Source organism: Nyctereutes procyonoides, unplaced genomic scaffold (assembly GCF_905146905.1).
Source record: "Nyctereutes procyonoides isolate TBG_1078 unplaced genomic scaffold, NYPRO_anot_genome, whole genome shotgun sequence".
In the NCBI taxonomy this organism is placed as follows: domain Eukaryota; kingdom Metazoa; phylum Chordata; class Mammalia; order Carnivora; family Canidae; genus Nyctereutes; species Nyctereutes procyonoides.
In genome coordinates this window covers 58,447,690-58,590,485 of record NW_026575051.1, presented here as the reverse complement: position 1 = coordinate 58,590,485, position 142,796 = coordinate 58,447,690, and the positions used below count along the sequence as shown (strand labels likewise).

The window sequence follows — 142,796 nt, the reverse complement described above, 5'->3', positions numbered from 1 at the left end:
GGTCAGCTGTCACAAGCCCATCTAAAGTTGGCATCAGGCTATAACAGGGTGTGTGTTCCCTTGGGCCATCTCGGAGGAGAGCGCTTGGAGGAGGAGCCTCAGGCATCTTAGAAAACTCTAGGAGGCACAGGGACCTGCCTACAAATAGCCTCTCAGATGGCAGCTCCTAAAGGTGGGTGTTCTACTTATTGACCCAACCTGATATTTTGGGACTGGGGGGGTCCAGGTTTTCCCTCCCCTGGACAAGAAGGAGGATGAAGGACTTCACGCTGGCCTACTATTAATGTGAGTGCTAACGTTTGTCACTGATGTTTACCTGGGGATTTTTATTTGATTCATATAACTTAGTTATTAATGTCATATGTGTCAGCTGAGCTCTGAGGTAGGTATTCTTTTCTTTATATAATCAAAATTTTGCACCTCTAGATTAGAACAAGGTATCACATTTATCCCTTTTAAGTAGTCGTTTGGAATTACTAAACACCCAGGATAGCTTACCAATATGGAAAGTGAAGACAGGTTATTCTTCTAACTAGCATCAAGTGAATTATTTGCTCAGGAAGATGAAGAATGTAAAGTCAGATTCTCAACTGAAATGCTCAGTTCGAAATGATGGTTCTATATGGTGCATTCTACTGACAAATTTGCTGCCACTCTGAAACCCGCAGGATCTGCTTTGGAAATGGGTTTTGTTTAAAGTCAGTATTTTCCTGCAGGATCATGTGACCTCTCTCTGGTGGTTGGCTGCCTAAGAGGTAAAGAAAGAGAAAGTACCAAAGAAAATTAAGGATAAACTAGAAGGTTACACCCTGTGGTCCTTCCCTCCTCTGCCCCCCTTTTACTTTATTTCTTTATTGCTTTATTTCTCAATCCACACTTGGGAAGCTGGCACTAACTGAGATAGACATTGTCTGTACGGATAACTCTGATAATTTGTCACAGTATTGTCAGCACGGAGCAAATTTTATTGAGAGAAATCTACTTGTAAGACACCTCCCCTCCCACTCCACCCACACATCAAAATACCCAAATGTGACTTTGATCTGGTAATAAAATATAGACCCAGCAAGCATTGCTGCATCCTCCCTTTTCCTTACTTTCCTCAGCCTCTCTGACTCTATCTCTCTGTCTCTGTCTCCATCTATCCCCCTCACTTTTTATTTTTGGGTCTGCTGGTTTGTTGGAGAAGAGTAAGGGTGAGTAGGTCTTAGGTGGAGACAGTAGTGATGAAAATCTCTAACTCCTGAGTGACACAGGTCAAATTTCTCTGTATGCTGGCAAAGAAACACATGGTCACTGCCAAAACCACAGAGTAAAGTCTTTTAAAAATCCCCTCAGACAGCGACGTTTTAGAGTTAAGCCTTTTCATTTATATTTGGACAACCACCTGTTGACTTCTACTGGAGCTAGTCAAGGGCGGATAGATGGCGGGAACCTGGAGCAGAATTAGCCCATTCAAAGGGCTTGATATTCCCCTTTGAAGAGGTTGCCATTGTTTTCAGTGGAGCCTAGTCAAAGCTCATAAGATCAAAACATGAAAAACAAAAAGGAAAGAGTCTACTTGGGGCAGGGGCTTTCTCTCCTCTTGTGATTATCACAGCATTTGCAGGCCATCCTTTTTAATCCAGGAATCGATTAGGGCAGTCTTTACAATGCATTTCCTAGTCCTGAAATCCAGGGTGGAGAGCCAGAGAAAACACAAGAGAGAAGGGAGAAAATCCACACTGGCCATGCGGGGCACGACGGCAGGGCTGGCTCCACGGCTCCTGCTAGGTCTACACATGTTCCAGAGCGAGTTCCACTTCTGCCACAGACAAACAGGGGAGGGTAGAGGCCCAGTAAAGCCGAAGGAAAGGAAACAAAGCACAAAGTACGCTTCATTTAGGAAAATCTCATTTAAATCAACATTTGGGCCCTCAGGTGCCTTGATAGGTTGGACAGTGAGCTCTTGGTTTCAGCTCAGGTCATGATCTCGGGGTCCTGGGATGGAGCCCTGCATCAGGCTTCATGCTCAACGAGGAGTCTGCCTGAAGATTCTCTCTCCCTCTCTCTCTCTCTCTGTCCTTCCCCCCACTCTCTCTCACTCAAATAAAAAAAAATCTTTTAAAAAACTTTTTGAGAAAAAATTTAAATCAGATCTCAGATTTGTGATGGGAAAGTTGACCATTCTGTGATAGAATCTCCGGTGAGATGTGGATAGTTCTAGGCACTGACAGACTTGTCCAATTTTCCAGCCTGCCTAGATGAAGCCACTTCACAAGTAACGTGTGTCTACTATGCTCTCAGCCCTGTGGAAATCCAGTGATAAACCCATCATAGATCCTGCCCACGTGAAAATGTACACTGTTAAGTATCCTTAACAATCTCTGAAAGAGACAGGAAGACAAAACTCAATATTATATGTCGGTTTTGGTAAATGAAATATTCCAATGTCTCTCTTTGGAAATAATGTCTTGGCCAACTCAACAGCATGAGCATGTCCTTTATTGACCAACATGACATTTATTGTATACCTCTACAGAGCCAGAATTATGTGAAAGACTAAGAGACATGAAGGCAGTTTGGGCATGAAATCCAGTCCTGCCCTTCTCCCAGGTGCACTGTGAAATCTCGCCAAGCTCCACCACTTCTATAGCTCCTCTTCCCCCTCCCACGAGCCACTGACTTCAAAGAGATTTCTGCCCTCTCCCCCTGGCCATGGACCATGAACTCAGTCACAGCTTAGAATTCAATGCCCTTTACTTTCATCCACACCCATCCCAGTCAGTTCCCCCACCCAGGCACCCAAATGGGCTTCCTCAGAGCCAGGGCAGGGTAAGCAGACTCTGGACTGGGGAGTAGGGAATGAAAGCCAAACCCAGTTGGTTTGTCCTTGCCCTCAAAGTCAACACAGTCAGTGCTGAATTTAGGTGTCTGTGAACTGCTGTGGGAAATGGAGGGTATGTATTTGATTCTGTTGGGAAAGAAACAAAGACTGATATAGTCCCAATTAAATACGGCATCAACTGCAACTAGACGTGACGCAGAGCCAAGCAGATAATACAGGATTAGGGCTTCAATGGCTCTATGGTTGCCCATTAGATGCTCAGTTCCTCAGATTTATCTTTAATTCCCCAATTCTAAAAGCAGCATTTGGCTTCCAAAGCAGACAATGAACATACAGGTCATCTCAGTGACACAGCCAGTAGCAAGGTAGGCCCTCCGCACAGCAGAGGAGAGTGTATTTCCAACCACCATCCTCACTTTACTGCCTCTTCTATCCTAGTTTCTCATCTACACTTTCTCTCCAGATGGATACCAGCTCTCTATCTACCCTGAGGGCCAATGCCAGATTGTTCTTTCCAAAAGGCCATGTGCACCTTGACACAAGCAGACTCATAGAAACAGATGGGCACACTCAACAGAGTTTGCTGAGGAGAATTTAATGAAGGGAATGTGCAGAAGTAGAACAGGGTTACAGGCACCACCAAAGGATGACAAAACATCTCGGGACTAGCAAGAGTGAAAAGTGCTTACCACATCCTGACTTGCAAGGGCAAGGGGAGAGAAAGAGAGATGGTCTCTAAGCTGGTAAGAGCTATAGCTATAGCTCCCCACACCCACCCAGAGCTGGGGCCTAGAGGAATCTCACCAAATTGAAGCCATGCCAGGACAAGGACAAGGCAATAAACAGTCCAAACTCTCTCTCTCCGTTCCCTAGTGACTGTCTACTGGCTGAACTCAACCAGAAGCTAAAGGGAGCCCAGCTTCCTTCTAGGGCACTCTGCAGAGATTCAGCACCTGGGCACAGAGCAGGCTTGAAAGGGCAGAGAATGGATCTGTAGGAGGGAAAGTACAAATAGAAAATAACCAGCATGCAGCTACCATGAGATTGTTCAGAAACCTTCAATCCAATGGATATTTATTGACTATCGACGATGCACGTTGCTATAATAACTCTTGTGAGTTGCACCAGACCCCGAGCAAGGTTCTGCTGCATACACTATCTCATTTACCCATCTTACACATGGTAAGAATGAGGTTCAGTTGGATTATGTGCCTTGGTCAAGGCCTTACAGCTAATAATGATGGAGTCAGGATTTGAACTCAAGTCTTTCTGACCCTCAGAGTCTGTGTACTCTACTTTGGAAGATGCACCTGTGACAGGTGACTGGTGGGATCAGCAAAAGGGGCAGAGGGGAGATCTGATTAGGTCCTTTAGAGGTCGACCCTATCAGCTTCAAGCATTTTGAGGCCATAAACTGAAATGGGAAACCCAGGAGGGACAGATAAGTTTTATGGGCACATGCCATGTCTGAGGCCCCTAAAGTAAACAACCACTAGGTACATGTGGCAGTATGTAATGTGGATACACAGATCTGGGGTATCCGAAGGCCATAAGGCCAAAAAAAAAAAAAGGTTGGTGGCCATGGGAATGGTGTAGTGGCTGATGCTTTGGGTGCAAAAGATATCACCTAGGGAAGCTGCTGTCAGAGATGAGACAAGGACCCAGGCGGGGCCTCCCAAGATCCCTGCACTGAGCAGTTCCTCCTTACTGGAAGGGAATTTTATATTGCCTAGTGAGGCACAAAATGCTCTCCTCCACTAGACCCCACACACTTCAACATTCCTTCCCACAATAGCTAAAAGCACGGTGGGCTTGGGTGTCAGATTGTCCATGTTCAGATTTTGGCCCTGGCACTTATTTCATTATAATTTGGGGGGCAAGACATTTAATTTTTCTAAGTCTCACTTTTCTTGCTTGTAATAGTGGTACCTATTTCACAGGCCTGTCACACAGATCAAATGAGATAGTGCTTTAGCCCAGGACCTGACAGGTAGTACAGGCCTTGATAAATGTTAGATATCGCTGTTATAATTACTTTTAGCCCATAAAGTCTAGCTTATTAGAACTAGAAGAAACTGCACAGAAAATCTGGTCCAATCACTTTGTTCATAGATGTAGAAATTGATGCTCAGAGATCAGGCCATGACCACAAAACAAGGCTGTGTTCTTTCTTCCACTGGCCAGTGTACGTATGATGGTTTATAACTGTACAGACTCAGGCTTTTACTTGTATTACAAGCAGTGGGGCGGAGTGATCTAAATTTTTTTTAATTTCCTAAAGAAATACAACATTTATACTATCAAATTCAAACTACCATGATCAGATGGGAAAAAATGAAATATATTTTTTAAAGATTTTATTTATTTATTCATGAGAGACACAGAGAGAGAGAGAGAGAGAGAAGCAGAGGCACAGGCTGAGGGAAAAGCAGGCTCCATGCAGGGAGCCCGATGCGGAACTGGAACCCGGGAATCTGGGATCACGCCCTGGGCCAAAGGCAGGCGCTCAACCGCTGAGCCACTCAAGCGTCCCCAGTGAAATATTTAAGATAAATTTTCATAAAGCAGAAGTTAGACTGGTCTGTAGTCACAAAAATCATTGCTGGTGATCATAATTAATGCCAGTGCTTACGAGAATAATGAAAGCAAATATGTGGCGAGTACACTTGGAGTAGAAGTCATGGAGGTGTTTTGTGCCTGACTGTTTTGGTTTTGTTTTTGTTTTGAGACCATTATCTAGGTCACAGGAAAATGATTGTAATGAAAATGTCCACCTATAGGTGGCAAACTTACACTGCTAGCATTTTGTCCTTGAGCGTCCTTGCACACAAATGTCACTGGGGATGGAGATGAAAGTGAAATTTAAAGAAAGAAAACAAGAAACCTAAATGGATTCAGCAAAAACATTCTCACACAAACTTACACTTAAAAAAAAAACCCACATGATTTCACAAAACAGTGTGATTCGTCTGTGAAAAACAGAATTGCACAAAATACATTTATTCAAAATATATTTCCGGAGGTCCTAACAGCATAGCACACCCTGGCCTGGAGTGGAGGAGATGCAGATCCCTGCCTTGAGAGTCCTGAGTGCCTGGTGGCTTTCCTGGAGAGCTTCCAGTGACAGCTCTCATTTACCCAGAGCTGTCGTCCCTGATTTCACGGATGAGGAGACAAGCTCAGAGACACTGAGCAAGCAGCAGTTGAGACTGGAGCCCAGCTCCTTGGATTCCAAGTCTTGTCTCTTTCTGCTACTTTATCATAGGGCAGAAAGTGACAAAATGATCTAGGATTTGGGGATCCAGGTTAATCTCTCAAAATGAGTGATAGTTGGTCCCTTCCAGAGTCTTTTATACTAGAGTGGTCTCAGCTGCCCCAGACCCTGCCCCTTGCTCTGGCTAACCCAGACTCACCCCTAACCATGGAGGGTAGGGCTATTTCCCAGACCGTGGGTCTGGATTTCCTGAGACCTCTAAGGAAGATAGTAAAAAAATCTAATTTATTAACAATAATAAAAAAAAATCCTTCTACCTTACTTAAAAAAAAAAAACTTTGGCTAAAACCCAATCTTTTTAAATGTGTTTAATTAGAAGAATATCAAGCATTTATTTAAACATAAACAGAATAAGCTCATTCCTTGCTCCTTTCAAAAGTTGCCTACATACCATTCCAGACCTATTTCCATGTATTTACACATACGTGGATAGGTAAGTGTGCATAGAGAGTGTCTTTACCCGTGTCATGTATCATTCTGCCTCTTGCTTTTTTCACTTACCAGTGGACCTTGGGGAGCTTTATGTAGATATATCACTTGGCCTAATGTGGCTCGGGGATTTAGAGTTTGGAGGAACCGTAGTCTATAGCCCGTTCCCCTACAGGCAGGCATTTGAGTTGTTTCAACCTTTCACTATTACGGTTCTGGGGCAAAATCCTTTTACGCACAACCATGCACATGAACAAATATCTTTGAAGGATAAATTGCTAAAAATGAAAAAGTGTTGGAGCAAAAGCGTTTATACATTTAAAATTTTTATGAAGTTTAAATTGTTCCCCTCCCTACCCCACCCCCACCAAGGCTGAACTGACTTTTTTGTTCCTCTTTCCATCTTCTTCTCTCTTTCTCTCTCATTAACATTCAGTTCTCATCCTACACTCTGGGTCACCTTTATCGGTTGTTCTAACCTCAACCCTGAAATCTTCCTTCTCTCTCTTTCTCTCATATGTAATCCATCAGAAAGCCCCCATTGGATTTACCTTCAAATATGTCCACAATTCAACCACTTCCCACCGTCTGCACTGCTGTCCCCTGGTGGAAGCCACCATCAGCTCCGTCCTGGATCCTGGATCCCTGCAGTAGCCCCCCACACATCTCCCTGCTTCTGCTCTTGCCTCCTTCAAACCGTTCTCAGCCCAGCAAGCAGCACAATCCTTTACAACCAAGTCAGATCTTTGCACCCCTGCTGCTCGTCTGCACACCACAGCTTCTCACTTCACTCAGAGTGAAGTCCTTATGATAGCCTCGGAGCCCTACATGATCTGCTCCTCTTGCCTCTTCTCCTCTATTCTCTCCTCACTCCATCTGCTCCAAACACTCACCCTCTTGCTACTCCACGAACACTCCAGGCACCCCAACCTTGAGGTCTTTGCTGGGGCAGTCTCCTCCACTCACACAATCGCTTGAATAACTTCTTCTTCAAGTGGGCTTAAGTTGTACCTTTGCAGCAAAGCCACCTGCAGTCTTATTTAACACTGCACACACACAGCCCTCCAGTGCTCTATACCCTTTGCTCCTTTTTATCTTCCCACAGCACTTAGAACCCTCTTACCTACTACATAACTTTTTTATTATGTTCATTGTCTATCTCTCCTCATCTGTACGTGCCACATGGATGGGGATCTTTGCTGTTTTGTTCACTGAAAAATCCAGAGTACACAGAACAGTACCTAGTGCACACTAGATGCTCACCAAGTATCAGTGGAATGAAAATTGCCATTCCTCCTCCTGTTATAACTATGAAACAGCTGCACAGAGCCGTGGTTTTGACAAGGTGACATTCCCTTGAGGATGATGCCCTTACGGCTTTTTGAAAATAAGTTTCAAAAAGGAAAGATGGAAAAATTGGACGTCGTCAAATTTTAAAGCTTTTGCTATGTGAAAGACCCTGGAAGGGGAATGAAAAGACAATTTTGGAATAAAGGATATTTGTAAATTATATATCCAAAAAGTACTTGCTCCTATAGAGTACATAAAAAAACTCTCAAAGCACCACAGTAAAAACAAAACAAAACAAAACAAACCAAGAATCCAATTGGAAAATGCACAAAGGACATGAACAGACATTTCATCAAAGTGGATATAGGGATGGCACATAAGCATGTGATAAGATCTTCACCACCATTAGCCATTGGGGAGATGCAAATTAATAAAAGATGACAGATCTATCATAATGGCTAAAGTAGAACACAATGATAGCACACAATGCTGACAAGGATATGGAGAAACTGTATCACTCACACACTGTGGGAATGTAAAGTTGTGCATTGCACTCACTCTAGAAAACAGTGTGGCAGTTTCTTTTAAAACTTAAAAGTAGACTTCCCACACAACTCAGCAGTTGTACCCTTGAGCATCTGTCCTTGAGAAATAAAAACATAGGAAACAAGCTGAGGGTGGCTGGAGGGGATGTGGGGGGGCATGGGTGATGGTCTTTAAAGAGAACACATGATGTAATGAGCACTGAGTGTTGTATGCAACTGATGAATCACTAAATTCTACCCCTGAAACTAATAATATGCTATATGTTAACTAAATTCAATTTAAATAAATTAATTAATAAATAATACTTTTAAAAGCACAGTTACACAAAAATTTATATGCAAATGTTCATAATGGCTTCATATATATATATATATATCAAAAAATTGGAAGCCACCAAAATGTGCTTCAGCAGATGAATGGTTGAATAAACTATGGTACTTCCATACATGGACTATTATTCAACGATAAAAAGGAACGAAGTAGTGATGTATGTAACCCCTTGGATGAACCTCAAGGCCTCAAGGGTGTTCTGGTGGGTAAAATTGCCAGTCTCAAAAGTTACATATTATGATTCTCTGTATACTACATTCTTGAAATAAAATAGTAGAGTCAGAAAGGCTAGTAGCTGCCAGGGTTTAGGGATAGGGCAGGGAATAAGGGACAGGTGTGGCCACAAAGGGCAGCATGAGGAAGCCTTGCTGTGATGTTCAAGCTCTGTATCTTAATTATGGTGGCGGTTACACTGAGCTACACATGTGACAAAACTGCATATAACTGCACACACGCATGTGCGAGGGTAGGTATAACCGGAGAAGCCTGCGTAAGTTCTACGGATTGTACCAATGTTAATTTCTTGGCATTGGTACGTGCTCTAGTTTACAAGATGTTAACACTGCAGCAGGCTGCATGACAAGTGCACCAGACTTCCCTGTACATCTCTTTGCAACTTCCTATGAGTCTTTAATTATTTCAAAATGAACAGTTAAGAAAAGTTTCAAGAAGAAATCCAGGCCCACCAGTAAGCACCTCTTCTTTCAGCCCAGAGATGTTTCTGCTTCTTTGATTTCATGGTGATGTTTGCCCCCTGGGTTACTCTTTTTATTTTCAGTACACATTTTTATTTGGTCTTTGAATAGTTTGAAAGTCTGGAAACACTTAATTGGGTGAACATTATTCCTATGTGATTCTAAGGCAGCTACTCAGCTCTCTGTTCTTTAGCCTTCCTTCTGGAAACTTTGGAGAAATGTCATCTGTTTCCTTCCTCACAAGAATGCTAAGGCTGACAAACTCATGGAAGTTCCAATGAACTCCTTCCCCGCTGAAATCATAGAGTAAGCGAGAATTGGGTGAGCCTCCCTTCCACTGAGTGCCTTCTACATTCTACTCATTCCAACACCCCATATTCTTGGTCAGATTTCAGCTTATTTTAGAAAGATGTGAAGGTCCTCTATAAGCTACAGCATTACTGATCACTGGATCACTGGCAGCTAATAATACTATTAGATATTATGGATCTAGTGGGTTTATACTCTCCCGCAAAATTCAAATTAGTCAGGGACACCTGGGTGGCTCAGTCCATGACGCATCTGCCTTTGGCTCAGGTCATGATCCCAGGATCCTGGGACTAAGCCCCATGTTGGGCTCCCTGCTCAGCTGGGAGCCAGCTTCTCCCCCTCTCTCTACCCCTTTCCTCACCCCCAGTCATGTTCTCTCTCTCTCTCTCTCTCTCTCAAATATTTGGTTTTATTGATTTATTTGAGAGAGTGAGAGAGGCTCTGAGCTGAGCAGGAAGCCTTCCATGGGGCTCTATCCCAGGACCCAGAGATCACGACCTGAGTTCAAAGCCCTTCACCAACTGAGCCACCTAGGCACCCCAATAAATAAAATCTTTAAAAAAAATTTTTTTCCTGTTAGTCAAAGCAAGTGTGATTTTTCAAAAATCACTTTAAAAAATTCATTACCTAATTGGTTAGTAAATACAGTTTTAAAATAAATATATTCAGCTATTTTAAAGCATTTCCCCAGAATTTGGTCAAAAGATTTTCAAACCATTTTGTGCAGGTCGATGTCAGCTTTTTTGTGAAGTTTTCCCTTCAATGCATCCCACCTGCACACGTTGCCCTCTTCCTTCATCACAGCTACGTTCTTTTTTCACTCTCCCACTTTCTCTGGAACATGCCCTCACTAAACAAATTTGCTGTGTCACTTCCAGTCTTTCGGTCCCCTGGGATAAAGCATTACCTGCCAGTCACTCATTAACCACGGAAGCCCCTGCGTGATGATTTCCAATGCATCATGAAAAACCTTCCCTGACATGTGTCATGAGCCTGGAACCCACAGGGAGGGGGAGCGTCGGTAGGCTGAGCACTACATCACAGAGCTTTTGTGCAAATTGTAAAAAGGTACCCTCTCTGAGTAGGACAGGACTGAGTGCTGGCTAAATCTCAGCTCAGCCTGCCCAGGCATGACACAACCTCCCCAGCTGGACCCAGAAGCTCTGGAGGGAGTTCAGGAGCACAGGCTCAGCTGCTCTGCACTGGAGCATTGACTCCATCGCTGACTTTCTGTGTTTCCGAGAGCAATCTCTTGATACTTTGGTGACACATTTTCCCTGGGTCACAGTAAAAATTACAAAACACTTCAACGTGAGGTTTTACAAACCCATCCTGTTCCAAGTTTCCTTTTCTGTACCCAGGACAGTGGTGCCAATACTCTTTGGGAGGTCAGCAGATCACTCAGCTCTAGGTCAAGCTCCAACTACTTTAGTTTGCTTTAATGAGGAAGAGGGCCTCCTGGCTACCTGTGTCTCCGATTAGCCTCCCCCTCCAGTGCAGTGGTCTGTGACTCACAGCCCAACGCTCCTGACCCGCCGCCGGGGGCCTGATGCATGCCTTCCCTTGAGTTGAATGAGAACATTTGACTCCCTGTGTCAATTTGCAGTGGGACACACTTCCCAGATTTTCTACACTATGTGACATCAGCTCTGGACATTTCTCACTCAGTGTTCATCTCTATCAGCTAGTCTGAAAATTGGAACCAGGAACATTTGACAAATCACTGGCCACATCGTGGTTACAGGTGGTGACATATTGCTGCTGCTTATTCATGAAACCGGAGGTTAAGACTCTGTCTCTGAGATGTAAACTAGGGAAAACCCCACATAAAGCACCAGTGTTGAACAGAATATCACATAGACAATTTCCGACCGAAATGCCAGTTATTAGAAGTCATGTGGTGTCAGGAGTTGCCATGGAATCCATTTGTTTCTAAACCAGCTCCTCCTGCTGGAATAGTTTCTGATTATCGTGTCTTATGGTGGGGAGAGGGGCACAGGGAGAGAGAGAAAGCAAGAGGGAGCCATCTGATATAAAACTATGTGTTATAAAAAAAAATAAAACTATGTGTTATAATTCTAATACACTCAAGCCCTAAAATGAGTAAGAAATTAAAATTTGTAAGGAGACTCACTATCAGGTTTAACATGCACACTTACATTGCTGTCTGGCTTGGAGTGAAAAAAATCACATTGCCATGGTTTGGTTTCTGTGACTTTTGATTATTCAAGGAGAATACACAATGGCTTGTCATATGACATTTATCTTCACAAACAAGTTATCAGATCTCCAGGAGTGAAAATAAATATCAAAGCAGATCTAAACCGCCACAGGCTGCACATTTGCAGTACACTTGTTTTCCTCTGTTTTCTCCTATGTATCATTTTATTTAGATTCTTAACCAGACCATTACAGCTTTTCCTCCTGTGAAACTGCTGCCAGGATGAATCTATCCCTTGTTTCCTCCAAGTTATTTGTTTAAATCATGAGAAATGATTGGCTGGCATATGTTAATGCTTGAGTTGCTTTTGCGGTAAAGTCCCCATGTGTTTGTAGGTAAAACACAAAAACAGGTTGATCAAATATCAGCTTGGGACAACTAAATTTCAAAACACAGAATCCATAAATTAACCACTATTTTAACATATGTACAATATAATTGATTATAATTAGGAGATCTGTGAGATGAAGACACATTAAAATTGTATTTGCATACTTATCTTCTGTGTTTTGCATTAAAGATATTAAATGTTTCATACGAGGAAAAAAATGTTGGTAGATGATGCTAGAATCTTGACCCTATATTTTCCCGCCAGGGGTTCAAAAAGCGCTTATCTCCATCAAGAGCCAAGTCCCAGCTTTTCCTCCTGCCCAAGGACCTTAACTCACTTCAGAACCAATAGTGTCCCACCTTCAAATGTTTCTAAAGGGACAATTCACAGGAGAGAAATTCAAAAGACCCTTAGGGTATGAAATGGTGTTCAACCTCCATAATTAGAGAAAAACAAAACTAGAGTGATTTTTTTTACCTATCAGGTGCCCCACCCCCTCAAAAAAAAAAGTTAAAATGTGCTTCACTGCAAAGATGGGAAACAATCACCCTCACACATTGCTGGTGGGAGTGTCAATTGGCACAATTCTTGTGGAGGGCAATTTGTCCATATCTATGAGGAATACCAATCCATGTGCCCATGACCTAGCAAATCCACTTTGGGAAATCTGTCCTGTGGCTGCATTTGAACACAGATAAATGACCCCTGTGCAGTATTATTCACTGCTGCATTGTTTGCAAGAGCAATGGTGAGAAACAACCTAAATGCCCTCAATGAGTGACAGGTTAAATAAATTATACTTATATATTCCTTTTTTAAAAAGATTTTATTTATTTATTCATGAGAGCCACAGAGAGAGGCAGAGACATAGGCAGAGGAGCAGGCTCCCTGGGGAGCCCAGTGTGGGACTCAATCCGGGACCCCAGGCTCATGCCCTGAGCCCAAGGCAGACGCTCAACCACTGACCCACCTGGGTGTCCCATACTGATATATTCTTAAAATGGAATAAGATACAGATGTTTAAGAAAGACAGGATGAGGAAGCTGTCATGGAAAATGAAAACATCAAGGTGCAGAACAATATATAAAATATCATTTTTAAAGTTTGCTTGAATATGCATAAACAACTCTAGAAGAGAATAAAAAACTAAAGAGTTGTATAGCTGTGGACATGGACTTGTAGCCCAAAGGTGCACTTGCTTGATTTGCACAGCATTTTAAAGTTGGATTTCACTTAATAAGATGATATCCAAGTAAAGATAAAAGTGAAGCCGGCCAGTTGTTAAGAAATGGTGCTGATAACCTGTTTGTTTTCCCACCCAGTTTTAGGGTACCACCTCGGACATAACTAAGGCAGGGTGGAAGGGCTCTGCAATGGAAGCATTGACGAGCAAACCAGTTCTATACCAGAAATAGAGCTGAGGCTCACAGAGAGAAATCCTTGTACCAAACCTCTCTCTGGGTTTCCTAAAGAGACTTAGGAGCCACAGCTGGGAAAAGGTATGGGCAGCATCCTCATCCTCCCAGATGTGCCCAAGAGCAGAACTGCCTTATCCATTTGTCACAGGTGGCACAGTGCATAGGGCCCGCGATCATTTGAGAAGCTCATGGAATGTCTTCATTTTAATTTCTTTTACAATCAGAAGAAGAAGATGAATATGAGAATAATGAACACATGATCATGAATTCAGCCTGAATGACACAGTTGTAAAATATAATCTTTAATTTTTTTTATGGAGGAAAGGACCCACAAAAACATAACAAAAGTGCCCAAGGACTGACAAAGTCATAATCTCCTAATGGGGCTCTGCACAAGAGAGCACTGTTGCCACTTGGGGGGAGGCCCAAGCCTTACAGACTACCGGGTCCAGGCAGGGCCTCTTCCTCCAAGGACAACTCCTTTGTACCAACACAACACACATCTTGGGCCCTTTGTGTTTAAGTACTCTGGCACAGTTAGGGACCAGTTTCTGCACCAAAAGAGAACCCAAGGTATTTTTCCAATATGCCCTACTCCTGGTTGATTGACCCAAACTCTTTGAACTTCTCATGTGTAGCCCAACTAGAACCCTGGAACCCTGGAACCTTCTGGGGATGCCCTGAACACTTCCCTGCCCTTTTGAGGCTAAACTCCCCACTGAAGCGTGGCCTGCCTGGGTTCCTGGGCCTCCTTTCCTTCATCCTCTTTCCTAAGGAGGCAACCTAATGACCTATCTTCAGGGACCACATCCTATCACAGGTATAAGCCGAGCCCTGAACCTCAGCTAGACAGTCATATCATTTTATATCGTATGCCCATCGTGTTCCTACTTGGCACAAAAGTAGCACTTCAAATCTTTCCCTTCCAGACAATCTTCTCCTCCAGGGACAAGCTGAGAAAAAGCAGACTGAGGCAATGATTCTCACCTGGGAACTTGCTAGAAAAGCAAATTATTGGGTCCAAGCCCAGCTCTGCTGAATCAGAAACTCTGAGAGTGGGGCCCAGCAATCTGTTTTAACAGGCCCTGCAGGCAATTCCCATGCAAGCTGAAGTTCCAAAATCAACCAGGAGCAAGGGTGCCCAGATTTTCCAGGGCAGATTCCCATGTCCTGAGGGCCCAGAGATGATGAGCCCTGGACTGCAGGACTCAGGAAGGTGCCCCAAATGCCTGAGGCACTTGGTCCCCGGCCCAGGCCCAGGAAACCAGAGAGGTACTTCCCCCGGGACCACAGGGTGAGGCCAGGAGGAGGCAGCACTTAATTGAGGCTCTGGGCCTGGAGACGCTGAGACTTCTGTCGGGTGGCACCCCATCAGCCAAGTTAAGCCCAGGAGTCTCTGAGCCCAGCTGCCACCCTCACTGCACAGTGGGACGCAGCACCCATGCCCCTCCATCTCAGGTCCCTGCTCCTGCAGCTCTTAGAGCTGCTTTGTCTTTGGGTCACCCTTTCCCCTTCCACAATCTTCGGAATGCCAACTCCAGAGTCCAGTTCCCAAATCAGAGTGGGGCTCCAAAGTCCTTATTTTTAAAAACCACCTTCTGCCACCACCTCCCACCCCAGGTGACCCTGGGGCTCAGCCAGGTTGGAAGCCGGTCATTTGTTATGGATTATGGGGATCAGCCTCAGGAGAATGCCTTACCCCATGCCCCCTGAACAGTGCAACGCCAAGGCTTCCTCTTGAGGCGCTCGCAGCATAGTCCTGGGGTTCATAGGTGCCAGGGAACAGACGCAAATTTGGGGCTCAGAGAAGAGGAAACTCTACAGAAGCCTAATCCAAAGGCTCTCAAAGCCAGAGGAGAGTGAATCACATGCCCTCTGGATCTACCCAATTCTGATTCCCCACTGATCCCATTCCAGGTCCCCATTTGGCCACCTGCCTCTCCTCCACACAGCTCCCCCGCCCCATCTTGGCCACCTGCTCTCCAGCCCCTGGCATGTGCTCCTCAAGTGCAAGAGAGCATGTTCTGGCCTGAAAATCCGAAACCAATTTAGGAATCAAAGTGTCTTTCAACCCAAAGCCACAAACCAACGTTCATCTTCAGCTTTTGAAGGTTTTGGTCATACTCCTGGGCTCAGCTAGGCTGAATATACACTCATGATCCTCAGCTCAAAAAACAAACAAACAAACAAAAAAGAAGGTAAAAAGTGCTGGCACCCTCAGAGGCAGGCAGTCCCCTGCTCCTGTCCATAGAATGTGCAGCATCAGAGTTTTCCAGCTACTGTTAATGTTGAATAATTCTTCTTCGGAAGTGTGCAGTTTAAGAAATACTCTTGTTTCTCAGCAAGCAACTCAAGATTCTATTAGACTATGGTTTCAAAATCTGGATGGAAAATATTATCCAGAATACTTAGAGAAACTACATAAAATTCACCACTCTCATTTTTCAGGTTGGTGCCTCTCTCTCTCTCTCTCCTTCCTCCTTCCTTCTTTCCTTCCTTCTTTTTCTCTCTTTTCCCCTTACCTTCCCTCCCTTCTCTCTTTTCTCCTCTTCTCTTTCTTTTCTTTCTTTCTCCTTTCTTTCCTTCTTTCTTTTAAAATGTGTATCCATTGAAGCTAATTTTCTTGGACATTTCAGTGGTCAGTTCAGCTAGGCGACCACAGAAGCAGTATCTCAGAAAAGGGCTCTTTGGTTTTGCATAAAATCTCACACTTTCCAAAACGTCCTGATCAAACAAGTGATACATACCATAAATTTTAAAATAGGTTAAATATGGCTATCTATTTTTTTTGTTTGTTTCCTTCTATTCTTTGTTTTCTAGTCTACTTGTCCCGTCAGTTCCAAGTTGTAAGGGGCCCTTGTTTGAGCTTCAACATCAGAATGTCTAAATGTGACAATAAAATGAGGCTAGAGCAGGATTCACTCACAAACACACCTGAAAGAAGAAAAATGTTAGTATTTGTGTAGACATTAATATTTCCCTAAATTCTCAATGGTAGAGATGGAACATCTGGATAGAACACACTGGGACATCCAGGTGACCATCTTCAGATTTTGCATCTTGATTATAAATAAGCACATCACTCATCCTGACCTTGGCCACTGAGCAGAATCCGTGCCTGTGTGCTTTGCATAAACGTGTATGTGCGCGATGTGGAAGCGAGGAAAAGTGCATGCATGCGTTCCTTGCAATTCGTAAAAAGAAAACAAACAAAAAAGTGTTAGGGGAGCGGGGAAGGAGCGACAGAAGCCCCTCGGGTTTTGCGGCGATGCTCGGGCCGCTGGGCGCAGAGCGGGGTCGCCCGAAGGCAGCCCCGGAGTCGGTGCCGAGCGCGGTCGGGGTCTCAGGGCGCCCAGGTCGGGGCCGGCGCTCACCCCGCCCCGCAGCGCGCACCCCAATTCCGCTGGGCCTTCTGGCTGTCCCCCGGCGCAGAGGGCTAGCTCCTCTAGACCCACTCCGCCTGACCGTCGGGGGGTCCCGCGGCCCCCGGACGCCCCCTCCTCCTGGAGCCGGGGCGCGCAGCGCGCACAGGCGCGTCGGTTCGCAGACCTCGCCCCCGGGTCTCGACCGAGGGCGCCCATCGGAGCCGCTGAAGGGGGGCTCCCTGCAGGCAGCACCGGGGGGGGGGCCCTCCGCGGTGCAAGAGGCTCCCAGGGGTACGGGCCTGCCGTGTGCCCGCCTCGGTCGAGGAAAGGACGACCTCCCCCTCCCCCCTCCCCTGCCCCGCATTAGGGTCGCGCTCTGGGGCTGCGCAGACCGTGCCCCGGGGCCATGGGTGCTCGCTCCAGGAGCCGCGGCCTAGGCGCCCTTAGGACTCTTGTTCGGGGTTGCAGGGCCGCCTGCGCGCATTCCTTGCTTTCCCCCTGACTTTTTTTTTGGCAAAGCGGTGGGCAGGACCCGCTTCCTCCACTCAAGCAATTAATTTAAAATCTCTCACGCCAGAGGCGAAGGCGAGGTCTCGGAACACGTGGAGGCACCTGAAGGGCCGGATCACGCCCCTCGCTGGCCCGAGGCTCGGGCGGGGGCGCGGGGGGCGGGGGGGGGCGAGGCCGGGGCCCTGCACGCGGGCGGGGGGAGGGGCCGGCAGGAGCCGCGTTCCCGCTTCGGCCTCGGTTCAAAGATTAGAAAAACAGGTGTCGGTCCGTCGCGGTGCTAACTCAGTCACTTGGTAAACGCGGCTCTGACCGCTGTGTGCCGAGGACTTGCGAGGGGGCCGTGACCACAGGGCCGAGCCTTCACTGTGTTTATGAAACATCTACTGGGTTCAGAGACTGCGGAGCTTCCCTGGGACGCGGGAACAGCCCCCCACCCACCCCCACCCCCAGGACCTCAGCTTTGGTGTGAAGACGACTTACGTGCTCATTTTGCCCGTTTGCTTCTGAAAGCAAAATGCCGCCTTTCTTCCGACGAAACGCGCTCTTGGGGGCGGGGGGTGGGGGGGCCCGGGCACCTCCTGACGCCCCAGGGTGTCTCTACCGCGGGCAAGGGTTGCAGACCCCAAGGAAGCACTAACACACCTGCACGTTGTTTGAAGGAGACGTAGGGTTTACAGCGACCATGACTTAACCGAGATTCTTTCCAGAACACAGTCGGAATAGAAAACTGCTTCTTATCCCCAAAGTGCCATTGCTGCGCTTGGTTGCTCCATTTACGCGTAAGATCCGTCCCGATTGGGGGCGGGGGAGGGGGGCCTGGAGGGGAGCACAGAAGATTTTTTTTCTTTTTCTTTTTTTTTTATTTTCACCTTCCCCAAACACGCCCTCTCTCTTTACATGCAGTAGTTAACGTGATCTTATCTGGTCTTTCTGGAAAGCCGCGTATAAGAGAGTCACGCTGCATCTCCCCCAGTATTCTTAGTCCTGTATCACTTGGTGGTGGGATCCCTCGCAGAGCCAGGTCTCTAAGTGGCGACAGCCTCTGGGGAAAGGACTCCTCCTAGATTAGAGCCCATTAAGCTAGATCGCAGTTTTGCAACACCTATGAAATCTATATGTTTAGGTTTTTTCTTATTCTTTCCCATCCAGACTGTTCACCTCTTCTTGCCAGGTGTTTCCCAGATGTGCAAATACCCCCCCCCCCCCCAGAAAGCTCCCGTTGTCGTTCTGCGAGCTTACTGCCATCGGGCGGCAAGGAGGTGCCTGATGTCTGTATTTTTGAACAAACACTCTTAAAGTCGTCCCGAATATCAGGGAAATGGCACAACCCCTCTTCATAGTCTACGTTTTCTCGGCGGCAGTTATCACCACGAACGAGAGGAGGGGGGCAACTTCGCTGGTGCGCTTACTGTCTAGGAAACAACTGCCCCCAGGTGCACCTCCCGGAGAAGGATCGTGGTCACCAGCAGCACCAAAACACAAGCGGGGAATCACACTTGTAGGGGGTGATTCCAAGTAGTAGTGATTATTTCGGGGGGGTGGGAGCCGGCTTTTTCCCGTGGCTATCTGTTGTCTTTCCTCAGATGACAGAAAGAAAAAAAAAAAAGCGATCCAGATTAGAGGGTCTCTTAAATCTAATTTGTCAGCAATTGTACTTACAAGCGTTTGTTTAAGTGGATCCTGTTGGGGGGAACCGTGAATGTTGTGAATGTATCCTTTTGTAAGGAATATCACGTTGGGGTTTTGTTTCCTGAAACAAAAGCCAACAACAACAACAACAACAACAGACTTCACTCACGGTTAAGATAACGGATTGTTGGGAGATAGCTATCGATGCATCAACCAACCCCTCTGACTCTGTTTTGGGCAGAAATGTAACCTCTTTGCGCCTAGAGTCCCCTATCTGCTCCCCATAGGACAGCTCCACGGCTGCGCTTTCCACGGTGGACAAATCAGCCCCCAAACTCGAGCCTTTTCGAAAAAGATTCTCCTCTTTGGGATTAATTTAAAGATAGATGTACACGTATATATATATTATATGCACATATACATGCATATACATATTATATACACATGGACATAGACATATATAATATACACACACGCATGTCTTCTCAGGCCATCAATCGAGGGTCGCTGCGGTTTCAGAGAAACGTGAAAGAGAAAGCGCAACAGCGGCCCCGCGCAAGCAGTGGGCCCCGCGACCTGCCCAGGGGAAGGGCGCGGCCGCCAGGTCGGCCTCGGGGCCCCCCGCGCCCGCAGCCCGGGCGACTGCAGCCCGGGCACCAGCAGCCCCGGCCCCCGGTCCGACCTCTGAGGCCTCTGGCCGCCGGCAGAGGCTTTGGGACGCGAGGGGCGCGGCGGGGCCAGCGCCCGGGGCGGAGTGCACGGCCCCCCGACCGCAGGGAGAGCGGGGAGCGAGGCCCCGCACATCGCCCGTGAGGCCCCGCGAGGCCCGCAGCGGCGGCGACCCGGGGGCCCGGGGCCAGTCCGGAGCGCGGCAGCCACGCGGGTAGCCCAGCGGCGAGCCGGGAGCGCAGGGGGCGGGGCGGGGCGTGCTCGCGTCACTCAGCCCGGCCGGCCAATGAGCGCCTCTCCCCGGGGCGCGCCGAGCCAATCGGAGGCGAGGAAGCGTGTGAGTGGCATTAAGGGAGGGCGGGAGAGAGGGAGCCCGGGAGTGAAGTTGAAGCTAAACCCCGTGAGCTATAAAGAAGTTACAGGGGGGCGTTTTCGGCTTCCAATTAGGAATAATACTGGCTTCGTAGCAACTACCGAGGAGGAGGATTCTAAAACCACCTCACCCGTCCCAGAGCCTGCACCCCCCCTCCTTCTTGCACGCACCCCTCCCCCAATTCATGACCGAGGAGAGAAAAGGGAGCCGGGGCGCGCTCTGCTCCTCTCTGCCGGGGGGCAGCCGAGAGGCCGGCGGAGTTGGAGGGTAGGCATGCGGGCAATTAGGAGGCGGGCGCCTCCGCAGCCGGTGCCGCCAGCGCAGACGGAAGGTAGGTGCAGCGGGAGACACCTTGCGCCCGCCCAGAGGCGCCCGCAGCTCTGCGGCGGAGGGGGGAGGCCGGGACGCCTCCCACCGCCCCCCTGCCCGGGCCTGCGAGGGGCTGTCGCGGAGGTGCCACCTGTTAACCTGGCGCAGCCGTGCCCCGCGCGCTGCCGCCCCCCACCCCCCCGCGCTGGGCAGGGAGGGCCCTGGGTCGCCTCGGCAGTCCCGAGGGACTTGATGTGTAAGTGCCACTTTCCGAGGAATCCCTGAGACCCAAGTCAGAGAGGTAGCCCAATTCCAGATCGGCCCAAGTTGGGGAGCGGGGGGGGGGGGACCGAAAGGAGGCCTCGGCGGTGCGGAGGAATTCTGATTTGCGAAACCTGCTTTGCTGGGACGTGCGCCTGGGCCAGGGCGCGGGCACGGGGACCGGCGACTGAGGGTCTTCTAAGGGTCTCCGAAAATATGCATTTTGTGATTTGGGGCAACTTCCCAGGGGGCTGGAGAATGCAGCTGGCACGGATGAGGGAACGCTTGCATTATTTGCAGGGCGCTCAGTCTCTCGCCGCTGATTCCTCCAAATCTTAAAAAGCAAGCAAGCAAGCAAGCAAGCAAACCAAAACACGGAGCCCGGAGAGGCGCGCTGGGGCGAGCGGAGGCCCTGGATTCCGGCCGTTTCTCGGAATTCGGGCGAGTGCGTGAGTGCTCGAGGACCTGCAGATCTCTGACGCTCTGATGCTGTTGTCTTCACAGTGGCCTGAGAGTGGTCCGTGGTCCGGCGTTCCCGTTCTTCCCAAAGGGGCTCCGAGTCGCCTCCTGCGCCGCGGGACCGAAGAGCAAACGTCGGGGATTATTATTATGTCGATTTTCTGGGGACCGGGGTTTGCGGCGCCGAACAGAAGAAAAGGCTGGTTCCTGAGGGGTCCCGCCGGCATTTGATACCCAGAGACTCCTAGGATTGTCCAGATTGCCGTGGATCAGCAACTTTCGTACACTCCCGTCCCGTGTTTTTAAAGAAAATCATTTTCTGTTCGCTGCCTTGGTCTTTCACTGACATCAATACAGTGAAGCAAAAGGACTTCCATCTCTTCATTCAAAGTAATGCTTTCTGTTTTTGCCAAATATGATCTCTAATTGAAAGTTTATTTTTGCTTTTGGATGAATCTGTGGAGCTTATGTTGTAAGAAGAAAGGGAGAAAGAGACACCATGAAAGAGAAGTCCAAAAATGCTGCCCGGACTAGGAGGGAGAAGGAAAACAGTGAATTTTATGAACTGGCTAAATTACTGCCTTTGCCCTCCGCTATCACCTCGCAGCTGGACAAAGCATCCATAATCAGACTCACCACCAGCTATCTCAAAATGAGAGTAGTGTTTCCAGAAGGTAAGTGACTTTGCCCAGATGGAATTTCAAAGGCAGAAGGGGTAGAGGTTTGCTGCACAGAGAAGTACATTCACACTTACATGCATACATACTCTCTGCAAAGGGATGTTTAGCAGGGCTGCTTGACCAGGGCCCTCTCTGAACTTAGGATTCCTCTTGCCTTTTTGTGGCCCTTTCTACTTCCCCGCTAATACTTTCTCTCCAGCCCATGGGATATGTTTGGTTGGGAAGCAGCCCAACAGTGCTTTTGTCAACACTTCAGATACTGAGCCCGATTGAAAGTACAAGTAATCCAAACATGACTTTCTTCTTCTTCTTTTTTTTTTTTTATTCCTCTTGTTAGAATTGCATCTAGCAGCGAGCAGGAACATTGCCAAATCCTTGTAATTTTTGCTACATATAGATAGACCTATGTACATGGAGCTAGCTAAGCCAGATAATGATTTCTCTCTAAGTTTATAATTCCGCAGAAGAGAAGCAGGCATATTCATGAACAGATTTGTTCTGGATTTACCCAGTCTCTTGATTACTTATAGCAAATGTATTCTGAGTTTTTGAGACATTCACAGATTCACAGATTCTGAAACTAACTCTGGGGCTTGGTAATTTGCAACTCTGAGCTTGATATTATCTCTGAGATAACAGGCTAGGACCCAAGTACATGAGGTTGAATCAAGAAGACTAGCCCGCATAGGTGGCAGGTTGGCAAATGTATCCTGGGAAAATCATTTTATAAGGCCTAGAAGGGAGAAGAGCTGAGCTGGTCATGATTTAAAACATGTATTTAGTTCATCAAGATTCACAGTGTGAGGACAGAGCAGCCTTCAAAGAACAGTCCTGTATAAAATCATTTATACTCTGTAGGAAAAGGATACTTCTCTCTTCCGTCTCCCCATCGTTTCCTTTACCCACATTCAAATAATATGAACAGATTTCAAAAAATATTTTAGATATGTGTTTGCTAGAGGAGATTGGGAAATATAAAGGAGAGGATACTAAACAAACACAAAATTCCAAGAGAAAGAACTCTGTTTATTTACAAACCAGAATGTCTTATTTGACCTGCAGGGGTTTATGTTATTGTTGATTTTGGGTGTTTGGGGTCTGTTGTTTTCTTTGAAGGTAATAGGGGGAAGGAAATAGCCATTATTGGGCTTGGAGTTTCACTTTGTTTGATCTTGACTAGAAGTCATTATCTAAATCAAAATCTTGCAAAACTTGCCGCCAAATTAGTCAGGGGTACTAAAGGAAAACTTGCAAATTATAGTTCAATTTTACCCCAGAACTACAGGTAGTGCTATAGTTGTTTTGTCTTAAAGCAGTTCCTTGAACAATCTCAACTGCCCCTGGAAGCCGCAGGAGGAGAGGAATCAAAACCTAAAGTTCCTGAAAAGTTAAAGAAAAAGAAAAGTGTGGGGGGGGGGGGAGAGTGGGGATTATATATTAAAAACCATATTTCCCATTCAAACTGTGCTGAGAATTGCTAGTGGGAAAAGTACTATTATGCTACTCTGCCTTCTGTTTTAAAAAAAAGAGAGAGAGAGAGAGATCTCGTTGTCTTTTATACTGTCAGCGCCTACTTTATAAAAATAAAGCTATTGCGAGCTCGGCTGGCCGCGCTGTTCCTAACAGGATTATTAGCAGTGATTTGTCAGCCCCTGCGGTCTCAGTGGGCTCCCTTTCTGCGTGATTTCTAGCGGGTCTCGTCAATTATCGGTGCCGATGTCGCTCGCTGTTTGATCAGAAGAAGCATATGGTGCTGCTTGTGGGGCTGCGAGTAATCGCGGGAGGAAAAGAATAGGGGATCGGCGTCCCCGGGCGGGCCCGAAAAGCGGGGTGGGGGCGCCCGGGGAGTCGCCGGCCCTTGGGGGCGGCGGGCTGGGTTTGGCTGCTTGGGGTTGGGGTTCCAAGAGAGCAAGCTTGCTTGTTTGAGTAAGTGCTAACTCCACAAATCAGAAATCGCGTGATAAATAGGAGGGACAGAAAGTAAACTCCTAGCCAACTTCCCATCTTCAAAGAGAGCGCTGGCGAAGACTGGCCCTGGGGTCCCCCGGTGGCTACTGTACCCGCGACTGTGCTTTCCGCGGCCCCCTTCACCTTCCTCCAGAGCCCCGGGCCCCTCCCTCTTCCCCCGTCTCCTGCGGACTGGTGTGAGTTTATGGGGAGGAGGGGATGGGCGATGTGTGAACTCTGGGCACATCATTTATTTCTCCAGCTACTGTTGAGCTCATAACTCACCCGCAGTCTCCACCCGGTCAGTTAGACGGGGTCATCCCAACAGCTGGCTCCTAGGGATGAGGTTCTAATTTTGAGGATACATTAGCTTCCAAAAATTCCAAAAGCCAGACACCGCCCTTTAAAATATTAAACAATAACAACAACAACAGCAACAACAAGACACACGCAACCCAACGTCTTTCAAAGGGGTGAATCACAAACGGCAAAACCAGGCGTAGCCTGCAGAGGGTGCCAAATTTGGGTTCAGCTGTGGACTGAAGGCCTGCGGGAGACAAGACCGGGTCCGTGGCTGAGGGGGAAACTGGGCACTTTACGTGGAGGTATAATGTTTTTCAGTGATGAGAAGTGGAAAGAATATGAAAGCGTGGTTCATCTTTACACATATCTTGATGCCATTCCGGCACATAGTAGGCCTTAGATTTTGTTCTAAGGATGGAGTAAAGTTAGCTATTTCATCATGGTAAGCATTCTGTCCCACATAACATACGGATTTTTCAAGGTATATAATCTAAAACAATTATAAAGCTGGTGACATTTTAGTTATAGGCACAACAATGACTATAATACTCCACTGTTTGCCTCAGATTACATTTCATCTACAATACCCAGGTAATAGCAAAAGGCTTAAATCAACAAACAGAAATCTTCCCATACTTACATTTGAAAAAATTTAAAAAAATTCTTAAAATATAGCTAATACCCCATCACTAAATATAGGTTCCCCCCCACCACCACCACCACCATCCCAGGTTCTTGATAGACTCCTTGTCTGGGGCCAAACTTCAGTTTTTACTTATTTGAGTGCGTAAAATTGAACTGTTGAAAGAAAAATGAGAGAGAGAGAACACAGGAATGGGATATGAGTGCTTAGAATAATCAAGAATAAAGCATTAGATCGGAGACTTCATATTTTTTAAAAAATGCAGGGAAGATTACTGTGAAATCACTGAAACTGCATATTTCCCATTGGCAGCATATTCCATTCTAAAAGAGCCTTGCAAAGGAAAAACTTGAGAAATGTGTAAATCTTTGGTGTTATCAAAGCAAGAAAGGCAGGACAAAAAAAGAGACATGGTGTGACTTTGTGTGCAAAATAGGACAAATTCAACTAAAAAGAAATATATATATATATTTGTTATCCAGATATAATACAGTTTTGGCTGGGGGCGTAGTGGCTTGCTGCCTTTGAAAAGACCAGGCATGTTTTCAAATCTATAGCCATTCAGAATCTTGGTAACATCACACCACCATTTCATTGTCAAGATGTCTTGGGAAAATAAAAATAATCACAGAATTGAAATTAGTAACCATGCAGGAAAGGGAGTCCCTACAAAAGGCTGGAAGGACAAGGATGATTAAACAAACCTCCACAGACCCTTTCTATAATATTCACCTCAAGATTGAAATCCTTAATCGCCTTATATTTTTTAGAGGCTGAGAACTGAAAGAGAAAAAGAGGCCCCATTTCCCACGTGGATGGGTGATTTAAAGCTGTTTTTCTTGCTGCTGGGGGAAATGATGGAGCGTTAAGTTTCCGTGTTTATTTTCTTACAGAAGTTTTTCTCATTTAAAAGCCTTTAAGCCCAGTTTATACTCCACGCTGGTTTTCTCTGTTTAATTCCAGTTTTGATGTTGACTTAAAACGTAGAGTGCAGAACTAAACTCCGAAGAGAACGTTTGCAAGGCAGATTTATGTGCTAGAAATTGTAGATCATACCAGTGAAGAAAATACTTTTTTTTTTCTTTAAAGGGAGCGGTCACTAATCAAAACAATAACAGCAAAGCAGAGTGTTATAAGCTACAGCGAGATGCTTTTAAGCAGGGTGCAATCATACACCTGAAGCTAAAATCAGGCTCCATTTCCAGAGGACAAATGTGATTTCTAGGGGAGTTATTTTTCAATCCTGGGGAAATCCTTGCAGTTGGGAGCTTTTGCAGCCACAGATGTGAACACAATTCGAACCGGTACATTCTGGCTGCATTTCTCTACGTCGGCCCAGGTATTTCTCAAGAGAATGAGGTTTAGACCCATCACCTAATGATGTTAACTGTCCAACCACTGCCAGTCTCTGATTCATGGAATTTTACATTTTGAGCGGGGGAGGAAGGAGAACCCTTACGCATTTAGCAAGGGGCCTGCTGCTTGGACAGTAGTAGAACAGCGTCGGAGAAGCGCCGAGCAAACTTTCTGCAGGTTGTCCCATCCGCGGGGCGGGTCCCGCGCAGAGTCGCGCCACCTCGGTGGCTCGGACCAGACCCGAGACAGGGACCCTGCAGAAGCTTCTGCGCGCCCCTGGTAGCAGCGAAGCACGCCGCTGGGACGAGCACGTACGCCGCTGCCTAGGCCAGCCGAGGGTGCCCAGCTCCAGTCTCCTCGCCGGCCAGACCAGGTCTCCGACCTCCAGGGTTCGAGGACGTCCCAGAGCGCCTGCCCCACGCAGGGGTCCGCCGTTTGCGCTGCCCGGGCCGCTGTCCCAAGGACTGGCGGTTGCGTAACCTGCAGCCGGGATCCCGCGCGCGAGCGGGCCGCGGTGCCCCGGTCGGGTCCCCGCAGCCAAACGGAACCCAGGCGGGATACGGGGGACCCGCCCGGCAGCCCCGTCCGACAACCCGCGCCCGCCTGCGGGGCGAGGGCCTTGCCCCTCCCCGCCCCCTTTTGAAGACCCGGAGCCCTGGGGCGACACCACTTGACCTCTTCCAGCGTCACGCAGGCACTGGTGTCAACCCCGCGTGCATTTCCGTCCCAGAATTTAGTTGGGACCGGGCCGAAACCCGCCTGTCCTTCGTCTCTGCAGCTCGCGACGGACTGACGCCGACAGCCGGCTGGGCTGGCCTGCTCCATCCAGACCTGGGGGCTCCGGCCTCGGGGCCAGAGCAGCGCGAGGGTTCAGAGACGATCAATGCTGTGACCCTCAGTCTCCACCCCAGATTCACAACTAACGGTAGTGGCTAGGGGTCTCAGGGGGCGCGCCGGGGACAGCAGGCACGCACGGCCACTGCGGAGTGCCAACACTCGGGGGGACTGCAGGACACACACTGGGGACAAAGCCCGGCTCCGCGGGGCCCTCGTCGCCCTCAGGAGGTCGGCCACACCAGCCAGGTGGTCGGAGAGGACCTGGAGCTGGGGCCTCCACGGTCCTGAAGGCTGGGGTGGGTACACCTGGGCTCGGGAAGCGGCCTTCCACCCAGTGACCATCCGGCGCCCTGTCTTGTCCAGGGGTGCCCAATCTCCTTCCCTCCCTTCCCCCAGGAAGGACGGCTTCTAAGGCCCCGGGAGTCCTAGGTTGCTGGTCTCAGGTGGTGGAGGGAGGTTTGGACAGCATGTCCTCTGCGAGGACCCGCAGGCCTTGGATGAAAACCCAGGCGGCTGAGACAAGTCCCTCCGGGGGGACCCGGGCCCGAAGTTAGGAGCACGGTGGTGGAGGGCTCTTCCCATCTCAGTCACCAAGTCATGATCAAATCCGGGGACAGCTCTTCCAGTCCCCTTCCCACTCCCAAACTGCCTTAAAAAGTATATGTCGCGATCTGTCAGCCAGATGGAGCTTTCTGAGACCTGCTGCAAGGAGGACACATTTCTATTGAGATACAGTTTATTTATTAAAGAGAAGGGAGAAGGAACAGTAGAACAAGCTCTTCTCGTCCTCCTCTTCCTGTCTGAGTGAAGGAGGCGCATGATGCCAGGGCTGTAATCTATATTTTGTCAAGGGTATGAAATTCATTCCGAAGAAAAAGCTCGATCAATTTATTTTTGCTGCTTGTAATAACACAGCTGGATGATGCTTTGAGCTCACGCTAGACTGGGGCTCATCATTCATTCGCCAAGAACGGGCCTAAATTGTGCCTGTGGGATTAGGTCAATTTTAGTGGATCTACTTCGCCTCATTTGGTTACTAATTGGTTTCTTGTTTTATAAATCGAAATCTCATTTTCAGGAAATTACAAAACCCGTGCAGTCAGTCCATTGAGGTAATCCTTGGGTCAGGGGGTATTTAAATGGAAATGGCTCAACGGCGCTCTGAGGGTAAGAGTGAAACTTCGCCCGGGGTTTTCACATGAAATGTGAGCTAGCCCTTTAGATCCATAATAGATACATCCCTTCTAATACTACTTATGTAAATATGATAAACCAGACTTTAAGGGAAGAGGGGGCGGGGAGAAGCAAAATTTATCTGCTAAGGTTAATGTGGCATATCTTGGAAATCTTCCAAAATAGATTATGTTTTCCTTTGTCTTCGGCCACTTTAGCTGGGGAAAATCCTTTTGTCTAAAACCCGATTTAGTTATCGCCTCCCTCGCAGAGCTCCTTTTCTCCTTTGCAAAACCCCGTTCCCTCGGCCTCACCGAATTACAAGAGAATCTTTAGATCTTGTTCCCACTGTAATCCTGCCGCAAAGGGAGCTGGTTTCCTCCTCATTTTAAACAGACAATCAAAGGATTTGTGAATTTTCTGCGGTAGGTCAAGTGCAGAAACGAAATCTCAGCTTACCCCCCTCGCCCACTGAAATTGGGTGCCGGAGCGCCTCGCAGCCGGCAGGAGGTGAGGGGGTCCGGGGAGACGGGGTCCCTGGCCCGCTCCAGGAGTTTTCGGGAGGCAGGACCCTTGACCCGGGGCTTCAGAAGGTGTCCTGGGAAGGCTGCAGGGCGAGCTCAGCCCTAGGATTAGGTCAGGAAAGCCTGGCAGGTGGATAGACCAGGGCAGCCAGTCCCCTATAAAACATTAACCCAGCCAAAACCGTGTGACGGAGATTTCAACCTGGACCAGAGAGGAGGCAATGCTCCGTGAAAGCAAAAGGGTCCTTAAAAGGTGTGGGGGTAGGGGCAGGAGAGGGCCAGGGAGGCCCTTGTTAACCTGCGCCAGGCTGGCTGCTTATTAACCTGCGGGGAAGTCTTGTTTTGCCCTCGTAGGCGCATAACTAATGAGGCCGCAACCCGAGACCACAGACAGCCGAGGCTGGCGCTGGGGTTCGGAACCGGTACTTAACCCCGAGCCCAGCTCGGGGATTTTCAAATGATTCGGGTCGGGAGGCCGTCCCCGGGCTGTTTCCAGCCGATTGGGGAGAACTTCGTAAGTTTAGAATAAAGACGTTCGTTGGCCCCAGGCGCGGGCTTCGCACCCTTCGGGACAAGGTTCCGGACGCAGGGAGGTCGCGGCCAGCTCCCCGCGCGCCCCGGGGCCCCGACCCTTCGCCCCAGCGCAGCTCCGCGCTTTCGGGCCCCGGCTGGGCCCCGGCGTCCGCCGGCGCGCGCCACCCCGCGGCCCCGCCCGGGCTCTCCCAGCAGGAGCCCTTTCCCTTTCCCCAGTTTGGCACCCCCCCCCCGCCCCACCGATCCCCCCTCCCCCGGCACCTCCGGGTGGGTGCGTGTGAGCAGCGATGAGAAAATGGCAGGGAGGATATTTGGCGGAGCCCCGTGGAGCGAGGCGAAGGTGACACGGCGGAGGGGGGTGCGCAGGTGGCTGGGGCGAGGCCCCCCTCCGCAGTGCAGGAGGACCCAGGCGGCCGGGCCGCCGAGTCACTCCGGGGAGGGAAACCGGGGCGGGCTCAAGAGGCAGGAGGGATTGACTAGAAGCGAGGGAGGGAGAGGAGTCCGGCCGCGGGCGGGGAGCATCAGTGTTTGCAGAGCGGTGGGGAAATCGTTAGATTTATTTAGATGTGCAAACACCCAGAAAGACCCGATTTGAGCTTAAGGGGCGCTCATGGTTACTCGTTACCAGGGTTTTGATCGCTTGCTTAGGAAGCAGCTCCTGGACAACACATTTTTAGGAGTCCAACTCCGTGTTTTCTTCGGAAAGACCCGCCCTCACCCCCATATTACAATGCGAGTGTGTTTGTCATTGTGTACTTCACAGTGATTTGTACTTTAATGCAGTAAATCAGTAAGTCACCCCCCCTTTTTGTCATGTTAAACCTTGTTTATTGGTGTAAGAATAAAAGAGTTTAACTCCCCAGTCACATTAATTTCAGCAGCAACATTGTTCAAAATTATCACCTGTAAAGAGTGGTAGTAGGTAGTTTAACCTCTGTGTCCTCAAGTTTCCTCTGCCTTATTGTTTTCGTGTTTTCTCTCTGCAAACAGGTACTATAGCAGACTCCATGTTAATTTATTTTTTTTCCAAATCAGCCACGGGCATCCAGAGAATTATATTTTTGTTTAGGCATCACCAGGGAAATGATTTCTGGTAAAGCCTGGAAAGATCCTAACGTGGTAGCATCTAGGAGAGGAAGGGGGGGGGCTGTCTTTGTTAATAGATGATACCTAGAAAGTGGAAAAATTGAATGATTGTCTATATCCAATAGGGAACGGAAGTATTGTTACGATGGTATTAGCACTGGAAAGAAACTTCAAAACAAGCGTATACTTTTCTTCTCCTTTTTTTTGAGAGGCAAGGTTAGGATGTGTAAGTCCAGATCTGGCGCGGGGTGGGGGTGGGGGGGCGGGGAAACAGAGGAAGAAGGATTGCTCAGGGACGGTGGTGCTGGAAGCAGCTGCAAAGCAAACGGATTGAAGTCTGAGGCCTAAGGGTGGGGGAACCCTGGAGAGCCCGGCAGCCAATGAGAAAGCCCATCCAGGGCCAGCCGGACCGGCTCGCAGCCTCCGGGATTCTCCGGGGCAGTCGCTGGAGGGTGGACGTCCTCGGCCTCCGGATAAGGCCGGTGATGAAACTTTGGGAGAGAAACAGCGTCCCTCACCCCGCTGAGCACGCTGGTGAACTTACGCACAGTTACCGCTGGGGTTCGGCGGCGTGGGTCCCTCCGGGGCAAAGGCGGTCCTCGAATTGGGCCCCTCGGGGCAGCGCCAGGAGGGCGCGCAGCCGGGTCGGGGAGCGCAGTCCGACCGCTCCCCGCACGCGGTCCCCGGCCAGTGGAGAGGGCGGGGGAAGGGGCCCGGTGCCTGCGAACCCCGACGGCACCCCCGCGTGCGCGGGCCTGGGCGGTGATGGGGCCGAACCCCGAGCCAGGTGGGAGCGCCACCCGGCGCTGACGGGTGTCTCTGTGTCTCCCCAGGGCTCGGCGAGGCGTGGGGCCACTCGAGTCGCACCAGCCCCTTGGACAACGTGGGCAGAGAACTGGGCTCGCACCTGCTCCAGGTACCGCGCGGCAGCACGTGTGCTTCGAGGGCTCGGGCCCGAAGCCTTGTAGGGCAATGGGCTCGGGCCCTGACGTGGCCCTTCCCGCAGCCCCTGCGGCTCCTCGAAGATTAAAACGCTGAGCTCTTGACCTCGTTGGGTGCGGACGGCGCCCCTCGAGGCGGAGAGGGAGGCAAGGTGACCCTGGGCACGTCGGGTTTAGAAGGGGGTCCCGCAAGGCCCCACATCAGGCCGGCTGAACCCAGGGCGGGGGCCGTGGGCACCTTTCAGCGGAGGCCGGGCCTCAAAACAGCCAGGAAGGAAGGATTTACGCAGGGATACCGGGAATCTGGAGATGGCAATGTGGTCTCGGAGACAGACCCCGCTAGAAATGCCCATCAGGGCTCTAAGCCCGCACGTTCCAGATCCAGCTGCGTCCGCAGCTCCCTTGGTCTCCTCCCTGCAAGTTCGCGGGGTTCCCCCCTCTTTCTCCGGGAGCCCTCACCCCAGGCCAGCCCACCCCGCGTGCAGACCCTCCTACACACATGCAGCTCCCCAGGTAATGAGTTTACCCAATGTGGAGGCGCCCATTACCGCCTTGTTTGCAGTGTACACCGTTTTAAATTGCCCGTTGCCCGCTTAAGTCGCATAGCAAATATTTAAAATAGCAAAACTCCCGGTGGCATTTTTAGGCTTGACACTTGTCTCCCACCCTCCACCCCTTATTATTATTATTACCCATGTCCACCGCCAGTCCCTCTTGTGGAAGCCTCAAACCTCCCTAGCTGGTGGGAATCTGAGCTGGTTCATCCGGCCTGGGCCAGGCAGGACCAGCATCTCATGGCAGGAGCACTGTGGCTTTACCTGTCCCATTGCTCCCCTGTCCTTCCCTCCCTCCAGGAGGCCAAAGAGATTCTAGTGTCTCAGAGCAAAGAAAGGCCTGTGCAAGCATTCCCTCGCAGGCCTGGCCTCCCCACCTCTGAATTTAAATAGAAAGGCCTGGTCCCTCTCCTTTCTCAGGGACCCTTTCATCAGTTGTCTCTCAACAATGCCCTCCCCACCCCACCCCCAGTCTTTCCATGCTCCCCACTAATTTTCCTCATCAATATAGAAAAGAGATCAAAAGCCAAACAATCCTTCACTCCTAGTTCCTGCCCAATCTTTTCCCTCTTCTTCATCCCAAACTTCTGGAAGAACTTAATTACCCTCGCAATTTCCATCACTCACCCTGCTGCCCTAACTTCCACAGCCCTCCCTGCCGTCTGGCATCTCTCCTAACTGTTGTGCTCTGTACAGGCTCCACCACATTTTGATATACAGCATCAAGATGCTCATCTCTTGTCCTGACTTTGTCCATTCCACAAATATAGGAGGACCAGCTGTGTGCCAGACAGAAAGTCCTGCCCACATGGAGTTTACATTCTAAGGAGAGCAGCCTTGCAAACCCACACAGGTGCATTACATAGTATAATAGGAGGTGTAGGTGCTATGGAGAAAAATAAGAAGGGGAGGGTGGAGGGGGGCTGTGTTTGAGTAGTGCCACTTAAAATGAGGACATTGCAGAGGACCTCCCTGAGAAGGTGACAGTTGGGCAATTACCTGACAGACGTGGCATTCACCCTCTCCCCCCAGTTTCTAAAGTAGCACAATTTCCTGGATTCTTCTCCCTCTCTACTTGCTCCTCTGGTCCCCCCACTGCTGTCTGGCTATAAATGCTGGCATTTCTCCACAGTTCCACCTCTCTCTCTCTCTCCTCTCAGAGCTTCAGGGCCTCATGGGTGATCTCAGCCAACACCATCACCTCCCACATTTGCATGACTCCAGCTGGTTTCTTTAGTCTAGACACCCTTCTGGAGCTCCAGACTTTTTTTTTTTTTTTTTTACTACCAACTGGAAATCTGCATAAACCTAAAGTTTAGCATCTCCAAGACAAGAATTTATTACTTCCCTCCTCCGGACTTCCACTCATACCAGAACTCACCACGCTTCCCTAAATTTTCAGTCTTGGCTCATGGTGTTTCCCTCGATTCAATGAACTTGAAGTCACTCTCAGCTTCTCTTTCTGCCGCTGTAAACTCCACAGTTAGGATCGTCTTTGACTTAAACTCTCCCTCTTCCTCACTACCCAAGTTTAGGCTCAACCATCTCTGATCTCTTCATCCCCACTTTTTCTTCCTGTAAGTCATTGTCCACATTCTGCTGTTAAAAAACAAAATGAAACACACACGCAGGCACACATACACCTAAGTCTGTGATTTCCCTGCTTAGAAACTGTTGCAAACCTGATGCCTACAGGAGCATCTCTGAATTCCTCAGACTGACACCTCAAACTCTCCAAAAACCCAGCACTGCTGTACTTTCTTGGCTCATCTCTGGCACACCAAGTCCACTATGACTGAATGCACCAGAACTACCTTCCCCCAGTCCCTGCCTTTGTCATCGTCATTCCTTCTGCCTAGGATACCCGTCCTCCCATCTCTAGTTCAAGCTTCCTCTCCAAGGCTCTGCTCAAACAGTTCCCATGAGGCCTCTCTGAGTACCCCCCCACACCTCTGGCCGTTCAGCCTCTGGGCCCCCACAGCACTGTCTATTTATCTGTGCACATTATATCTGTCTTTAGCCAGTCACTGCTGCTGGACTTGCAGCAACTTGAGAGCAGGATCTGACTCATCCTTATGTCTCCACTGCCTGGACTGAAGCCTCATTCACAGAGATAAAGGGATAGTGAAAGTCTAAGACTTTCTTTCATGGAGAGCCTGTCAATTTGATGCATCGATGTAAACATACTTATGTACACACTATACAACTGCTCTATGGACTTGCTGCCTCGAAAACCTCTCATTTCCTAAACCCCCTCTCCTAGATTCTTTCTGGAGCTATACTGGCCAGCTGCCTTCTGTCTACAAACATTTCAGACTACCAGGCCTTCCTAATGGCTCTGTGTCCATTTCCCAAGCCCTGCTGGTACTCGTTCCATTATAGGATGCTGCCACCATGGAGTCCTCCTAAGACTGATACAGGAAAGCTTTCCTTCTTTAGGTGACCATCACCTACCACCTTATCACAGGCTGTGATCCCCTGTCCCCCATATATATGTGTGTGTATGCTATAGATGTGTCTGTATTGTCCATTTTAGTGGATCTGAGTCTTGGAGGGCAAAGCTACTTCCTCTGGGCCTCTCCCAGTGTGCTGTATGTCTCAGATGTTAACATAGTGGAATGAACAAAAGAAGGACTCTGGTGGCAGGTTTCCTTTGGCCTATTTCCTGTCAGCCTCTCTCTACCCCATCTGTCTGCTCTTCTGGCTAAACACCTCTAACTTCTGCCCCCCAACCACAGTTTCTCCCCATAGCCCAGAGGGCTCTCCATTCAACCCTGTTTCTATCTCCCTAGACCCTGGACGGCTTCATCTTTGTGGTGGCCCCAGATGGGAAGATCATGTACATCTCGGAGACAGCCTCAGTCCACCTGGGTCTTTCTCAGGTAGGTGAGTGGTCCACACCTCCAGCCTTTCAGTGTTTACACCCAGAGCTGGAGGCCCGCGATAAGGGTGGGGGTGCTTTCCCAGTGCTCTTTTATGTGCACTTCTGGGACTGGAAACATCTCAGCTGCATCTTCCTTTTCCTCTGCTTCCCTTATCCTCACCCCTTATCCTGCTACCTTTTAGAGTCCCTACCACTAGTCAAACACCATGCACAGGGGGTCCTTACTAATGTCTGATATTTTTACCCAAACATTGCCAGGGAACTTCTACTGCGACTACTACTGTAATTACTATAATAATAATAATAATAATAATAATAATAAATTCATAATATAAAAATAAACAATTTATTATTATTATTTATTATTATTATATCCTTTCATAGCTGAGGAAGCTGAGGCTTAGATAGATTGCAATAGGTAGCCAGCAGCAGAACTGGAATTAAAAACGCAGGACTGACCCTACAGTTCTGGCTCCTGTCCTCGCAGTCCCCTAGACACCCTGGTCCAGTCTTGCAGCCCTGCGGGGGCACCCCACCACCTCGGAGAAGGTGATACCCCCCTCTTTACAGGTAGAGCTGACTGGGAACAGCATTTATGAATACATCCACCCGGCGGACCACGACGAGATGACGGCGGTGCTCACGGCCCACCAGCCCTACCACTCTCACTTCGTCCAGGGTAAGCAGATGCGGGCCTGCGACACTTGGGCCCACCTCCGCTCGCTTGTGGCTCTTCCCCATTAGCCAAGGCAGGGACCGGGTCGCCGCACCGTCCGTCTCACGCCCTGCGCCTCCCTCCGCTCCTCTCTCCCAGAGTATGAGATCGAGCGCTCCTTCTTCCTGAGGATGAAGTGCGTCTTGGCCAAGAGGAACGCGGGCCTCACCTGCGGTGGCTACAAGGTGCGTGGCTGAGAGGGACCACCCGAGCCAGCCGCGTAGGGGTAAAGGCAGCACAGGCGGAGCGTGCGGCGCGGGAGGGGCCAGGCCGCGTCCCCGAGCGCCCCCAGGGCAGCTCCCCGCGCCCCCCTCCGCACGCGTCCAAGCGCGTCTGCCCGGAGCACCTCCAGAGTTGCTGAGCCTTGTGAACACTTGGGGACCACCGAGTTGTAAGACTCAGTTTCCCTGGGGCCGGTTACTGCCGGGCCGCTGGGGCTCATAATGCACCTTAGGGGCGTGTAAAGCGTCTGAAAAGTTCGGTCATTTTGGTAGATGCTAGAGTTGACCCACAGCGTCAGATTCCGACCCCCCCCCCCCCACCACCACCACCAAGGGGTGAACCAACCAGAGCTTTAGTTGGAATCCATGGTTCTCTTGTTTCAGGAGATGAAACATGATTAGAATGCAGGTTCCAGGGCCCCACTGCCCGATTTTGAGGAGTTAGGGTTGGCCAGGTGTTGCCGGGCCTCTGTCTTTTTATGAGTTCCCAGGTGAGTTCGGTACAGCCAATCCCTTGAGACGCGCGAACGCCGACACTTTGGACAGCTCAGTGCGGGGTGCGGCGCACCCAGCCTTTGGTGGCTCGGGAGAGTCTCAAAAATGTTTCAGTCCCTTACCCACCTCCCCGGGGATGTTTCCTGGCTGTGGCTGAGTCTCCCCCCCTTCACTCTCCACTGCAGGTTATTCACTGCAGCGGCTACCTGAAGATCCGCCAGTATAGCCTGGACATGTCCCCCTTCGATGGCTGCTACCAGAACGTGGGCCTGGTGGCGGTGGGCCACTCGCTGCCTCCCAGCGCCGTCACGGAGATCAAGCTGCACAGCAACATGTTCATGTTCCGCGCCAGCCTGGACATGAAGCTCATCTTCCTGGACTCCAGGTGGGTGGCCCCGGGCGGAAAAGGGATCACCCTAGCGGGAGGACAGCCCTGCTCAGTGACCCGGGGCTCTTCCTCTACCGCCTGAGCCCATTTTGCAGATGAGGCGACTCACGGGGCCCTGCGAAGCGCGGGGAGGGCGCCCAGGGGTGCGATGGGTGTCTGGGGTGGGGGGCAGGCATCCCCCTACCCTGAGCTCACGGCGTGAGGATTGCCCCCCGCAGAGTGGCGGAGCTGACGGGGTACGAACCTCAGGACCTAATTGAGAAGACCCTGTACCACCACGTGCACGGCTGCGACACCTTCCACCTGCGCTGCGCCCATCACCTGCGTAAGGCGCCGCTCTTCCCGGCACCGGACTACCCCGCGCGTCCCGGGGAGGGGGGAGGGCGTGATTTAAGTCCACAGGAAGCGGATGGGTGGAGCTCTGGTCCCCGGGTGGTGGTGCGAGGCCCTTGAGAGCCGCTGCTCCCACCTGAGCCCCACCTTGTTCCTCTAACACCCGCCGCGGAGAGTTTCTGGGTTTCTGAATTCCCCCAGGTGGGGTTTTATGCTTCCCTCCCGCCCCCTGCAAACCTCACTGAAGAAAAGATTAAAAACTGAGGCTAGGTCACTTGGTTCACGTGCACTAACCTGCTTGGCTTTCGATAGAACCTTGCTTTGAACTGAATCTGCAGGAAAAGAGACTATGAGCCTGGGAATTCAGCTGCCCAGACCCTCCCCTCCCCAATTAGAAAACTGAATGGGGAGAGGCCCCCAATTTTAAGTGTCCCTCACCCCTTTGCCAGTCTCGAGGGACTGGAGGACTCGATGCAAAATAACAGGACAATCCATTCGTTTGGGAATGTACTGGAGGTGTGTCCCTCCCTCCTGCCTCGGTGCAATCATTAGGGCCCATAGGGACCCGCACTCCCACCGCCAGGGGCTGCATTGGGGCCAGATCTGGAGTGGGCTCCTCCACCCCCAGCTACCTTCTGTCTGTCCATCAGTGCTCGTGAAGGGGCAGGTGACCACCAAGTACTACAGGTTCCTGGCGAAGCACGGAGGCTGGGTCTGGGTGCAGAGCTATGCGACCATCGTCCACAACAGCCGCTCCTCCAGGCCACACTGTATCGTCAGCGTCAACTATGTCCTCACGTGAGTGCAAGTCTGGAACCTTTGGCCCACTTCAGACAACCCCCATCTCCAAGAGGGTGCGGGTGCTGGGCGCTGCCGGTTAGGCGAGGCTGGGGTCCCCCTGGGACGCAGGTTCTGACCCCAAATGCAGGCTGTGCTGCGAGGCGGCAGCTTGAGCACTTTCATCTTTAGGAAGAAGCTTCCTTCGTTGTATTCCCGGGAAAGATTTAGGAGTTTTTCCGCCCACAATCTATATTCTGTTTCTGCTCGCGCTCTCTCTTTTAACCTTTTAAGCGAACTCTGCATTAAATAAAATTTAATGCGGCAGAAAGAAAAAAAGAGAATGAGAGAGGAAAAGGGTCCAACGTACGGAGCCATTTATGGTTTAACAAACAGGACATCTGTTTCACTTTTTCAAATCTGGGTTTGAAGTTCTTAATTTTAACCAGAGTCTCCAATCAAAGTTAAGAGTTCTAAGAGAGTGATTCTTAGGCTGAACCACAAAGGCGGTTGAAGTGACCAGGAGGGTCTGACTTTAACCTCCAGAAAGCAAAGGGACCCAAGCTAATGCTGCAAATCTTGGCGGGTGCCCAGGCCCTGCCCCTTATGCGATCCTATCACAAGGTGAGGAGCCAGCCTCTTCGTGCCACCTACAGGCACAGCTGGATGGCTGCTGTGGCCACATCTGAGCCTTATTCTTTCTAGAAATGATCATTGTTTCTGGTCCTCCGGTGTGGCCCTGCAGGCTGATCACGTGGCGTGGTGTGTGGCTGGTGAAGAAAGCACCTTCTGTATAATGTTTGTGAAGTTGAATTGCTCAGGTTTGAAGCCTTTATGAAGAACCCTTTTGTGTGCACAGTTGCCCCCCCCCCTTTTTTTTGGTTTTCTTTTTCTTTTTTTTCTTTCTTTTTTTTCCCTTTTTTGGTAGTCACTGAAATTCTTGTGATTTTAGGGGACCTCGAGAGTTATTTACTTTGGAAGCATTGACACACCCGGCACTTACTTTAGTAGAAATGCTATTTTCACATTAGGAAGTTGGTTAAGGTGTAGTATTTGGAATCAGACTATACTCCAGGCCATGAGGACCAGATTCACTCCACCTTGTTTTAAATTGCCAAATTAAAAATGTAGTACTTGAAAACATTGTGCTTGGCAATAAGACTATTTACTCTGTGCCCTGTTTAATAAGAAAATTTAATTCAATAGACTTGGGAAGTGAATTTGGTTTAAATGAGGATTCAGTATTCAAGAATAATAGCTGGTTATTAAGAAGAATCTTTTTATTCCATTCATTTAATAAGTGGCGTTAAAATAAATGCTATTAGGTTTTTGTAATAGCAAGAAAGCTGTGGATTTTAATACAGAGCAGAAAACATACCAATATTTTGGGTATCATAAAACAAAACCATCTATTTTATTAATGCAATTTTTATATTATTAAAATAAACATAAGAGAAAATGGCAAAACATAATTCATAAAAGAAGCCACTCTCTGAAGCAGAAGTATTAAGGAGTGAAAAATTATGTCTGCTTACTGTGGAAAGGAAACGGACATTCTTTAAGAAGGTGCTTTGTATGTCTGAGACATCACAAGCATTATACATACACTCTGTTCTCTGGTGGGTGCCTGTGGTTAGTAATCATTTTTTATCAAACAGCAGGGTATATAGTCACACAGACCCATATAAATGATCAGAATGCAAGTTAGACCTCCCAATGGGTAAGCTTAATTTATGTTTGGAGTCATTTTGAAATATTCTGTTTTGTTTTCCAGTGGATAAGTGTACTTTCTTTCTTCCCTTGACTCTGTCGTTCTTCACTTTACACACTTCAGAGCTATAGGATTAGGCTACCAACTTTACATCAGATTAAAAAGATATAATGAGGATAAATGCTTTACAGAAGGAAAAATACCATGGCTCATATTTCTCTAAATGTTTTATACCTCTGGATGAAAATAGAAATAAACACACAGAAGCACACAAGATGAAAAGCTGAAATTGATTACTCTTTTATGAGTCTCAACTCCAATTCTTTGTATAAATATCCTCAGGACGAATTTTATAGCTGCAAATGTGGAAACTGCCTTAGATGAAATGTCATCAAGTGGCTCTGTGTGTGTTGACAGGATTTTCATAATGAACAGGTTGCAGTTTGTTTGATGTGTATATCACACATCTGGCTGGAAGTTACTAATTTACATTGTCTTAGCAAATTAAATAGATGGCTATTGATTCTCTATGGTAGCAGTGAACCACCACATACATTTGTTTTCAAGGCTAGTTGCCTATGAAGCCTGAGAATGATAAGTGAATTCTTTCCAAATATGCTACCTCAAACAATATACTTAAAACCGCAAGCCCCCCCCCACATAATTTGACAGGCCAGATGTTTTCCCAATTTAGACATTTTAATAGCATACATTTTGAAGGGATTTTCATATCATGAAAGTAGAGAGAGAATTTTAAATAGGCATTGGCTAAATGAAGGTGTGACATATTGATGGAGGCTACATTCATAAGAAATTCATTTTTCAGATTTCCTGATGGTCAGTTTATTGTTGAAGTTAAAATATGCCTAGAAATACCCATCACTATTATCTGACAAAAGCGATGATGAATAGAAATATTCAGTAACCTTGTTCTAATAAGCAGCTACAACAGGGAATATAGAAATTTAGAGGCAAGTGGTATTTTACCTGCCTCTGTATGACCATCATACAAAATATTGGTGTTCTGAGAATCTAGACTGGAGAGGGAGAAGGCACTATGATTACATTTTTTAAATCTTTAAATTTTTCTCTGTGTGCTTGAGGTTCTCCAAAGCTTATGTAGGTCTTCATTAAAACTGAAAAGCAAAAACAAAACACAAAACTCCTTTCAAACCAAAAGACTGACCAGTTCATGATTTTCTCTAAGACACACTTACCATGTTAGCTTTATGTTCCACATTTAAAAAAAAAAAGGAAAATCAAAAGAAAAAAATAAAATAAAATAAATTTTTAAAAAAGAAAATAATTCTTACAGCTCTTGAGTGCCCACAGGCTTTGAAGTATGGCATGCCACGCTCCCTGACTATTTTCAGGAGGATAGATGAATGGGGATAGTGTCTATGTCTAGTAATAGTGAATATTGGGGAAGGCCCAGACAAATAGGGAGAGTACAAGGAATTCTGTGTAAAAGCAGTAATTTTCTTGAGTTCATATTTCCTTGAGTTGCTTAATTAGTAGCATTAATTATTCATAGCCAGTTCAGATGGAAAATATTAGTACTCAATGTTAAGAAAATTGAAAATGTGGAACACCCAATAAACTACGAAAAGTAATTTCTAGAAAAATTAAGAGTCTTGATTCTTTTTATGTTTTTAAACTTCATATGTTATAAGAATAAAACTTTAAAAATATACTTTTAAGGATAAACTAATGAAGTATAAAAATCCCATTTATAATATCTAAAAACATAGATTTTTTAAACATATAGAAAAGTTGAAAGACTAGTACAATGAATACCCCTCCACACACACATCTTCTATATAATACAAGCTGTATTTGTCTTGTGTTGTTTTCTACCTATATGTTTGTTTATTTGTATGTGCAGTTTTTTCTCTACTGAATTATTTCAGAGCAAGCTACAGACATCATGATTCTTCATCCCAAGTAACATTCTCCTGCATAGCCACTGTACCATTCCTGATGGCACGTTTAAAGGGTTCAAAATCACTGTGTGTAGAGGGTTGCAAAAATATACACGAGATCTAGTTTACTGCTGCCATTAAAAACAATCTGTCACTGACATTCATCAAGTACTCACTGTTCTATGACCTCAGTAGGTTGGCTGATAGATGATATTTTGGGAGGGGACTTCTGTGGGATATAGTTGTAAAAGCTAGTGTATTTTAAAATATAGACTTCTAATGAGAATTGTAAGCTAATAAAATTCTGATTTTTTTTTTCTGGAAAGTAAAAGAGAGAAATTTTGAGATTGATTTTGGTAAATTTGGAATCAAATAAATTTAGTATCTTCAACCATTTTTTGTTGGTAAAGACAACAAAAAGGCTTCTTTACTTATACCCTAAGTTTAGGATAGAACATTGTTTCAGTGGAAAATCACATAGACTGTTTTAGAGTGATACACTGAACACATAAAAGGAATTTTCTATGTTAAAATTTCTATTTCAGTGTTACAAAAAAGCAAAACAAATGGGCAATTTACATTAGTGGTAACACTATCTACTAAATAACCCTTTGAATTTGTAGAAAAGTTTGGACAAAATGCCAAAGGAGACATATTTCCTTCATGTTAAAGGGAAAAAGGAGGTCTCTTGTGATTATTACAGGTCCAATAATATTTGCTCTTCTTTTATATCAAACCATTGTAGTTCCCATAATTAAAAAGGGTCCCCACAGAATATGTCAATATAAAGCCCTAAAAGTTCCTGCAGAATATGTGAATATAAAGCCTTATGTATCCTATCACAAAGCAGCAAATGTTAAAATATACTAATTTTAGTTTCCTCTTCCAAATATATTAATATTGCTGAGCTAATTTGGGCATTTAAATTAAAAATTATTTTTTATTAATTTAAAGCCCTAGTGATATTATTGTTATTACTACTAGGAAATTTTAGAAAATGCTTTTTAAAAACTTCATCAATAATATATATAGTTATAGAAATAGATTTTATTTTTCTGGCTAACAAAACCATTCTTATATATTATAAATAATGTAAAATGAAGTACCTTTTGACTTAGCAAGCCATAGCAAAATATAAAATCATTTACTCTCATGCCTTGGATCTGTGGAGCACTTGTTACATAGATTTAATTTTTTTGATAATTAAAAATAATAATCATGCACTAATGTATACCCATAAATTAGATTCGATCCTTAATTGTGTTTAATGTTTATTATAATAATATTGAACATCAAAGCCCTGGTTGTCCTTTTCAAATGATCTTTTAAGTAACTGAATGATTATAGAAACGAATGAAGACACAATTGTATGAATGGTAATTTATAACAACTAAAACTATTAATAGTAATTAATAGTGATTTTATAACTACTAAAACACTTTATTAAAAGAAATTGCTGGGGGTTTAGTCTGTTTTATAGTACATACGACTGGTACTCACTTAAATAATGTTATCCTTCATATTCTTTTTACTTATTGTAATTTTTTATCAAAATGATTTGTATTTAGTTTTGAATTCATCATTTCTGTTCAAATTTTGTATTATTATTACAAATCCTGAATACAGCATCATTGCAAATGCTGAATATTTCTTTCAAAGTGCTGTCACATTCATTACATGGTTTGTTCCTTTGACAGCTCTGTACAAGGGTTAGGGCAGGGATTTTCTAGGTGAGAAAAGGAGATCAGATATGCAGAGTAAGTGGGGAAGCCAGGATTAAAGCCTCTAGGGTTGAGTTCTACAGTATCCCAAGTTTCTCTGTACAGAGGTGGTAGTCAGGGATGGTTGCAGGGGAGAAAATGTCTGGGAGAGTGGGATGGACTTAGTTGGGTAAGGCCTGTAGTGTTCAGCTCACTCAACTTCTGAGTAGGCTTTCATCTGATTTCATGATGGAAGCTGTTTCTGTTGTTGTTTCACAAGTATGTCCAGATATTGATAATTTAGTGGTTTAAATTTAACAATGCTATCTTGTCAGTAACATTCAATTAAGAACATATCTTTTTTTCCTCGTAAGTCTCACTAAGGAACTTTTCATTTTGTTAGAAACAACATGGCCTGCAAATATTTTAGTTTTTCACTGAGTTGCTTGCTTTTAGTTTACATAGATACATTATTGCTATTACTAATTATTTCATTTCTGCAACCAGATTTCATATCTTATGTTTTTGTTAAACAAATATGTTACAACTAGTGTCAGTGGATTGGCAAACTAAATCATCCTCTTTATCAGACGAGGCACAAATTCCCTCCCATGACAGTGGGATTATTTCCAATATGGTGTTCTGCTTTTGAGGGAGAATGGCAGGAAAGCTTGTCCCCTGGGGGTACTGTTGGTGGGGGGAGGCCAGGGATGGAGAGCTTCCCAGCATTTGGACAGGTGAGTCATCCTTAGCCCTTTGATAGTGCTGGTACCTGGCTGCTTCCCTCTCTACAGGCCACTTTGGCCTCCACTCCTCTCTGTTGTTGCCCTGACCTAGAGAGCACTGAGTCACAGGACCTCTTCTTTAAAAGATTTCTATATGGAGCCCACTGGTTTTGTGCTAATGACCAGCCTGACCACTCTTCTCTGGCTGTTGGGACAGAAAGACTTCTGATCTTTAAATCTTATCATAGAAAAACATGATCATTACCTTCTTGAGGGCAGGGATATACATTTTATCGTGAATGGACAAATTCAAATGAAGCTTTACTTGACAAACCCCAGGAAAGTATGTTTTCATCTGACTTCATCCATTTATGTTGTGAACACTGTTATGTTTGGCTCAAGGTGTGTGTATGTGTGTGTGTGTGTGGGGTAGATTATGCGTATCTTGATAATTTCGTAAAAAGCTGCTTCTTATTTTCACTTATCCAGTGCTTATCCTCTCCATTGTCTGTTCTCATTGGCTTGTGACATCCTTTCAGGTGAGCAGGTGTGATAGAAAATTCATCTGGGTTGAAGTGGCTGGTGTCTATGCCTAAATTGTCATGCAAAAAAGATTGATTGAAGCTTTAGATAAAACCTGGAAATGCCTTATTGTGTATCAGTAGAGGAATTTCATCCTGTCTTGTCTGTAGGAGTAACTTCCCTACTTCTTTCCCCTATCCCAGGCATTCTGAGGTCTAGGTTGCTAGAATGGGTGAGAAGGGTGGTCTATGGTGATGGCAGGGCTAAGGGGGATGAGAAGAGAACTTACTTTTATAGGGCATTGACAACATTTAGGGTCTGGCTGAGTCTGGGTCATCTGTTTACCATCTGTGACTTTTACTGTGGGAGGTTATATTGCAGTAAGATTGTGATTTTGTTTTTATAAAAACTCACAGTATCATTTGAAGCAACCTTCAGGGGAAAGGCATGGGCTTTGGTGTTAGATAGATCTGGGTATGAAGACACTTTACTGCATTGTAGCTATGAAACTTTGAACACAGCTCTAATTTTTTGAACCTCTGTTTCCCCATCCATGCAACTGGGACATTTTTACTCACCTTTTAAGTTTGGAGGAGGATTAAATGAAGTAATGTATGTATATCACAGAACCTGGCAGAAAGCAGACGCTCAAAATAACTGTTATTATCAGGTCTTGCCAGTTATGTGATGTCAGCTAAAATACTTTGAAATGAGATGAGTAGTTCCCTCTTTAACTTGAACTACTAACTCTTCAAATCCACAAATTTAAGCGTTTATCTTCCCCTCCCAAGTTCCTCAACACACACATCTCCAAGTATTGCTCCCTTTGTGGGTGGTGGTTTCTACAGTTGGGTTAAGCTCACCCTGGTTCTCATTGCTGTCACTGTGTACTCTATAGGGAGCTGAGCTTTGTGCTTTGATGGGAGGAAGCCAATATTTATTGAGTCCCTTATTTGTCCTGCCAAGGTGGAAGGTGCTTTACAGGTAAAAAGAAGGTTCTAGAAAACTAAGTTTTTTTTTTTTATCAAATTTCTAAAGTTAATTTAGTTGGAACAGTGTTTTGTCAACTTTACCAACATCGATGATTATTATTTAAAATGAATAGAACATGAACTACTGGCATTTTTTGTGGTGTCCAGTGGAACATTTTGTATATTTCTCTTTGCTCTGTATGGACTAGGTATGTCTAAATCAAGTGTTTCAGAGAGTATGGGCAGAGTGCAGTGATTTATTGCATGATACATGAAGCAGAGGTCTTGTATCTCTTGAACAGTTTACAATTTAGTTGGAAAAATAAAAGAGTTCCATTTAAATATTTAAGAACTCAGATTAGCACAGTTTGAAATGATAGGGTACACTTGGGCTATTTGTTGAGAGCACAGAATTCAAGGAAGCTTGAATGGTAGAGCTAATAGGGAAGGACTAGAATGTAGGGGTGGAAGCAAAGGTAGGGTCTTTTGAGATGAAATGGTGACATATACACACATTTGTCTCATTGTTCTTTTTCCATGAATATTATAGCACAATTAGTATTACTCTTTAAATTAGATTCAACAGTGTTTGTCTCACTGTTCTGATCTGAGCTAGATTTTCTTTCCTTCTCTTACCTTTTTACCCTGAACTTTTTTCTTGGAACTGAACATATTTCATCAGGATTACAAACTGTTTTCTCTAACTAAGCCTCTTATCTTACCTTTCTCAGATTAGTACTGGTATATGCCTTGAACATGTTCACCCAGCCTTAGTAATATATATGTGTATGTATACATATATATTAGCATCCAGGCATAGAACTGTTTTTAAAGTTTTAAGAGATGTCAGTCTGGATGGAATGTAAAATCTTATTGAAACGAATACACAATATTGCCATATGTATAATGGCTGTATTTAAAAAAATTATTTGTAGAACGTTAATGTGAGATATACATTAGGACAATGAACATCAGCAGATTGGAGAAGAGGAAGAAAAAAAGAATCTGGTTCTTCGGTTCCAGATTTGTAAGGCCAGAAGGCCTTCCCAGTGCTGTCCTTGCCATCATAATCCCACTACTATTAGAATATGATTCAGTCTGACCCTTATGCTTTTTATTTTTTTAATTTTTATTTTTTTAAAGATTTTATTTATTTATTCATGAAAGATAGAGAGAGAGAGAGAGAGAGAGAGAGAGAGAGGCAGAGACACAGCTAGAGGGAGAAGCAGGCTCCATGCAGGGAGCCTGATGTGGGACTTGATCCAAGGATTCCAGGATCATACCCTGAGCCGAAGGCAGGCGCCAAACCACTGACCCACCCAGGGATCCCACCCTTATGCTTTTTAGTTTGACGTTTCAAACCCTGATAACCATAGGGATGCATTATAGTACTTGCAAAAATGCATAATGAAATGAGATATCACTACTTTATTATGCAACATAGTATATTAATTAAGATCTTGGGTTCTGGCCTATTGCCTATTCAGATTCCAGTGCTGCTACTGGCTGTCTCTGTGACTGTGAGCACATTGCTTAACTTTGTTGTCTTGCTATTTTTTTCATCTATAAAATGTGGGTAATAATAATATCTATTTCATAGAGTCATTGTGAACATTAAGTGAGGTCATGTGTGAGGTTCTTGGCCTTGTGCCTGACACAAAGTAACATTGAGTAAATGTGAATTATTAGGGTTGTTATTTCAATGAAATTAAATATTTTTTGACTTGCCAATAAAGACAAAACAAATGTCCGTGAGTCTTTGCGCTGAAGGGGGGAAAGCACAAACCTTAAGAAGGTCTAGTGTTGCCCAAGAATGAGAAACCACCAATCCTGCTGATACATCTGGAATGGATTGTTAGATCCTACCTCAGATGATTAGGACTAGTAGGCCTTTAAGTACTCATAAATGTTTTCTTAAGCACCTATTATATGTCAGGCACTGTGCCAAGTTCTGGGGATATTGAAATGAGTGAGGCAGTATCTGCCAGACAAAGAAACAAACATGAGCTCTATCCCAGCTTGATTTCCCTATAGGCTTGTGGATGACAGATTCCTTCCTGGAAGAAAGGCTTCCATCCACAATTAGAAGACAGCCCAGGGCAGCCGGGGTGGTTCAGCGGTTTAGTGCCGCCTTCAGCCCAGGGCGTGATCCTGGAGACCCGGGATCGAGTCCCATGTCGGGCTCCCTGCATGGAGCCTGCTTCTCCCTCTGCCTGTGCCTCTCAATCTCTCTCTCTGTCTCTCATGAATAAATAAATAAATAACATTAAAAAAAAAAAAAGACAGCCCAAAGTGCCTTGGCTCTATTAAGGTCACTGCTGGGGAATAAGCTTGCACATATGGTCAGACTCCTCTTGGTTAGATGGTGGGGAGGAAGTGGAGGCAGTGAGAAGGGATGAGCCCCTGAGGAGGCTGTACATGCATGTGTGTGTGTGTGTGTGTGTGTGTGTGTGTGTGTGTTGAGGGAGATCATGATTGGCACCAGAGTAACTGGTTGCAGGCTAAGGAATCCATCTGACAAAAATGCTGTTGCCCATGGTGGGTCCTCCATGTATCTCATTATGTCAGCCAGAGAGAGCAGTTGTGTGTGGCAAGTTGATTTTTGTCTTGTCAGAACAATATTGAGCTGCTTTCTTGTTCTGTTTTGAAAGAGGCTTTTCAATATTTTGTGGAGTTGACTTCTAATAGGATTAGGAATCTTCGTGAGTTTTAAATTGAATCACAGAGGCAAAAAGAGTCTTTGGCAGATTTATTACATTAAAAAAGTTTCTATTATTTTAGGGTTTTGTAATATTTTTAACTTTTATTTCATAAAGGGTAATCCCCAGGCGTTGCTGCCCTGACCTGGAAAGTCTGTGTGATTGTCAGCTGCAAGTGAAGGAGGGGTGAGAAAATGCTCTGTTTGTTGCTGTACTTAGAAAGGTCAGGGAGTAAGAGGACTCATATTTGAGAGGCTCCTACTTTGTGCCAAATGCTCAGAGAAGCCTAGCAACTTAGCCGACACATCACAGCTAATGAGTGGGTGTGCCAACCCAGGGACAGGACTCCAGGGCGCAGCTGATTTCCTCTTCAGCATGCTGTCTTTAAGTTGGTAACATTGCACTAGGGTGAACCATATGTATTTACCATTTCTGTTCATTCCAACAGTCTGATATTGGCAATTTCGAGTGATTCCACCTAAGATTTGGGAAGTAATATGACATTTTGAGGAGATTTTGCAAAAGTCTCTGGATAGTTTACTAAGAGTTCATTATGGGATCTTCATAAAGTGACCTAATAGCTTCATAGTTTTAGTATACTCAGAACCTGGTCAGCTGCCATGCAACATACTTAACCCCTGGGCCCAACCCCATCTCCCCTTTGCCAATTTAGGCATCAACAGTTATGACATTTTTACAAAACAGCAATCCATATCCATAGAACACTATTTTATTTGGAACATCTAGTATTTTACCAGGATTCAAATAGGCATTGCTGTCTTTACTGGAAGGCTATATTTCCCTTTGATTGCTAAATGGATAGAGCTTGTGGAAGGATCTCTCTCTCTTCCTCTCTCTTTTTCCTGGGGATTTCTTGTTCAAACAGAATTTGTTGTATCCACATCAGTAAAGCCGTGCTAATATGGGCTGCTGGCCAGATCGTGGAAATAGTCTCATTATATTGAACTGGATGTCATAATGGTACCCATTAAGGTAGGATTCTCTCTCTGTTTGTACTTTTAAACCCAAGTCCCTTGCCACTTTTTACATCTCTCTGAGAATAGCAACATTCCCTGGTAATGCAATCTGAGAATGTGCTGTCTCTTGCCTCCTCCTACTGAACAGCATTACAAAAATAGAATCCTTGGTTCTGAACATTTTTAGGGGTTTGTAGCTTGCTGCTCCTCCTCAGTCATTCATGTTACTCTTCTGCACTTGTGATGACGACAATATGTTCTGGTGGCTGAAGGTAAGAACCCATGAGATTTACTTCTTTCAACACTCCCATTAATTGATGTTGGTGTCCAAATATACAACAGAAAAAGAGCAGCCCCCCACTTTTTTTAAACTAACCAAATGCAATACAGGATTTTTCATTTAAACTTTTCTTTTTTTTCAATATTTTTTTTAAGGATTTTACTTATTTGTTCATGAGAGACACAGACTGAGAGAGAGAGGCAGAGACACAGGCAGTGGGAGAAGCAGATTCCCTGTGGGGAGCCTGATGTGGGACTCCATCCCCTAACTCCAGGATCATGACCTGAGTCACAGGCAGCCCAGACATCCCTCATTTTAATTTTTTTAAGCCATTATGAGACTAAAACTGTTGAAACTCATAGAATTTCTATTAGCTGTTGAAATCTTACTATAGTCCTGGCAAAGTGAAGTATTTGTTGTGCTGAATTTGGGTAATGGAACCCTGCAGGGTTCCAGCTCAGGAATGCTGGAAGGATGAAGCCTACAAAGCAGAGGGCAGAGAGAGTGTCAATCTCATTCCTCCAATTAGAGCAGTTAAAGAAATAACAAAATGCAGGGTAGCATTTTATTGTGAGGGCTAATTGAAAATCAGGGGAAAATATTTAGATACGCTACATTATAATCTCTTTTCTATTTGTGTCTCTTCCCAGTTGACTCAATAGGACCTTCATTATAAATAAATCTCTGTCATTAGAATTAGCTCAATTTCTGTTGCTATAATTAAGAGGATGGTAAGAAATGTAGCGTGTAGTCCGTCCTTTCTTCAGCAAATGGGTTCTTGCATTCACTCAGCATGTATTTCCCCAGTGTCTAATGGGTTCAGAGTCTGCAGGAGGGTTATGGTGTGACTGAGATGGACCATGTCCCTACCCTCATGGAAGGTAGATTTTAGTGGGAAGAAACATATAGTACTTATACACAAATGAATAGGTTACACAGTGTCAGGAAATGAAAGGAAAAAAATTAAGCAGGACAAAGAGATGGGAGTGGTAAGGGAAGGCCTCTCTGAAGACTCCTGAATGAAGGGAGGGAGGAAGCCATGCTAAGGCCTGCACAAAGAGCATTCCCAGCAGTGGGAATCAAATGTAAAAGCCCTGAGGTAGAAACTAACTTGGTAAGTAAGTTGATGAATGAGAAGATCATTGTAGTTGGAACAGAGAAAGGGAAGGGAGAGGTACAAGGAGTAGATGTAGAATAGGCAGGGTCAAGACCATGCTGGGTTTTGAAGGCTTTGGGAAGTCACTGGAGTTTTGAGCAGAGGCATTGCATGAGATAATTTAAGCTATGAAAAGCTCATCTGGCTGGTATGGAAAATACCCTACTTTGGGAAGGCTTTAGGAAGGGTGGAGGGTGGGGGCAGGGAGACCAGTTAGGAAATGATTGCAATCACTTAGGTGAAGGAAGATGATGGCTTGAAAGAGGGAGGTAATGATGGTCAGATTCAGGGTGTGTTGCAGGTAGACCGATGGGGTTTGCAGATGGATGAGACACAAGTTGTGAAAAAAGGAGGAGTTAAGGAAAGCATGTAAGTTTGTAGCCTGAGCAGCTTGGGTGAGTGGTGGGAAGGGACAGATTCGTAAGCAGGGGCAACAGTCGAGGGTTGTGTGTGGGCATACTTAGTTTGAGATACCTGTCATTCATTTGAATGGAAATGTCAGGCAGGCAGTTGGATCTGGGTGCCATGGAGTGGGGAAATCTGGGCTGGAGATGGGGGGTGATCAACGTATGGAATTTATTTATTTATTTTTAAACTTTTTAAATTTTTATTTATTTATGATAGTCACACACACACAGAGAGAGAGAGGCAGAGATATAGGCAGAGGGAGAAGCAGGCTCCATGCACCGGGAGCCCGACGGGGGATTCGATCCCCGGTCTCCAGGATCGCACCCTGGGCCAAAGGCAGGCGCTGAACCGCTGCGCCACCCAGGGTTCCCCAACATATGGAATTTAAAGCCAGCAGAGTGCATGAGATCCCTGGAGAGTGAATGGTAACTGAGGTGAAGCCTGGAGATGAAGCCCTGTGGCTCTCCAGTGTTATGGGATCTCCAGAAGGCAGTGTCCCCAAAGGAGGCTGAAAGGAAGCCAATAGGGATAGGGATGGGAGTCATCTGGTGAGATATGCAGTAAGGCTGGGCCCTGGGAAAAGCATGAAGTTTGTTTTTGGAATGTCCCCTCCCTTTACAGTGGTTTTCCATCTTCTTTGTGGTACCCTTTCATCTGATTTCTTTGGTTTCTCTTATCCCAGATAACAAGAGCTCCAGTTTTCAAAGTATGGTCCCCTGACTGGCAGCATCAGCACCCCCCAGGAGCTTGTTAAAAATGTAGACTGTGGGCTCTACCCTAGACCTACAAGTAAGAAACTCTAAGGGGCGGGGCTCAGCAAGCTGTGCTTTAATAAACTCTTCAGAGGCTTCTGATGCATGCTGAAATTCAGGAACCACGGCTCTAAAGGAAGTAACTGATAAACTAAACCAATGAATAATAACAGATGAGACTTAATCTGTTCACCTTTTCTGAGCCATCTGTCTAAACCCAAAGACATAAATTTCAAATATTAAATTGTAAGCATAAACCAGTAGACCATTCTTGAAACTTCTCAAGTCATAAATGCAGGCCTGTTGTATCTCTGGTAATGAACTGTATTGATAACTGTATAGACTGTGTAGTATTATACAAGCTCTCTGACTCCAAATGTGAAGGCAATGAAAATTTGGGCATTTGGTTGGGCAATCCAAAATCTCCAGTGGTAATTCAGAACTTATTTTGTTTGAACACTCATTTAAAGTTGCTTATTTTTTTAAAGATTTATTTATTTATTTTAGAGAGAGAAAGAGAGAGTGCACACACAAGAAGGGGAAGGGGCAAAGGGAGAGGGAGAGAGAGACAAAATCCTCAAGCAGATTCCCTGCTGACTGTGGAGCCCCTTGTGGGGCTTGTCAAGGGACTGGATTTGGGACCCTGAGATCATGACCTGAGCTAAAATCAGAAGTCGGCTGCTCAACCGACTGAGCCACCCCGGTGTCCTGGTTTAAAGTTATTTAAACATGACTTATCTACCAGGCAATTTTAATGCCTCAATAGCAAGGCATATAATAATAATAATAATAATAATAACAACAACAACAATATTAGAATAGAATATTTGTTGACTTGTGAATTTTTATTAATAAAATACATCTCAAATTTATTTTAGCTGTTTAAATAATAGATTTTAATGTATATTTAGTCAAGCATTACAGCAGTAAGGGCTTAGGGAGATTAGAAATAAATGAATCCAATTAAAGAACACGTCTGTGAGATTTGATATGTCATAGGTATGAATGAACTGTTTGCATAGCAACTGTAAAGAAACCGTTAATGATTAACTATCTAGAAGAAGTTTAATCAAGAATAAATGCTATAGGACATATTTTAAAATATTTAAGTTAAACAAACGAAGATTTGTGCATTTGAAAGCATCACATCCTGCCATCATTTTTGCTGTGTCTTTTCCTAGGGAGTTCAAAGCCTGAGCTACTTTTCTTATTATCTGCAGAAGTGCCAGTGCCTTTGTGTTGTGTAGAAAAGGACTGAGCTTTCAAAGGTGCCATGGTTTAGCCTCGTGAGGTCTCTCCACATACTGTGGGGAGTTCGGGACCCTCTGGTCTCAAGTACAGAATGCAAATTTCCCAGTGTTGTGGAAGATTATTTCTTTGTGATTTCAAGTATTTTTTTCTGTTCCCAGGAGTTTGTGTGAAGTTGAAAATAGGCAGTGTGCTCTTTTCACACTCAATGCCAGGGGATTAATTTTAGGGTTTAGGAATAAGCTTTGTAAAGGTTAGAACTAGGTGAGGAAGCTATTTCTGTGGAGAATAGAACCTTAACCAAATATAAAGTGTTAGGTGATGGGTTCCCCCGTTACTTATCCATCTTAGGTATTGGCAAAGTTCTATAGGGAACATATATTTAAAAAACATCAGCTTAATAAAACGATAGTGAAGGTGAGGGGGTTGGGTTCAGAGGGTGGGGGGTGAGAAAGATGGAAAGACATGGAAAAAAGGGGGCCAGAATAAAATATATGCTCTTTATTTTCTATTTGTGAACATTTTGAAAAGTAAGAAAAACTCAGTTGATATTAAGGTCATTTTCTCAAAAAAAAAATTAAAAGAAAATAAGATCATTTTCTCTTTCTTTATATTTGGCCTTTACTCCCTAGAAGGGGGCTAAAATTAGTGGTCTTCATTGTAGAAAAAGAGGCTGCCATTTTTAAATGTATGTCTTTGGTGAAAGAGGCAGCACATTTTGCATTTAATTTCTTAGGATCTAACTTTTAAAGACCAATACCTCCCTAACTGCCACCCTCCCCCCCATCCCTGGCCCAACTTTGAGAAAATAAGAAACAAAAAAGCTGTAAGACCAATAGAATTTGGAACTTAGATCTGTAGGATTTGCAAATACACCTGAACTTTACTAACTAGAGATATAGAATGAATTTCTGAGCATAAAAAATTAAGTTTTTCAGAACAAAAAATGTGGCCCCCAAAGCAAGGTTTGCTCCATGTAAACAATGACAAATATGCCATCTATAACTCATGGGAAACTAAACTGTTGTAAGAAACTACATGGCTAGGCTTCTTTGTTTTCAATTACAAGTAATAATTTAAGTTATATTCTCCAAAGAAGGAAACATAAAGTCATATAGTTCACATGAAAGTCTTCAGAGACAGATAATTCTGTGAGGTAGGAAGGGTGGAAAATAGATCAGAAAGTAAATGAAAAGTATAGGCACCGAGAGAGCATATGGACATTTGGACATTTTAAAATTATAAATGGTGTTCATGAGAAGTTGAGCCTATGGGAAAAGAAGTTTAGTGGTGTTGTCCTTTCTATAATTTAATATTACTCACAAAGAAGAAATCCTAGAAATACAAGGAAGAGAAAATGGGGAACCATTTCAGTATCAGGTGAGGGTACCTGAAGTTTGCTTCCATTTGAGTTTCTTTTTCACGAAATATTTTTCTAATTATGAAAGTCATACATATTTAATATAGAACAAATTAATATAGAGAGGCATAAAGGGAAGGTAAAGAACATCTTTAATCTGTTTTCCAGAAATTCACTACTAATATTTTAATTTTTTGCCTTCTACTGCATGTATGTGCATATACGTGCATATATAGTACATGTTAATTTAAAAATAGATAATTTTTCACTTTACCAATAGTATTTTTCACATCATTAGAGTAAAAAATAATGACTGCATAATATTTTATCACATGGGCATATCATAATTAGGTAATGGTTCTATTGTTGGTTTATATTTGCTTATTTATAATTAAATATAAGAAATTGTGCTAAATATCATTGTATATAGACTTTTGATACTTATCTCTATTTTCATAAAATATATTCCTAGAAGTGGAATTATTGGATTTAAGGAATGAGCACTCTTAAGACTTGATAAACACTGCTAGTTTAGTCTCTTACTTAGCATTACTATATAAGATGCCCATTTATTTCATCTTGTCTTCATTGAGATTTGTTGTCATTAAAGTAAAATCTTTGTTGATTTGAAAGACAAAAATGACAAAAATTGGATAGCTGCCTTAATTCATATAGGTTATTACTAGTGAGCTAAACTTAAAAAATATTCCTCAGCAATTTGTACATTGTTTAAATCCTTTCTATATATTTTTTAATTTCAGAGATGTTGTATTATTGATTTGTAGTTTTCTCTTTCTTTTTAAATAAATTTATTTTTTATTGGTGTTCAATTTGCCAACATATAGAATAGCACCCAGTGCTCATCCCATCAAGTACCCCCCTCAGTACCTGTCACCCAGTCACCCGCCCCCCCCCCAGCCCACCTTCCCTTCCACCACCCCTAGTTTGTTTCCCAGAGTTAGGAGTTGTAGGAGTTATTTCTCTGGGGGTTTAGAGTACCATTTCTCCTCGCTCCTTCAATACAGTTGTAGTAGTTCCAAATAAATGGTTGAGGATAAAATTAATTTAGTATTCTAGTTTAAGTATCATATATGCCATGCATGAATTGTAACTTGACAAAAAAAATAAGTGTATTTTCTTAATATACATAATGCTAAAACGATAACACGATTTGTTTCTTTAATTTAGGATTTCACAGAACATCAGAATGCTCATTATTAATTATAATCTTGGAATTTAAAAATCCATCACATAAACTTTCTTACTTAGCAGGCATTTTTTTCTTACTTACATAGAAAGGTTTGCCAGTTTTTTAAAATTTTTGGTCATTTGAATTTGAGATGAATATAGGTTTATTGCATTGAGAGATATTTTGTTAATCACTTGCAAGTGAGCATCTGTTCTCTGTAAGATATGGTGCGAGACAGTAAATAGAAACTATCACGAGAGAAGGAATTTAGGAGATGGTTGTCAGATGCACCATTCACCACACAGGAACTAGATGTGCTAAATGGGTGTTAGAAGCAGTGGCCGGCAAAGGAGCTGAGAGGAGGGAGCAGGAAATCACTGTGGCTGGTGGAGGTTAATAAGCAAATTCAGATGCATGTCATTGCAGGTCTGGACTTAGCTATATTTCAATTTGTGCCAGGGGTTTGTACAAAGTTATTTGTTGTGAGGATGGTTGACTTTGCTACATCTTACCAAAATATTACAGTTTTTGACTTCTTTTTAGTTATTGTTTGCCTATTGTTTACACTTCTGTATTTTTTTTTCTTGAAATTACAGTGTGATGGTAAACTTTGTGCCTAGGCCATCCCTTTCCCTTGTCATGCCTCCACTCCATAGCATGTTGGATGAAACCTACAAAATAGAGGAGAAAGATGCTTCTGGGCAGAGGCAGTGTTTGTGTAAAACCAAAGACTTTTGGGGGAACTACTGAAATCACCAAAGCAAATGGAGAAAACCACAAGGAGCAAACACAAATCCACTTATTAGTATGAGACTATTATATTTCCAAGGGTGCCTTAGCCTAATTTCCCAGCAGATGTCTTCGCTTGTGAGTCTCTCACAGTATGGAATCCTCCTTATCAGCTATCTCTGCTGGGCTCCATGGGAGCCTGAAAATGAAACATAAACTAGGTCTCTCTGCTGCAGAGGTTTACCCAGTGGCCAGGCAGTAACTCTGCCAGAATATAAAGAAGGTCATGCACTTCGTGTGACAGTGATTCTAGAATCCAATTAAAAAGTTTAGTATAAGACGCAGTCGTTCCTACTTAATCCGATCACAGTTTAATGCAATCCTCTGCTTATTGCAGTCAGCGCCTTTGGAGCCAAATCAATTGTATGTCTCCGTTTCCACGTTTTCCTCAGTAATTTGATCACCTTCAGCTGTTTTTTTTTTCCTCTTTTTTTTTTTAATAGCTCAATTGGGAAATCTAGCAACATCTTTTAAGAATTGCCACATAAAGCCAACAAAGACACTTCAGAATGGCCAGCTTCAAAACTGACATGACAGGAGCAAAAAGTTGTCTAAAATGGAAGGGCAATAGAATATGACACAGTTGAAGAGGAAGGGTTCTTGTGAAGAACTCTATGTGAACTGACAAAATACTGCTGATTGCTTATCTGTACAATCATTCCAACTCACTTGAAGGTTGTAAATATGTTGCCCTTGGCATCATGGACACCAGTCTCCCAGTCAAAATGATAGAAATTATATTAATGCATTTCTCTGAAGCTAAGGTGTTGACAATACCTCTTATTTGCTTTGCAAGGGCATCACGCTGAGGTTCCCATGTGGTAAGTTGGTACTTACCTTGTGAGTGGTCATGGCATATTGCTGAAGGCCAGGCTGAGAAGGCCAATAATGCAAAAGTGGTCCCTTTTATTCCATTGGAATTTGAGTAATTCCAAATATGTACATGACTATTATAAAGTTTAGAGTAGACTCAGATGGTTAATTCTGCAAATTGAATGATTTCTGACTGTCCATAATGGAATAAGAGGATTACTTTGGTCTGTGCAAATACAAGTGAGATTGACAAGCTGCAAGTCCTAGTGATTGCAAATTACCCATTTCACATTGCTTTCAGAGCTGAGGTACCTGAGGATGTCTAGTACAAGTCACTCAAGGGAGAAAAAAAATGTAAATTGATATCAATAGCTGTTTTGAAAAATATGCCAAAGGGCATCTGCCATGGTTCCTCTTTTGATATGTTGATCATATCTGGGAGAATGACTTGAGCTGACCTAGTGAGGGGAACTTATGGAGTCCTGAACATGGTCTATGTGGCACTTTTCAGAAAAGCTTTCAAAGTAGAATAGGGCTGTGTCCTGCTCCTCCTTAAAAAAAAAAAAAAAAAAGAAGATTTTATTTATTCATGAGAGACACAGGCAGAGGGAGAAGCAGACTCCCTGTAGGGAGCCCAATTTGGGACCCAATCCCAGGACTCTGGGACCATGACCCAACTGGAAGACAGATGCTCAACCAATGAGCCACCCAGGCATCCAAAGGGCATATGCCCAAACAGGGACTTGAACCCTGGACCCTCAGATTAGAAGTCTGATGCTCTACTGACTGAGCTATCCAGGCTCACTATCTCTTCTTTACTAAAGTCAGCTAAGTCAAATTCCTCGTGATACTCATTTCAGAGTTCAAGTGCTGTGGCACCCAAGTATTTTATTTTGTCCCACTTCACAGAGGAACATTGAACAGCTTTAGTAGGCATACACCTAAACATGAGTGTGTGTGTGTGTGTGTGTGTGTGTGTGTGTGTGTGTGTGTGTGAGATACCAGAATGTGCCTCACTGTGGGGGAAGAGAGGGAGTGTCTGAGTTTGGAAGAGGGAAATGGAACTCATCATGTGATTCCCATCAGCATCTAGACCTTTAATCTATACAAATGAAATGCTCCAATTTAATAGAATTCTAAAAGTAAAACAAATGCTTTGTTCTTAGTGAGTCTGCCATTCAGAGCTGCTCTTGGCAGCATATCAACCGTACTTGAAATGTCTTTAAGTGGGTATTTTTTTTTATTGTGCTTTTCATCTTAACACATCTTTGAGTTGTTAGAAGAATAGGAAGGCTGAGCTCCTCTCAGAGTGTCAGGTCTGTGCTGCTCTAAAGTCCCCATTTGCTTACTTAGCAATGAAGAGCTTACTTTTGGCCATCCTGCAGTACAGTTTAGACACTAAGAAGCAACAGAACAAATTAAAATGAGTTAGGAGTAGAGAGGAAATAAATATAGCACAAGGAGATGTTTGTAATAAAATGCATTACAATCACTACCAAAATGAAGCTATTGTTTTGGGGAAATCAGGTGCCAAAAAGCACCACGAAGTATGGAAGTAAAGAAATAACACTTAGTAATTATTGAACATTTACTATGTTCTAGGCACTGTGCTATGAGCTTTTCATATAATATTTTTCTAAGTCTTGGCATATCCCAATGAGTTATAAAGAGGAAATTGAGGGCTAGATGGGTTGTTACAAGGCAAGTGGCTCAAACTGTGATCTACCTGACTTCATGGTCTTTTGCTGTTTTTGGTGGATTCTTTATGGTCTTTTTGGATGTGCACCAAAATATTAATATTTTCATTTATTGAAAGTATTTGTATAACTCTTCTTATATTTATTAGCATTTTCATGGGACTGTGTAGAATTTCAAATCATTTATTAGTTTTGAATGTTCATTTAAGCCTATTTGGAGTATTTTTATCATTAGAAACTATGCAAAAACTTTGGGAAGACGTCTTCAGTAGTTGAGATGTGTACTTTGGGGGTCTGATGGTGTATAAGAGAAAAATCCTTGTTTACTCTCATACTATCATCATAAGTCTGTGCTGAAATGTTGCATTAAGAATGTGTTTTAAAAATTATTTGGCCATGGGGATCCCTGGGTAGCTCAGCAGTTTGGCACCTGCCTTCAGCCCAGGGCATGATCCTGGTGTCCCAGGATCGGGTCCCACGTCGGGCTCCCTGCATGGGGCCTGCTTCTCCCTCTGCCTGTGTCTCTGTCTCTCTCTCTCTGTGTGCGTCTGTCATGAATAAATAAATAAAATCTTTAAAAAAATTATTTGGCCATATTTTCAGGGGTGCAGAGTTTTTGCTATCAGTCAGGGACTGAATGGATATACCAGTACCAATTTGACACTGGGGATGCCCAAGGATGGGGGCTCTACTCCAGTCGGAGACCACCTTCCTCACTATCACATGCATATAATCTCAGGGCAGGGGGATCAGGGGACTCACAGCCCACGGGGTCTTTTTTAACAGAGAAGTACTCTTGGGTTGTTGGTTGTCAGAAGTCACTGAGGAAAACAATCCTTTCTGAGTTCCATATTTATCATCTTCTTCTTCCAAATGTGTGAAATATGATCCAGTTACTATTGGAATGTAACAGAGTATCTGTTGACTCTTGCTCTCCAGGAACTTAGAATCCCTAGGAAAGATTAGACATTATCACTCGAAAAATAGGTTAGAGGAGGAAAAAGATAGTTCCTGGACCCCTCCCTACTTCCCTCAGGAACTGGCCCTGGTGGTTTTTTTTTGTGAGCACAGCAACTTAGTCCTTCTGTTTATTGATGTCTCCCCAGGCATTGTCCACAGAGACACTCAGCAAACATGTATTGAAGGAATGAATGGGGTTAGCAGTTGGGAAGGGCTTCAGAGGCAAGTAGGATTTAAGATAGTTCTTTGTAAGAGGAATTCTATAGGTATGTGTTGGAGGAGAACCTCCCTGGGGGTCTAGTGGCTAGGAGGAGGAAGAGAGGAGAGTATAGGGTCAGTTTGGGGAGAACAATTTTGGGTGAAGTGAGGGCCAGATGAAGGAAAACTTTCAGATACAGTCAGAAAAACAGGTGGGAGCCACATTTTAGAGGGCATTGAATTTGTGACCAAGGAGTACAGAGTCTGTGTTGTGTGTTTTCCTTATGAGATGATTAGAGTAGTAAAGCAGTCATATGATTCAACTTGCCAAGCCTGGAAGACAAATACCATTCCCACCTTCTAAATTTTTGTTGCTTACTTGGATATTTTTTTTTCCTACTTGCACTGAGTAGATGGGCTATTTGATATACAGTCACTGTCGTTTGCTGACATATACCACTACACTGCAGTTTGTGGCAGCGATATTATTGACCCTATTTTAGCGATTTCTACCCCTCCTCACCTGAGGGACTCCTTGCCTGAGTTATCCTTTTGCCTTTGCTTGATCTCTCTGTAGAAGAACAGATAGGGAAAAGAAAGAGAAGGTAAATGAATATTTGCTGACCCCTGGAAATCTACCAATCACTTTAACATATTTAACTTTCTTAGTTTATTACATTTCATATGTGAATCCAAAGGTGATCCCATTAGAGAATAGGAAGGTGAACCCATTAGAGAAAAGGAAGAATAAAATAAAAGTAAAGGAAGGCAGTGGAATTCGTTGCACAAAATGCCTACCCTGAGGACTTGTACACTTGCTACAGGTGGTTACAAATCAGATTTGGGGCTCAGGGCTCTTTGACTTCCAGTGAAACAGGGGAAACATGATGAGTTATATGACTCATGGTGTCTGTGAAATGAAAAGAAATCAATTACCCAGAAGCAGCCCAACTAGTTTTGGAACCTGAGAGGGAATTCTTCCACGAGTCCTCATAAAGAAGACTATGAAACATTTTATTTTGGCTGCCAGTGGGAAGGGCTGATATCTTCTTATGAAAACTGAGGAGTTAGATAGGGTTCTCTGCTGCCTGAAGCAGGCTGAGTTGGTAGCTGTGGGCAGGGCCAGGTTGTCATCTTTGGTCCTTAAATACCTCAAGCAATACATTAGTAATCAGCTCTCCAGGATACATGTTTATCCCCTTCACATCACAGTCTGCAGTTACTATGTTTAATATTTGTTCACTGTTTCTTCTTTGAAACAGACTCTAGGCATCTTATTCTTTCATCTCCGCATAGCATTAAAGCCTGGTATATATTAGGAGCTTAATAGATACCTCTTGAAAATGGAGTGGAAAGAATCAGTGGTAAAATGTACCCTAATGGAACTGAATTAGCCTGTTAAGAGGGATTTTTAACTACTTATACGCCTGGTTTCACTGGTTTGCTAGCTATAAAAAATATTAGGAATGGTTACCAGAATGATTGATCGTGGCACAGCTAACATTCTTCTTGCCAATAATCAGATAGCATCAGATGGTCAGTTGTCTGTTCAGTTCACCCTACACAGAAAATCCTTTAGGGTAGATTTGATAATCTATACCTCACCAAGGAGGACACAGAAGCTCAGAGAAGTTGAATTATGGATTTATCTTCTGCTTATAGAAAGAACAAAAATGTATTTTAAAATCAAGACATTTTCATGAGCATATCAAACAATCTGGCTGTGGTATATGGGGCAGCTACATCTGCATATGTTAGTTAAATAATCAAGGTGTTTGTGGCAACGAGTTATATGGCTAACTTTTGCTTGCTTCCTTTTCAAATATGGATTACTGCCATTCCTGGTGAGAGAACACATGGATCTATCTCCTGTGGTGGCAGATTCAGGGCTGTGTCCTCTCACCCTACAGGGACACGGAATACAAAGGGTTGCAGCTCTCTCTGGATCAGATCTCAGCCTCTAAACCAGCCTTCTCCTACACCAGTAGCTCCACTCCTACCATGACTGACAATAGGAAGGGGGCCAAGTCCAGGCTCTCCAGCTCAAAGTCAAAATCCAGGACTTCTCCATATCCTCAGGTAGGTGCACTGCCATTTTGCAACTTTCTTTTCTTTTCTTTTTTTTTTTTTTTTTTTTTTTGGTAACTTGGTTTGGTCTCAAAGTTGAGGAAGTAGTAAAACAGTTTGGAATTAATTATCTGGTTGTAATAAATTTAAAACTTCTATGAATCTGGAAGGCTTCCTAGAACCATCTTTTTCCTGCTATTCTTCCTTTAAAACCATGCTAGTAAAAATTTGAAATGATCTTGTGATTTATGGCTTTTATATGAAGATCATGAGAGTCTCAGTTGTAGTTGGAGCCATAATGTTATTTTTTTCAAAGAGATCGATCTTAAATTTTTTCACTACAACGATTAACCAAAAAGACGTAGCCAGCATAGCAAAATATGGAAAATGAGAGCTTAATACAGTAAAATTGATTCTTAAGACAAGAACTGGAGTAGAAGGAATGGAAGAGGTGGAAGCAAAGAATCAAGGATGAATTTCACCATGAGATTGGTGCACTGCAGAACTATCTGGGGAAGGTGGGAAATAGAATCTACCAGATGGGAGGAATGGTAGGAAAAGCAACTCTCTTCTCATCTTTACAAGGTGGTGAGCTGATGAGACCCAGAGGAGGTATTCCAGAAGTGCTGCAGGGCACAAAGATAAGTCTGTATTCTTGGAAGGAAAAATTATTTTTCTGATCAGTTACTGAGATACAGTAGCTAGACTGTGCCAGGGTGTAGCACAACTTTCTCCTGGCCTGAAAAAAATAGGACACAACTGGGGATTCTCCTAGGAAACTGACCATCTCTCCTCTATCCTTTTCCTTATGGTGCCACGTCACTAGAGTAACTCCAGAGATGATTCTTTGGTTTATGTAAAGCCAAACTGGATTTGGAGCTATTTTGTCAAAGTGTCTTTATTATTTAGGTTTTATGTTTTATTATTTATTTATTTTTAGAGATTTTATTTATTTATTCATGAGAGACACACAGAGAGAGGCAGAGACACAGGCAGAGGGAGAAGCAGGTTCCATGCAGGGAGCCCAATGCGGGACTCCATCCCCGCACCCTGGGATCATGCCCTGAGCTGAAGGCAGATGCTCAACTGCTGAGCCACCCAAGTGCCCCCTTATCATTTAGGTTTTAAATATATTTTTTAAAGTAAAAATGGCCATCTAGTGGTTACAGAAACTGTTATTTCCTTATTTGTCAGAGCTATATTATTCTGTTGATTTCTACAAATGTATATACTGTTTGAGAAAATGTCATTCGTTGAACTAATGCTTACTAAGAAGCTATTTGCTAGACTATTTTAGCAGCTTGGTATATAAAGATCAAGATCATGAGACTTATGTCAGACAGTTTAAAATCTCCCACAGAATGCCAGATCTCTTTACTTTGACAAAAGGGAGGGAGTTGGTATGGGATACCTAGACAGTGCTCAGTACCACCCTCTGTGGTGAGGACTTACATTAAAAGTATGTATATATATATATATATATATATATATATATACATACTTTTACAGAAATTAAACCACAAAATATCTCCCCAGTGGACTTAAAAACTCACTAATTCTGTTTTCTTTCGTGCACAGCTCTAACATCTAATATATATATATATATATATATATATATATACTTTGTTTTTTAGATTGTATTTATTTATTAATGAGACACACACACACACACACACACACACACACACACACACAGAGACCCAGGCAGAGGGAGAAGCAGGGTCCATGCAGGGAGCCCGGATCCCCAGTCTCCAGGATCAGGCCCTGGGCTGAAGGCAGCGCTAAACCACTGAGCCACCCTGGCTGTCCCTGAAAAGTATATTTTAAAGTCCACTGTGGAGGAGTTGCTTCTTTTTGTTGAACATCTGAGAAGCTTTTCTTATTACAGTCTTGTACCTTGGGGAAAAAAGTTTTATTGTCTTTTTTTGTTACTTGGAAGGATCGATTACGCCTTTGGGTAATTTTATCCTTAAATATACAGGAGTGTTGAACACATAGATGAAAGGAGAACTTAAATTAGAAAATACTATGTTAAGAAGGAATTTATCTGTTATTATACAGAAATTAAACCACAAAATATCTCCCCAGTGGACTTAAAAACTCACTAATTCTGTTTTCTTTCGTGCACAGCTCTAACATCTAAAATTTCCATTAGTTTACTCTAATGGTAAACTACTCATTTTTTAAAAGATGTATCTATTTATATATTTGAGAGAGTATTCCAGCACAAGCAGCCATGAGTAGGGGGAGGGTAGAGAGAGAGAAAGATAATCCTAAGCAGGCTCCACAGCCCGCACAGAGCCCAATGTGGGGCTCGAGCTCATGATCCTGAGATCATGACCGGAACTGAAATCAGAAGTTGGACATTTAACTGACTGAGCCACCCAGTACCCCTAGACATTTTTTAATAAATGTTATAAGTGCCATTAGACTGTGTTTTGTGCATGTGGTCATATACTAAGGATGAGGAGTTAATTTGAAAATTAAACATGTTCCCTAGTTTATTTTATTTTTCTTAAATATTTTATTTATTTATTTGAGAGAAAGTGAGTGTGTGTGTGTGTGTGTGTGTGTGTGTGAGAGAGAGAGAGAGAGAGAGAGAGAGCATGAGTGGGGGCAGGGGGTCTCTTTCTCTGTGTCTCTCATGAATAAATAAATAAAATCTTAAAAAGAAGTTAAGACCTTCTACCCTCAAAAACCTTGAAGACTTGAGTCTAAACCTTAAAGAGTAATGGGGAGGGGAATGAAGTGGAAAACTAAGGCCAGAGAGAAATGTAGATAAAATTAAATTTCCTCAAAATTGCTCCCTATTGACAAAGACTTGAGGCAGGCAGAGTAGACATTCCTCTAGGAAACTGCCAACTGTCTTACTGTTAATTTAATGTTAACTCCCAATTGTTTGCTAGAGGGAAAAACAACGTTAGCTTGACAATAGTAAGGCCTCCAGGATCCCGTGCATCTTCTTTAGCATATGAAAGTCCTTTGGGAAACTTCTCTTTTTATCTCCTTCAATACTAAAGTATATAATTAATTGCTCCCCACAAATCCAGTGCAGCCCTTTTGCCCGTGGATCCCGGTGCTATAATAAAAACACCTTTTGCACCAGAAAAAATTAATAATACAGAAGAGCAGAAAGTAGGAAGAAAACACCTTAATTCCCTTCTTTTCCTTCTCTAAAGTTGTGCTTTCTTCTAGAAATATTCTAGGATGTATAAAAATCATGTACATGGACACACACATGTCCATATAGGATTTCTCTTGATGTTTGTGTGTTCATTTTTGTGGTTAATACCCACACATATGTAAATCCTTAGAATTTTGGCCATATGTCTCATTTGGATTCACACAGTCATGAATTAAGTTTACTTAACATTTATGTGCCTAGTAAAGGTTATTCTTTAATTGTGTTTACTTTAGACAGTCACGGTGCTAGGTTGATCATTGACTGAGTTCCTACTATATGGGCTACAAATATGTAGATACCAGAAATGGAACACACTGCCTTTGCATTCAAGGAGCCACTACCACAGACAGATGAGGAAATAGCCATTTGTAGTGAATTGCCATGGAATGAGCGAAAGGTCCTCTGGGGGCACGTTGGTAAAGCATGAAATCCAGGGCAAGCTCATCACTGTATCTTCTGGAAGAAAGCAACTTGGTAGCATCATCTTGGATTCCAAATCCTCAGAAATGTTAAAGAAAAAAAAAATTAGCTACTCAAAAGTCTATTTGTTTCAAATTGTCCTTATATTATGAAGGGATACTAATCTTTAACTTTCATGCATCATTGCTATTATGTGTCTTTGACTCAGTAGAGGCTAGCTGAGCACCTGCATTGGAAAGATGCTTTGCTGGCCATCATGGTGAATATGAGTAGGAATTGGGAAATGTACTAGAATAGAAAGAAGTGGTATAAGAAATGTCCTAAAATTTTAAAGTACAGCTGAAATGATAATTTACACATTAGAATCATTAGTATATAGGAAAGAGGTGGTGTATACAACAGGCTTTGGTGTCAGCTGCAGGGACTGTAGCCTGGATGGCTGGCATTATGCCTGAGCTGGCTTTGAGAGTAGGATTCAACCAGAGAGGAATAAGGCAAAGGAGAGGACACTTCAGGAAGACCAAGATTATGAAGAAATGCAGAGATGTGTTGTGATTGGGACTGGAGTGAAGTGGGGGAGATTTTATCCCTGTGGATGGGGACTAGGGGTGATACGTTGCAAATAATCAATTGATGTCAAATATCTGCCAGGCCAAGGAATTCAGAGTTTGTTTTGTGGAGAACCAGTAAAGGTTTCTAAACAGAAAATGAGAGCAGTAAGGGGGTGGAAGCAAGAGAGAGTCCTCATTTGAATAGTAGTGCATCTGTGAAGGTCTGAACTAAAGTTGTCTAGGGAAGGAAGAGGCCTTATCCAGGAAGAATGGACGAAATTCTTCAAATCCTTGGCTGCTTGCACCTCTATTTCCTTATAGAGATATTTTGATCAGTAAGGATTTATTTTGAAATTATATTTAAAGCTTATTTTTTTGTAGTTAATGACAAACTTGTACTGTATTTTCCTTTGTAGGTTAATAGATCTATAATAAACACATTTTAGTTCCTAAGTGAGCAACCTTCTGCATTTAATTTTAAATACCTCTGCCCCTTTTCTCAAAAGCAAAAAGAAAATCTTTTCTGTTATTTTCATGTTTCCAAGTGTTTAGAATGCAAATTCTCATTTGAATTTTCAAGAGACAGTTTCCAGAACAAAGCAAGCTCACTACTGTCTTGCTCCTCTTATTAGTTATGTAAATGGTGATTTAATGATTCTATCAATGTTATTTATTGAGCTCTTTGCCCTATTTTATGTTGGGTTTATCTAGAAATTTCTCAAAGGTGTCTGATGAACGGCAAATAGTAACACTGCTTTTTGGAATTATTTAGGCACCCTTCTTTGAACATGTGAGACATGCACAAATTGTAATTTGCTGTCACACCCAGTTTGCAGTGATAGATGAACCTTCAGGTCCCCTTTTCATATGAGATGCTCTTAGGAATGATTTTTAGACTTGATTATATTATAGTCACTTAATGAATGACTCGATCACCTTTGTCCCTCTATGTATTACTCAGGACAAGAAAGGTCAAAACAGAATTGTTTTTGAATGGTTTTGGAAAAATTGTCATAGGCACTATTATAGTTGATTTCCAAAGACTCTGGACAGGGCTACTGTGCTTTTCTGTATAACGGCAAGACTATTAAGGCCTGGGGATACATTATGACAGATGTCTTTTATCATAATTGGGCTTGTAGTCATGAAAATAGCAACTTGTTTTTAGAGTTCAGTTGAGTTAGAAATGTGGAGCTTGTAGAATTTATTTTTCAGACCTTATCTATTAGCGATTGCTACAATATTTTTCACCTGCTTTTATGGAATGATTCATGGCTACTCTAATGGCAATTGGACGTTATCTCACCATGTTTTAATCCCGTCAATTAGGAATAAATTGCCTTCCAATTCCATACCCCTCCCCTCATTCCACCTCCTGATTCCAGTTTCCTTTTAAACTTCTCATTATGACATGTTTCTGGCTCTTATGTTTATTATAGACAGTGCATGTCCTCTTGTTTTATTGCATCATCCTGCCCTCCTCTTGCTTTTTCCCTAGTCAGTAATAACCAATACACTATATAATTCTGTAATAACAGTGCATGCATAAGACTATGTGTGCTTCTGAAATCTGAGAGTATTTAATCACTTGCTACAGATACACTGTAAGACTTGCAGGTTTTTCTCCACATCTGTTACCTTAAATAACCCCACAGAACCCTCTTAATTTTCACTGCCAGCAATCTGGCTTTGTTTTGGTGAAGGTAAAACTCTGTTTCTACAAAAGTTCTTTGCGGCTTCAAAAATACACCAGTGACTGCTATGCTAAGAGTCTAACTTTTCAAGTTCCAGAGAAAAGAAGGACCAAGGATTTCTCAAGTATAGTACTTCTATGACTTCAGGACAGACATCCCCTCGTTTCATGCTTTATATGTAGCATGAAAATGTGTAATCCTTGACCATTAACCACAAGAAAAGTTTTTAATGCATCTTTCAAATAAATGTGATCTTTTCAGAAATTTTTATACTGTATAGGCTTTTTAATATTTTCTAGCCATGTATAAATTTGAGATTAGGGATGCCGGGGTGGCCTACCCATTGAGCATCTGTCTTTGGCTCAGGGTGTGATCCTGGAGTCCCAGGATGGAGTTCCACATCGGGATCCCTGCAGGGAGCCTGCTTCTCCCTCTGCCTGTGTCTCTGCCTCTCTCTGTATGTCTCTCATGAATAAATAAATTTTTAAAATCTTAAAAAAAAACCCACCAAAAACTTGAGATCAGTCTCCCTCTCCTACAGAAATACCAGGAGATTAATAGAGTAGTCCTTTATGATCTTTTAAAGCCACTTTCATAAATGAAACTCTGAGTATTATTTTAAAAGAAATTCTTCTCAGTAAGATGAGACCTCTGTTATGGATTTATTCTTTGGTTTTTACTAACTCTTATATTTAGTTAAATAACTATTAGGTACACTAAAATACTCAGGGTGGGTCTTTAAGGAGCCATATGCATGGTCTTGTTGGGGAGACAAGGCAACATTTTAGAGAGGAATTGTAAGGTGTGGTCAGTTGTGGGACCCAAAGCCATAGCTTCTGCCTTTTTATTCTCTTGGCACATGGTTGAGGCAGGAGCACAGTGGTGTCCAAGATTAATGGATGGCTGAGCCCATGAAGGTGATAGGGTAGGTAGAGAAAGAAATAAGGCAGTGATGAGATACATTAAGTTCTGGGGATATAGTCTTTGCCCCAGAGGGCTTCATATATATATATATATATATATATATATATATATATATATATGAAGCAAAACAGATGAATACAGGGGAAGGGAAGGAAAAATAAAATAAGATGAAATAGAGAGGGCAATAAACCATAAGAGATGCTGAACTCTAGCAAACAAACAGAGTTTCTAGAGGGAGGTGGGTGGGAGTATGGGGTAACTGGGTGATGGGCATTAAGGAGGGCAAGTGATGGAATGAGCACTGGGTGTTATACACAACTGATAAATCACTAAATTCTACTCCTGAAATTAATAATACAGTCTATGTTAACTACACTGAATTTAAGTAAAGAATTTTACATTGAAAATTTAAAAAATATTATTAAAAATGTAAAAAGATAATTTAAATGCAGTGTAGTATGTATGTGATAAAAGCACGTGGTGGTAGCTATGGTAGTGTGTGCAGTGGGTGGGGTTGGTAAGCCCTTCCAGCAATGGACAGTGAGAGAACTAATGGCTTTGAGGCCTAGAGACCTTATGTGTCATGGGGAGTTATCAGCAGGTGCAAACTTATCCCTGTTTGCAAGGTCAGCAGTGGGGCCATGGGATGCCAGTCAATAAAGATCTTGAGCTCATGGCTGCTCCCTCAAGGACCGGACCCATGCTTGATCTCCCAACTGTGCTCTTCTAGCTTCTCACCATTTACCCTTCTCCCATTACCTGTGTCCTAGAAGTTCTCTCACTCTAGAAGATTACAATGGTATCTTCATTTTCCCCCCTACTTTGGGACATTTTCCTTTACAGTCTTCCCTGCTTCTCCAGATTGACCTGAAGAGACCATCAATCATGTCAGTGCTTGGAGACCTGCCATGGTTCTGGCTGTAACTCAAGGTCACCCATAATTGGGTCCTAAATTACCAGAGCCCCGTGATGCAGCCGGATCACTCTGCTCACTATTTGTTGAATCCCTTGTCCTTCCCTGCCTCCATACTTGTGCATGTCCGTTTATTTCTGCCTGCATTGGCCCTGTTTTTCAAAATTCTACCTATCTTCCAAGGCCTAGATTGAATGCTACATCTTTCATGAATAACTGGATTATATTTCTCCTTTGGTTCTCTATTTAGAATCATCTACCTTCTATATATGTTGTGTCTCCTCTCTTGGATTATAATCTCCTTGAAAGTAGTAACCATGTCTATCTCTGCATCAACCTCACCCCAGCATCTAGTATGATATCTTCCACATATTTACTCACTAAATGTTAATGGAATGAATGAATGAATGATTACATTAAAAAGTGTAAGAATACCTTGTTGGTTGCCCATAGAGATATAAAAACTCCAAGGAGGGTAACATTCTGGTACTAAGGAATTTATAACCTATGTAAAACACATGCAAAACAGCTTGGGGATGGTTTCATAGGTGCAAAATCCTGCAGCACAGATCAGATATCTAGGTGCTGAGGAGGATTTAGATGTGGAAGAGTAAATTAGATGAGTTGCAAGAGTAAAACTTTGAATAAGCATTCTTCTGGCTCTCACTCTAGGGGCGGAGAACCATCCACCTATCAAGCGGGCTTTCTATTCTCCATGTCCCCACCTCATCTTTGATGCAACAATGGAGAGATGTGACAACTGATGGGTGTGTGTGTGTGTGTGTGTGTGTTGAATACAAAATAATTGCACTGACATCTGAGAGTCTGTGCATGAAATGCCATTTGACATGTCTCCCATCTCAGAGACCTGTCTTTGTTTCCAGATCCAGCCCTAGTTCAAGGGCTCACCTCCCATGATCAGTAGATACTTTCCAGATCACTCTCTTATTCTTCTTTTAATAATTCATATGCACTTTTTGTATTATACCTTTAGTAATATTATGCTCTATGTGGGATAGATTTCTTCTATAAGAAAGGATAAATTCTCTTAAAACACTGGTTTTTTTGCTTGCTGGTTTGGTTTGGTTTTTGGTCTTCACATAAGGGGCCTTGTGAGGGTCATGTTTCATGATATTTCTTGATCCTTGGCTCTTCTTCTACTGTATTCCTACTGTCTTTTTCTGGTTCCAGCCTCTCTGGAATAGGACATCACATTTAGACTACTTCATGTGTATCATTATTTTTTCAGTCTCTGATCATTCCTGCCAGAGTAAATCATTTTCGGCATATACTTGCCTTATTACCCTCTGCCCCTGGCCTTCCTCAAAAACCTACATAGGCACCTGGGTGACTTAGCTGGTTAAGCATCTGCCTTCAGCTCAGATCATGATCCTGGAGTCCCTGGGTGGAGCCCCACATCAGGCTCCCTGTTCAACAGGCAGTCTGCTTCTTCGGCTTCCTCTGTCCATCCCCACTGCTTGCACTCTCTCTTGCACATGAGCTCTCTCTCAAATAAATAAAAAAATCTTTTTAAAAACTCTACAGAGGCTCCTTGTTGGTTATAGTATGAGATCCAATCTCCAAATGTGATCCAGGTTACATGTCCGCCCCTGCCTGCTTTACCCCCATCTGCTCCAGCAGCCCCTACAACAGCTCTCCACTCTAGCTAGAGTCCACTTGTCTGCAGAGCTTCTCAAATCCCCACCTACCCACAAAAGCACAACTGCAGACTACCTCTCATCCCCACAGATTCCTGGTTATAAGGCATAATTCATGTTACACATCTGCGTCAAAACATAAGATGGTGTGAATCTAGGGAAGAGTTAGTGTCAAAAAAAAAATTGGCATGCCCGGGTGGCTCAGTCAGTTAAGTGTCTACCTTAAACTCAGGTCATGATTCCAGGGTCTTGGGATTGGAGCCCTGAGTCAGGCTCCCTGATCAGCGGGAAGTCTGCTTCTCCCTTTCCTTCTCCCCATGATTGTGCTCTCTCTGTCAAGTAAATAAATAAATTCTTAAAAAAAAAAAAAGGCAGCAAGTGAAGCAGTGCTGCTAAATCAAGTGGAAAGCCTCTGCTTTAGGCTTAATGGAAATGATAGCTGGAATTTGCAATTCTGCTCCTCAGCTGAACAGAGAAGAGGGGAATGGCTGCATCTACCATCAAAATGTATCCAGGGGAATTTATTTTAACAAAAACTATAAATAAAAATATGTTAAAACTAAATAGTGAAATTAAAGACAGCAATGCCTTATTTGACAGTTTATGGTGGGATCTGACCCACCCATAATGGGAGCCTTCTAAAGTTAAGAAAGTTAGATTTGGATATCTTTAAGAAATCTAGGTTTAACTCTTCCTTCTTTCACAATTGTTAGGAAATCTGTTAGCATATTATTCTACATTGAATTGCTCTGATTTTCTGGAAGGCCAAGGTTCCGATTTATATTGTTTAATAGTTTGTGCTATTTTAATTTTTCTCATTATTTTAATGTGTTTGGCTTAGCAGAAGAAAAGATAGAACCATTTTTCCTTTTACAGATATCACACTGAAAACTGCTTAACTTGGTAGAGGGCCTTTGAGCTTCAATTTCTTTTCATAAAATTGCAAATCTGATAGATCATCTCTTCCAGCAGGCAGAAAGCAGGTACTCTAGCTGCCAGTCTGTTGGCCCAGTTCTAGGACACTGTCGAGAGTAGCCTGGGCAGCCAGACCTTTGTCCAGACCCAGAATAAACCAGTAGAAGACCCAACAATGCTGCAAGAAGAGGTTGGAACAGGTGGCACCACCTATACATCTAATTCATGTCTATCTAATCTGCCACTTCCATGTGAAAAATCAGGGAGTGAAATGGAGCATTGGTGAAAGAATGGAAGTGGTTCTGGCTCATGCCTGAAGCCTATCTTGGGAGAACATCACCATTAAAACTAATATTACTGGTCCTAGAAACCCAGGATTTACCCAGTGAGCTAGAGCTATTTCTGTATTATCTATGCAAGTTGGGATATTCTTGATCATTTGCAGCTGCATATGCCATGACATAAAAGGCTTGATTAAATGCTTCTTGAAATATGTTTATTACCTGTTTAAAATCTTCAGTGTAATGAAAATGCCTGCAAGCCTTTAGGACTTTACCTTTGGATTTACAAAAGGATGTGGATTGTGGATTTGGTGGTTTGGGAACAGCTCTCTCCATATGGAGCCCTATAGGACTATGATTCCTTATAGAATTACATTGTAGGAAATCTGGCCTCAGGTCCGGAGTGCTGGTTCCCTTCCAGCTGCACATCACCCTGACAGCTAATGAGATGTCAACTATGGTTACTTCTCTGTGAGAAAAATGAGTGAACCAGACCCCAGGAACATTTCTGTAACTGTGGGGGGTGGATTAAGAGAACGCCTATGACGTTCCAAACCGTACATGAGGCACATTGAAAAACTTCCCATGTTTCTACTTCATGAAATGTATCAGGGAACTCACAGGTGTGAAAGATTCCTCACCAGAATATTCTTTGAGCTAAAAATAACTAAAATGTGGATTAAATTTAAAAGCAATGTTACAATAAATTATAGTTATAAGTGGAGCAAATCACAAAAATAATGAGAGAAAATCCTGTGAACATATTTTTAAACAGTGAGTATGAGAAACTGACAATACCATTTTCCAAATGAAGGAAGAAATGGCCAAAATATTTAAAATTGCTAAATTTGAGTCTGAATTTTGAGTCTGTATTTGCTTTCTAGTTATTTATGGTATAAATGGAAATCTTTATTGCTCAGTTCTAGTAAAACCATCCTTGACTCTGGGATGTGACTCACTTGATTTTTTTTTTCTTTTAAAATGTGTTCTCTAATTTTTCTTGAGGAAGTTTATTTTAGAGCTTAATGTTTTTTTTTAAAGATTTATTTATTTATTTATTTATTCACGAGAATAAATAATTTATGAGAGACAGAGAGAGAGAGAGAGAGAGAGGCAGAGACACAGGCAGAAGGAGAAGCAGGCTCCATGCAGGGAACCTGATGTGGGATTCGATCCTGGGTCTCCAGGATCAGGCCCTGGGCTGAAGGCGTCGCTTAAACCGCTGAGCCACCCGGGACACCCTAGAGCTTAACTTTAAATTAAACTGGATTGCATAAAAAAATTCATAAGGATTTTCTTTTCCAGTGCTAAATATTTTGCTGCTGTGTACAAGTTAATGTTATACTTAGCCTTTCTTAATGTGTAGTCTACACAGAATAATTCTTGCTGTTGATTAATAAGACAGTAACTTAGAAATAAGTGGAGCAAGAAATTTCTACCTACGACTAGTAGGAGTGCAGGAATGTAGAAAATAATGTCTACTTGATATCCTCTTTGCAGTTTCAGTTAGTTATGACTTCTAGGTAGTACAATTTTTCAAGTTAGAAACGGCCTCTATTATTTCACTGCTGTTCTGTACATTATCACAGGCACGTGTTTTCACTCAGCTTCTCAGATTAGCAAAATAACCTGCATAATTGTTGTTTTAAAATGCATTTGATTTTGATGTTAGTTTTTCTCTTACCCTTCTGTTTATCCTTGAGAAAACCCCTGGCAATCTCCAATTTGTGTTAAGCCAAAGCCGTTCTTTATAGTAAACACAACTCCTGTTTGAGGGAAGCATCCCCAGCAGTGGGGGTTATTTTAATGGACATGCTGTATTACTTTAATCTAACCCTTTTACCATCTGTTCTTCCCATAACAGTGAATGAAAAAAAGAACATATTTTATGTTTCAGGGTTACATTAGTAAAAAGTAAGATAAAAGTGATTTAAAAGCATGCATATGTTCTTAGTACAATGCAGTCTGCATCTGTGATGTTTTTTCTCATGGTTCAGACACAAATCAAGAGGAAAGCTGCTCATGCCTGATAGAGTGAAAGTTTTTCATGGAAAACAGGACTTTACCATAAGAGGGTCTCTCTATATATTTTACAGCTAGAAGTGATAAAAACCTCAATGAGTTGCCAGAATAAAAATAGATAGCTGTAACATCTATTGTTGGAACATCTGGCATTTTTCCTTGAGTTGGATGGTTGCTGGCACATCCAGATGAATGCAGAGCACCTGTCTGGAAGGAACCTCATGACTGGTATTGAAGGAAGACTATCTGTGGGTGGGATTGTGGTGGAAAAACATTTCTGTGATGAGAGGACATCACCCAAGGGTCTGTAGCATAGTGTTTAGAGAAAGTCTCCTTTGTGAAGACACGCCTGGGGACCCGGCACCATTATTGTGTAGAGGGTGGGACACTGTTGTCTCAGTATCTAAATACACCATGTCTCTAGAAGAGTCTGGAGAATGGGAAGGAGCAAGGGCTCTCTAGAATTGAATCCCTCCTCTTAAATGTCACAATCATGTGGCCTTGGGCAATTTTTTTGTTTTTTGAGCTTCATTTGCTGCATCTGTAAAGGGATTAATAATACTTTTAAGATGCTAGCCTTTAATAGGATAATGTCCGTGGGATCTCAGCAGAGTGACTAGCACATAGCAAGTATTTGGTAATGGTAGCTATTGTTATTATGGATATTAGTTAGCATATGCCAACCATACAGTCCACTGCCTCTTGATCAGTCATAAACTCCTATTTACCTTCCCAAGCAACTACAGTGTTAAGAGAGAGAAATGCCTCCCTTCTTTGAACTCCTAAACTATATTGCTTTTCTCCCTAATCAGGGCCTATGCCATTTTCTAACTTGTATGAAAGTTATGTTCTGTGCACTGTTTATGTTCTGGTCACTAGTGTGAAGGTGGGGCTGCATTTCTCATATCACCAGGCATACTACTCTGCAAATAGTAGGCACTCAATAAATATTAGAATGTATCACAGGATGAATTATTGCAGAGTTCCCATTGGATGCATATTAAGTGCCAGCTGATGGCTTAGACCTTTAACCAGATGAGATATCAGTCTGTTCTGGAAGGGAAGATCCTTTTGTGAACTGAATCCCAAGAAGGGGAGCTGGGAGGTGTGGATGTCATTTGACATCCATTTCTGGCAGTCATCCAAGCTCTTTGCCTGCCAGCTTTAGCCCACCTTTGGTGGGTGGCATTTAGTTTTATATCTTATGAGAACAAGGGCATCTTTCATATGACTTATTTTTTAGTTTGCCAATATGAATGTCTGTTTTGAAAATTAAATTTTAAATAAGAAATAGGGATAAGTTAAGGTGCAGAGTATTCAGAATGACAAAACATTTTCTAAGAAAGAAAAACAGAGGTTTCAGCAAAATTAACCCAAAATTAATTTTCAGTGAACTGTCTTTGATTAACCTAATTAAATAAAATAGGGAATTATGGGCGGCTCTGGTGGCTCAGCGGTTTAGCGCTGCCTTCAGCCCAGGGCATGATCCTGGAGACCCGGGATCAAGTCCCATGTCAGGCTTCCTGTATGGAGGCTGCTTCTCCCTCTGCCTGTGTCTCTGCCTCTCTCTCTGTGTCTCTCATGAATAAATAAATAAAATCTTAAAAAAAAATAAAATAGGAATTAAATCATTCAGTTTCTTAGCATTATATATAGGAAAAAGTGCCCTTACCTTTTCAAGACTGGCAGATATTCTATAGCTCCTAAAACATTATTTTGTTTTACTAGAAAATAGTATGGATGCCAAAAATTGTTAGAGAAATCGTCTACAGGGCTTGCATGTATTCCAGTCCAACATGATTCCCATTATCTCTCCACCCTTAAAACACATCTTTGAGCTTTGAATCAAAGCTTAAGCAATAAGAACCGGTGGTACCATAGTTCATTTCAGCTTTGAAAATCAGAATATTTGGAAGTAATACTAGTATTTGGAAGGAATACACGTAGTATTTAGGTGATTGGCCAGTGGCCTGATTTCTTTATTCTCTAACATATGTTTTTTTTAATCTTTTACATACCTGTTGAGTGGGACTGAAAAATATGTCCTCTAGATAATATAGTCTATGGAGAAAACAATTTTTACAAGATGGTGGTAGGATAACCATTCTTGTTTACCCAAGTGAAAGTTATTAATTAAGGACATTTACAGAATACATATGTATCTGTAACATGTTGGCATTTTTAAGAGTGCTTTGCTATGTGTTGTTTATTTGCTCCTCATTCCAATCCCACAATGTAGATAGTCTGTTCCTGTTCTGGAGATGGGAAAACCAAGACCCAATGAAAGTGGTCTTTTGTACAAGTCATGCAGTAGTACATAGGTTTACTACTGCATAGCCACGTGATAGTAGACTAGGGTCCTCCCATATCTGAGTCCAATGTCGTTTCTAGTGGAATCCCTAGTTGACAACTTAAAATTACATTTTTATGCACAAAATATTAATCACCAGTAATGAAAAACAAAAATATCTATATAATTAAGTTACAACTTTTTGGGGCAAGTTTCCATTTCTTCAGAAAAAAAATTTTCATTTAATAGCTTTGTCTCTAATTATTCTATAAATAAGATAATCAGTGTACTATATGGGATTTTTAAGTTTTAAAATGTTTTGAAATGATTTCATACATAAAAAAACACTGCAAGGATAGGAAATTATTCCTACATATGAAACCTAGGTTCACCAGTACTTAACATTTTGCTATATTTGCTTTATCATTTTGATTCTCTCTTTTCCTCTCCATTTTCCTCATTATTATTTTTTCTGAATCATTTCATAGTAGGTTCCATATATGATGCCTCTTTACCTAAGTCTTAATACTTCAAGGTATATTGCTTGGTCTAATGATTCTTTAGAAGTGGGAAATTGCAGTTTAAAAAAATTTTTTTTAAGATTTATTTATTTTAGAGAGAGAGTGTGGGGAGGAGTGGAGAGAGAGAGAATTCTCAAGCAGACTCCACACTGAGTGAGGAGCCCCCCACAGGGCTCAATACAAGGACCCTGAGATCATGACCTGAGCCAGAATCAAGAGTTAGTCACTCAAATAACTGAGCCACCCAGGCGCCTTGGAAATTGCAATTTTTGTTAAGAATTGCCAAATTGCCCTCCTTGGTAGGGGAACAATTGTATCCACTTGCATTCCCACCAGCAATATGTGGGAGCAGCTGCTTCCCCACACTCTGCCAGTGTACGGTCAAGATTCTGAAGTTTTGCTAGTCTGACAGATAAGAAATAGTATCTCAGTGCTGTTTTAATTTGCATTTATTTTATTAAGAGGTTAACTATTTTTTCATATGTTTAGGAGTTTTTGCTTTTTTTGTGAATAACCAGTTTATATCTTTTGGTTATTTTTCATTTTGCTTTCTTTTGGTTTCTTTTCTCTTTCTAGCTTTTGAATTGAGAATTGAACTTACTTTTATTCTCTCATTGTTATTAAGTTAGGTGTTTAAAGCTTTGTATCCTGTAAATCCAGACATAATATCTTCACTATCTTTTCCCTAGAAAAATCTATAGTTTATGTTTGTATTTTCCCATTTTCCCCAAGAGTTGTTTAATGGTTTGGTAGTGGGGGGATTTGGGTGAAAGAGCTTTATAAAAAATAGTTTTGAATTTCTATTTTTTATAGTCAAAAATTGTTTTGATTTCTATTTTTTATTCATCATTGTCAGTGTTATTTATAATATTTATACTTTGTGAAATTACCTGAGGCTCCCTTTGTGACCTACTATTTGATCAATTTTGATGATTAATCATATACATGAAGGTTTATTCTGTATTATCAGTGTGTAAAGTTTGATTGATAGCCCTAAAATTTAACTGATTTTTTTTTTTTTGTCTTCTGTGGTCTTTTAAAAAAGAACTACTTTATTTGTCTTACACTGAAAGAGTGGTTTCTTAGTTTCCTATTTTTCCTTGCATCTCCTGTAGTTTTTCTGTATGTAGGTGATATTGAGGTGTTATTTGATGCATAGGCAGATAGACATAAGTGAAGAATGATTTGAAGTAAGAAAGTGGTGTGATTAGATATGCGTCAGAAAGATCTGTGAGGTGGCCAGGTTCTGGGAATACCCAACGATAGGCCAGTTTGGGGGTTCCTGGGATTCATTTGTTTTTCCTTCTAGTCCCTCTTCCAGGGGCTAGAAGGGGGGCAGAATAGGGAGTTATTGTTTGATGGCTATAGAGTTTCAGTTTTGTAGGACAGAGTTCTGGAGATGGATGGTGCTGATGGTTGCACAGGAGTGAGAGCATGCTCACTGTCACTGAAATGTAGGCTTAAAAATGGGTAACACTGGAAATTTTATGTGCATTTTACCAGAGTAAAAATAACTTTAAAAAGAAAGAACACGGGATCCCTGGGTGGCGCAGTGGTTTGGTGCCTGTCTTTGGCCCGGGGCGCGATCCTGGAGACCCGGGATCGAATCCCACGTCAGGCTCCCGGTGCATGGAGCCTGCTTCTCCCTCTGCCTGTGTCTCTGCCTCTCTCTCTCTCTCTGTGACTGTCATAAATAAATAAAAATTTAAAAAAAAAGAAAGAAAGAACACAATAAGAGGACCATAGGGTTGCCTTGGAGGCTCAGTCCATTAAGCATCCAACTCTCGGTTTCAGCTCAGGTCATGATCTCAGCATCCTGAGATCAAGCCCCTGAGCTCAGCTCCAAATCTGCCTAAGATTCTCTCTCTCTCCCTCTCCTTCTGCCTCTCCTGCTCGTGCTTCTTCTCTTTCTCAAATAAGTAAATAAATCTTTAAAAAAAAGAGGACCAGAAAGTGGAAAAAAAGTACTGTTCTAGACATATATGTATAGGTTTTTATATGACTATAATTTTCATTTGTCTGGAAAAATGTCCAGGATTGCATATGGCAGTTGTATGTTTAAGGTTTTTGTTCTTGTTGTTGTTGTTAAACTGTCAGACTGTTTTCCAGAGCAGCTGTATCATTTAACATTCCCACCAGCAATTTTTGGGTGATCCAGTTTTGTTGCATCTTTGTCAGCGTTTGTTGTTTTCACTATTTTTAATTTTAGTCCAGTCTAATAGGTAGTGATATTTAATTATGGTTTTAATTTGCATCCCTTAATTGTTAATGATGTTGAACAACTTTTCATGTGATTGTCATCTGTATATCTATTTGGTGAAATGTCTCTTCGTGTCTTTTGCCTATTTTTTTTTTAATTATTGAGTTTTGGGAATTCTTTATATATTCTAGATTCTTGTCCTTTTCTGGTATGCATAGTTTTGAAATGTTTTCTTCTAGTCCACAGCTTGTCTTTTCATCCTTTTAACAGGATTTTTTTTTACAAAACAAAAATTTTCGGATGTGAGGGCGATCTGGCTGCGACATCTGTCACCCCATTGATCGCCAGGGTTGATTCGGCTGATCTGGCTGGCTAGGCGGGTGTCCCCTTCCTCCCTCACCTCTCCATGTGCGTCCCTCCCGAAGCTGGCGCTCGGTCGAAGAGGACGACCATCCCCGATAGAGGAGGACCGTTCTACCGTCAAGGGTATACGAGTAGCTGCGCTCCCCTGCTAGAACCTCCAAACAAGCTCTCCAAACAAAAGTTTTCAATTTTGATCAAGTCCAATTTATCAAAACTTTTTAATGCATTATATTTTTGGTACCAAGTCTGAAAAGTCTTTGCCCAGCCCCAGATTTTAAAGATTTTCTCTTTTTTGTCATTTTCTAAGTTTTACAATTTTATATTTACATTTTGTCTTTTATATATTTCTATTTTATATATAAGTCTGATTCATTTGAGTTATTTTTTTTTTACAACACACATTTTCTTTATTCATAAATGAATCGGACTCTAACAGAGTCTATCTTGCCTTCCTTGTCTTCCGGGTCCCTTCTCTTAACACCTTCCTTGAGCTTCCTGGGATCACCCCAAATACACTTCTGTTCACATTCCTGGGTGGAAGTCTACGGTCTCCTTTCTCTTCACATCCCAGAGCTCCTTCTCTTGTTCCAAAAAGATGACCAGATCTGGCTTCCATACAACAAGACCCAAGAAGAGGAGGTGTCCGTAGTTCTCTAACATCACATCCCTGTACAGTTCCCGCTGAGTGTGGTTCAGGCATCCCCACTCCTCCTGAGAGAATTCTATGGCCACATCCCTGAATGTCAGCAGTCCCTGAGAACTGGCCATTTCTTCTTCTTTCACTTTGTCCTCTAGATTTCTTTCTCAGAAGAGATTCATGGAGAAATCACCTGAGTTCATTTTTATATAAGTTATGAGACGTGGGTTGAAGTTCATTTTATTTTTGCCTGTAGATGTCCAATTATTCTGGCAACCATTTGTTGAGAAGTCTGTCTTTCCTTTACTGAATTGCTTTTGCACCTTTGTAAAAAATCAGCTGGGCATATTTATATGGGTTTCTTTATGGGTTCTGTATTCTGTTTTATTGATCTGTAAATATATTTTTCTACTTATACCACACAGTTATGATTATTCTAGTTATATGGTAAGTGTTGAAGTTGGGCAGACAGATTCTCTCTCTCACTTTTTTCTCATTTTTCAAATTGTTATAACAATTCTAGTTCCTTTGCCTTCTACATATACACTTTGCATATCTTTAACCTTTTCTATCTTCTTTCAACCACTTTGACCTTTTAATTTTCTGTATCCAATTTTTGTTTCCTTACGTGTTTTCCAGCTCATCCTCAATTTCCCTCATTAAGTTTTCATTCAAATCTGTACCCTTTTCACAACTTGTAGCTAATTCTTCGTTTATTCAATTTCTTTGAATTTGGTCAGTTTCCCTGCATTTTTTCCCCGTTTTGTTGTTGTTGGATGGGGTTTTGGGGTCCATTTCTTAGTTTTAAGATTTCTGATTCTGAGTGTGTGCACTCAAGTGTGTCGTGTCTGCTCGTCAAAGGTACTTATTTCAGTTTGGTATATTGTCTTACAACTTTCCTTTGTGACATAGTTGGTTATTTGACGAGAATTTCTAACAGCTGAGATGATTGTATTTCCATTTCATAGTTTTTTTTTTCCCCCTACAGGAGTTTTATAGTGAATTTAGTTTTTTTCCCCTACTCCTTAACACTTCAAGGGTTGGGTTATTATTTTAAGAGCACCATGTCTTGTCAATTTTGTGAAATACAGTTGTGTACATGGATGATGATGATGGTAGAGAGGCAGTAGAAAGAAGGAATTTCTGTCTTTTGTTTTTCTTTCCTGTCTTCTGGATCCTTAATTTCCCCTTTTCCTCCTTTCTTTTCACTGCTATCTCTTTTATGGACACAACCCATTCTCAATTTACATTCGTCTCTTATGAAAATGACACTTGTCCCAGGCTGCTACCTTAGATTTTGCTTGATTTTGAGCCCTTTTCCTGGGGCTAGTGCCATGAACTATCAGATACTGACTTCTGTTCTCATTTTGGCACTTATTTGCGGTGTACTTTTTCTTTCTGTGGACAATTTTGTCTGTTTTGCCTGTGTCCTAAACTTCTCTCTCTCTCCTTTCTCTCTCTCTCTCTCAAACTTCTCTTTCTCTCCTCTCTGTCTCTGTCTCTCTCTCAGAGTCTCTTACATCTGCCCTTACCCTACTCTCTGGACCCAAAGGTTCATAGTGGTTGCTGTTTGACTTTTTATTTTTATTTTTTATAAACTGAAGTTTAGCATACTCTCGGCTTCCAAGTAATGCCGATAGCATGGGTTATGGGTGATTCGATTTGTGCTCTTTGTTCTGGGGCTAGGAAGGATATGTGAAGAGGTACGGATTCAAATGGCTGCCATTATCCTGCCAGAAGCCTCTAGAATATAATAATTTATTGACCAAAAGGCATCATGCAGTTCCTATAAAACTTGTGCCATAAGGGGACACTTGGGGGTAAAATTTACATAATAGTAAAATAAAACTTACATAACAACTTTCTTTTTATAACCATGACAATAAAAATTCTTGGACTTGGATTATAGTTCTAAATAATTTATTTCTTTTAAATAAGTGAAATAGAAAGGCAGGCATAAGAATCTCATGTTTCAACACTAGAAAGGATATCAAATAATGTTTGTATCATATATTATTTTAAAGGTGAAAGACAAGTTAGAGAGCACCTAATCTAATCCAATATATCATTATACAGGTAAGGCTAAGAAAAGTAAAGTAATTTGTCTAAGTTTACCCTAAGAGTTACAAGCAGGGGTGCACCTAGAACCAGGTTCTCTTGGCTCCCTATCCCTATTTCCTCTTCTGTCACATGGTCCCCATTGTGGTTTGGCCTTTGGTAAGTTAAGAGTCATCATGAGCCTTCTCATTTTGGGACAAAAGAAATTAAACCAGTTGGCCAAGATTGTGTAGTAGGCAGCAAAGGTAGGTTTGAGGAAGGCCAGGAGCCTTCCTACGCAACTTTCACTGATTGTGTGGCACATTTTGCCCACCTTCCTTTCTGCTCTCTCTTTCCTTAAGAGCTGATGAACATCTGAAATTTTTCAGATCAATTCATGGGTCTGTAGTATTCTCAACAGAGTTTACATCTCATATTCATTTTTAAAGGGGTGAGTGTGGTTGATGGTACACACAGGTGCAAGTTTACAAGCCTTGAAAAACAAGGTTTGCACCTAGGCTTTTCCTCTGTACCTCTAAAGCCGTGTCAGATCTTGGTCTAACTCAACCACCCAACTTCCGCCTGCTTCAAAGGCAGTGTACTTGCTGTCATCGCTTCCTGACTATTGACAAGAGGCTTATCCATCAAATTCTTCTTTGGGTGCTCTTGAAATGTGTACCTCATGTATGTCAGGGTTGCTTTGTGTTGAATTTTCTTTGTGAGCGAAGGACATAATGTTCTTCTCTGCTGCGCCAATAGCACTTTCCCATATACACTCAGGGAAAGCTTTTTCCCCTCTCAACAAGGCTCAAAAGTCTTGACTAGAGTGCTTCAGAAATAGGCCTGGTTTATACTTTTATCAAAACAAGCAGAGTCTGGGCAATTCCTAGCGTGGAAGAGCACCAGTGGTCTAAAATTTTCCTAGGCAAGTGCACAAATGGTGTTACCAAAGGGCAAATGTATAGCACTCTGATTCTCCCTCGATTAGGAGAAGGGGTGCCTATGCTTACTTGGCAAAAGTGAAGGTGACATCATATAAAGTGAGAGGCTGGTGTTCATGGGATGAAAGGGCTGATAGCACGTGGAGGTGTGATGTAGGGGACGTGGCCCTCGGGATGCCTCATTGTGCTCGTCTTACAGTTCTGCAGGGCAAGAAGTTACATTTACTATTTTTTTCTTGATGGAATATACTGGTAATCCATATATACATTCACAAAATAACTAAAGTGATAATTAGATATGGTAACAGAAAGATCTCGAAATTTGTGTAGAACTCTTTCCTGAACATGCTATGTTATTAGCATACTTTGGAGTTCCCCCAGAGGAACCTCTGTATCTCATCTCTCTGGTTCCAAGAGCCCCCAGGCAGAGCTGCCTGCATTTCTCCTGGGTCTCCCACAGCACCACACATCCATCCCCTTTTCTCCTGGGGTAAGAAAGAAAATGTAATGGACTCATATTTTGATTCCAGAGACTGTATTTTGGTACCTGAAGCTTTTCTGGAAATGTCTCTAACACTGGATCGATCCTTTTTTCTCTCCTCTCTTCCTTGACAATGATTTCTCTCATGTGTAAAATCATGGTTGGAGCGTAGGCTTTGAGACCAGATAGACTGTGAGGTGGCCATTCCATCTTATTAAAACTCTCAGTGATGCACTTTCCCCATCTGTAAAATGGACTTATGTTACTGTCTGGGTAGCTATGAGGATTCAATGGTATAATATGTGTACAATTCTTAGCAACTGTCAGACATACTGTTAAGTTCTCAATAAATGGCATTTATTATTAGCAAGGTGGGTAATCTCTGTATGGTACCTAGACTTGTGTTTGGCCTAGGTAACCAAAAACCAGTTGAAATTATATTACTAATTTGAGTGGCTCGTGAGGAACTTCGACCTGAGCATACCTCCTAGGGAGGTCTGTCAAAACCTTTTACATTTTCTTTCAACACCAGATCAAATAACCCTGGCAACAGGTGAGTAGCGTGATTCCAGCAAGGCACAGGGATTGCCTGCAGCTGTTTTGTCCTATGATCCTATGCATACCTGAAGTCTTACTTTAGGAAGCCAGGAACATATCTTAGTGAATAGGTTCAGCCAACACGGGCAAGTCTTTTGAAAAGTTATATTGTGATTGAATTAGCTAAGCCTTTGTTAACTATCCTATCAGGTAGCCAGCCTGGCCCTCAGAGAGTTAACGGTCCAGTGTGAAGAGTGAAGGTGCAGCCAGCCCTTGGGGCCTTAAACCTTATTTTTGTTTTGTCTTTTTTTTTTAAATAAGAAAAAAATCTGAACAGCAAATTGAAATAAAACATAGGATCCATTCTTGGTCCTTCCCTTTGGCAATACCATGTGGGTGGTGATGGAGGACTTGGGTTTGAATCTTGACTCTGCCACCGGCTAACCTGTGGCCTTGAGCAAATAATTTTCTCTCTTGGGTCTTATTTCTCTATTCATGCAATGGGTTACTAAAGAACTAGGTGAGGTCACTCACGTGAAACACTTCCCACAGTGCCTGGTATTTAGTTCCTTCATTATTTTTACCTCCTTTCAGCAGCTAATAGGATTTTCTTTTGAGGCACCATGACTGATTAAGTGATTCCAAGTCAGGGGTGCCCCGCGTGGTGCTAGAGATTGTAGAGTTTATTTTGTTGCCTTAAGCCCAATAGGACCTTCGTAGTTCTTAGCAGAATAAAAAGGCTATATATATATTTTTTGAAATGTACTTTTTTCACTCTCTTGGTTTCAGTATTCAGGATTTCACACGGAAAGATCTGAATCTGATCATGACAGCCAGTGGGGTGGAAGTCCCCTGACCGACACAGCCTCTCCACAGCTCCTGGACCCCTCGGAGAGGCCGGGCTCTCAGCATGATGCATCATGTGCCTACAGACAGTTCTCTGATCGCAGCTCCCTCTGCTATGGCTTTGCACTGGACCATTCCAGGCTGGTGGAGGAGAGGCATTTCCACACCCAGGCCTGCGAGGGAGGCCGGTGTGAGGCAGGCAGGTACTTCCTGGGAACGCCACAGTCCGGAAGGGAGCCCTGGTGGGGCTCTCGGGCAGCCTTGCCCCTGACCAAGTCTTCCCCAGAAAGCAGAGAAGCCTATGAAAACAGCATGCCTCACATCGCTTCAGTCCACAGGATCCACGGTAAGAGCAGTTGAAATGACTTCTGAGCTGGTGACATTGGGCCCCTGGGCAAGTTTCTAATATTCTAGGTTTGACACAGAAGGGACTGACCTAGTGGTTTTCTCCTTTGAATTTACAAATCAGAAACTCAACACCAGTCGGATTTTATAAACCAAACCCACTCTTTTTAAGAGTATTGATTTTGCTTAATGGTTGCCAAATGCATTTATATTTTATAGGTGAGTAAAAATTATTCCCGTTGCAAACATCATAAAAAGTATAGAAATTAAAGTCAACTGTGGAGTAAGTCTCTTGAACTTGTAAGATGTATGTGTTTAAAGGTCTTATGTATTATTTTCTTCTGTATTCTGGTGCTTCAAAAGTGGACCTCTGTAGTTTTGGGGCTCCTTTAGCAATGCTTCTCAATGAGGGCCCCACTGACCTGTTGGGGAGGCCAGGCTTTGCCTTATGGCCTGTCACTCACTTCACAGGTGTTTTAACCCTCCTGGCCCTCTGAGCATTCAATATTGGTCACCAGCCCCTTCCACCGTTATTAGGACAACCCACAATGTCTTCTGTGAGTAAAAGATGGGGTGATGTCTAGAACTCATGGAAACTTTACCCTGGGATTATTATGCAGTCTTACGACCACATAGAAATGGGCACTGCGGTTGAAGCCGTTAGTGTCAGTAACGTCCTTCTTTGTTCATTTCAAAGCCAAGTGGTGAAGGAGAGCCCATTCTGTCCATTCTAAGCTTGGGGCCAGGCAGCTCTCTGACCCCCTCCCTATTGCATTAAAAGTCAGTGACATAAAGATTGATCTAATGAGGTGATATTTCTCTTCTTGCTGGGTCTTGAGGATGGAAAATGTGCTGGGCAATGCTGTACTCACCCAGAGTCTTTCTGTCAAATACCACCCAGGCACTGACTGCCTTCCACGAAGGATTTTAATTTGTTTCTGTTTTTGCTTTTTATTTTTCTGCCTTTGTTTCAAGTTTCTCTAGTATGGTAGGCTGGTAATGGAAACCCAGGGCAAAGGGCAATTGCTTGCCAAAGAATGGAGTGAAGTGAAAATCCTGGCTTAACCTGCAAGGGCTGGAAGAAAATAATAGAAATAAAATAAGAAGAAAAAGGAAAAGGAAAGCAATGAATAGTGTGATCCAGGGCTTCTCTTCTGCATTAAGCAGTTTACAGCTTTCATATGTCCCTTCCTACTTTTCTTTTCCCTTTTTATATGGACTTCACACTGCTTTAAGAATAATGTAGTTTATGGAGTATATTTCAGATGCATTGTTCCTCTGCATTAGGTCTCTCTCCTTGGTTCAGAACAGATTGTTATTAATATTTTAAATATTTATTTATTCTTTACCTTACTTCAGAAATAATCTAAGATACCAAAGTTACCATGTGAGCATATGTGAAACTGAGATTTATATCTCTAGATTTGAGGAGACAATATTTATATTTTTGATTGGAATAAGATAAATATATGTGTATATTTATATGTATACATAAATGTATGTATATGTATATTTAACCCTCAGATAGTTTTAAAACTAACATTAGAGCTTTATTGTAACTCTTTATGATACATTTAATAATTTTAACATTTTAGATGATTTATTTGGAATTGGGAAAGTAGTCCAGTCTTTATTATTGTCTTCCTCAAACCCAGTGGAAAGCATTTTCTAAGCATCAGTTTAACATGCCATTTCTCTAGAAAATATCATCAACCAGATGCTATGCATTTTTCTTTTATTATTTACATTCAGACAGGGCCAATGATATGCATACATGGAGAGGTATAAACACACTGCAATTTTGCTAACTGGCATCCACAACCCACAAACCTTCTAAAAAGCTTGTGGTAAATTTCATCCGCACCTAAAAGTCACTGAGAACCATGACTGCCAGCACAATACATTGACGCCTTGTCATGTGAGCCTGTGTCTGTTTCAAAAATTCGTGCCCATATTGAAAATGAAAAAATAAAAGTTTTTTTTAAGAGGAAAGAGAAATACACTGACATTTTGGGGGGTGAATTTTGAGACCACTTACTTTTTACTTTTTCTGATTTCTAGGGCGAGGTCACTGGGATGAAGATAGTGTGGTCAGTTCTCCAGACCCTGGGTCTGCCAGCGAATCAGGTGACCGGTATCGCCCTGAGCAGTATCAAAGTAGCCCACACGAACCTAGCAAAATTGAAACTCTGATAAGAGCCACCCAGCAAATGATTAAAGAAGAAGAGAACAGACTGCAGCTAAGGAAAGCCCCCCCGGACCAACTGGCTTCCATTAATGGAGCTGGGAAAAAACACTCCCTCTGTTTTGCAAACTACCAACAGCCCCCACCAGCAGGCGAAGTCTGTCACAGCTCTGCTCTTGCCAACACTTCACCATGTGACCACATCCAGCAGAGAGAGGGAAAGATGCTGAGCCCCCACGAAAATGACTATGACAACAGTCCCACTGCACTGTCTCGAATAAGTAGCCCCAATTCGGATCGCATTTCAAAATCCAGTTTGATCCTAGCTAAAGACTATCTACATGCGGATATGTCTCCACATCAGACAGCAGGAGACCATCCTGCCGTCTCTCCAAACTGCTTTGGTTCTCACCGGCAGTATTTTGATAAGCATGCGTACACATTAACTGGATATGCCCTGGAGCACTTATATGACAGTGAAACCATTAGAAACTATTCCTTGGGCTGTAATGGCTCACACTTTGATGTAACGTCCCATCTAAGGATGCAGCCAGACCCGGCACAAGGACACAAGGGAACATCTGTTATAATAACCAATGGAAGCTGATGTTTTTCTAAAATATTTTGTTCTTTAAGGATCTCTGAAACATATTTATAGTTTAATGCCCCATTACCAGCATTTACTATGCCACAGATGGTTAGAGAGGATGATTTAAGTTACTGGATATTTGACATGTGTTCCTGCAAAATCAAAGAGCACTAGCATTCAGGGTTACACACAGATAATGGAGCTAAAGTGAATACATAAATTGCCCCTTTAATTATATGGGAACCAGAATAGATAAATTTTGAATCGGAAAGTACTCTTGTAGATTAAGTGAGCATATATACCACATGAAAGGACTGGTGGAAGACAGCATTGCATTGTGATGACCCAGTAAACCTCATACACACAGACCACTATCCACAAACTGCTGTGTAAACTTTATATGCAGAAATGTAGACTATATATGCTAAATACAGCCCAAATGGGTAAGTTTTCTTAACCCTAGCACATTAAGCTTATTAAAGAAATTTCCATTCCTAAAATAGCTAAGAAAGAGAGAGATACATCTTGTACTGGTTTCTTCGTTGTGGTTTCAACCAGCCAGCTCATTTGGTTCAGGCATAAATTAGGGAAATGGTTCTGGATATGGTACAAGAATGAGTTTCCACCTGGTATCCATTATAAGCAATCAGGAAGTGGTGATTTTTCACCTTACTTCTGAGTTAGACAAGGAACAGGATCACACTGACATAGCAGGAAGGGTTTTCTAAGTAAAATCACCGAGATGTTGGGACACACATCAAAAACCTGGTGTGCCCGATTGGAAATAGTTTAGTAAAGACGGAAAGGCCAGAGACAAAGAGAACTGAAATGACAGCTCAACACACTTTAAGGCTCAGAATATGTAATCAATGTATTTGGGGTTTATAAAACCAACCAAATAAAACACTCAAACCGCTTCACCAAGAAAAGAGTCTGGTAAGTGCAAAAAAGAACTAAGGCAAGCCAGTGGAGCTCTACCTGGCAGCAGTATAAGTGAAAACATTTCAAAGCACAGATGTGCAAATGTGACAACACGTGGAAAGCCACAGGAGAGAGCCTAGGATAAAAGCATGGGCTGATAGACAAGTGGTTGAAAGGGCAAGAGTGTGCTTCCATTGAAGGAGGATGCAAAGCGCTCATTTTCCTTATGGTCTGTGAACGCTGAAAACAACAAATTTGGTCTTAAGTTCATGTGATACGGTAGAAAAACCAGCAGACTAGAGTGCAGGACCTCTGGGTTCCTGTTCTGACCCCTAATTTATTTTGGGAATTTCGATGTATCACTGAGCATGCATGGGTCCTAGTTTCTTTCTTTGTATGGCCGTTCTGACGTGCCATGATTCTGTGGATCATCAGTGCGACAAAACTACACTGGTCAACCAGTTACCTCTCTGCTGTCAGCTGTCAAGGTGGATCATTCTGACTTTTCTGCACTCTTACAAAGGTCTAGGTGCTTTGTAACTGCAGCAGGTGCATGGGCTCTTGTAGGCATGTGTAGTTATAGTCAACTTTCTGGTTGAGCCCAAATGTAGATGGTAGAAACCGATGAGGGAGTAAAACAATAAGTAAGATTTATTCAATGTACTATTCTCTAGTAATCAAAGCAAAATGACATGAGTGATTAGAGAAGTTTCATAGACAGTATTTCTTAGGCGTCCCATGCCTGAAACTCTTGCCATCTGCAAGGAGGGGAATGTATTAGAAGAAATGGACTGATAATTTTGAAGACAGAACCTGACACTGACCACTCAGGGATTAGTATTCTATGTCCATCATTTAACACAATTGTTTGGCAGTTTATAGAAAGGTGACAATCTGAATGATGATAATCTGAGAGATGAATACTGGGTTGTTTGTACATGAGAAAATAGGCTACGTGAAATTAAATACATATTTCTTGGTTATGACACAGTGACATTTGTGTCATAAATGGAAAAGGTGCAAGTGAGAAAGTGGTTATCGTATATACTTTCAAAAAAGTTCAATGAACAATAAAAACTACATTTTAAAACATAGAAGCAAAAATGTTCAGTGATTTTGAGAAAAATATTCTTGAAAAACCCCTGGGTTTTTGAACAATTTGAAACACGAAGTAAGGTTTTAGGGATGCTAAAGTTTTGGGGGAATTTTGTGGATGGATAAGTGGTTCAAAGACACAAATATCTGAAGAATATGGTGTATTTTGGAAAGGACATCTATACAGGTGGGTTTTACTGATGGATATACATTCTCCCAAAAATGTCAGGGACAGATGCTATAAAATAAATAGAATCTTAAGAATCAAGGAAAAGGAACTGATATGATAGAAAAGAATGTCATTAAAGAGATTTCAATGAAATTTTAAAATGGCAGATAGTTAATTGATGATCAATAAATTATGAACTCTACAAATAGGGGTAATGAGAAAGAATTACATTCTTTAAAATGGTATGACCAATATTTTTAAGTGAAGACAGAAGTAATTATGCTACATCCTAATTAAAAATTTTGGTAGGAAAAAACATTTTTTTGGTAGGCTAACCCAGCTTTAAATACAAACCATTTATTTAATTTACACATCAATAATTTTATAGTGGCAGATTTATTACATGACATGTGATGTCTTATAGGCCCACAGTATTTGTAAGCTTACAATTTTTGCATTGTGGCATGATTATTACAAAGTGATCCCAAAATAAGATGAGACAGTTTATGACAAACTACCTTTTTAATATATACAAAAATGTGTTAGAATGTCTTTATAATCTACATTATCTTGTTCTGTCCAGGAACATATTTCCTCATAACGAAGATGTCATCTTTCTATGTCTTTGTAAAGTATGAGCGATAAAAATATGTATGTTCCCAATAACTTTAAGTCTGCTTTAGTTTTAATTCTTGATTTTCATCACTTTGCCAAATGTTGAGAATCATGATACTAGATTGAAATAGAGAGTGAAGTATGATTTTTATATCACCTTGGGGCTTCATAAAAATGTGCTATATCCAACTATTAGATGATACAAACTCATGCTTTCTAATAGGAATTTCTTTATCTACCTGTCATACCTACTTTAAAAATTTGGATGACCAAAGGAATAAAACAATATTTCCCCAATGTTCCTTGAGAAAATTCTATTTAAATTATTGAGAACATACAGATTTGATGTGTTATTTTTGGAGGCATAATATTAATGTCATAATTACTACAGGTTAGACATTTAGGTGTCCTTCAGTTTCACAAGTCTTTTGACATACTATGCTGACTATAAGGGGCTAGCTTTTCTTAACTGTAATTGCCTGATCTAGGATAATATGATACAGTGCTGATGTGACATTCACAATGAGACAGGATGCAATAGGTAATTTGCTTTCAGTGTTTATACAGAAAACCCATTTATTCTCTCTTGATTATATTTTATAGGGCTAGAATATTTCCATCGGGTACTATTCTTAATTCTCTCTACACCCTGCTGCCACATGCTGCCTTTGGGCAGAGAATCCCACTTAAAATAAGCTTTAATGGGATGTTCCAGAAAAGGATAATATGCTCCATTTTCTTTCCTTTTTTAAATGGAGGATAAGGATCTATTCAATAAAAGGTCATTTGGAAAATATGCATAGTAATTTTAAAATAAAAGAAAGGCTTTTTACCCCCTAAGACCTAGACCAAATAAGTTTGATAGAAGACACTATAGCTAAAGAGACATTCTGAATACAGATATATTATTTTATAGCTCGCTCTCTCTCTCTTTCAAGAGCAGGACATTCCTAAGATATTCAGTCCAATTCTATTAGTACTAGTAGTATTTGGAAGTGACAGAGTGAATGCTGATATTTGGAAAACTGAAGATTTGGTTATTTTGGGGTTACTTACCTTGCCCAGTGGAATAGCTTACACTTTAATATACTTTCTTTGATTTAAAAGAAGTTTGAATGCCCAGATTTGGTTCCCCAGTCCAGTCAAACCATACAACATAGATATACATTCTATTTTCTGAATGACTTAAAGAATGTAAATCCTATGGCTCTCCAAATAAGTGATTCAACTTTCATATAAATGTCAGTTTTTGTGAATAGGAATTTGACTCTAAAAGAGCAAAATCTACTGGTTAGTTCTTACTGGGACATGCGTGGAGGTTAAGACATCGTTCTAAACTTTGAATGACAGAACGACTATTGACTCATGCAGAGGGTATCTTACATAGAAAATGATGTTCTTGGGGGAAATTACCATGTGGTGCTCATTTCTTGTGCACAAGAGTTGTACGGGTAGTGCTTAACTCAAAAAGTGATATTGTGCTCATATTCAAATAGGGGTTTGTTTGTTCAGAGTTCCTTCTCTAGGACTGTGTGCAGAAAGGCTGTGTGTGTGTGTGTGTGTGTGCGCGCGCACACACACACAGTTGTAAAGCAAGTAACAAGACTCTGTTCTGCTGTGCTCCTTAAAAACTGATGGTTCACACAAGAATTCCTAATAATTTTGAACCAAACACAATTTTATTTATTTCAATTTTGCTGCATGGGACTTTGCTTTCATACACCTATATAGTGGAGAGTTTGTCCTAATTTGCTGATCTGGAACACATTTAATCACAGTTGGATTTACACCAACAACCCTGGTGTGTTTACATTTCAAAAGAAATGAAATTGGCGTGGAAAAATTTTTAGAAGTACTGTAACTTTTTTCCGTTTTTTTTTCCAAAGGGAAATATTTCGAAAAGTGAAAATTATAAGTAGGCACTTCAAAAAAGATAAAATATTTTATGTTTGTTTTTTGACTGACATGCTATAAAAAGGATTATATTTGTGAAAGAAGATACTCATTGCCAATATTTCAAATACCATCTTGCAATGTATAGTTTTTAGTGACATCGTAGTATAAATCTGTAATTTGAACTTTTACTTTGGAATGTAAAGTAGAAAATATTAGCTATGTCAATGATATCTTGCAAAGTGTTCCCATTTATAATTATTTATATTGTAAATAGCTTTCTGAAGTAAATTTGAAGTTAATGTGCATAAAATGTATTTATTATGTGAGGATTTTTTTTGGTTTAAAATATAGTTACCAATATGCAGTTTGAGTCTGAATTATTCATTGAATGAAAAGTCTATAGGACAAAACAGATTGTCCACTCGAAGACTAGGACTGTAAAGAAGTAAGAACACCTTTAGCTCTAGAGTCTGTTGGAATAGGTAACACACACACACACACACACTCTCTCCTCTCTCTCTCTCTCTCTCTCTACGAGACCTAGCAATAGAAGCTTACACAAATACATAGTCACTATTTAGTAATGGGCCTGATTTTTCAATAGATACCAGAAAATGGTTTCTCAGCTTAAAACATTTTAGGATGTTCAGTGGTTTCTCAATTTAGAACATCCCCTTTTTGCTAAAATAAACAAGAAATTTAAAAGTATGGATTACATCTTTAATGTCAAGGGAAAAGAAAACCTATGAGATTCTTTTTTTAGTTTGCTGTCATTCAAAAACACATCTTGAATAATTTAGATTTTGGAATCCAAAGTAGTTTTTAAATCTAGAGTTAGTAATTTATGTCAAATAGAAATAGATTTCCAGGTAGTTCATAGCACCCAACATGTTTTTTTTCCCTTCAGGGGTTTTTGATATATCTTCGTGTATTCTAGAAACTGTCAACCATAAGCCAATTTGACAAACGTACACAATATATTTTTAATTTAATGGAAATGTTTGTATTTCATAAAGCTTTTTTGACAAAGCTGCCCCAAATATCATTATTATTAATATTATAGCATTTATCAGATATTTTTTTACCATAATTCTGTAAATAATTGTTTTAGTGTTTTTTGTTTCTGAAAGTAAAATTGTTTTCACTACTTCATACTTCAAAATAACTGCAGTTTCAATTTAATCTACAACATTTATGGAATACCTAGCATATGCCTTGAATGGAATAGACACCAAGAATCTTCCTCATTGTAGGACATTATAGGAAAGCACGTAGAGAGGGTTCTTGATTTTCCTTTTGTGCTTTGAAAGTGGAAATTCTTTAGATAATCATAAAAATGACAAGCATTTATTGAGTTGCCATGTAACAGGCATTGAACCAAGCTTAGATTATCACTGAAGTCTGAATGGAGACCATCACAGAAGGAGATATTTGTATGCTCCATTTCACTAATGAGGAAAGTGAGACTGAGTCGTTAAGTAACTTAGTGACACGGCCAACAATGGTGGAGATGAAATTTGAACCCAGGCAGGTTTACTCCAAAACATTACTTCGTTCTGCTCTCAAGTCATTAAAAAAGAAAACTGTGTGCATGGCAGTTGCATAAAACATATCATTCAATTCGGCCAAGGGCGGCTCCAGCAGCCCCATGCATGGTTTTAGGGTGAGGGATGCTATTTCTCCATTATTCCACTGACACATGATGGCTAGTCTGCGGGAGACAAGAGGCCAAGTCCGCTATCCCCTTAACATATATTATTTTGCTTCCTGCCAAATGAGCATTCTGATTTATAGGAACACGGATACCAAGAAAAGTCTATGGCACAATTAATTACAAGTAGAGTATCTTAAGAGGATCCTTATTATTTGAAAAAAAATTTGAGGCTCTCTCAATGTACAAAATACAAGTGATTTAAATTGTAATTAAAAAACATACATAAAAAACACTATAGATTTTTTACCCAACATTTTCAGGGTATGCATCCCAACAAGTATTACTTTTTCATAATTGTCGTTAATTATTCTGCTTTATTTCATGAAAACCTTTCCTTTTTGCATAAAGACCAATCGAAGCCCACACCACCAAGAACAGATGTGCCAATACTGCCCTGTATTCAAGGGCCCGGTTTTGAGGGTACTTTGAGGGTAGAGCTTACTAGACTGTTGCAAACTACCACATTATGTGTTTGCCTCATTTGAAGGAAACAGCTAGAAAGTTATCTGACAGGAAGGCTGCTCCTCAGAACGTAGATGATTCCTATAAGACGTCTTTAAGCAACAGCATGAGCCTGCTGGGATCTTGCTGCCTTGGTGATTGTGGTAACTCCTGGGTGCCAGCAACCGGGCAGCCTGTTTAGCCATCCCTGGCCCTTGGCCTCTCCCTCATAGTGTCGGGAGGGTCAATTCTTTGTGGCACTTCTTGGCCTTTTCATAATTATGCTTTATAACTTAACATGTGCTGTATTTACTGATGGAATTAGATCCAGGGTGGGAGAAATGTAAAACAGCCTCTGTTTTGGGAGTTTGTAATCTTTGCTTTGTTCAGCTTCCCCCAGGTCAGGCTCCTGTGTGGGGAATAATTCCATATGGGAATCTCACTTGAGTGCCATCTAAGTAAACCTTAAAGGAAATCTTGGCAGTATCTCCTGAGCCATAAGGAAATCATTCTCAGTTTCTGGTGAGGATTTTCTGATAGCTTTGTGTGATAAATATATTATATATATATATATATTTTTTTCCAACCTGAACCCAAGGAGTCTTCTTATGGGTAAAATCTCCAGAGTTCACTTGGGAAAGAGTAATTGGGATCTAATGTGAGAAGAATCATCCAGACAGTAATTGAGGTTCATTATTCGATGCATTTCTACATCTCTAATTTCTAATTTCAGCTCCTGTGTTAGTCACATGCCCCATTATGTAGGCTAGACAGGTTTATCTATGGTGTCATGCCAAATAAACCTTTTCATTTAAAAGGTCAGGGACACATTTTTAATAAACATTTGCAATTCTGTTATATGATTAAAGGTTATCAATAGCTAAGAAATTTTTTTGAGGGTGGTGAGGAGAAGAAGTGGAACACTAGCAAGCTTTTACATTACTTAAAAACATCTTTCATCCACCTGTGCACCTTGCTTATATACATCTACTGTAGAATTAATCCTGATATTTTTTTCTGCATAAAATTAAAATATTTAGAAGGTATCTTTTTTTAAAAAAAATTATTTACTTGAGAAGCAGAGAGACAGAGAGAGAGAGAGGAGAAAGAGCAAGAGCAGAGAGAGGGGCAGAGGGAGAAGCAGACTCCCTGCAGAACAAGGAGCCCCATGCAGGACTGCATCCCAGGACCCTGAGATCATAACCTGAGCCAAAGGCAGATGCTGCACCAACTGAGCCCCCCAGGGGGCCCTGTAGCAGGTGTCTTTTAATGTAAGACATAGAATGTTTTATTTTTGAAATTAATTTTTTTCATGGACACTGCCTTTGTTCCATTTAATGTCCCCAAAAAGGAAATAAGATGAGTGAAAAATTCTAGCACTCTTTCATAGTCCCTTTGGTTGGTTTATGGCCAGGTCTCCTTTTGAGATTTTCCTGTTGTATGATATTGCTCCAACTTTTTACCTTTTTCTCCAGCTTATCTCATCTTAGAGACACATTATTTTACTTCAATGACCATCTCTAAATGAGAAGAACTTTAAAACATATGCATCTATAGCCATCATGCCACTGTTACATGTACAAAACTAACGATAAATTCTCCTGTGACACTTTTTAAAAGGAGGAGATGGAGACCAGGCATGAAGTTCTATCCTTATTCCTTATGGTCCTGATGCTTCTCTGGACCCTTCTTCCATCCCTCCTCAGCTCTTTTCATCTACTTACCCTTCCCTCTGTCCTTTCCTTTTTGCCTCCTCTCAGCTCCTCCCCTGGATTTTTACACGTACTAGTGTTCTTTTGAACATCGAAATGAGGTATATATCACATGCATGCACACCCATGTGTGTGTGCACATACATACACACACACACACACAGATGAACCCAGCCTCCAGCTCTTTCCTACTCAGCTACTCTTGGCTCAATTCTCACAGCTGCTGTTTTAATTCCCGGAGCAATCTGAATCCTACTCTGAGTTGAAGGCCAAGGGCTCTGGGGTCCTTGCTTCCCCGAAATATCTTGATTTCTCTTCCCAGCATCTTAAAATACATCTGCAGCTTTGCACTTCTTTTCTGGCCACCCATCTCATGAACCAGGTGTCTCTGCTCTGTCACATGGGGATGTCATGTCAAGGCTCCAGTATCCCCGAAACCTGTTGTGAGCTTCCTCAGAAGCAAGGCCTGGGGAGCCCCCCCAGTGTATAGCAGTAGAGGTTGGCTCTGAGATTGCACTCCTGCCCTTACCACTTCCCCTCATTCATCCTCCAGGTCAGCCTCCACTTAACACTTACCAAGTGCCTCCATGTTCCACGTCCAGCTAGCCCCTGGCAACGCAGACAAAACACAGGGGGGCCCCTGACTCAAGATGTTCATGGTTGGGGGGGTGGAGGAGAAGCCCAGAAGGCCTCCACTCCTCCTCCACCTCCCTCAGAGCTGCCCCTCCACTGAAGCCTGCCTCTGGTGGCCTCCCCGACAGGCCCTGGCCACAACCCCCTCTCCCCTCAGACTCCCTTTGTCTCTGAAGTCCCCAGGGTTGATGTCCTTAGCCAGCTTGGCAGCTACTCCCTCACATTCTGGAGTGTGCTCCTCTGGGTTCTTCCGTTGGCAGCAGGACTGCTCCCCATCCCTCCCTCACCTCCGTCCCCAGGCCCCAGAATAGCGCCCCATGCAGCACCAGAAACCTGGTAAATATATTTCAGGTTATTGCATTTCATTCTATGGTCCCTGTTAGGAAACTTCCTGTGGCTTGTGCTACCCAGCCTTGATAATTCTTATTATCCAGAATAATACTCTGGATCCTATAAACGTGATTATAGCTGCCTCAGGTTTTCTCTTTTTCCTTTGGGCGAAGGGGTTTGCAATTTGCTTTCAACATTCTGATTTTGAGACCCTCTAATTTCCCTTCTCCTGTTCTCTGCAGTGTATCTCCCTCCCTGTTGGCAGAGTCTTCCTCCCACAGATTTTATACACTTCATCTGTTTAAAAAGCTCTCTTATGTCCCTATTGCACCTGAACCAAATTTAAATCCCTTAGTTGTCACACGAGGTGCTTCACAGCTGAGCCACCAACTACCTCCTGGGTCATTTCTCTGTCTGGGCCCCCCTGGACACCCTAAGTTTCTGAGGTGTCCCTCTTCTTGGAATGTGCCACTCCTTTCGCTCCCCCAAGCCTTGGTACCGGCTGTTCTCTGGACTGCTTTACAGCCATTCTTTATGGGGAAAATTCTTCTTCACCCTCTAGGGCATGGAGTTCTTCTGCGATGCCTAAAGTCTGACTCCCTTTTGGGAAAGTTTTACACTTCCTCTCTGGGCTCGCACAGCACTTGGTTCATATTCCTGTTAAGATAGTTATAGAGCACACTAGGAGTTGTAGGATCTTTCTTGAATTATAAAAACAACAGGCTAGTTACAAAATTGACAGTGCAGACATGCTACAGTCATAAGAAGAATACATACAATTTTGCTACTTTTTTTTCATTCAACAATGTATTATGGGCATCCTTCATGTCGGTTTCTATGTATCTCTTTTATTCTCTTTAATGGATATATAATATTTTATAGTATGGGTGTGCCATGGTTTATTTATTCCCTTTTTATTTATTTTTATTTTTATTTTTTAAAAAAATTTATTTATTTATTCATGAGAGACATAGACTGAGAGTGAGAGGCAGAGACACAGGGAGAGAGAGAAGCTCCCATGCAGGGAGCTGGATGTGGGATTTGATCCCAGATCCCGGGATCACGACCTGAGCCAAAGGCCGGTGCTAAACCACTGAGCCACCCAGGCAACCCGATTTATTCTCTTTTTATTTATTTATTTATTTATTTATTTATTTATTTATTTTTTAAATAAATAAATAAATAAATTTGATTAGTTTATTTGTAAAAGATAAATATATTTATCTATAAATAAATAATTTTAAAAATCTTTTAAATATTTTTATTTATTTATTCATGAGAGACACAGAGAGAGAGAGAAAGAGAGCAGAGACACAGTCAGAGGGAGAAGCAGGCTCCATGCAGGGAGCCAGACATGGAACTCCATCCTGGATCTCTAGGATCAGGCCCTGGACTGAAGGCGGTGCTAAACCGCTGAGCCACCTGGGCTGCCCTATTCCCTTTTTAATAGAGATCCACTTTTTCCCTATTTTTATTCATTATTTTACATTATATACGCATAAATAATAAATATCTCTGCAAATAGATCCTTTTGCATCTGTCACTGAATTTCAGCAGAATAGATTCTTAGAAGTAAAACTGCTGACTCAGAATATATTCAATTTTGATAAATACTACCAAACTGCTCTCCCAAGACATTGTAAAAGTGGATTTTTTCCCCCAGTAGTAAATGAGACTATATTCTTATCCTTTAATAAAGTTTCAGATCTTGTTTCGTATACGCCTTGTGTATTTCTTGACTCTATTCTTAGGTACTGAATAATTTTGTGATCTACTAACACATGGATCTTTTTATATAACTTTTTTTTAATTTGAAATGATAGTGTTTAGGAAAGTGCTTACTTTTTGTATATCTTATACTAATGATATTTAATTCTTGTTACCTCAAATAGTTTTTAGTTGATGTCTTTGGATTTTCTGAGTAGACAAGAATCTTTATTTTTCTATATTTGCAATTATTTCTTTTTGATTTCTACATTAGTGAGTTTGGAAAACCTCAATAACAGATATTCAATTTTAGCATGTGCCATTTTGGCATTCAAGATAATAATATGTGTCTTCCTTAATTTCCTATTTTGAAACATTTTTTCCTAATGTTGAAAAATCCTGCATTGCTGGCCAAAACCTGCTCAAATTGTTCTTTTAATATATTCTGTATTCAGCGTGCTAATGTTCAACTTCAGGATTTTTCCTCTATATTATCAGTTGTCATCAATTTCTTGTGTTTGTCTATTTGAATATGGCTCTCTGAGGGCAGGAACTGAATGCTGTTCAGCTGTAAATGCCCCTCATCTCACAGAATGCCTGGTACATAGTATATGCTAAAACTATGCCTCTATCTGTGCTTTGAAGAACTGGATTCAAATCCCAATCCTGCCTCTTTCTAATGATGCAAGCGAGTCACTTAATATCAGCCTGTTTCTTCATTTGTTAAATGTAATATTACTTCCTCTAAGGGCCTATGGGAAGATTAAATGAAAGAACATGTAGAGAGTATTTATTACAGGGTTTAAAGCATAGAAAGTAATTAAGATACATTCTTTTCCTTTTCCCTTTGAAATAGAAAAATAACCTGAATTTATCTGTCATGGGAGAATTATCAGGGCAATCTAAGGGTCTTTAACAGACATCATTATGGGTGACCCTGAGCCTCTGCATTCTCGCTGCAAAGTGAAATGATGCACATCAACCTTCTTTCGATTACTGTCATTAAATAAATATTTGCTAGGCAGCTTATAATTACAACTTGAGAAAAACTTACTATTGGGTAAGTGTCAGGGGCCAATTTGGAAGACACTTACATTGAAATTATAGTTCATTATTTCATGTTTCTGCTTTACTTACCTGTGTGCTCACCTGCCACATGTCTTTTTTTTTACTGCCCCTCCTCCACCCAGTTTATCTCTAATATGTTCCAAAAGGGTAGAATTGATGTTGATTTGTAAGTCACTGGTTTGGCAGTAAGCTTGAGAATTTTATAATGGGAGTGGTCTAGTTTGAGCTTTTTATTTCTACAAGAAGAGAAAAAAAGTAACTGGCCTGTGTAAACCTGAAATCTCCTTCTACAAACCTAAATATTAATGTTTTCTCATATACAGAAGAATAAATTCCATTGCCTATGCATGAAGTTGAATCAATGCCTCAGTAAAGCCCTCTGGTGTCATCTCGCTGAATGGTTTCAAATAGGAATACAAAGCCCAGATGAAACTGAGATGAGATCGTAGAAATTGTGACAGGGCTATTTTTGAAATGATGCTCTTAGGAAAAGCTGCTGATTGAAATCAATATCTCAAGACCCGGAATTTGAAAAGACCATTTCTGAGACCTGAGAGGGTCACTGAATAGAAGTGTCAGTTGATGGTATTCAGACCATGCAATTGCTTTCACCAAGGTGCCTCCGTGTTTACTTAAGTGACTTGGGGTAGCTGGTGGCTGAGCATACATTGAGAGAGTATCCCTCTATTCAGGCTCAGGGGAGGAGGAGGAGACTAGAGAGGACATTGTCTGTGGTTTAAATGAGGAAGTCCTAGTGTGCTATATTGGAGGAAATGAATTGAACTGGATTTTCTTTTTCATTTATCCCCTGGAAAAAAGAATCTGTGAAGGATATAAAGAATATAAACCTTTTAAGTATTAAGAAAAATTAGTGTACCCCAAACCTTACAATAGTCATTTCAGACCAAGCCCTATTTAATAAGTTCTCATTGATCAGAAAAAATTCATTTGCACAGATCTCTGCTAATGTTTCCAATTTTCCACAAGGCACATGGAATCATTTTCTTTTTGTTAAGTGTGAGATTTTATTGGTAGTGATGTCCTGGGGTGTGGGGTAGCACAGAGGCTATTCATGCAACTTCAAATTGCCTTATATATTCATGCACTTAAATTGCACTAAGATTTGAGATAAGTTTGGGGGGGATAAATATAGTTTTTAATGAAGCTATTAGCCTTTCAGTTTTTTTACTGCATTCGATTTTAAAATTTAAATTATAGGCAAATTTGTTCTCTCTCTTTTTTTAATGTCAGGATGAGTAAATTACATTTTAGTGTCCCTAGCACATGTGTCTCTTAATTATTAATTTTGTTAATAATTAATATTTAAAATTGTCCATTTGAACACAAGTGAATACTCTTATTTCGAGTACTGAGAACCTAGCTCTCCACTTGACCATCAAAGCATGGCACTGTTCCAGATTCTCATGCATGTCATAGGTATAGGTGACCATCACAGATACAGGAGTAATAATCCTCACCCACACTTCCAGACTCTGTCACATGTCGCTGGCCTGAACTTGCTGTATAGGACCATAAACTTGGCCAAGATGGATGCAAATTATGATTTGGAAATTAAATCAAAATTTTAAAATGTTAGAACATCCCCATCAATTGCCATGTTTTACAAGATCCCGTTTAAGGGGTGGGAGGGCCCTATTGTTGCTGCCAATGTCCTGAGAAACTCTTGCAGTGAAGAAGCCATGAATACAGTGACAGGATGTGAATAAGATAGGGTTGGGTTGTCAGGAGCATTAGGAAGAAAACAACCAGCAGAGTCTTACAGGTCTTCCAATTGTGTCCCATGTGCCAACACATCTTCCAGTTGTGTCCTGTCTGCCAACACAGAGCTGTGGACGTGTATCAGGGTGGTGAGCCTCTGCCCCTTGGGTGCATTGAGAACTGCTGTGAGCCCAGGAGCAAGTGTTAGCTGTTGAAGCTGCCATCATGAGAATATCTGACGTTGAATCAGAGCCCAATTCTTGGACATTTACATTACATGTGTACTACAGCCACTGAGACTCTGTCTACAAGACCCAACGGTGTTAAGTTCGCCTTCTAGGTCTTTTACATGCATGCGCAAAATAAAAAAAGTTGAGATGGCCTGAAAACCTCTCTGGAGAAAGACTTAGCCTCTTCTAAGTCTGAAACCCATAAAAATAAGCAGTTTAATTATGACCTCAAAGCCATGTCTTTCTAATCACAATCTATCACACCAGCAACATGGCCTTGAGCAAAGTACTAGATTGCTCTAAGTCTCAGGGTCCTCAACCAAAAATTGGGGAAGAGTCCTTACTTTAAAGGATTTGTAAAAGAATTAAGAAGTAGTATCTCCCAAGCATGGAAGCACTGGGTACTTAGGACTTAATTAGCTCAATACTCAATCAATATTATTTATTATGATTAGCGCTATGTTTATCATCATCATTATTATTTTGATATTGTTCTTTGAGCTAAATTCTATAATTTGTATTTCTAGGATTAAACTGAAGTTAGAATTAATATTTATGGATATTTCCAGCTCAGAGATTTTAAAGGACATTGCATCTCATCAAAAGCATTCTTCATAAAAAGAAAAAAAAATGTTGGAATGTATGTGATAGTTTTATTTTTATTGTAGTTCTTTAGTGGAATTCCAATATTATTCAGCATGTTTTATGTTTACAGAATTATTTAGGGTATAATCAAGAATGCCATAATACTGTCTTCATAAATGGGCACTGTTTTAAAAACTAGGCATAATTAGCAGGAAGATATTCATAGTGTAGGTCTGACATTATTATGACTGCAATATAAATTCCACGAGGTGGAGAAGGCCCAGAGAAAGAAGGCTACAGATTTATCATAGTATGATGCATTTGCAATATGGATTGTACTTATCTTTTTATTTGCCACAGACAATGTAAATTAGGAACATCTGAACGAAGATTCAAATAATTTAGCATCTGCAGCCCACTATAAAATATGCTGCTCTGATGCCGAGAGTGGAAACAGGAATTTACTGCTTTCTACCTCTAATGATATGATTTGGCCTGGGGTCCCAGAGGTAGCCTGCCACCAAAGATGAACCAGGAGCCATCATGAAGGAAAAGTGAGGAAGTAGCAGTGGATCTCTTACCATTGTCTCCTCCTCTTCTCCTGCTAGTGCTCTAAAGAGCGTATTGTTCCCTGGTTGAGATGTCAACAACAAACAAAACCCTTCAAGGGGATGAAGTTTGGGGTAATGATGTCATCAATCCACTTTTCCACCTTCGTGTTATTTATTCCTCTATTGCTGAAATTCAAAGGTTTCAGAAATGTAACCTCAAATGAACATTTAAGTTCAGATAAATATGAACGATTTGGCGGGATGTCCTTCATGGCTCGAAATACTTCGGGTTGGGTAACTGTCCCAGCTCGTTAAAGGAACTTTGTTGTGCTTGGAGCGCAGTGTGAGTCACCATGGTGATAGACAAAAAGGAAGAGGAACTACAATAGCCTGGAAATTGGTCATAGATTTTAATATTTGCTTTCCTCCTCAACCTTATTATCCTCCCTTGACAGGTGAGGAAGCTGAGGCTTGGAGAGTTTTAAATGACTTACTCTAGGCCTCTTCCCAGACTTTTCATTCTGTAACAAAGGTGAAACACCACAATTGAGTTACAGGTAGAGCTGTGGACATATCAGGGTGGTGAGCCCCTGCCCCTTGGGTGCATTGAGAACCGCTGTGAGCCCAGGAGCAAGTGTTAGCTGTGAAGCTGCCATCAGGAGAATATCAAATTGGGGGTGTGATGTTGAGGGCCAGAGAGTTTTGAGGCAGAGAACAGGGATGGGAAAGAGAACAGGAAGAGCTGTGTCTCATCCTGGAACTTACTGGGTGCCGCTGAAGCCTGGAGGGCGGGTAGCTTTCAGCCCTGGAGGTGAGAAGACCAATGGAGGACAGACAGCACTCTCCTCATTCACTCTGAGTGTCCGGGTGCATTTCTGAAGTGGTTTTCCAAGTTTTCTCATTACACAACAATTCAGAAAGTTTGAGGAAAAGCTGCAGACTCCCTAAGGCCTGAGAGATTGTCTCACTCTTGTTTCTTGTGTCTGTCTGGGCCATTTTTTTCCCATTGGGGGCAGGAGGGGCTTCTCCTTGCTGCACCCATTTAGCAACAAACAACAGCTGGCTAGTTTTGATCCAATTATAGCTCCTAATTTGCAAGTGGCTCTGAGCAGACCTGAGATATCCCATGACTTTCTCTTAGCTGTGTGTCTTAGGTTCAGAAAGTGGAAACCTGATGTCCCTCTGGTCTCCCAGGCTACTATGAGAGACTCGGCTTAATGCGGAACTGATTTCTTTCTTTGAGCTATAATAGCAAAGCAAGCACTTCAAAAAGACCAATCCATCTCCTCTCCATAAAAGGTTAATACCCTTCAATGTGCAAAAAATAAAAAAGGAACAAGCTTTTACTCTTTTCATGGCAAGCACCAACTGAGAAAAGCAATAAGGACCAAGAGCGTTTGACTATCCTCTTTTGCAATCCACCCATTATCCATTTATCTGATACTGCAAGAGCTGGGGAATGTGCATCCTCCATGTGGCTCGCCTGTAAGCTTGAGCTTGCTTGCACTTGGCTGGGGTGGGGGCATCAGGAGTGCTGAGGAGGGATAGCATCCTCTGTGAATCAGCGCCCCCAGCCCTCTCTAGGAGGCTGGCCATGTGGGACTCTTGCTTCTGGGTGCTCACTGTGCAACTTCACATCAAAGCCAAATCCCCCCATGGGCATTAGGATCAGGCATCTGGGAGAGGAGACGCTGTTTTCAAGATGCACGTGAACATGAACTTCTGAGAGCCTTTGGCACGTTCATCCTCTCCCACCCAGTCCCAGTTTGGGAGATTACAAACCCTTGTGTTATTAGTTTCTCTTTGCCCTCACCTGCTTTCCATGCTGTTCAGTCAGTCGGATGCAAAGAGCATGCAGTCACTTTTAGAGGAAGGTGCTTCTGGTGAGGAGAGGGGGCAGGAAATAACTGGGAAACAACTAGCTTAGTCTCATCACTCTGTCCTTGGTTCATGACTAGAGATCAACTATTGGCTTGGAATACCAAATGGTGATTTTTCAACACAGAAGTGGCATTAGAAATATTTAACACATTGCACTGACATTTCAGAGAGTTTGTTGTTCAGGACTGATAGCAGTTAACAACGTGAACAAGGTTCCCTATTCAAATTCCAGCTTTGTCCCGAACTAGCACCATGACTTAAGGCACTTTGCTAAACATCTCTTGGTTTCCATTTTCCCATCAGTACAATGAAGATAATAATAGAGTGACCTCACAGGATCTAGAACACTATCTGGCATGTAGTAAATACTCAGGATGTGTTAACTGGTATTTTCTTATCATACCAATGATTATCTTCCTAATGGAAGCTTAATTTAATTTTATTTCGTGATACCATTTTGTCAACATTATATAGGTCTATTATTCTTCTTGCTGGAAAATGATTGAAACAAATTCTCTTAGACTCAAAAAATAAAATTTCCTACAAAAACTAACTTGTGCTCTTTTTTGGATTGAAGATTGTCACCCATTGATAACTGTAGTTTCTATAAAATAAACATAATTTCTGTCACATTTCTGAATTAACTCTCACAGGGTATCACCAGGGAAGAAATAATTTGCTAGTGTATTTCATAGGCCTGACAAACACAAGTCCCCCTTTAGATTTAAATCACGTAATATTTTCTTCCTCTTTATAGGTTTATGTTTTGTGGGGTTAGTTGGTATAAGCTTAGTACTCTTTCAAATGATGCTCCCAGGGTGTCTGCGTGGCTCAGTCAGTTGAGCCTCCAACTCTTGGTTTCAGCTCAGGTTATGATCTCACGGTCATGAGATTAAGCCCTGCATTGGGCTCTGTGCTTGGTATAGAGCCTACTTAAGATTCTCTCAGTCTCTCTCTGCCCCTGCCCACTGCATGCTCTCTCTCTCTCTCAAATAAATAAATCTTTTAAAAAATGAGTGAAATGATACTCTCAATTTAATTGATTCTCAGGATCTTCTGCAAAATGAGTGAAATTCTAGATCATTTTTATTTATTTATTTATATTTATATTTATTTTTTTTAAAGATTTTATTTGTTTATTCATGAGAGACACAGAGAGAGAGAAAGAGAGAGAGAGAGGCAGAGACACAGGCAGAGGGAGAAGCAGGTTCCATGCAGGAGACTGATGTGGGACTTGATCCCAGGTCTCCAGGATCACGCCCTGGAGCCAAAAGGCAGGTGCTCAACTGCTGAGCCACCCAGGTGTCCCTCTAGGTCATTTTTAAATGAGAGCTATGAGATACATAAATTGTGAAGAAGATCATGTTCTTAATTGATAACACAATAGTGTTACCAGGTTACATAAAATATATCTACTCCATTTCTCTTTTCCATTTTCAATACTCTCAACAAAATAAGAGAAGCTGAGATGAGGTCTAGGAGAAATAAATAGCAGGATTATTAGAAAATGTAGAACTTAATATTGCTCTGGGACTTTGATTTTATCTTCCTACTGTGAAGGATATTCTGTTTTTCTCTGAGTCCAATAAAAGGAGAATGTGAAATAGATACACAGGTTTTGAAAGATCTGTGGAAAGAATATTTTACAGACTCACACGGGGTATTTGGTATATAATGTGCCCAAGACTTGTAAATCCATTAACAGTAATTAATGAAATATCTAACACTTATTGAGCACCTCCTATGGGCCAAGCCATGTATATAGATATCTATATACATATAACATATATAAATACCATTACTTTGAAAGACCATAAAGACATTGCTTTCTCTTTTCATCTTTACATTTGGGTAACTCCCTTATAAATGCCCTCTATATCAAAATGGCTAATATGAATAAGGATGTCTTGTTGCTGCAGAACCATGTTCTCCTTTCCTCTGCGCATGCTGCTAGAGTCCATGTTCTAGCCTCTTTGCATCTAGGTGGGGCCATACAATTAAATGCTGGTCAATAAGAAGTGGTGAAAATGATATAGGCTGTATCTAGGCCTGGCCCCCCAAATCTCCTGCACTTACCTGAGCTCTCTTTCTGCAGGCTGGATGGAGAGGATCCAGTGATGGACTCCAAGGCCATAGACCATGGAGAAGCTACTAGATAGGAAGAGTCTGAGTCCCACACTGGTGAGCAGAATTACTCCCATACCTTGTCCTGTGACGTAAATGAGAAACACTTTCATTGTGTTAAGCTCACTGAAGTTTTGGAGTTGTTTGTTATACCAGTTAACATTTTGACCAAAATAACTAGTATAAATGCTTCTTTACCAATGTAGAAATGACTCACAATAATAAGTGGAATTAACACCTATTGAGTATTAATTAAATGCAAGGACTGAAGCTTAGAGAGGATAAGTTAGCAGACCGAGGCCACAAGCTAATAAGTGATAGAATCAAGATTGAAAGCTGGGTAGAATGATCTTGACACTCATGCACTGAATCATTTTATTTTGATATCATCTAAGAAACATCTCATTTATTATAATTATTTTTGCATTATGGAGGTAAATCATGGGGTAGAGTATCAAGTAATTTTTTTGCCCTAGTCATTCATCATAGAAAATGTTGCGATAAGTAACTACAAGTAACTGATTTTCATCGCTGAAAAATCTCAGTCCTTAGGTCATTGAAACCTATTTCAGCACTTACAATGATGTAAATAGACATGCGTCATCTTTATAGTTTTTTTTTTTCCTACCTGGGCCAGGATACCTCAACTGAAAGAGACATTATACAGTAGGATCTACCCACTTTTCTGCTATTGATTTGGGGGGATACTTTTTATTCCCATTGGTTCCACATCTCCCATGTGACTCTCTGCACCCCAGCTGTCAAGGGAGTATAGCCTCTGAATCCCAATGGCCAAGGTCCTAGTCATGATGATGGAGGTAGTCTGCTTGAGTTTGGGTGGATGGGGCCAGAAGAAATTCCAGATGAGGGGCACGATGGTTCTCTGTAGCTCTGTGCAGTTTTTCTCCATGAGAATTCCATCTTTGTACTTATCTGTTAAGCTTCCTGAAGATCATTATTTATCTCCTAAGTAAAATGTATATGCTCAAACTCCATTGACCTTGAGGAATTTTAAGTATGATTGTATGTGGTCCTTTCAGAAAAACAAAACAAAACAAAACAACACCTTTAAAGTGTTAAAAAAAAAAAAAGGTTCTTTCTCCTTTTTTTGTAAAGCTAAATTAGAAACAAAAAGATCTGAAAACTCTGGAGGCTATACATATAGAAATAGTTTTTTTGGGAGCCATATGTTCCTCTTTGTAATACAAACGTGTCGAAAGAGCAAATATCTGCAAAAAACAACTACAAAGAATACCATGCGAGTTAATGCATATCAAGCCATTCAGTCATGAAAAAAATTTGGAGTAACCAGCAGTGGGTCTGTCCAGACTCACTCTCTGCAGTGGTGATAAAATCCCAGATGCTGTGCCAGCCGTGTGTGTGGAGGCTCCAGGTCGGAGGCACCCTTGGGATGTGTGTGCTTTGGGAGAGGACGAGACCAGCTCAGCTTTGCCATTTGAAAGCTTTGAATAGCCTGTTTGGAATGCTAATGGGTTATACTTTCTGCTTGTAGAGAAGGATGATTTTTCTGCAAAGCATTAAATCATTCCCTTCCCTCCCACCCTCATCCCCCTCTCCACCCACATCTTTCCAGTAGTAGATCTATCAAATTCTATCAAATGATTCTTTCTGGACTGATTTTTAGATTCATATTTGGAGAATATATGCCACAATCCACAGGGACCTAAGGAAGGCATAATAAGGAAAGCAGGCCAGATTCAAAAGGGGTAACACGGGAAAGTGCTCAAAAGGTTCAAAGGGAAGAGAAAGGGAGAGAGGGTCAAGAGAAGACCGGAGCAGGGGAGCCAGTGGCTGTGAATGTTGTCCCTGCAACCCCGAAGCACAGAGATGAACAAAGCAATATCAATATTAGCTGTGGGTTTGACTCCAGTTGTATTCATTTACATATAGGACACATATTGCAAACAGCGAAAACTGGGATTTTTTTTTTTTTAATCTGACAGGCCTTCCGAGGGAATTGTGTTAACTAGCAATTTCACACATCTTCAGCTGAATGATAAATAGTGTTAAATGATGTGCCTGAAGCAGAATGAGATTCTCAAGGGCCTCCCACACTGTTAAGGGAAGAGAAGCTTATCTCATTTAATGCAGTGAGTGTAATGTTTTGCAGTCCTGACTTTGGAAACTGATAATCCGTAGATAGCGTATGTATATGATGACCAGGGTCTTTTCTTAACCAGGACAGTCATTTCTAATGAGGCTGCGAATAGTTCTTACTCAAGGAACTCTTGAGTTTCTCTAACTTCTATTTCTTCTCATCTGGAAGTGGAGCTTTTCAGGGTACTTATAGTTGTGTTCTCTGGGGTTGATGTGGAGGCTGCTTTGCTGAGGACCAGAGAGGAAAAGTGGATTTTCAGGCTTGCCGCCGAGCATTCCTGTCCCTCATGCACTGGTAGGCCTCTTCTCGCAGGGAGCCTGTGCTAATCATACCCAGGCTTCTGCTCTCACTGGATGCTTCTGTGTCGTCCCAGGAACACTCCTTGAATTTGTTACCAGCCCTAGCTTCTCTCAATCCTTCAACTTTGGTTCTTGCATCCCAGCTGCTGAACCTTTTGTTGCCTCTGTGGTTCCATAAACAGAACCGTGTAGTTAAGAGCAGAGTCACCTCTTTGAAAACCAGTGTGTTAATTGACAGCATATGTGCTGTTTGGAAGCCATGCGAGGCCATCCGTGAGAGAGTGCACCCAAGTCCACGCACGGACTGCAGCAAGGATGCTGGAAAACCTGGAGGAGAGCTTCTCTGGTACCACATTGGGACAACCTGAAATTCTTTCTCTTCCAGCTGAAGCTGGATGGAAACCGATCCTCAAGCACCTACTATCTGTTGAATGCTAAGAGGCTGGTCCAGCACCGGACCTGACTGGTCTACACAAACATTCTCTGCCATATGCCCCTGGTTTAGGAAATCTCTGGATCCTACAGTGTCTATCAGACCTGGCACCAAGCTGCTATCACAGGACTGAAACATTTTATTTTTCATGACAATTTTATATCACTTCCAGACTCTAAAACTTTTTTCCATTTTATTGAAAATTCTTGGTTTACTTGTTGGCAGATCAAACGCTGTTCTTAAGTGCACATATTTTAAAATTAACTGTCCTTTAACTCCAGTGAACGAACCTGGTAGGGAAGCCTTTTTACCCCCAACACAAACTCTTTTAATTCTTCCTCAACTCATGAATAAGGAAAAACTCTTGTTCCCAGGCCCTGCGAATTGTCTCTCTACATATGGTATACAGGGTGTGTGTCTGACTGCTTTCAGAGGCAGTCATTTTTCAAGTCTTGTGTTATTAGTGAATTTTGTGTGTTTCCTAGCCTTTGTTAGCCCACTGATTTAAACTGCAATTTAAAGTTTGAGGATATTTACTTTATTTCAAGGGAAAGGTGGGTGATCTCGAGACTAAGCCGAGGAGGCACTTTGGTTGTGTGTACAGCGCTCGGGGCAGCATCAGTTTTCTCCCGGACTCTGGATTGGACAGACTGATTACTCTGAGGGCTCCACTGTGACTCCTTTGGTTGAAAACCTAGCTGGCTGTGTGACCTTTGAAAATTTACTTAACCTTTTTAAGCCTCAGCTTCGTGGTTTGCAAAGTGGGGATGAAACTAGTACTTAATTGTAGGGTTGTCAAGATTATTAATTGAGTTATTACACCTAAAAAACCTAGAGCAGAGTCTCAGAAAACGTTAGCAATTATTATTAAGGGGGACCATCCTGAAAGATTATCTTAAAGGCATTTTTCTTTTTCTTTTTTTTAAGATTTTATTTATTTATTCATGAGAGACACACAGAGAGAGAGAGGCAGAGACACAGGCAGAGGGAGAAGCAGGCTCCATACAGGGAGCTGGATGTGGGACTCGATCCCGGGTCTCCAGGATCATGTCCTGGGCTGAAGGCAGACACTAAACCGCTGAGTCACCCAGGGATCCCCTTAAAGGCATTTTTCGTATTAAAAAATTACTTCATGTTGTCAGACAAGAGGGGAAGAAGTCTCTCTTTGCATCCTCTTCTCTGAAGTGAGATTATGATATTCTACAAAGCACTGCAATTCTACTCCATTAATTTGCTCCTTAGGCCTTTCCATTATTAGTATTAGTAATGGCATTTGACAGTCTTCCTACATCTGTGGGACTGTATGGCCTGTTTGCTCAAGACACAATGCTAACTCCTTAACCCCTGTGCTACCTATGGCTCTTTGGGAACTATCTCTCAGCTCCACAGGGTGGGCCTTTGGCAATCCTATTGATATGCTGTTACCTATCTCTTTAGCCAATGCTGTCAGGACACCTGACATAAAATAGAACAGTCACATTCTTTCTTCCCAAAATTTGGCTTCAGGACTAAGACTTTTAGTCACTGCATGTGGCTGGTGTGGTTGGTACTGTAACGTGTAAACCTGGGAGCCATAGGGCCCCCATATTGAGCCATTGGTGCAGAGAAGTAGAAAAAGCCTGTTTGCAGATAGAGAAAAGAATGGAGCAGACAAAAGAAGCCAAGATGTGATTCAGAGGGATTCGAACAGAACTGACCCTACAGAATTCCTGGTGGCTTGGCAGTTCTGACTATATTCCTGCCTCTCAGTTTTATGAAGTCTTCTCTGTCTATGTAATTAATTCCCTGTTTTTACTTAAGGCAGTTAAGTTGCCTTAAGCAACCAAAAACCTTAAAGACTCTTGGTTCTGATCAGTGATGATTTCAAATCAAGTTCACAGGTCCACTGCCACCAACCCACAGGCCTCCACTACTCACCTGTGACTTCTGCCATCCTATTGCTATTTATCTATCTATCTATCTATCTATCTATCTACTCAGTTATTCATTTATTTTTGGTGCAGTGGAACTTGATCTTCATGTCTATTTCAAACAGTTGTTTTGTTTATTTGTTTTTTTTTAACACCTGGAACACTTGGAACATTTCATCTGGTTTAGTCATACAAATTTGGAGTCTAGTTTTATAATTGAGCTGAGAGTTTAAGAAATGATGATTGATTACATTAAGTTATTTCTAACCCAGTGTTTGAGAGGTACCTCAAATTCTATAAAGAATACTTGTAATAGTGTTAATTCATGTTTAAGAAAGAAGCTGTGTAACATTTCTGGTGTCAACTAAAGTCGAATCTCAGAGCAGAGGAATCCTCACTTTGGGCAACCCAGAAACCCAGACCAGATGGTGGCTACAGCCCGATTTCCTGAAGTGTATTCCTTAGAAATCTTGTTTTCAGATGTTAATGAATGTAATGAATAAAAAAGGTCCATGTGCAAATATTCTGTGAAATACTGAATTTAAACACAGTTCAACTCTTTTCTTTATTGAAGCGTTTTAAAGACATTATACAATGATACACATTGTAATTCTCCATTTGCTCTAGAGTCTTAGTCATTCCTGAACAAATTGACCATGGAATCCTTTTTCTGTAGACAACGTTTTTCAGGACAAGTGTCCCATGGGACATATTCTGGGTGTATTGTTGTAAGGGAAGTACTTGGACAAGGTTGGCATTGCCTGGTGTCTCTTGGCTTGTCCTGCACTCTTATTGCTTACACATGGCTCTTTCCTGCCAAAATTCCTTTAGAAGAATAGGCATTTTTTTTTAATCGGTACCAGCTTTTAATGACACTGACAATAATGAAACAATACTACTAAAAGCACATCTGGGGATACATACATAGATTACCCCTACTATATTACAAAATCCTTGCAATGTCTCATTCATTCTTGGGTCTCTATGACAGGGTCTATCGATGCCTATTATATCGGTTGAATTGAATTATTAATTTGCTGAATCTCTAGAATTAAATATTGCATTCTCTCAAAAATTAGGAAACCACATTTCTTTTTCCTTTTTTTAAAAAATTTTTATTTATTTTTTTATTGGAGTTCAATTTGCTAACATATAGCATAACACCCAGTGCTCATCCCGCCAAGTGCCCCCCTCAGTGCCCATCACCCCACATTTCTTTTTCCAATGATAAACTCCTTTAAGACATTTATTTTAATGTAACAAAGGTATAACTCAACTGGCTACCTTGAGTGGCACCATTTTAATTCTTGGAGATTAACTGCTTTATTCTTTTTTACAAATTTCTTTCAAATTTAGTGAAATATCCGTTATGCCTTTAGCAAAGGAAAGAATCAGAAACTTTATTAGTCAGAGACATCAAGATTTTGTTTTGGCGCTGCTAAGAGGGCCTTGAGTAACCGACCATCAATATGATAATTTAATAAAATTGTAAGAGAACATGATGCAGAACAGTTCCCTGTAAGATTTTGTTGTTCTTATATCATTAGTGGAATTGAGTCTGGCAGTATGAAAACAAGCTGGGCAAAGTTAAGATGCTTTAGATAACATAAGTATTCATACTTATAATGCATATAACATATGCACTGCATTTTAATTTATGGGCTTAAGGGAGCAATGATTAAGTAGGAGAGAGAAGAGCTTTTTAAACACCTTCTGGGGAGTGATTTCTATTCTTTGCTGTCACATCTCCAATTATTCTTTCTCTTCAAATACTTATTCTCATTCTTTGAGTTTTCCTGGTACAGGTGGCTGCCATTTGTAGAGCTATCAATTTTGCTGCCCCCTTTTAAGGCGGCTATTATTTATGCCAGTTCCTGCTTATCCTTCTTTTGATTCGTTTGGACAAGAACAGCTACAAAACATTTTAAACAGCTTCAAAAAAAGGTTAACTTTCAGGATCACATGTTATGATGCATGGCTTCCAAATAAAACGCGTAATCTGCTCCAGCACACCTCTCAGGGACTGGGACTGTAACATGCTTTTAATTTGAGCCACTCTTACTAGATGGCAGCAGAGTGGGGACCAGTGTCGCCGCCGCAGTGCCCCACGCCAGCAAGGCCATCCCGCGGAGGGCCCTGAAACCATCAGCTCGGTCACAGGCGAGTTGTTTCCCGTCTTGGAGACAACGTGAAACTCATGTCATTTGGAAGACTTGCTCTCCTCCTGCTGATCGCCGTCGTCTAGGCCCACTCCGCCACATCAGTCGGTCTAAAGTTTGTTATTCGGAATGGATGTCAGGTTTTGTAGTCTGTTAAGCCATAAATTACCACTCCTTGTCTTGGTACTGAAAGAGATTACTTAGCCATTCACAGTTTTCCATGGGATGTTCTCCAGATGTGTGCCATCTGAAGTCCCCTGACGCCTCTCTCCGGTGGACTAAGCCGGCCTCTTGTTGAGGAAACAAAGAACTGGGAAATATACCCATCAACGTTAAATAACATGCAGGTCCTCAGACAATGTTCCGATGCCTTCGCACTTTGACCGAGTCCATTTGCGCCCCTTAACAATGTCCCCACTGTGGTGAGCAAGTGCCACTGCCGTACTTGCCCTCCTTTATGGATAATTTTATGCTAATCCTCGGATTGTTCCAGGGGCCTTTAACGGTCAGCTGCCTCTCTCTGTCTTTTGAGGTATCGGATGATGTTACAACTTGGAAATCCCATAGACGCAGGCGACTGCGACTTTAAGCAATTTCTGGCCCATAGGGTTTTCTGATATGCGAGGTGTTGGGGACAGGGCTGTCTCCGGTCCACCCTGACATGCAGCGGCGGATTCCTCATTTCAAAGTGGGCCCAGAGGAGATAGCCATCAGGACGACGTCACCTCTAATCCAATTTCCCATAATCTCAAACTCGGGGCCAAAGCAAATGTTGAACCTGTAGCTGAACCCAGTCTTTTGAATGCCAAACCCAGCCCCGTAATGCATTATCTTCACTATTTTGGGGAGAGGCCGATTGTTTGCAAAATATCTTTGGGTTGCCATTAGTTGGGGTTTAATCCTTTAGAAATATTCAGCGCTCAGGCCTATTCAAGCGCGCGGGGCCCGGCTCCTGGCTGCAGCTCGCTCGGCCTGCACCGGGCCTTGTGTACTCAGGCCCCACTGATTTTGTTCAGGTTCACGATCAGGCGAGACAGCGCTGTCAATTCAAAAAGACATTCTTTTTTCAAACTATTGATCTCCCTTGCTCTTGCAAATCCTTTCGTATTGGCTCTCAGGATTACTATAATGCTATAATCATTCTGTTAAGGATTCAGATTTGTGGTGGGCTAAAAGATGGAAACATCAAAAGGACTGAAACGCCCTTGAAGCAATCAATTTTTGTTCATCAAATACAAATGCTGAGAGGCTGCTTTCGGCTAATAATTTATAACTGAATTAATGACACATGGCTTCCTTCAGCCTTTTTTCCTCGAGTTGTTTTCCCCCTCCTCTTCCATGATCTGATTTTATATTCTGGGAAGTGAATTTGAATTGCTTCATGTTCTAAACAAGAGGAATGCTCTGGGGAGTGAAAAGCTTGTTTTCACTTGCTTTCAGACTTCTAAGGCAGGAGAACTCTTTCCTCCTCCCTTGGGCTCTACGAGAAGGCGAATCCCAGCTCTATCTGCTCCACTTCCTCTGGTCACCAAAAATGCCCTTGTGGTTTAGGTGTAGGGAACATTCTGACAGAGGCTTCCACCAACAAATAATTTCTGTTCAAATCACAAGTGGCCTGCTGTGTCTCAATTACTTTTACGTGAGACAGTTCCAACAAATGAACTTTTATTAAATAAGAAGATGATGATGTTATAGGACAGGATATTCTTTGGTGTTAATAGATACAATTTGTAGAGCTCTGTGAACACAATGATTAGAAGGATTAAATGTTTAAAAAGCCCCGAAGGCTCTAAGTTATTTTCAGTTGCATTTCTCACTCATCGTCTTCTATTTTCTAAGTGAGAATGTCGGTGTTTATAATTGGGACTGTGAGGAAATCTTCCAATGGGAGCACTGAATGTCTGTATGCTTCTTATGTCCAGGGAGCTTCACGGTTAATCATAAACATAACTAAATAGAAAGTTCTGAATGCGACGAGAGCGCGATTGAAGACCAAAGTATGGAAGAGCCACAGAAGCCCAACAAAACATATGGAGTTGGCTTGGTCTTTACCTGTATAGAAATTGTGATTACTTAGGTAAAAACAGTTGAAAATTGTTTTTACTCAGTCAGTTATAAGATTATATAAGTTAATAGTGTGAATAAAATGGTCCATGAGAAAAGTAATTGAGAAAAAATGGTTTTTGAATATTTAAAAACCATTTATATACATGTAAAAATGGAGTCTCTAATTGTGTGTAATATCTCTTTAATTTCATTAACAGTTAATGGTTAATTTTGTTGGCTTTATCTGAGTTATTATCATATTTGAAAGTGATAAATTCTTTTTTAAAAAAGGTAGTCTGCAATGAAGATCTTTACTAATTCATAATATCTCGTAACCCCATTTTGTTCTTATTTTGGTTCAAATAACTGGCAACAAATACTTATTGAATGCCTACTATGCTATCTTTGATTTTCCAGTGTCCGGCATCAAGCCTGGCGTATGGGAGGCGTTCCGGAAAACATTTCCGGAAAGAAGGAAAGCCATGCTTTGTGTAGATTTTTGATGTAAATTAAAACGTTGGAAGATTTGGAGTCAAATTAACACTTTAAATTTCCTGATTGAACAGATTAAAAAAGAGATTCCAAATGTCTGACAATGTTGGTCTGTCTCAGCTCTCTTGCAAGAATAGATGAAAATTCACAGAGATACACGTGTGTCGTCTTTGTTCTTTGGCAACAGAGAACATGAAAGCTGAAGACTGCCCTCTAGAATAGCCTGTGCTCCAAGTTATAGTTTTTGGACTCTAATAAAAGTCATTTTGCATATTGGGACGCCTTGGTGGCTCAGTTGGTTAAGCGTTCAATTCTTGGTTTCGGCTCAGGTCATGATCTCCAGGTCATGAGATTGAGTCCCGTGTTGTGCTCCACATTCAGCAGGGAGTCTACTTGAGAGTCTCTCTCTCCTGCTTCCCCCCCTGACCCCACTCATGCATGTGCTCTCTTTCTCTCTCTCAAATAAATAAATGAAATCTTTAAAACAAAGTCATTTTTCACGTGGATAGTATTTTTGACTTCTCAAAGTTTGTGACTGTATGTTAATTTTTATTCTTCCAACACCCTGTGACACATGTAGATACGATATATAAGTCTTATCTATTTACTTATTCTTTAAATAGAGGAGAGTGCTCTGCTCCAGAGACATCACATCAAAAACCTTGCATATGGTCATTTTGAGGCAAAACTGGAACTGGAACCACAGCTCTGGCTCCCAACCTTGGATTTCCTCTCTTAACTTATAGTGCCATCTCTGACAATCTTAGCGTCCAGAAAATGTATTCTTACTTTTTTCATTTCATTATGCATGCATTTAGTATAATACACTCCTGGTGGTAACAGAAATTGTGGATGTACATCAGTAAGAATGGAAATTTTAGTAAAAATGGGTTTCCATAGTTACACTATGATGGTTATTTTGGGGATTCCCACATTATAATAGACATGCTTCTGCTTAAATAATAGCTGTCAAGGGCTCCTGGCCTTTTTTTTTTCCAATTGAAAAAATTCCAATTGAAAGTCATCCGGGGAAATAACAATGTAATTTTCTTTTTTTTTTTTTTTTAAGATTTTATTTGTTTATTCATGAGAGAGAGAGAGAGAGAGAGGCAGAGACACAGGCAGAGGGAGAAGCAGGCTGCATGCAGGGAGCTCGACATGGGACTCGATCCCAGGACTCCAGGATCACACCCTGGGTCAAAGGCAGGCACTAAACCGCTGAGCCACCCAGGGATCCCCAACAATATAATTTTCACCAAAGCGTAAATAATGCTTTCCTCAGAGATGTAAGCCTGTTAGTGAGAGACAAACTTTAAGTTTCAGAAATAAAGCTGTGATGGAGGAATTTTGCTTAGCAGCAAATAAGACAGGTCCTTTTGGCTAGCAATGCCCTGAAATCTTAGCAGCCCCGAACCTGCTACTGCCAATTTCACGTCCTTTTAAAACCGGTCTCAGTGGCCCAGTTTCAAAATTGGCTTCTCATTGAGTCAAAATCCACTTCCAGAGGTGTTTAAACCCTAATAGCTATACTACTATTTTCTCCAAGTTGTTTCTCCAAAGCTTTTGACATTTGCTTTTCTTCCCCCTCAAATTTCCCACTGCTTTTCACACTGTCGAGAGGAAGTCTCATCTTAAGTTCTTTGCTTGCCTGAGTTTCTCCGTGTTGTCTGCCCTAATCTCTGTAAACTCAGATCTATCGAAGTTTGGTAGAATGTTTGTTATCCTTCACGTCATGTGATATTTATCTAGCTGCAACAGTAATACTGTTGGTATTTGGAAATAAATACCAGGCCACTTGTTTTAAATGCCCCTGGCACTTTAATGCAGGTGTTGAGGGTAAGGGAGTGCTTCCTATCTTGGAATAACTGAGTTATCATCTTTTAAACAGAGACTGTGTTTGCTACTAATGACACTTAGGAGCTTACTACACGCAGGTGTGAGTATGGGTCAGGGGAGAAGGAGACGCTCCACCTGCTGTCGTGGGGTCACTAAGCGGCAACAACATTTATAGATGAATAACCTGTTGGAAACTGACACTGATCAGGAGTGATGTTCTTCTTCCTTTAAAACAAGAACTAAAAAAAAAACTAATATATATATATATATATATATATATATATAAATCAATCAATCAATCAATCAATCAAGAACTACCGCTTCCTGATTCATCATTCACACACTCCAAATACACACTCAACCAGCTGGAACAGAAGAAGAACATAACATGGGTCATATACATGTTAACAACAGTCCATTCCCTACCTTTTTGTTTATTTGTATTGATTTGTAGATTTCCCTGGAGGGGCAGCAAAGCATTGAGGGTGACTTTAACACAAAGCATGGTTTCACAAACTAGGAGCTGGCTCGCTCATCCTAACACAATTTCAGACAGTGGGTTGCGCTGGAAGAGTAACACTGACCCTGTGAGCCACTGGATATCAAGCCACACTAGCCAGGTCCACTGGAACCTAGTACCTGGCTCCAGATCCTTGCATGCTGTAGGCTCTGCCTAGACCCAGTAAATTTAGCAGCATTGTGGTATAATTATAAAATTAAAGAAAATGTGATATGTTTTAAGTGAAAATTGAAAGTGGCCTAAATAGAACTGACCAATCTGTTATATTGCACAGACCTCGTGTACTTGGTCTGTTTCTGGCAAACACTGTGCTGCTTGCTTTGTTTCATGGATATTTGAATTAAGGTGGGGAAGGGAGGGGAAGCTGAAAGCACTTCCTCTTTCTGGGTTGGAAGGTTTTTCTCTCCTTCAACAGTTGAAAATAGAATTTTGTTGAAGAAAATAAAACCATTTCCTCCCAATATGGACACATTTGATATTTAGTATTGTTACTACATCTTTCTCAATCATAAGAGATCAGATTTTTCTGATTAATCCAGAGAAAGTTTAATGCCACTTCACTTTGTAAAGTCAGGGTGTTGGCTTTTTCAAGTTGCAAGGAACATGAACATGTTCTGGGGCCTTCCGTGACAAGTTGACCTGGAGAGTCCCTGCAGAAAAGCAGAAAAGGCTGGGAAGCTGCCTCAGACTTTAAAAGCCAGACCTTAATGAGGACTGGGACATTTTCTGGAACAAGATGGCAACTCCATCAGGTGGACTTCCAGGACTTGGCCTTTCCCCTTTACTTTTCTATCTGTTCTCTCTTCCTGCTTCACCAAGAACTCCTTTCTCTAGTGTCTAGTGTCTCTAGTGTCTAGACACTTTCTATAGTGTCTCTCCTGGGGTCATAGTCAGTCGATGTGGTGCCATCCAGCATGGTGCCTGGCTGCCAGCTTTCTTCTTTCTGCCAGGTATTTGCTGGGCTCTGGATCTGAGCAGGGCCAGCCAGTGTGGCAGGGTGACAGGACGAAGCAAGGAACACAGCCTCCGCCCTGTAGGAGGAGACATGAATGTGTGTCTTCAAATACAGATCTCTTCAGATGTATTAGGTACTACACACCTACTTGTTATGGATTATATAATGTGCATCTTCTATGAATGCATATGTTTTTGAATGTGGTCTCCTAATTACGCCTGGCCCATATAAACTTTCAGTGTGTGTTGCTCTAATTTGCAGAGAAATCTGGCCTTCTGCTTATCCTGCTCATGGCTCTGGAAGAGCAAAGAATGCCTCATATGGAATTGAGGTAATAACACACAGAATAATACCATGCTAGCCCTGTAGAATTTGTATAAGGCTCAAATCAGTTATTCTTGTGAAAAATGGTTTAGAAAGTATGAGTTAGTGCTATAGACACGTAAAGAATTATTCTTAGATAGGTGTTCAAAGCCAGATTTAGCAAAATTGTAAAAGAGGAGAAAGCAGACTTTGGAAAGTTTTTGTTCATACTTTTGGGGATTCGTGTGTAAGTTTTGGAAGATGTGCATTCCTCAGTACCTGGACAGCACGAACAGCTCCAGCTGTGTGGGTATTCACTATCAGCATGTTGCTTATCCCAATAGCTCAGAATAAATAATGTATTGGTTTCCTTTAAGTGGAAATTCTTCATTCAAGCTGGAATAGAAACGGATTAAATCTGGTGTCCACTAGAAAGAGAGAGAAGTCTGTAAGGATAAAAGGTGGGGCCACCGAACAGGAGTGAAAAGGAAAGCAGAGTGTTTCAGGGCAGGTGCCAGGATGGGGTTGAGATGGAATCAGAGTTTGTGGGGAGCAGGTGGCTTCCTGTATGGAGTCCATGGAGAATGGCAGAGATGGGGAGAGGGGATTTTTAAGATGTTTCATTGCACACTATTGTCTCTTCCATGTCCTCATCTGTCCCATATATCTTCTGGAGATCCCAAATGAAAATTACACTTTAAAAAACACAGCACACCAGAGGATGGGCTCCAGGGCCATCCATATTATTTGGATTATCCCTTCAAAATGATTCTTCCCTGAATAAGAAACATTTATTGATCACCTACTGTATTCCAGGAACTTTGTTTGATATTTTCACATTATCTTGTAGAACTCAAACAGCAACACAGCGGAAGAGGCATTATTTCTGTTTTATAAGAAGACTGAGGCCCAGAAAGAAAAACTGACTACACCATGTGTTCTCAAGCCTCACCCCATCGAAATCATCTGGAGAACTTGTTAAAACTCAGATGGCTGTGTCCCAATTCTAGAAGTTTCTGATTGAGTAGTTCTAGGTTGGAGTCTGAGAATTTGCATTTCTAACAGTTTGCCAGGGCTACTAGACCACCATGTTTTAAGAATCAGTGGTTTAGGGGATCCCTGGGTGGTGCAGCGGTTTGGCGCCTGCCTTTGGCCCAGGGCGCGATCCTGGAGACCCGGAATCGAATCCCACATCGGGCTCCCGGTGCATGGAGCCTGCTTCTCCCTCTGCCTGTGTCTCTGCCTCTCTCTCTCTCTCTCTGTGTGTGTGTGTGTGTGACTATCATAAATAAATAAAAATTTTAAAAAAAATAAAGAATCAGTGGTTTAGGTCATTTCTCTGTTAAGCACAGCAGCCAGGATTTGAGCTAGTTGTACGACCACAGAGCCTGCTTCCTTGCCCTCATCCCCCACAGCCTCTACGGGCTAATGCCTCTCAACCTCGACTGTTCCACTGGAAGCACCTCGGAGTGTCCAGGCCACACCTCAGTAGTTCTTAAAACTTCCCAAGTGTTTCCAATGGGCCACTAGAGTTGACACTCCTTGTAAGACAGCATGGAATGGAGCTTACATGTTCCTTAGGTTCTAGAGCCTCCTCCATTGTACGTGCCTGTGTGTACATGGAAATGCAGATAAAAAGAGAACTAGCTGAATGCATCCATTCTAGCCCAAAGCCTAAACAGTTCTTTCCCTTATTTGGGTCTTCTCCAGGGATCCAGACATGAAACAAGCCAGGGCTTTGGAGGCAGACTTCCTGGGGTTAAGCCCTCTTTAGGCTGCTTTGTAGCTGTGTAACCCAAGGCAAGTTCTTTTATTAGTGCTACTCTGTTGTTTATGTGGAATGAACAGTGATCTGGTCCATAAGATCCAAGCATAGTAGGACCCCCTCCCCTCACTGTGCTCCTCTGGAGAGATTGGTTTGACAGCTGTTATCTGCAACCAGCCTTTCCCAAAGTGTGGGTGTCTTATTGCTGGTGGCACAAGAGATGATGTTTGTGCTCTGATGTGGCATTATATAAAATGGAATCATATTAACAGAAAATTCCTCCCCCCCCCTTTTTTTTTTAGTTAAGTTATATTAACGGGGAAATTTTAGCTGGGTGCTAGCATGCCTTTGGAGTGACTCTAACCTTGCTAATGACCCTTTTGAATAAAACAGAGATCGGGCCTTCAGCTCAGAGCCTTGACAGATTATAGCATCTAGCTAGAATTTACTGACATTACACATTTTTTAGTTGTATTTATTTTTATGGATACTTTCTGTTTATGGTACTGATTTTTCATTTTTATAATGCTCCGTAGAGTTTTCTTGAAATACGTATTTTCTTTGAAAATGCATAGTTTTCTTTAAAATAAGTGTGTTTAAGTTTTAAAAAGTGAGTTTCATAGTACTATAAAAAATGTGTGGTGTGTGGTTTTCTGAGTTTTGGAAAAAGCATCTTGAACCATGGAGTGTAAGGCATCTGATGGATTATTTCCCACTGATTGTACATACTTCCATAAGGCAAAGTCCTCAGTGGTGCTGGTGGTAAATTTACCTAGTTATACCTCTTGTTTTCCATCCCAGCACTCAGACTGCCCTCTGGCTTCTCAATCCCCACTCCGCGTATGTAGTCCTTTGTAGTCCATTGAGGGAATGGAGAGGTGTGGGTTAATTTAATAGAGAAGCTACACTCATTCCTAGGAGACTCATTCTGCAATCCAGTTTGCAACACTAGTTTGCAGGCTTAATAATGACACCCCCCCCACCCCGCAAAGCAAAAGGAACATTTTTTTTTTGATGTTATTAAAGTAAGGATCTTGAAATGAGAAGATTGTCCTGGATTAGCTGGACAGGCCCAATATAGTTACAAGGGTCTTCATAAGAGAGAGGCAGGAGGATGAAAGACAAGGCAATGTAAAGATTGAATCAGATGTTGCAGTGGTCACTTTGAAGATGGGGGCGGGGCACAAGCCAAGGAATACGGGGAGCCTGTGGTAAAGGTAAAGAGTGGATTCCCCCCTGAAGCTTCTGGAAGGAACACAACCCTGCCAAGACATTTTAGTGATCTTCAGAATTATCTTATGATCTCCAGAATTATCAGTTAATAAACTTCTGTTAAGCCACCAACTTTGTGGTAATTTGCCATGGCGACAATAGGAAACAAATATATGTGGCCCATGCCAGGAGGATGGTGTCTCAGGCTCCAGGAGGAGTCCCTGCTGAGAGGTTAGGCTGAGCAGCCAGTATATTTGGACTGGAACAGCAAATCCGCCTGGTGCTGCTATTTCACCATGTTAGTGCTTGGTGGATCCAAGAGCCAGCCAGCCAGGCCCAAGGAAAGAGGTCCTATAAGCTTGGGGCAAAGTTAGGCTTGGGAGCAATGAGAAGCTACATCTGAAGCAGACAGCTTTGGTTGCCAACCTGTCTTCTGCTTTCCCTTTCTCCCAGCCAAGCAGAAACTCAATTTTGTTCTAATTTCCTCTCGCCAACCCAATGATGTTCTCCTGGGGAAGCTGGCTCCATCAGCAAGTTCCAGTGAGAATCGATTACTTAGCCATTTCAGCACATGGCATCTCCTGATGGCTATTATTGGTCCAGAAATGGACTCATGACCCTGAAAGCCCAGTAGGAATGAAGCAAAAGTCCTTTCTACATTTGGAGAAAAGCTTCACTCATGTGCATCTGAAGGCATAGCTCTGTCGTTGTCACAGCCATCTTTTGAGCACAAGGGAAACCAATTTTAGGAAGAGCAGATGGACAGAAAGAAGCTGAGTTCTTGAGAATATAATAGACAAAATAGCTGATATAACACCCTATGTGAGGTACATTATTATTTAAAGCCAATTTGAGTTGGCATTACTTACTTACAGCGAGAATAATTCAATTAAAGCACTTTCTTGTGTCTGAGTCCCTGTCTCACACCTTTCTTGGTGGACAGTAAATGTGGTTTTCACTAAGAGAAGCTGACTTATATCTGCGGATACCACTTAGTGGCTAAAAAATAATGTCACTTTTCCCATCTCTTTTCTTCCATCAAATTAAGTTTGTGATCTACGTGGCAGGAAATTGCTATTTTTCTTTAAGAGACTCAAAAAATATTAATATGAATAAAGACAAAAGCCACATGAATTAGGAAATTTTTTTATTTTTTCCCCAACTAGAGTGTAAGCTCTTAAAAGTGCCTTACTCACATCCTGTACTCAAATGTGATTTTAATAGGCATTTTCTGAAAACATTACTTTATGCCAGTGATGGAAAATAGGTTTGATTTCATGTATCATCTCCTACTGATGGTTGTGGATATTGTTTTTTTTTTTTTTTTTAAGATTTTATTTTTTTGAGAGAGACAGAGACAGTACATGAGCGACCAGGGGTGGGGGGCAGAGGGAATGGGAGAAGTAGGCTCCCTCAGTGGGCAGGGAACCTGGTCGATCCCAAGACCCTGAAATCACGTATGACCTGAGCTAAAGGCAGACACTTAACTTACTGAGCCACCCAGGCACCCTGATTGTTTTGGATTTCTGAAGATCTGTGCTGAGAAGGATGCCAAAGACACGGCTGGACACAGTGTGAGAGGATGCTGTGGCTCCCAGAAGTGTCTGGCACAGATTCGACATGGGAGCTGCCAAAATTACTGCTGGTGTTCAGCACCCTCATCTTAACCCAAGAACATATCTCTTGAATGAAGGGACTTCTAAGTTCCCTGGAGGGTGGTTATGTTTACATGTGAAGGCGAGTGGCTTCTTTGCTTATGGATAAGTCAACTCTTCAAGGAAACATTTCTTGTTATTTGTTGGTTTCCTTTCTTGTGTCTCTCTCTGTGTGTGTTGTTGTTTTTCAGACAATACTTTCAGAAAATGTAGTGAACACAACATATAGTGTTAGGTTGAATCTCTGTAGAAATCATCTCTTGGGCAACCCGGGGGTGGCTCAGTGGTTTAGTGCCTCCCTTCGGCCCAGGGCATGATCCTGGAGACCCGGGATTGAGTCCCGCGTCGGGCTCCCTGCATGGAGCCTGCTTCTCCCTCTGCCTGTGTCTCTGCCCCCCCCCTCTCTGTGTGTCTCTCATGAATAAATAAATAAAATCTTTTAAAAATAATAAAAAATAAAGAAATCATCTGTTTATCAAAGAAGTAAGCAGAATTCTAAGATGGCCCTCAAGATTCTAACACTGGCGCACCTGTGTATGTGAGCATGGGCAAGAGTGGTGAATATGGTGGGATATCACTCTGGTGATTATGTCACATTTTTTTTGCAAGGGTGAAGACATTCTGCAGATGTAATTAAACACCAAAATCAGTTGACTGAATTAATCCAAAGGGAGATTGTCTCCGCAGGCCTGATTTATTTTAAAAACATACTGGACCCTTCCTAAAGAGGGATAGTCTCCTGTTGGCCTTGAAGAAGTAGGCAAGCCACTGTGTTGTGAGAGGGCCACATGGCATGGAACTGAAGCAATCTCTAGGAGCCACAAGTTGCCCCAAATGAAGTCAGCAAGGAAGTAGGGACCTCCACCCTACAATTTCAAGGAAACAAATTCTGCCAATAGTCACATGAGCTTGGAAGAGGAGCCCAAGCTCCAGAGAAGAACACAGGTACTTAGTGTGTCCCATAAATATTTAATTGAAAGATGGCTTGGACAACATATGGGCGACATGAGTGTTACTTGTGGTCAACATCAAACTTAGTTAATCAAAAAGACTTAATGAGGAACATGGGAGTTATGCTGAACCGTGACAGATGGTCAGATGATCACAATAAGTGTTTTGTTTTAAATTGGTACATTTGTGATAGTCTGTAATGCAGCAAAAGAAATCTAATTACCACTAAATCATAAATGATGGAGAGGAGAATGAAAGAGAGAAAAGCCTTGTGACAAATAAACTAGTATGGACATCAGACTATGAAGAGAAAAGGCTGGCTTACATTCTCATTCATGGGTTAACATACACAAACTATACCCTAAACACTGTTGGACACATTGATTTGTCCCTTTTCCAGCTGTATAAAGAGCAGGGGGTCCACAGAATAGCTTATGATGATTTAAAACACCTAGAAGGTACTCCTGGGTCCTCTAGCATTTGCTTGTTACTTTTTCTATGAATAGAGTAACATAAACAGAAATAAGTAAACAGCTTCCCTGATACCATTACTTCTACAAATGTAACTGTTTAGTTCCCCACATTTCTCTTCTCTTCACTTCTTGTCTACATATAAGCAAAATATTTTAGATATGTAATGCGCAGATACGATTTTGTATTCCTTAACATTGTTTCATACCCACTTTTCATGTTCTTTCATGATCTTCAGTTATTTTTAATGGTTGAATATCTTACTGAATTGATGTGCTAAAATTTCTATAATCATTTTCCCATTGTTGGAAAGTTAGATGATTCCTTTTTAAAATTTTTACTTCTGCTACTGTAAAGAACATGGATTTTTCCTACCAAAGCTAACATTTTCATATATATGGATTTTTCTAATGATTACATAATGTTTTTTTGTTTGAAGGTACACACATTTCTTTGGATCTAATTGTTTCCCCTCAATTTTGCCAATGTACACCCCAACCAGCAGTGTTGCATTGCTGTTCCTTTTTTTTTTAAGATTTTATTTATTTATTCATCACACACACACACACACACACACACACACACACACAGAAGCAGAGACACAGGCAGGGAGAAGCAGGCTCCATGCAGGGAACCCGACGTGGGACTCGATTCCAGGTCTCTAGGATCACACCCCAGGCGGAAGGCGGTGCTAAACCTCTGAGCCACTGGGGCTGCCCGAGTTGCTGTTCCTTTATTAATTTATTCATTTCAGGGTCCTCTTGCCAGATTTTTTTTTTCTTGCCAGCTTTAGACATTCTCTTTTTAAATATTAGCCATTTATTTTTCTAAGGATAAGCTTCACTGAGGTACATCTAATAAAATGCACCCATGTACAATTCAATAGATCTTGCCAACTGCATACATCCATGTAACCACCACCAAAATCAACAGCATTGAAATTCAAAAACCAAAAATAAATAAAGTGATATTGTCTTTATTTAGATGTTATTCAGCAATGCTGAAACATTTCCATTGCTCCTCAGAATTCTCTCATTCCCATTAGCAGTCAGATTACCTCCCATCCTGCATCCATGCAACCACTGCTCTGCTTTCAGTAAATTAGTTTTGCTAGTTTTACTAGAATTTCATATAAATGGAATCATACAAGCTGAATTTGTTTTGTCTGCCTTATTTTGTTCAGCATAATGTATTTAAGATTTATTCATGTTGCTGTGTATATTGGTAGTTTGGTTTTTTTTTAATTACTAGATAGGATTCCATTGTATGAATATACTACAATTTGTTTGCTAATTGACTTATCTGTTGTTGAACATGTAGGTTGATTTCAGTTTTTTTGATATTACGAATAAAGCTGATCTAAACATTTGCATACAGTCTCCATATGGACATACACTTTGACTTCTCTTGGGTAAATACCTAAGAGTAGGATCGTTGGGTCATATGAAAGGCATATACTTAACTTTATAGAAAATTGCCAAACTATTTTCCAAAGTGGCCTTATCATTACATTCTCACTAGCCATGGATGGGAGTTCCAATTGCTCCATATCTTTGCCAACACTTGGTATAATCAGTCTTTTTAATTTTAACTATTCTAGTAAGGGTGAACTGGCATCATTGTGTTCAGTCATTTAATTTTGATATGATTGTTATAAATAGTTTTTGGGTAGATACCAGGCTATAAAATTTAATTTCTGATATTATATCAACAATAAGGGGTAAAAGGGTTAAAGAAATACTAGAAATTTAATTTCTATTTTTGTAATGACTATAAGAGGAAGTTAAAGAAGCTGAAAAGAATTCCCATTTTGCACAGGAAATGAAAATACATTACCTAGACTTTATCATGTAAGTTGATTTCACAAAGTACGGATATTTTGATTTTTTTTTTGAAATGAGCAGACTGCCAAGCATCATCAGATGGGGCCGTGGAGGCAGCCTTAGCATTGTGAGCAGCTCGGGAAAGCTTGAGATGGGCAAGGTGCCTGCATATAGCCTGTAGACGCAGGCAAACATTCCTGAGGCAGTTCACTAGAGGCTGAATGATTGCTTTTCTCATTGTGCTGATAGAAGCTGCATTATTAAATACAGAATGCCGCTTCCCAGGTTAACTTTCCCTTTTGCCTGCTAAACCCAGGGACAAAGGGGATGGAATTGAATATTTACTGTTGTCAGGCAATGATCTCCCCTTCAATTTCTGCTCAGGCTTCGGTGTGCTGGGATAACATTTGGATTAGGTCTGTGAGAGTAGAAAGGACAATGCCGGTCTATTGGCTAACCTGAGCAGGGGTCCAGGAAAAGACAATACTCTTGAATCAATGATAATCATGCCCCAAAGCCTCAGTCTTCAGCATGCATGGCCAATGGCTTATTTCTGAGTTTAAAATCTTTGTGCAGCTAATCCCCTATACCATGAAAATTAAACTTATTGCTTTTTTTAATTTTTATTTATTTATGATACACACAGAGAGAGAGAGGCAGAGACACAGGCAGAGGGAGAAGCAGGCTCCATGCACCGGGAGCCCGATGTGGGATTCGATTCCGGGTCTCCAGGATCGCGCCCTGGGCCAAAGGCAGGCGCCAAACCGCTGCGCCACCCAGGGATCCCTAAACTTATTGCTTTATGCAGAATTTGGTAAAATGTGTAGAGACGTAAGAGAGACATACTTTCAATCAGGTGATCTTTAAAAGAGAAGCACATGATGATAAAAATGACAACCTTCAATTTAGAAATTCTCACAAAACCAGTCATATTCCATTCTCTGAAACATCACTGATGCATATGTGTGTGCTGACATATTTTGTTCTAATGGGATATCAGAAAGCTCACAACCTAAGAGAGATTGCCAAAGAATAGTGATTTTTGAGCAGCTTTATATCTGTGATGAGGGACAAAGGTCAACCAGTAACAGCCAGTGTGGATGAAATTGCTGTTTGGAATTATTTGAAACCACATCATCATTACTACCCTCTAACGTATTTTTTTCATTAACATTTATTTATATCTCTACCAAAAAGGAATTTGAAGGGGCAAATTAAATGTCTTGGTCTATGTGAGAGTCATAGTCAAAGCACACAGATTTAACCTTGATCCATCCCCTGTTCCTATTAGGACCAGATTTTCAAAATTCAATCAAATGAATAATGCCTTGTACTATTATCCTCAGTTTTCTGATATATGTCCATTTCCAAATCATCTAAATAAAGACAAGATCTATTTATTTATTTATTTATTTATTTATTTATTGCCCCAAGTTTTGGTTTTTGAATTTCAATGCTGGGCTGTAATACCACAAACTAATATTATTAAAAAAATATATAAGTGTGAAGTCATTGCAAGGTTACTCTTGCCACCAAATCTATAACTTGAAACTTATGCCTCCAAGCAATGAGTACTTCAGAGAAGACTCCTGAGAGAATTAGACCCAGAATTCTCTTCTGGAGCTTTGATACATTTCAAACTCTACAAATGAAAAAGAATAGCATATTGAAAATGGAGATCATATGTATGGTGTAGCTTTTCTGCAGAAATTCCTTAAAATAGAAAAAAAGTTGGCAATAAAGTGCTATTCCTTCAAGCTGAGAAATGGTGCCATGAAGCATCAATAGGGACCTGGGTTAAATCCAACATAGTCCATCCTTAGTAAAGAATACTCTTCAGCTGTTGAGAAGAAAGAGGTAGACTTATACATATTGACTTGGCAAGAGCTCTAAGACATATTTTTAAGTAAAAAAAAAGTGCATGGAACAATAATATTGTATAATCCCATTTATACAAAAAAGACATGAAGTATAATTGCAATATGAACACACACGTATGTAAATGCAGGGCATGCATACAAAACTATCGATAGAAGTTACTTCTGGGAGGGGAGTAGGCGAGTATTATGAGCATGTGCACGTGTGTATGGATGTGTATGTGTGTTTGGCAGGTGGCACGAGAGGCAGTGAAACAGAAACATGTTTTGTACCATCTGACTTTTTCTGTTTGAATATTTTGCAAGACAGTACTTAGGGATATGATAACTATCCCCAAACAGAAAAGAAAAGGTTTAATTAAATACATCTTCTGTGAACTCAAGGTTATAATATAATACTGGTATATACCCAAATTTTAAACATTTTCATTAACAGCAAAATGGAAGACTGTTCTGGAATCGGCTCTTTAGCCCCAAAACAATTCATTAGAGAGGGGAAAGAAATACAGACACAATCCAATGAGTGGAAGATTCTGTAGGTGACTTGCTGTCTATCCTATCCCTCATGACTAGCACAGATCTCAACATTTAACAGGGATTCAATAAATATTAGTTGAGTAAATGTTTTTGATTTGTTGGAAGCATATTCTTTTAATGACTTAAAATGCAAATATGAAATGAATGATATCATTTAACATATCCGAGACACAGTATGGATTTTACTACCTGAATTAATTCTGTTTCCTCAGCAAAGATAATCACACCAAGAACACTAGCTGCAAGTGCTTTGTGAAACAGAAGACTGCCAGAAACCAACATGGCGTCCAGCTCACAGCGAATGGAAATTCTCTGGTTTGATGTATGATGGTTCGAGCCCAACCTTCCCTACATGTTGCCATCTGGCTTCTTGAGCCTTTCCTTCAGCATCATCCACCAGCCGTACTTAACATGAAACGCAAAGCAGGATCACCCACAACGTGCTCCTGGAACTCAGCCAGGCTGCCTACCCTGTGGCAAAGCTGTCTGCAACACAAGATCTTTGGGGGAGGACATGTGTGGAGAATGGATGGCAACGGAGGCTGTGCACTGAGCTGAAATGGGATCACCACAAGCAGGGTGGGCAGAAGCAACACTGAGATTTAATATCAAATGAGAGGCTATGGAGGTGGACTTCTGGGAAATCAGATGCAATGAAAAAATTCCTTTCAGGCCAAGAGTCTTGTTGTGGGGAAGGGAAGAGAATAAAGAAGGAAAGAAATTGGGGTTGTTTTGTTTTGTTTCGAAGTTTTAGCTTTGATTGAAGGGATATTAGTGAATTGGTGGGACATCAAATAATCTGCCCATCAGTGGCTGTTGTCAGTATGGTCATTGCCAACAGTTTTTTTAGCTTTAGGCACACAGTGATTTTGTACAGTTGATAGAGAATATGTTTATAGATGTTACATTCATACGGAAGAAGTATTTTCACAGTCATGGGGTTTACCGAGGTTTGAGATTTGCAACCATGTCATATTTTAAAACTTTAGAAAATGATTCTATGTTCATAATTTCCAATGTGAAATGAAAACACAAACCATCTGGAAATTATCAAAATGCTATGTAAAGGCAATGATGCCATTTACTGTATAGAATCAATTTAGCACACCAATAAAAACACACACACGTATAAACCTCGAAAAAGGAGGCTATTTTTTTCCATAGGACTTTTCATTTAAATTCTGTTGCCATTGTTGTGCAGTAAATTTTGTTGTCACACAGCTATAGCTAAAGTGCTTTTTATTTGATGTAATCCTACTGCATCATTAAAATATCAGTATTTTTTATGTTTTGCAAATATTTGTGGACACCATTAAGCAGCACGAAGCATAGTGCAGTAACAAATGTCCATTTTATGGCCACTGTCAGACTATATATTGTATAATGCCCCAATATTATCAGCAATCTAGACCTAAATTATCACAACCCTAAGTCCATGAAACACAAGACACATATATAATCTCCTTTAGTCCCTGTATTGAAATGCTAGAATTAAAAGGTTGGGCTATCAATTCAGGCAGAAAATGTCGTTTTTGCAGAGAAATTTTTTTACTCAGGACAAAAAAAGGAGAAAAGGCAAAGGAATGAAGCCAAGGGCTGAATTTTGACAACTCTAAACCTGAAAGAAGATTTTTATATTCCCGAAGAGGAAACACAGGTGAGAAGGGAAGTAAATTGTGCAAGTGGGAAAGTTGTTCATTTTTGGTCAATATGCTTTATCATTATTATTTTAATTAATAAAGACATCGGATTATCAGGAAATAATGTTGGTTTATGGTGTTAGAGATTTTTTTTCTCTCGATTCACAATTCTACTTGAAAGAAGCCAAGGAGATTGATGTTTTGAAACTATGATGACAAATTACCCACAACATATGGTTCATTGTAAATACTGAGAGAACAGTCTCTAAGTTGCTCTGGAATGTCACTGGCAAAGGTGCAGCAGGGAACCTGTAGGAAATTGGATCAAAATTGGCAGTATTTTGTCACATAACTAGGCAGGGTTTGTGAGACTTGTAAACACCCGGTGATTGCATTTGTCCTATTACAGAGCCCCCTAACTTACTGTTAAATATTTCCTTTCTTCTGCTGGATTTATCACTTCTGTAAATTATAAAAGACAAATCGCTTCCCACAACCCAGACATCCCCTGGTCTTCTTTTTGTACAGCTTTGAAGGTGATGAAAGAATCGATCTCATTGACTACAAATGACAATATTAATCATAAGAGGTTGTCAGGACTCATCATGATGAATGTGTCTAGAGGAGTCAAGTTGGTAAAATAGTTTGTCCTATGGTAGTTTCCTTTTTCATTGTGGCCCTTGATGGCAGCAGTTGGAGGGATGGGGGGCATGAAAGGGAGGTGCTGGAGGGGGAGAAAGAATTAGCACTTCTAAACGCTAGTGTTTTGACTTTAAAATGCACTTGTATTCCAACAGCAAGGGCAAGCCGTTACTAATTATGAAAGAGATTTCCAAATCTCTTTCTGAACTATGCCGACCAAATGCACATAATCTGCTTCCCACTCTGCAATGCAGTGTTTTTATTTTTAATTGTCTGTTTATTATAAATTTCAGAGGTTGTCTTCCCAAGGAAGAGTTGTATCTGCCCCTAACACAAATTGCCTGATTAGATAATCAGTTTGAATTATAGCTTCCTCCCTAGGCGGTTCTTAATTCGACGGCCAATTTAGAAGTTTGATTTTCACTCTATCAGGAGTCCTGTTACTGAGATTGGCAAGATTTGCTAGTGTTAGGACACATCTTGATCAATATTTCTGAAATTATAAAAAAAAAATCACAGATTTAGTTGAAGAGTATTTTTTCTCACATGAGCTAAAAATTGTGTTGTCAAAGAATTAAATGAGAATTATGTGATTTCTATCCCTAATTAAAAATGAAATTCTTGATAGATAAAAATTTGATTTCAGGTCAGAATATGTTGAAATGAAGGAATTCTTATCCATGTAAATGGACATAATTGGGATTTTTATAAAGAACTTAAAAATAAGGAACAAGATCATGAATTATTTTAGTTAAAAAGATTAAAAATATGTCTAAATGTAGTAGGCGGCTGTTAAAGTTCAACCTGATGAGATTTCAAAATAAATTGAAATATTGAGACTTTTTAAGATTTCAGTCACTTTTTAAAAAATCTACATGGAAGTTTTTGGCAAGAGAGATTTACTGATTTTTACATCTGATATAAAAGAAATGTGAATTTTAGAACATCAATTTTTAAAACATTCGCATTTCTTACTCAATTTCTGTTAACTTCCCATGTTCAATCTAAGCAGCGGTGGTAAAAGTTAGGTTTTTCAGATTGCTTTCAATAGTAGTTTATAAAAGAAATTTAAAATCATACAATTAGCATAGGTTTTCCTTATGGCTTCTCTTTTTAAGGCTTTTATTTTTTAAAAAAATATTAGTATTTGAAGTTTTTGCATTGTTGTTCTTCCAATTTCCTTTGAACCTATGTAGAATTATGTGGATAATTCTCCCTATCCCGTTTAGTGGATATTTGGACAGGCTGCATGTTATGAGTCATTAGGATTAGTTGACAGGGACTTGAGGCAGCATGAAACAAACCACATACAATTGATGAATTTATTTCAGGATCATGCTTCTTACAAAATGTAGTGAAGTAATCATAAAGATAATGTTCACGTTTTCCTACACCAGTATCCTCTAATGCTTAGAGTGGAATAGTTGTTGCATTTGTGCTTTGAAATAGAAGAACATTATCCATATGCTTGTACAAAGGTAGGTGAGTATTCAGAAGTGTGAATACAAATATAAACATGCATTTCTAGATGGATATATTAGAAAGTTTAGACAATTTTAGATAAAGTCTGGGGTAGCTGGGGGTGAGAGAGGGGGGAGAGCTTTCCTTTTTATTTTGTTTCCCTTCTGAATAATTGCAATTTTTAAACTATATGTGTTCTACTCTTATTTTTGAAAGTCAATGATTAAAATAAATATACTAGATGGAATTATGTGTTATTTTCTTTATATTTTCCTATGTCAAAATTTTTTTTGGCTAGTAATTTTTCCCTGAATACAGGAGATTTAAGTATATTTTTAAAAAGCTTGAAATTTGGCAACCTTGCTACTTGCCTTTGCACAACAGGCCAAAGAGCAGTTAGTTATACGTGGTCAAAAGTATCTTTTAAATTGATTTTTTTCACTTGCTTTTGTGCTACTTCTTGCTGTACAGTTTCATATCAGGATATTTATGATGATCAGAGCTTTGCTTGACTTAGAGTTTGTTGTTTTTCTGTTGACTTTCTTTAGAAAAAAAATTAATACTGAGATCTTTCAGTGGCATTGTCTAGATGCCACTCAGGAGTTTGAGAACTCACTGGCAAGCAGAAGTGGAACGTCACATATAAGTCTATAGGAATTGCCTGTATTTGGTGTCCTTTAAAGAGAGAGGATTTTTCTCTATCAACCTTCTTTCATTTGGAATGCTATGTTTGCTTGGCATATCATTCTGGTCTGACTTTGGATGTAATATTATAGGTCTGCAGTGGATACTATGAAATGTCTTTTGGTTCTACACATCCATTTGGATGTCATTAAATAAGGTCTACTATATTTCTTGCTTTCTCCATTTCATCGTTATACATTTAGTATCTGAAAGGAATATTGTTTAATTTTGCCACATGCTAAAATAGGATTTTTAAAATTAAAAGCAATGCCAACATTCAAAGATAATATTCATCAACCTCTATAACTAGAACAACATACATGTGAGGTAGTCATTTATTTCCCAGATATATCTGCTGCTGGCAAAAAAGGACAGAATTATGTCATGCTAGCTTGTGTCTAAAAGATGCCAAAGCAATAAGTTTGGTAACAAAATCGTTTGAAACAACTGTCAGAAAATTGTTAGCCAAAACAACTGGCCAGTTGAATCTTGTAATTTTTAAGGAGTTTTCTGGTATCTCACTGAAGCAATAATAAAACCAGTAAATAATAAGGCCCATTTAGTATATTAAATCTATACTACAAAATATATAAAAACAATATAATTATTATTGAGTTTATTATGAAGTTTTCTGTCTCAATCAGAATGCAGAAGATAATTGGTAGAAGAATTTCATATCCTGTAGGTAATGAGAGTGTGGTAAAACTATTATTTGGATTTTAAGGCAGAAGATCTGTTTTTAAGTTTATAGATATGCAGATTTCCAAGATTTATGTTAAATATCCATTTTGCTTTCAACTTTTTTGTATTGTCATAAAAGCCTGCCACAGATCATGTTTAATTTCAGGTTCATTTTGCTATGCACTTTTGTTAAAAATTATATTTTCTTGTCTCTTTAGAACCATAAGTCACTGTGTGTTTTATACATCTAACATAATATTATGACAGAGATTCAAACGTCTAATCACCGAAAGTGAAAATTGAGGGTCATTTATCATTAAGAAGGTACTATACCACAAAAAAAATTTTTTTTTATGTATTCCTAATCCTAAATGAGGTCTAGTTCTTCAGTTGGTGGAAAAGGTTATAAGACTATGGTCTGTGAAAGTTTTATTCAATGTAAGGACACAAAGATTAATATTAAGTGCAGGAGGAAAAAGGTCTTTATGATTCTAGGTGTAGGAAGTTATTTTATTTGCAGATCATTTAAAATAAGAGCCCTGTGAATTAATTTTTAAAGTAAAAGGATGGTTCTTGTTCTTAAAAAAGGAGTCAGACTCTTGGAGCAGCGTTTTTAGCATGATCTTAATTTTAAATCAATAAGACATTTTATACTTTACAAGACATTATATTACTGAGAAAGCACCTAATTGACTCAAATGTTTGAAAATAGAAAAGTCAAAAACTTACAGGGTCAATTTACCTTCATCATTTTTTAAATATTAGAATTTTTGAGACGTCTTCTGTTTTGCTTTGCATAATTACTGTAACAATGACTCAACACTTTTTATACAAAGATCTCTCTAAGTTATACTTTAAAAGCAATGACAGTTTGGTTGGAGATTTTTCAAGGATTATGCAGAATGTTTTCTTGCCTCATAGCTACAAGTTTCTGTCATAAAACTTTTTAGGATACTTCCATTTTGTAAACATATTTATTTAAATTACCGCTACTACTGTTGCTTTTATTACTGCCAGTAGATATTATCAAACACTTAATTTTTCCAGTCACTATGCTTAATGCATTATATGTATTATGCCATTTAATCCTATGAAAACTTATGAGACAGAAACACCGCATTTTACAAATGGAGAGGCAAAGGCACAGAGAGGTTAAATAACTGGCAATTGTTTCAAAGCTAATAGCTTATAGATAGCTAATGATAGCGCTGGAATTTGGAACCCAGGCAGTCTGACTCCAGAGCCCATGCCTCACCTTCCATTAGATATGGGATTCAAATCTGTTTGGGAACTTGAATTTCCATTTTTTTTTGTTTTATATAATAACCACTTTTATGAGCAAAAAATTGCAAAATTCTGAAAACTGATTTTAGTTGCATAATATTTTTCTTATCTATAAATAGGCTTTACATTCATGGAAAAAATAAATTGTGTGTCCCCTTTAGATTCAAGAAAGGAGCTGCAGGTAACTAACTGGGGCAAATTGAACAAATGGAGATGAATACTTTTTTCATTTATTAGTTTCTGGCTTTGTGCGATCCATTGGTATTTACATGGAAAGCAGTACACTGCTTGCTCTCAATTCCTTGTAGTCTAGGCGGGAAATCAGCTGAGTAAATAGATAATTAGATGTGGTAGGAACATGACTAGATTAGAAGCAAATGTGAGTTCACAAAAAGGATCACCTACCTTCCTTAGTTTTAGGGCAGGTGGAAAGGCCTCCTGGAAGAGGTGATCCTTGAGCTGCATGCATTTTGAAAGATGTGTAAAAGTTTTCCAGGCAGAGAAGGGCTGGAATGGAGGGTCTTGCGGGCAGAAGAAAACCACATTCAAAGGCATAGGGACATGTAACAGGGTGTGATTTGGAAACTTCATGGCTACAGCATGGGGTGTGGAGCACAGGAAGTGAAGCTAGAGAAATAGCCAGAGCCTGTAAAATGAACTGCCTTGTATACTACTCTAAGGGCCTCGGATTTTATCTTGAAGGTCAAAGAGAACCACTTAAAGATTTTAAGTGAGGGAGAAAGCATAATTAGATTTGTATTTTAGAAAGATTGCTTCAGGCATGTAATGAAGGTTTTGATGCAATGGGGCAATATGAGTTAAAAGGTGGTTGTACATGATTATAATAACCTTGGCAAGCTATAATTAGAACTTGAATTAAAGCAATGGAAATGGGAATGGAGAAGAGAGGATAGATTTAAAAGTTACTTAGGAGGTGGCTAAATAATCAGTTAGATCTAGCTCAAAGGTAAAAATCATTCTGATTTTTGTACTATAGGTTAGTTTTAGCTGTTTTTTAATATTAAACAAAATCATACGCTACTCTTTTTTTTTTTTAGTTTGGTTTTTACTCAACATTTGTGTTATTGTATGTAGCAATGAATTGTTGTTTATTCATTGCTACAATTGTATTCTCTTATATATATATTATATCATGATTTACCAATTTAAATTTACAAATAAATTTACAAATTTATATTTATATCACAATATCATAATCTCTTATATATATTTATATCACAGTTTAAACTTATATATATTTTTATCACAATTCTCTTATATATATTTATATCACAACTTTAATCACAATTTATATCACAATTTACCATGATTTTATCACAATTTAGCCTATTTATTATTGATTGACCCTTAGGTTGTCTTTATTTTTGTGTTAATTAATAGTGCATGAATATTCTTGGGCATGTTTTTTGGTGTTGCCTCTTCATAATGGAAATAGCTGTATATGTGAGATTAGTAGAAATGAAGTTGTACATTTTTTCTTCCAATTTCATGGATCTCTTGAATTTTAGTTCTTGAATAAGAATTCCTGATATAGACATAGCTTTTACTGCTTCTTTCATGTTTCTTATAATATGCTGCATTTTTATTATACTTAGGTTAAAGTATTTTCCAACTTTCATTGTTATTTGTTTTTCTGACCATTGTTATTTAGAATATTGCTTAAATTCTAAACACTCAGAAGTTTAGTGTGGCTTACTCTGGCCTGATAGCATACTCTGTGTATTTCAATACTTTGACATTTGTTGGACTTACTTTATGGCCTAGTGTATGGCTTATTCTGGTAAGTATTTCTTGTGCACCATAGAAGCCAAAGAGGTCCACTTGGTTAAATCATATTCAAATTTTCTACAGATTTAGTGTTTTTTTCTCCCTTCTATAAATGACTGAGAGGCATGTAAAATATCTCATAATAATCATGGGATTATTTATTATTTTCCTTTTAATGTTCGTTTTTGCTTTACATGTTTGGATGATTTGTTATTAGCCATATATACATTTTGGATTATTATATCTTCTTGTTAAATTGACACTTCTGTTACAACAAAATATCTTTTTTTATCTCTAATAATACTTGTTGCCTTAAAGTTTACTTTGTCTGATATTATTATAGATATAGAAGCTTTATTTTGATTGATACTTGCATGGTATACCTTTTTTAAATCCATATACTTTGAAATTTTTTGTGTCATTGTGTAAAAAGTATAACTCTTCTAAGTATAATACAGTCGACCCTTGAAAACAAAAATAAAAAAAAATCCAGTTCACCCTTGAACAACATGGGTTTGAACTGTGTAGATCCACTTATACATGGAATTTTTTTATAAATACAGTACAAGACTGTAAGTGTATCTTCCCTTTCTTATTATTTTCTTAATAACACTTTCTTCTCTAGCTTACTTTATTGTAAGTATGCAGTATATAATATATATAACATAAAATATGTCTTAGTCAACTGTTTATGTCATCAGTAAGGCTTCTGGTCAACAGTAGGCTATTAGTATTTGCCTTTGGGTATCAAAGTTATACATAGATTTTTGACAGTGTAGGGAATCAGTGCCCTTAAACCCCACATTGTTCAAGGGTCAACTGTCTGTATACACACACACACGCACACACACACACAGTATACCCAACATTGCCTTTTAATTGGATTATTATTATATTTATATTTAATGTAATTACTAGCATGTTTTGGTTTAAATAATTTTTATATACATTTTGTCTTGTCTGTTCTTTTTTACCTTTTTTGGCATTTGTTTAATTATTAACTAATTTTATTACTCCACTTCCTCCATGTTTTAGATTACTAGTAATATATTGCTTAATGATTACTCTAGCCTATAGTATGCATCCCAATCTTCTTTGAGCCTATGCTCAGTTAGGGTCTCATTTGCTCTGATTTTCCATACAATGCAAAAACCTTCGCTGTCTTTTTTTTTTTTTTTTTAAACCTTCGCTGTCTTAATTTCATTTACCACATTTCTGTCCTTTGTGATACTGTTGTCATATATTTTACTTCTGCATTGCTATAAACCTCACAATACATCTGTATTACTGCTTTAAACAATTAAAATTCATTTAGAATTAGCCACATGATTACCCCTTTCCAGGCTTTTCATCCTTCTTGCATTACCATACTTCCTTCTGAGATCTTTTTTATTCTTCCTGAAGAACTGATTTTCTTATTTCTTTTAGTTCAGACTTGCTGACTATGAATTATCTCAGGTTTTGTTTGTCTGAAATCAGCTTTGTCTTCATTTTACAAGATTATTTTCACCGAACATAGAATTATAGTTTGGCAGTAGTTTTTCTTTCAGCGTTGGCTTCCATTGGTTCAGTTAAAAATTCAATCTTATAGTGGCTTCTCTGAAAATGTGTCTTTTCTCTTTGGATACTTCTAAGATTTTTCTATTTTTTATTTTTTTTCTATTTTCTATTTGTGTTTATCCTTCATAGTTTCATGGAGTTTCCTGAATGTGTAGGTAAGTTATTATTCAGTTATCTCTACAAATGGTACTTTTGCTTCTTTCTTCTCCTTTGGGACTTCAATTGAGTGTGTGCTACTGATGTCATATATGCCTTTTCTTTTCTATTTTTATTCTTTTTTTTCTCTCAGAGTATCAATCCTGATTTTTAATTTGTATTGATCAATGTGTTATTCCTCTTCTTTTGTTGTTCCTATTTGTCTGCAGAAACTATCTACTGAATTCTTATTTTTAAATTGTTTTTCAGTTCTATAAGTTCCTTTTGATTCTTACAGATCTCAGTATGCTGATTAAATAGTACATTGCATAGTTTTTAATGAAAATGCTATTCGTAACTATCTTAATGTCTGTTTTATACAACTCCATATTTGGATTGCCTCTCAATATACTTTTATTACCTGCTTTCTCAAGTTTTCAGTCATTGGGCTCTGTCTTATTTCATACTTGGAATATTTCATTAAATGATGTGCACTTGGTTTTCCTGTATCTTTTTTTCCTTTATGATCATTTGTTTTATTTCTTAAATTCCACATATGAGGGAAATCATATTGTGTTTGTCTTTCTCTGACTGACTTAGTTTGCTTAGCATAATGCTCTCTAGCTCCATCTATGTCATTACAAATGGCAAGATTTCATTCATTTTAGATTCCACTGGATATCTATACCACTATTGAGAACACACTGATGGATACCAGAGGGGAGGTGGGTGGGTGGGGGAATGGGTGTATTAGGTGACAGGGATTAAGGAGTACACTTGTGATGAACACAGCGTGTTGTATCTAACTGTTGAATCACTAAATTGTACAAATGAAACTAATACTACACTGCATGTTAACTAACTGGAATTTAAATAAAAACAAAAAAAATGATGTGCATTACTTATAACAAATTGAAGAGGACTTGGATGATGTTTTTCTTCATAGAGATTTAGGTTTCTTCTGGCAGGATGATACGAACAGTAAAAGAGGATCACTTTAATCTCTTTGAGGCAGGACTATTTCTAGTTTGCCTTTATTTCTATGCTGTAACCCTTTTAGAGATGCAGCTGATGAGGATAAAGTTGAAAGGCAGGTTATGGGTGGAAGGAGATCATAAAGGAGCTTGAGAGGGGGAAAATGCAGAGAAATGGAGAGGACCCTTCTTTTGCTGAGCCAAGAAAGAGGCAAATGAAGAAGGGAGAAGGCTCAGGTAGTTTGTAGGTTTGTGAATAGGTCAGGAGGTTGGAGGAATCCTTATTTTACTTTCTCTGGGAAGAAGGAAGTGAGTGATTGAGGATGCTGAAATCTATAGGAGCTGAACTTGCCTGACAGCTTACAGCATATTTAAGGTTGAGACCATGAATTTATTTAATCTGGTTTTTGTTTGTAACCATATATATTTCAGACATATAGAAATAACATAAATTAATGTAACACGCACCCTCTAGAAGCCCAAATATGTACCATCTAAGTATAAATTGCTAATATTTTTTCCTGTTTGTATAAGATGTAGGAGATAAAATTTTACTGACCTATTAACCATTTAACATTCCCCTCCCTTGATCTTCCTCCTTTCCCTCCCTCTTCATGCTCCTAAAGATAGTGTATATCATTGCCATATAGATTTTAAATTTTCATTATAATGTATCTACTCATAAATGCTATCAGTGTACCTTGAAGATATTCTGGGTTTGGTTTCAAATCATCACAATAAGGCAAACATCACAATAAAGTGTGTCAAATGAATTTTTTTGTCTCCTAGTACATATAAAAGTTATGTTTATACTGTACTGTAGTCTATTAAGTCTACAATAGCATTATGTATAAAAGAACAGTGTAAATACTTTAATTT

General features: G+C 41.2%; 1 protein-coding gene and 1 non-coding gene across 2 annotated transcripts; one reads left to right on the top strand and one right to left on the bottom strand.

Moving 5' to 3' along the window:
• The first annotated feature begins 21,744 nt into the window (after positions 1-21,744).
• Positions 21,745-88,463, top strand: SIM1 (SIM bHLH transcription factor 1). The gene is made up of 11 exons (XM_055330445.1): positions 21,745-21,919; positions 31,162-31,244; positions 34,616-34,705; positions 35,278-35,386; positions 35,522-35,607; positions 36,324-36,523; positions 36,745-36,851; positions 37,510-37,657; positions 61,624-61,792; positions 85,139-85,541; positions 87,602-88,463. The coding sequence occupies exons 1-11, from the start codon at positions 21,745-21,747 to the stop codon at positions 88,330-88,332; spliced, it is 2,301 nt and encodes a 766-aa protein (XP_055186420.1). The 3' UTR covers positions 88,333-88,463.
• On the bottom strand, positions 57,587-57,659 carry TRNAR-UCU (transfer RNA arginine (anticodon UCU)). The gene has a single exon. It is a non-coding gene; the product is annotated as a tRNA-Arg (tRNA).
• Positions 88,464-142,796: the final 54,333 nt, after the last annotated feature.

What these genes read in the sequence shown, in the direction of transcription:
- SIM1 (XM_055330445.1), top strand. Translation starts at nt 21,745, where the DNA reads ATGAAAGAGAAGTCCAAAAATGCTGCCCGGACTAGGAGGGAGAAGGAA. An exon ending in GCGCTGCGCCCATCACCTGC is followed by an intron (nt 36,852 to 37,509) that starts GTAAGGCGCCGC and finishes TCTGTCCATCAG; the next exon opens with TGCTCGTGAAGGGGCAGGTG. An exon ending in GGACTTCTCCATATCCTCAG is followed by an intron (nt 61,793 to 85,138) that starts GTAGGTGCACTG and finishes TCTTGGTTTCAG; the next exon opens with TATTCAGGATTTCACACGGA.